Raw genomic sequence first — 144179 nt, forward strand, 5'->3', positions numbered from 1 at the left:
CTGAAAAAAAATTATCTGCTTTTACTGTATTTGTGTTTCTTCCTACTTTATTTTGCTTTTGCATCATCTTAAAAGTACTCAATTGTATTTATTACTGCTTGGTGTATCTCATTCTAAGCCTTTTAGTTTAAGCACTTGGGCTTCAGACCAGTTATTTTACATTAGAAGGGTTCATGGTCTGCACTCTTGTGGGAGGAGAGGCTGGACTCTGCCCTTCTGAGCTGGGAATTTCTGGTTAAAGGCTTATAGTGCCTGCATATCTGAACTGCTTCTTACTGAAATTGGTACATCTTGTTTGCTGTAGCATAGACCAGATCCAGGCCTGCTGAATCTAGCTTTGTTTGTATAACTTGAACACTAATCCAGGCATTCTTTAAAGTATTCAGTTGTATTTAATCAAGTTACTGCTTGGTAGTAACTTGATTAAAGTGTAGCTATCATTCTAAGTCTTTTGGATTAAGCATTTGGGCTTCAGACCAGTTGTTTTACATTAGGAAGGTTTGTGGCCTGCACTGTGGTGGCAAGACAGGTAGCTTACATCCTTCTAAGTGGGGGACTGCTGATTGAGGGCTCAGTGTCTGTTATTCTAAAAGTATATTAGTTCTGGTTTAAGCACTTGGGCTTCAGGCCAGTTATTTTACATTAAGAAGGTTTGTGGTCTGCACTCTTGCGGGAGGAGAGGCTGGACTCTGCCCTTCTGAGCTGGGAATTTCTGGTTAAAGGCTTATAGTGCCTGCATATTTGAACTGTTTCTTACTGAAATTGGTACATCTTGTTTGCTGTAGCATAGACTAGATCCAGGCCTGCTGAATCTAGCTTTGTTTGTATGCTTGTTGTTTGTTTGCTTGTTATTTCCCTGAAACGCTAATTCCACCTAAAATGTGGCTTTTCAGCACTTCTGCGGATCCCTAGTGATATCTGCATTGCTTACTGTACTTATTTCCTTGTTTCACTTGAAAGAAAGTTACTGTTTGTCATTTTAGAAAGTTACTGTTTGTCATTTTTGTATTTAAGTTACCTGTAACACATTGCATTTAAGTTACCTGGCACTTGCCCACTAAAGCAATTATATAAGTCAGCACTAAAAAATTAAAAGCACTACACCCTCACAAACTCCCCTTGAGTACCTTGAGTACCTTGTTCCCCATTAGCCCTTTTTTTCAATTATAAATTATTCTAGCATGTCCAAAGGTCAGTTGTCAATCTCCTCTCCAGTCCAGCTGGTGAATCTTGAGGCAATGTTACAACTGCCTCATGTACACAGACAACCCTCTCCTTCTCCCAGCAAATTCCAACACATGTGAGAGATGCAACCATAAAGCCATACTGGAGGCTAAGCTCTCTCAACTCAGTACTGGCGTAACCAGTCAGGAGGAGAAGGAAACCACACTCACTACAATTCCAGTCTCACATAGACCTACCACGACAGCAAACCAAACACATAAACACACAAAAACATACTCGGTGGCTCTAAATAAAAATCTGCCTAAGCAGCAGAGACCTCCAAAGCAGACACCCAAGCAACCGCTACCCCAAAACAAAACACGTACAACACATAGCTCACAAAGCCAGTGTGCCAAACAGTCACAGCCCTTAAGGCTAAACAACACACCTGATACACTTGTAATAGGTGACGCTGTCGTCAGGCACACTGACGTCCCGCTCACCAGGCTGAACAAGGAGAAGGTCACGGTGAGCTGCCTGTTGGGTGCTAGGATCCACCACATAACACAAGCACTCAGGTCACTCCAAGGCAAGTACAAATATGACTCAGTCATTGTCCATGCTGGTGTGAATGACCTGAGACGTACCTCCCTGCACTACATGAAATGAGACATAGAGGAGCTCTCTGAGCATGTAGCCCAGGCCGGTATGACCCTGACCTTGAGTAGCATCTTACCCTCACCAAGAATGATGCCACAATATGAAGACAAGATGATCAATTTCAACAATTGGCTTAAGTATTGGTGTCATTCAAAGGGGATCCAATGCCTGTCAGCCTGGGATGACATGCTCGACAAGCCACGATGCTTCACTAGGGACGGCTTGCTCCTGTCACCCCTGGGCTTTTGGATATTGGCAAAGGCTCTTGCTACCCCCATAGTGCCTTTTTTAGGCAAGGCTCAAAAGACAAACCCACCTCCATAGGTATCACAAGGGATAAGAAACCAAGAGTAATGCTACTCAACGCCAGAAGTCTAAACCTCAAGATGCACTCACTCAAAACTTTCCTTAGCATTGAGAACATCGATATCTGTGCAGTAACAGAAACCTGGTTCAAGGCTCCCGAGAGCACCTCAGCACTACCAGGTTATACCTCATACCATGCTTTTCGGCCCCAAAACTTGTCCGAACCACAAAAGGAGGGGGAGTATCAATATTCATCAAAGATACCCACACCTCCAGGTTGGTGGCACAGCATGAAGCATCAGAGACTATCCATGTGCAACTAACAGTGGGTAAAACTGCCTTCCAGTTTATAGCCTGCTACAGACCACCCTCCCAAACCCAGTAACTCCACTCGGCCTTCCTGAGAACACTGGAAAATATGAAGGTCTCTCCAAACACTATTATATTGGGTGACTTCAACTACCCAAACATAGACTGGGAGCATTACTCTAGCTCCAACACCCTAGCCCAAAGGTTCCTAGAATTTATAAACTCAAATGCTATGGAACAACTTGTTACCACTCCCACAAGAAGGGAAAACATACTGGACCTGATCATCACCAGCATGGGGACTCTATGCTTCAGACCAGAAGTGTATCCCTAATTAGTAAGATCAGACCATAAACTAATCTCATTGGATATTCACATCCCGACTCCACCCCCTGCTCTGAAAACCACAGTGAAAAACTTCTCTAATACAAATTTCACACTCCTCAAAACTGAGGTGGAATCCTTCAAAGCCCCCTGGCCTGTGGAAAATACAGCCCAGACCACAGAATCCTTTATAAATGCATTCTATGAACACCTTCAGGAATGCATGGATCATGCAATCCCAAATAAAACCAAGTCCCAATCCTCCAAAGGCAGACGTCCTGTCTGGTGGACCCCAGCCAGAAACAAACTATACAATAGAAGGAGGAGGCTACTACATGATAGAGCAAAATCCCAAAAAGGGAAGGCATCTCTGATCAGTATTAGCAAAAAACTACGGGCACTCATAAAATCGTCTAAGGCCAGCTTCAAGAGAAAAATTGCACAGGACACTAAGGATAATCACAAGGCTTTCTTTAGTTATGTTAGGAACCTGTGTGGGAATTCCCAGATATGCTCAGAATTAGTCCAAAATGACAAAAAATACACCGAACCCACAGACGTTGCCAACATTCTAGCTGACAGGTTCAGTGCAAACCCCCCCCACCAAAAGGGCAAATATCTACCCAGCAGAGTGCTGCCCCCCTGACATCTCAGATGCTCAGGTAAGAGCTGCCCTCTCCAAAGCAAAAAACACAGCATCAATGGGACCAGACGGTGTCCCTGGCTGCGTCCTACATGAACTCCAAGAAGAGCTAAACCCAAACATAAAACTACTGTTCAATCTCAGACTTACTACAGGATATGTACCCAAAGAGTGGAGTACAGCAACAGTGGTCCCTCTCCACAAAGGTGGTGCCTCAACGGATCCTGGAAACTATCGCCCCATAAGCCTGACTAGCTTGTTCTGCAAAGCTATGGAAAGGATCATCATGGACCTCATAAATAAAGATATTGGGGACCTACAGACACTGGATCCTACCTAGTTTGGCTTTAAGGGCAGATCCTGCCTCTTAAACCTGGTTGATTTCTTTGAAACAGTCACCAAGGCCATTGACGAGGGAAAGGTGGTCCACACAGCCTACCTGGACCTTGCAAAAGCCTTCGATACAATACCCCACTCAGGCATTATAGATAAGCTCACCAGCTTAAATATAAACCCCTATGTCACTAGATGGGTTGCAAATTGGCTCAAGGACAGAACCCACATGGTTAGAATTGCTGGAACCATGTCAGACGACTCCAAACCAGTTACAAGTGGCATCCCACAAGGCTCAGTCCTGGGACCTCTCTTGTTCGCTATATATTTCTCGGAGGTACAGGCCAACATGGAAGGACTGTGGCTGACCAAGTTTGCAGATGACTGCAAACTGGGCCCCATAATCAACACTCCAGCTGACACAAGCATCCTCCAAAAGGGCCTCATAGAAACAGACAACTGGTGCCAGAGCCATGGCCTCAAGCTAAATGCCAAAAAGTGTATAGTCATCCCCTTTGGCAAAAACAAAGTGCCCACAAATTACCACATAGGTGGTAATCCATTAAGTACAGAAGAAGTAATTAGGGACCTGGGTACCCAAGTTGATAGCAATCTCTCATTTGACAACCACGTGGCCAAAGTGATTAGAAAAACATTTTATATAGCCCACCTAATCATGAAGGGATTCACATCTAGATCAGGGGAGGTCATTGTGCCTCTTTACTCATCCCTCATCAGGCCCATAATTGAGTACAATGCCCCTTTTGGGATGTACCTTACCAGACATTTGCAGCAACTGGGAAGACCCCAAAAGTACCTCACCAAGAGGATCAAAGGGCTCAAACAGATGCCATATGCTGTCCGGTTAAAGAAACTCCAGCTCTACTCAGTGGCATACTGCCTGCTCAGAGACGATCTGTGCCTGACATATAAAGCCATGTCCAACCAGGAATTAATGGACATGCTGCACCTCAGAAAATCCAAATCCCATCAAGCTATGTGCTCGAGAGACGTGAACCTCAGCACTGAAATAAATAGGACATGTTGGAGGGACAGATTCATAACCCAGAGGCTCCCTTCACTCTGGAATAAAATCCCAGTCCAGGTTAGGCAGAGTTCCTCATTGACTCTATTCATGTGGAATCTTGATGAGTGGATGGGAGATCATAGGTTTGCCCCAGGTATCACTTCTGTGTCACTGTTAGACAGAGGCACAGTATACTAACCTCAAAAAAGGGCGTAGCAAAATTATTTTAAAATGGGTGGCGAAAGCCAAACACACTCTGGCTATGCTTATAAGTGCCCTCGGGCAGATAGCCTAGTATGAACCTATGAACCTATGAACAGTTTCTTCCTTCTGTTGTATAGTTTGTTTATGGTAGGAGACCACCAGATTGGCTTCCTTTTTTGGAGGCTAGCATCTTGGTTCTGTTTGGGATAGCATGATCCACGCACTCGTGTAAGTGCTTATACAGTGCATCTGTGTAGGATTCAACAGTCGTAACTGTATTGTCCATCTGCATGGGTGTCATGAAGTTCGCCACTTCTGTCTTAAGAAGCATGAAGTTAGCTTTGGAGAACTTTTTTACCATGATTTCCTTAATGGGGTTGGGGCGGGATGAGGATATCTAGGGTGATTAGCTTATGGTCAGATCTGACCAACGAGGAGTTGATTTCAGGTGTGGAACACCAGTGACTCATGTTGGTAATGACTAGGTCTAGGATATTGCTGCCCCTAGTGGGGGTGTGGATAAGTTTATCCAAGGCATTGGAATTTATGAATTCCAGAAAGCATTGAGCAAAGGAGTTGGTACATGAGTAGTTTTCCAAGTTAATGGTGGGTTACTTGAACTCGACCATTATTAGGGTGTTTGGTTGAATCCTAATATTCTCCATTATATCAAGGAAAGAGGAGTGGGGATCCTGGGGAATGGTGGGGGATCTGTAGCAAGCTACAATTTGGATTGCAGTTTTGCCCAGAGTTAGTTGCACTTGGATAACCTTGGATGCATTATGCTGAGCAACTAGCCTGGAGATGTGAATATCCTTAATGAATATTGACACACCTCCACCTTTGGTGGTCTGGTCCGGGTTAGGTGGCCGAAAAGTGTGGTATGAGTTGTAGCCTGGTAAAGCAGGGGTGTTCTCTGGAGCCTTGAACCAGGTCTCAGTCACTGCACAGATATTGATGTTCTCCATTTTAAGGAGTGCCTCAAGGGAGTGCATTTTGAGGTTTAGACTTCTAGCATTGAGTAGCATTACCCTCAGTTTTTGCTTGCTGTTCTTGTTACAGTGGTGAACATGTCATTTGAACCATGCCTATAAAAGGCACTATAGGGACAGCAAGGACCAAGTAGGTGGTGTGCTTCTCTTGGCTCTTGATGAGGGACCTTTATCTAGCAGTGATGTGGTAGGGTGGCTGTGCTTCTCATGGTTCATGGTGGGGGACTTGTAACTAGCAGTGATGTGGTAGGGTGGCTGTGCTTCTCATGGTTCATGGTGGGGGACCTGTAACTAGCAGTGATGTGGTAGGGTGGCTGTGCTTCTCATGGTTCATGGTGGGGGACCTGTAACTAGCAGTGATGTGGTAAGGTGGCTGTGCTTCTCATAGTTCATGGTGGGGGACCTGTAACTAGCAGTGATGTGGTAGGGTGGCTGTGCTTCTCATGGTTCATGGTGGGGGACCTGTAACTAGCAGTGATGTGGTAAGGTGGCTGTGCTTCTCATGGTTCATGGTGGGGGACCTGTAACTAGCAGTGATGTGGTAGGGTGGCTGTGCTTCTCTTGGCTCTTGATGAGGGACCTTTATCTAGCAATGATATGGTTGGGTGTTTTACCTATGGTTAGCTGGACCTGTAGTATCTCAAGGGATTCATACTGTTTAACCAGTCTCGAGGTGTATCTGGCTTTAATGAAGATGGATACACCTTCTCCTTCTTTGGTTCTTTCATATGTGGTTCGGGGTCTGAACGTGTGGAAGGCATTGTAGCCATGCACAGTAATGGTGCTGTCTGTGGCCTTGAACCATGTCTCAGTGACTCACAGACATCAACTTCTTCCAAGGGGAGGTGTGCATCCAGGGAGTGCAGTTTCCTGTTTAGACTACTAGGATCAAGCAGCATAACCTTGAGTTTGTCTCGAGTGGATTTTTTTATGTCAGAAATTTTGTTGTTTTGACATTGCCTAAAAAAGGCACTGTGGGGGAGGCAAGCACATTTACCAATATCTGAAAGTCTAGAGGAGACAGGTGAAGACCATCCCTGGCAAAGCAGTGTGGTCTTTCAACTATGTCTTTCCAAGATGACAGATAACTGGATAACACCAGAAGCTAAGCCAAATGTTGAAGTCAATAATTTTTTGTCTATATTGTGGCATCATCCTGGGTGAAGGTCGAATGCTGCTTAGAGCTAGGGACATATCTGCCTTGGACAAATAATCTGAGAGTTTGGTCATGCCTCTCTTCAAATAGTCCAGAGAGGTATGTCTCAAGTCAGTCACTCCAACATGTCCTATGACAGAGTCATAACAGTAATTGTTGAGTGACTTGAGTGTGTGCTTGATTTGATGGATCCTGGAACCTGACAGACAGCTGACTGTGACCTTCTCCTTGTCCAGCCTGGTGAGGGGGACATCTGTGTGCCTCACTATGGAGTCACCTATGACCAAGACATTTGGTTTTGAGGTGTTTTGCCTTACAGGCTTATTTGCTGAGACACTGGTGCATGTGTTGTTACATGTAGAGGATTGTATTTGCTTTTCAGTGTGTGCCCTTTTGAAGTCTCTGATCTCATAGTAAGCTTCTATCTAGTACCTCTGCGTATGTGGGTTTATATGTTGTGACCTACTTTTGTGTGAGAGGTCTTGTGTATGTGATGACAACCTACTTGATGTTCGGTTTCTTGTTACTTGAGATAACTGATTCCAAGTTCATAGTGTAATTGCATCTCTCACATATTATAGTTGTTTGTTTTAGAAGGAAGTGGTTGTCAGCATACATGAGGCAACTACTACATTGTCTCAGGATCCCCATGTCAATCAGGCTGGTTGGAGAAATGGTTGGAAATTGACCATCCATTATGGCAGTTTTTTACCATAAATACTAATGGGCAGTGGGCTAGTTTGACCAGATTTTGTACTAGGATTAACAAAGGGGCTAGGAGTGAAAATTATGGCAACACTTCTCAGTGCACAATTGAGTTTCCTTCAATGCAGCAGGGAAGCTTGTGAGGGTTCACTAACATGTCTAGGAAAAAACTGTCTTTCAAGGCATTTGCATCTATACAGGGCACCACTGAACCATGTTGCAGGGTGTGCAGCTATGCATAAATGTGAGGCTTAACTACAGGTGAAATTAAGCTCTTTTAAGCTAAACTACTAGTGGGAAAGCACACAATGGGCTTTCCTCCAGTAATCTCCAACTCAGATGAGGCTCAGAATACACACTTCTGCCACAAGGGTGCAGGCAGGGTCCTCCTATTGTAAGATGGCTGGAATAGTGCTCAAGTGTAGCAAAACAGTCTAGATTCGGCAGATCTGAATCTAGACTATGCTATGTACTATCTACTTAAAGCAACAGTACAGCTTTTTTAAAGTACAGAAAAATATAGTAAAAATTAGCAAAATGATAAAATGCAGCCAGCAAAGTGCAAAGGGAACTCACAAGCTACTTATTTTTTTTCACAATTTGCAGTGGATGCTTTGGATTTCAGCAGAATCTCTCCAGACCTCTGGCAAAAGCCACCAAGCATTGAGCAGCTCTGGTTAAAACTTTTAAGCTAAAGTGCCAATGGGAAAGCACACAATGAGCTTCCCTGCAGTAATCTCCAACTCAGATGAGGCTCAGACTACACTTCTGCCATAAGGGTGCAGGCAGGGCCATCCTGATGTGAGATGGCTGGAATAGTCCTCAAATATAACAATGCAGTCTAGATTCAGCAGATCTGAATCTAGTCTATGTTATGTACTAGCTGATGCTTGTCTCGTGTATTCAAAAGAGACGATGAAGTGGTGTATGGGTTCAAGATATTTATTGTACATAAACACATCAGGAACTGTAACTGGAACATGTACTTAAGCTGACTGACTCATTACTTCAAGCATACTTCCATGTGCATTTCCATTCATGCCTGCATTCAATCTGGCTGGCTGTACAAAATGGCACTGATATTGCACATGCATAGTAACTTATATGCACATGCTATCTAGCTACAGTGGCTGACTAGGTTAAGGCAACAGGACATTTTTTTTAAGTGTAGAAAAATACAGTAAAATCAGTAAAATGAGGCAGCAAAATGATAATATACAATTAGCACATTGCAAAGAAAACTCAAAAAGTACTTATTTTTCAATTTTAGCAGTGGATGCTTTGAATTTCAGCAGCATCTCTTCAGACCTCTGGCAAAAGTCACCAAACATTGAGCAGCTCTGGTTAGATGACATGCAGTAGGACCACCCTCTGCACAAACTGGCAGCTCTTCATGCAGCTGTGAACAGTGGGAGACTATGGAAAGTGTTTCCTATAGAGAATTTTAAACTGGATGGGTTTGCTTATACACAAGGCATGGGGAACTGAGTTTGCACATCACTTTTATACCAGCAGGATGAGTGACATTTACACAGTTAATCCCTCAGGCCAATCAGATAAAAACACAATAATCTACCAGCAGTTTTCAACTTGGATGAGTTGAATTCAGTTCTGCTCCCACCAGAGTACAAAAGAACCCTCAATGTAAAACAAACTGTTTTTTAGCTCATGTGCGGTAGCAAATGCTTTACAACCAAAGTCAGAATTCCTGCAGGATCAGGAATCCTTAGAAATAAGTTCACTAACCCTGAAAAATGTTCAAAAACACAGAAAAATGCACAATGTAAGAAAACAGACAGAAAAACTTTACAAAATTTAGAAGTATTTTGGCAAACTCGGGAGAACTTTGGCAAACTCAGAACAGCCTTTGCAGTACCGGAGGAGGTTAGGAAATATTAGAATAGTGTTAAAACAACCTAAGAGCAGTGCAGAATTATTATTCTATACAGTCTTTATGCCTCTTTCCATATTACCAAATTATCTGACAATTCTGTACAACTGTCTGTCTTGCTGTACATAGTCTTTGTAATATCAGAAAATAATCAATTTCAGATTGAAATGTACCCCTTCTATATGCCCACACATTTCTCTTCCATATTATCAGCTTACCACATCTCATAACTTCGAACATTTTTCTTACATCATTTCCTTTCTTTGTTTCGATTTCCCCTAAAGTCACATTTGAAATCTCATGTTATTAAAATATTATAATAGTCATATTTCAAACCAAAGAACCAAAAAAACTAAAGAATAAACAAGAAGGTGCATTTACCAACGAGACTAAAGATGTTTTAAGTATTAAAATGGAAGCACTAGTTATGTTTCCAGCGTAGTTTTTGGTTTTTCTACACTGTGGAGTGGAACTTTAGTTGGAGTCTTTGTGCACTTTCTTGCTTATTCTTCAGGATTCATATTTACCACTACATGCTCTAAACTTTGTTGGAATAAATTCTCCCTTTCTTTACAGGTAACATAAACATATAAAGTTATAATTTGATATGTATTTTTTCTTTCCATCTTAAATACACAGTATTTAATATTATCATTCGTACTAATGTTACATCCAATATTTTTACTGCTCCACTGCAAAATACCACTATACCAGAGCGCCAGTCATTTCCCAGATTCGACATTATATCCCCCATAACTTTTCTGTGTGTAATCCTTCTTCATTTGTTAAAAATCTAAACATCTTCCAGCACAATTATATCCACATCACCTGTATTACAGCACTCCAAAACCCCTACCCTTCTTACTATATTCTTAATACTAGTCGCATTTACAAAATAAAACTCTGCAATCTTAATTTGAATTTACAAGAGATTAACGTCTGTCCTTACTAACATATTTCAAGCAGTACTTTGTGTAAGCTGCCCATTTCCTTTCTTTTTCATACTTATGCCTTTAAACTTTCTTTTCCTTTTTCCAAGACGTTTTTCCGTTTCTCAATTTATGTCCCCTTCATCACTTGTTTCACAACCTTAGTATATCTCGTTTTCTTTATTGTTTCTATTTTCTTCTTTTTCTGTGTTTTTCTGCCTCTACCTCCAACACCCCATTATATATATTCCTATTTATATAGGTATATATAAATATATATTCCTATTTATATAGGTATACATAAATATATATTCCTATTTATATAGGTATACATAAATATATATTCCTATTTATATAGGTATACATAAATATATATTCCTATTTATATAGGTATACATAAATATATATTCCTATTTATATAGGTATACATAAATATATAGTCCTATTTATATAGGTATACATAAATATATATTCCTATTTATATAGGTATACATAAATATATAGTCCTATTTATATAGGTATACATAAATATATATTCCTATTTATATAGGTATACATAAATATATATTCCTATTTATATAGGTATACATAAATATATATTCCTATTTATATAGGTATACATAAATATATATTCCTATTTATATAGGTATACGTAAATATATATTCCTATTTATATAGGTATATGTAAATATATATTCCTATTTATATAGGTATATGTAAATATATATTCCTATTTATATAGGTATACATAAATATATATTCCTATTTATATAGGTATACATAAATATATATTCCTATTTATATAGGTATACATAAATATATATTCCTATTTATATAGGTATACATAAATATATATTCCTATTTATATAGGTATACATAAATATATATTCCTATTTATATAGGTATACATAAATATATAGTCCTATTTATATAGGTATACATAAATATATAGTCCTATTTATATAGGTATACATAAATATATAGTCCTATTTATATAGGTATACATAAATATATAGTCCTATTTATATAGGTATACATAAATATATATTCCTATTTATATAGGTATACATAAATATATATTCCTATTTATATAGGTATACATAAATATATATTCCTATTTATATAGGTATGCATAAATATATATTCCTATTTATATAGGTATGCATAAATATATATTCCTATTTATATAGGTATACATAAATATATATTCCTATTTATATAGGTATACATAAATATATATTCCTATTTATATAGGTATGCATAAATATATATATTCCTATTTATATAGGTATACATAAATATATATATTCCTATTTATATAGGTATACATAAATATATATTCCTATTTATATAGGTATACATAAATATATATTCCTATTTATATAGGTATGCATAAATATATATTCATATTTATATAGGTATATATAAATATATATTCATATATATTTTTATCTTTATATTCGTTATTCTCTCTTTCTTACTTTCCATCACATTTGTATAATTTCTACAATCCATCCATAAATGCACTGTTTCAGGACATCTTTAACATTTCAATTCACATTTTTTGCATCATGACCCATTTCATTTTAGGATCATAGGGACATAGGGTCATATGAGGATACTACGCTAATGGCTCCAGGGCCCTTACAAGCCTAGCCAAGTTCAACCTCTGTTCCCAAGGATGTCTGGCTCAAGCAGACACTTAAATCAGCACCTATTACCCCTGCCCAGGAGGGACACAGGTGGAACCCCTGGGGTGAATGTATGGTTAGCCATCCAATCATCCAAATTACGCTTAAATGGGGCCAACAAGGGGCTTTGTTTAACATGACTAGGAAGCTTACTCTAAAGGTGGGGCAACCTCTGTGAGACAAAATTATTTCTCCAGCAAGTTCTGGTGATGTCGCATACCAGGTTAAGGTCCTTTGAGTGAGTGACCCGTGTGCCATTTGTCTTGTGAATGTGCAGCATTCCCATTAAAGCAGGGTCAAAGATTGCTCTATATGCAAGGCACAGGTTACCTCTGAGAATTCTGTATGACAGAGTAAACTGCCAATGAATTCAATCTGTCCTCATAAGATAGATCTTGAAGACCCTGAATTTTCTTTGTAAGGAGCCTTTGTGGTCTCTCCAATTGCAGCAAGTGTTTGGAAAGGAACATACCAAAGGGAGTGTTGTACTCTATTATTAGCCTGATGAGGGAAGAGCATGGGGGGGTTATAACCTCTTTTTTCCAGGAGGCAATGCCCTTACTTATGAAAATAGCAATATAAAATGCCCTTCCTACCACTGTAGAGACATGGTGATCCAAGTTAAGGCTGCTGTCAACCTGCATGCCCAGATCTCTCAGCACTAACTGTATGCTTAGGGTATTGCAATTGATGTGCTAGTTTGCAGGAACATCAACCTTGCTGAAGGGAATGGTAATGCATTTTTTGCAATAAGCTTAAGAGCATGACTTTGGCGATTTTAAGTAATTCTACTTGTATATCACCCATTCCTTTCTTTTTCTTCCTGCAGGATGTCAACATCACTAGAGGTTTCAATGATTGTTCTCAGTTTGCAGTCATCAGCAAACGTTGTCAGCCACAGTCCTTAGTTTTAGCCTGTACTTTGGAGAGGTAGACTCTGAACAGTAGGGGTCCCAGAACTCATCCCTGTGGAACACCACCGGTTATGGGTCAGCTGGATTCCTCTATTTGACTGCATAATTTCTATCAGTGAGCCATTTTGCAACTCACCTGACAATACATGGGTTAATACCCAGCTGAGTTTATCAATGATACCTGATTGGGGGAGTGTGCCAAAGGCCTTGGCTATGTCTAGTTAGGAAATATGCACAAATCTGCCCTCATCTAGGGCTTTGGTGATTGTCTCAAAGAAGTCCACCAAGTTTATCAGGCATGATTTCCCCTTGACAAAGCCAAACTAGGTAGGGTGGAGTGTTTGGAGATTTCCTATATCTTTGTTAATGAGGTCCATGATGATTCATTCCATGGCCTTGCAGATAAGACTGGTGAAGCTAATAAGTCAATAGTTCCTGGGGTCCATGGATGCACCGCCTTTGTGCAAAGGGATGATGGTAGCTGTTTTCCATTCCACTGGGATGAAGCCAGTGTTTAGGCTGTGATTGAAACGTTTACGCAATGGTGATGCTAATTCCTCTTTTAACCTCTGTAGAACACAGCCTGGGATATTGTCTGGAATCATAGATGCTGTGTTTTGACCATTTCCCTACATACATAACATTTTTTATCACACTTGTTTAATAGATGCCCTTCTTTTCCACAAAAAAAAAAACATGTTTTGTGCTGCCCCCAATATTTACCACACCCTTGTTTCCTTTAACATTTAAAATGCTAGGAATGCATATAACTTTATCACTTTCCATTTTTAGTACAACATTGCATTCCTATCTACCAGTCTATAAACCCAGTTATAAACTTTTGAAATGTCCATTATTTATTTACACATTTTTCTTAAATGTCCTTTCAAAGTCTATCTTTCCACTTCTGCATCAAATAGCACACGCACTTTCTTGTTTGTCTCCCTGTTAAACGCTTTAACTACTTATGAGTCCCATGGGTTATCATTCCATTTCTTTTCATATTCACATAGAAAACCTTCCATGCTGTAAGCAGTCTCAAATAAAATGCCACAAAATGTATTTTTATTTATTAAAATAAACATCTTTACCTCTTGCACTTTCACACCCTGCAGAATGATTACGTAGTCCGAAGCATCATATCTGCTCAGTTCTTTATTTCTTTACTTTGCATTCTCACCACATACTTCTTTTTCACATTGTCTTCTGCTTTTTTTCTTTTCTTTTTTCATTCCAGACCCTTCTATCACAGTTTCTGCATACATTTTCTTTCCCTGTCCTTTATTCCCCTTTAGGGTGGATTACAGCTCTTCTTTTTGTATTTTCTCCATTATATCTCCTCAGGAAACATCTATTACATTCTCTAGCTCACTCTGCAAAATCATTTTGCTTAATAAATCATCCCACAACCCTCCCGAATGGAGGGTTATAATAACACAACCATCACTAGTGACTCATCTCTCTCTCTCTCTCTCTCTCTCTCTCTGATTCTGCAAACAATTTAAGCTGAAAAGCAGCTTCCTAATCTTCCAGTTCATCATGAACTTTACCAGGATTATGGACATTCCTCCCCACTCCTTCCACCATCTGGTACTCATTGTACACTATCCTCCCATCCACCACTGTGCTAGGAATGGGACGTGTGCATTCAGTCTCCAATCCCACAGCAGTCAGTAGGGAAGGGTCCCAATACTCTGGTCACATTTCCTCTAGTAGTGTAAATACCATCTGGGGTCTCCCCTGAAAAGAGGCTACTAGCCAAGTGTGACTAATATGGTCAATAAAGGATAAAAAAGTGTGTGTTCCTAACTAGTTTGACTGTCCTGTTTGAAGTCACTTAGGACTAACTGTAGTGTGGGTTTACATTAAGAAAGCCTGGGACTGCTTTTCTAGTGGGAGTATCATGGTCTGTCTGAGCCGAGGATCACACAGGAAGGCTCAGAGTGAGATTGCTTGATGGTTAGAGGGCTATTTGCTTTGTTTTGTCAGTTTTCTCTGCTTCTGTGAATCCTGCTTGCTTGCACAAGTCTTGGTTCATTTCCACTAAGCTCACAAACACTGGTATTGAATTCAGCGCAGTCCTAGAACAGATAAGTATTTTAAATTATTGTTGGCACTTTTATAAGATATTTAAGAGTACTGCTGCTGTATCTTCAAATTATTTATTATATTTTTTCTTCCCTTTATCACTGTAAAAGGCACTGCTTTTCACTGACCTTGCTACTGATTTCCCCTGCATTGTTGAAAATTTTAAAGTGTGTTTTAGCTAGTCTGTTTGATTGCCCTATTTGAATTCACTTTGGCCTAACTGTAGTGCAGTTTTACATTAAAACGGTCTGGGACTACTTTTCTAGTGGGAATAGAAGGTGTTCTGGTCTTTTCTATGCTGGGATTCACACAGGAAGGCATTGAGTAAGACTGTTCATTTGGTCAGATGACTGCTTTGTTTAGTCAGTTTTCTCTGTTTCTATTAACTCTCTATATTTGCGTAATGCTGTTCATTGCGCAGCAGTGGTTAGCAATGTCCTATATATGTGCAGGCACACAAATATTTCCATAGTCCTTAGTTGCATGAACAGCAACTATTTTGTGCAATGAAGAGCACTCCACCGTGAGTTTGGTCTTAGCATGGATTGCAGTCTATACTCTTACAGCAACCAAGCTAGCCAGCTGTAGACCTTTCTTGTACCATCCCTTTGCAGAACCAGAAATAAGGGTCTGTAGTTGCGGATATGCACTTCTGTGCTACCTTTGCAGCCATACTGATGCATGTGGGTGTCCTGAGGTAATGTAGTGATTGTACTATGTTTACTGACAGGCACTTCATTCTTAATCTGATACAGCATGTGAGAGATACAGTTACATAATGTCACTGGAGGGAAGGCTTTAATATGCAAGCACTTATAATAACAAAGACATTCTCAGTAACACACACATTACACCTACCTCACATAGTACAGAACAAACACAAAGACTCGTATGCTGAGGATCTTAAATGTGATCTCTCTAAATCACAAAGACCTCCCTGGCATGGAGTTTGGGACTGGTATAATGGTTAATATATTTACCTTGAAATCACAAGGCACAGGGTTTGTTTCTCACATTTCAAAGGGGAAATGCCTAGGTATAAAATGTCCCACTAGAAGTAAGCAGCAGAAGTAAGCCTAAACAAACTCTAAAAACAAACAACACTGATGAAAGTCTAACCTTAACAGGGTATATAACAAAAGGAATAGGCTAGGATCACAAAAAGCAACTCTCATAATGATAGCAGCTCCCTAATTTAACAGAAAAGTAAGAGGACTAATTAAGTCCAACAAGGCCAGTTAAAATGGATGGTTTGCACCTCTATCCTGTTATTTCAAATATTGGTTAAAATCTTGTCCACCATTCTATTCCCTTTTTTCTGCATTGCAAACCTGATAAACCTACTGATGTAGTTATAATAGCCCAGTAAAATCTGAAGAGTTACTGCTCAGTGCCAGAAGTCTAAACAAGAAACTTCACTCCCTGCAAGGTCTCTTCACACTGGAGAATGCAGATATCTGTGCAGTTACTGAGACATGGTTTAAAGCCATGGAGAATGCAGATATCTGTGCAGTTACTGAGACATGGTTTAAAGCCATGGAGAATGCAGATATCTGTGCAGTTACTGATACATGGTTTAAAGCCATGGAGAATGCAGATATATGTGCAGTTACTGAGACACGGTTTAAAGCCATGGAGAATGCAGATATCTGTGCAGTTACTGAGACATGGTTTAAAGCCATGGAGAATGCAGATATCTGTGTAGTTACTGAGACATGGTTTAAAGCCATGGAGAATGCAGATATCTGTGTAGTTACTGAGACATGGTTTAAAGCCATGGTGGATGCAGATATCTGTCTAGTTACTGAGACATGGTTTAAAGCCATGGAGGATGCAGATATCTGTGCAGTTACTGAGACATGGTTTAAATCATGGAGAATGCAGATATCTGTACAGTTACTGAGACATGGTTTAAAGCCATGGAAAGCACTATGACAGTGCAATACTACAAATGACTTCCACACAATTAAACTGACTATTGCACAAGAAGGAGCAAAAGGTGGGGGTGTCTCTGTTTACATTAAAAACAAACACACCTAGAGGCTGGACCATCAATACAGTGTGCTTGAGCTTCACCATGTATAAATTATGTTAGACAAATTCCCATGCTGTATCTTTGTAAGCTATAAGTCCTCTGTTGTGACACAGGAAAACCATAATACATGCATAAATATACTAGACCATTCCTCATTCAACCTAAAGCCATAACCATGGACAACTTTAACTACCCCAGATATAAAAAGGGAATCATACCTGACCCCCTAACATGCAGGTCCAAAGATTTCTGGACTTTGTAAATGCAAACACCTTCAACCAGTTCCTCTGCTTGCCCACTAGAAATGCAAATATCCTTGAACTAATCCTCACAAACATGATGGAACATTGCACCCTCTCTAGTGTAATGTGTCTTCACTGGTCTGGTCAGAAGGTAAAACTAGGGACACTGGCTAACCCTGGTACTTTTATGAGTTATTTTAGGCAAATGTCCTGCTATTAAGTAACACACTGGCAAACTTTCAAGCCCTCCAAACCATGAGAACTTTGCAGTCTTTTATCAGAATTGTTCACAGAAACCATCTATAGTCATATTAAGAGCTGCACAGAAATAGCTGTACCCACATGGATTAAGTACAGGGTCAAGTGAAGAAAGCCACCTTGGTGGAATCCTACCATCAATAGGTTGTATAACAAAAGGTGGACATTCATGGCAATAATTATGAGGTGCAAAGACCAAAAAGTAAAAAGCCCTCATCAACTTAAACAAGCAACTCAGGGAGCTAATAAAGTCAACCAAAGCAAAATCTAAGGTAAAAGTAACTTCCCATGCCAAGGATGATTACAAAGCTGTCTTCAGCTATGTCCATAACCTCAAAGGCAATACACAGCAATGTACCAAATTACCTGTAAATTGTGTTACCTATTCAGAGCCAGTTAAAAAGGCAATACACAGGAAAGTACCAAATTCCCTGTAAATAGTGTTACCTTTGCAGATCCAGTTAAAAAAGTAATACCCAGCAATGTACCAGATTACCTGTAAATTGTGCTACCTATGCAAATCCAGTAAAAAAGACAATACACAGCAATGTACTAAATTACCTATAAATGGTGCTACCTATGCAGATCCGGTTAAAAAGGTAATGCACAGCAACAAACCAAATTTCTCATAAATTGTGCTACTTTTGCAGATCCAGTTAAAAAGGTAATACACAGCAACATACCAAATTAAATGTAAATGGTGCTACCTATGCAGATCCAGCTAAAAACACAATACATAGCAATGTACAAAATTATGTGTAAATAGTGCTACCTATGCAGATCCAGTTAAAAATGTAATACAGAGCAATGTACCATATTAACTGTAAATAGTGCTACCTATGCAGATCCAGCTAAAAATGCAATACACAGCAATGTACCAAATTACCTGTATATGGTGCTACCTATGCCAATCCATTTAAAAAGAGTATACACAGCAATGTACCAAATTACCTGAAAATGGTGATATCATATGCAGATCCAGTTAAAAAGGTAATACACAGCAATGTACCAAATTACCTGTAAATGGTGCTACCAATACAGATCCAGTTAAAAAGGTAATACACAACAATGTATCAAATTACCTGTAAATGGTGCTACCTATGCAGATCCAGATAAAAAGGCAATACCAAACAACGTACCAAATTACCTGTAAATGGTGCCACCTTTGCAGATCCAGTTAAAAAGGTAATACACAGCAATGTACCAAATTACCTGTAAATAGTGCCACCTATGCAGATCCAGTTAAAAAGATAATACACAGCAACATGCCAAATTAAATGCAAATATTGCTACCTATGCAGATCCAGCTAAAAACGCAATACACAGACGCGTACCAAATTACGTGTAAATGGTGCTACCTATGCAGATCCAGTTAAAAAGGTAATATACAGCAATGTACCAAATTAACTGTAAATGGTGATACCTATGCAGATCCAGTTAAATTGCAATGCACATCAACGTACCAAATTACCTCAAAATGGTGCTACCCATGCAGATCCAGACAAAAAGGTAATACACCAAATTACCTGTAAATGGTGCTACATATGCAGATCCAGACAAAAAGGTAATACACAGCAATGTACCAAATTACCTGTAAATGGTGCTACATATGCAGATCCAGTTAAAAAGGTAATATTCAGCAATGTATCAAATTACCTGTAAATGGTGCTACCTATGCCCTTCCAGATAAAAAGGCAATACACAGCAACATACTAAATTACCTGTAAATGGTGCTACCCATGCAGATCCTCTTTTAAAAGGACAATACACAGCAATGTACCAAGTTACCTGAAAATGGTGCTACCTATGCAGATCCAGACAAAAAGGTAATACACAGCAATGTACCAAATTACCTGTAAATGGTGCTACATATGCAGATCCAGTTAAAAAGGTAATACACAGCAATGTACCAAGTTACCTGAAAATGGTGCTACCTATGCAGATCCAGACAAAAAGGTAATACACAGCAATGTACCAAATTACCTGTAAATGGTGCTACCTATGCAGATCCAGACAAAAGGTAATACACAGCAATGTACCAAATTACCTGTAAATGGTGCTACATATGCAGATCCAGACAAAAAGGTAATACACAGCAATGTACCAAATTACCTGTAAATGGTGCTACATATGCAGATCCAGTTAAAAAGGTAATATTCAGCAATGTATCAAATTACCTGTAAATGGTGCTACATATGCAGAGCCAGTTAAAAAGGTAATATACATCAATGTATCAAATTACCTGAAAATGGTGTACCTATGCAGATCCAGACAAAAAGGTAATACACAGCAATGTACCAAATTACCTGTAAATGGTGATACATATGCAGATCAAGATAAAAAGGTAATACACAACAACATACCAAATTAACTGTAAATGGTACCACCTATGCAGATTCAGTTAAAAAAACAATATACAGCAATGTAAAAAAATTACATTAAATGGTGCTACCTATGCAGATCCAGTTAAAGGGTAATACTCAGCAATGTACCAAATTACCTGTAAATTGTGCTACCTATGCAGGACCAGTTAAAAAGGTAATACACAAAAACATACCAAATTATCTGTAAATGGTGCTACCTATGCAGATCCAGTTAAAAAGGCAATACACAGCAATGTACCAAATTACCTGTAAATGGTGCTACCTATGCAGATCCAGTTAAAAACGCAATACACAGCAATGTACCAAATTACCCGTAAATGGTGCTACCTATGCAGAACTAGTTAAAAAGGCAATACACAGTAACATACCAAATTACCTGTTAATGGTGCCACCTGTGTAGATCCAGTTAAAAAGGCAATACACAGCAATGTATCAAATTACCTGTATATGGTGCTACCTATGTCGATCCAGTTAAAAAGACAATACACAGCAAATGTACCAAATTACCCGAAAATGGTGTTATCCTATGCAGATCCCCTATGCAGATCCACTTAAAAAGGCAATAACAACAACACACCATATTAACTGTATATGGTACTATCTATGCAGATCCAGTTAAAAACGCAATACACAGCAATGTACCAAATTACCTATAAATGGTGCTACCTATCTAGACCCAGTTAAAAAGACAATACACAGCAATGTGCCAAATTACCTGAAAATGGTGTTACCTATGCAGATCCAGTTAAAAAGGTAATAAACAGCAATGTACCAAATTACCTGTAAATAGTGCCACCTATGCAGAACTAGTTAAAAAGGCAATACACAGCAACGTACCAAATTAACTGTAAATGGAGCTACATATACAGCTCTAGATAAAAAGGTAATACACAACAACATACCAAATTACCTGTAAATGGTGCCATCTGTGCAGATCCAGTTAAAAAGGCAATATACAGCAACTTAACAAATTAGCTGTAAATGGTACTACCTTTGCAGATCCAGTTAAAAAGGCAAAACATGGCAATCTACCAAATTACCTGTAAATAGTGCTACCTATGCAAATCCAGTTAAAAAGGCAATACACAGCAATGTACTAAATTACCTGTAAATGGTACTATGTATACAGATCCAGTTAAAAAGGCAATAGACAGCAATCTACCAAATTACCTTTAAATAGTGCTACCTATGCAGATCCATTTAAAAAGGTAATACACAGCCATGTACCAAGTTACCTGTAAATGGTGCCACCTATGCAGATCCACTTAAAAAGGTAATACACAGCAATGTACCAAATTATTTGTAAATTGTGGCACCTATGCAGATCCAGTTAAAAAGGCAATACACAGCAATGTACCAAATTACCTGTAAATGGTGCTACCTATGCAGGTCCACTTAAAAAGTTAATACACAGCACTAAACCAAATTATCTGCAATTGGTGCTACCTATACAGAACCAGTTAAAAAGGTAATACACAGCCATGTACCAAATTACCTGAAAATGGTGCCACTTATGCATATTCACTTAAAAAGGTAATACACAGCAACATACCAAATTACCTGTAAGTGGTGCTACCTATGCAGATTTAGTTAAAAAAGTAAAACACAGCAGTGTACCAAATTTCCTGTAAATGGTGCTACCTCTGTGGATCCAGTTTAAAAGGTATTACACAGCAGTGTACCAAATTACCTGTAAATGGTGCTACCTATGCAGGTCCAGTTAAAACGGTAATACACCACAATGTTGGGAGGGTGGCTGAATGGTTAAAGTGTTTGCCTTACAAACACAAGGTGCAGGGTTTGAGTCTCACAAGGGATAATTGGCTAGGCTTAAAATGGCTCACAAGGGTAGTTAGCTTAGTACTAACCTATGGACCTATGTACCAAATTACCTGTAAATGGTGCTACCAGTGCAGATCCAGTTAAAAAGGTAATGCACAGCAATGTGCAAAATTATCTGTAAATGGTGTTACGAATGCAGATCACAGCAATGTACTAAATTCATTGTAAATGGTGCTACCTATACAGATCCAGCTAAAAAGGTAATACACAGCAACGTACCAAATTACCTATAAATGGTGCTACCTATGCAGATTGAGTTAAAAAGGTAATACACAGCAATGTACTAAATTAACTGTAAATGGTGCTACCTATGCAGATACAGTTAAAAATGCAATACACAGCAATGTACCAAATTACTTGTAAATGGTGCTACCTATGCAGACCCAGTTAAAAAGACAATACACAGCAATGTACCAAATTATCTGAAAATGGTGCTTCCTATGCAGATCCAGTTAAAAGGGTAATACACAGTAATGCACCAAATTACCTGTAAATGGTGCTACCTATGCAGACCCAGTTAAAAAGACAATACACAGCAATGTACCAAATTATCTGAAAATGGTGCTACCTATGCAGAACCAGTTAAAAGGCAATGCACAGCAACGTACCAAATTAACTGTAAACGGTGCTACATATACTGATCTAGATAAAAAGGTAATACACAGCAATGTACCAAATTACCTGTAAATGGTGCCACCTGTGCAGATCCAGTTAAAAAGGCAATACACAGCAACATACCAAATTAGCTATAAATGGTGCTACCTTTGCAGATGCAATTAAAAGGGTAATACGCAGCAATGTACCAAATTATCTGTAAATGGTGCTACCTGTGCAGATCCAGTTAAAGGGTAATACACAGCAACATACTAAATTACCTGTAAACAGTGCTACCTATGCAGATCCAGTAAAAAAGGTAATATACAGCAAAGTACCAAATTACCTGAAATGGTGCTACCTATGCAGATCCAGGTAAAAAGGTAATACACAGCAATGTACCAAATTACCTGTAAATGGTGCCACCTATGCAGAGCCATATAAAAAGGCAATACACAGCAATCTACCAAATTACCTGTAAATAGTGCTACCTATGCAGATCCAGTTATATAGGTAAGACACCGCCATGTATCAAATTACCTGTAAATGGTGCCACCTATGCAGATCTATTTAAAAAGGTAATACATAGCAATGTACCAAATTATCTGTAAATGGTGGCACCTATGCAGATCCAGTTAAAAAGGCAATACACAGCAAGATACCAAATTACTTATAAATGGTGTTACCTATGCAGATCCAGTTAAAAATCTAATACACGGCAATAAACCAAATTACCTGCAAATGGTGCTACCTATACAGAACCAGTCAAAAAGGTTATTTTTATTTATTTATTTTGTTTTATTTTACATTTGTTGACTGGGCAAGTCTAACTGGATATATGTGCATTTTCAGTAGAGGCCCGGGGAGAAAAGCTCCAGCAGTATTATGCAATGTTATACACGTGTCAAAGATTACAAGGCATATACAATAGGAAAATGCATCTTGTTTGATGACACATATAAAACCCTTATAGATATGTTTTTGCTACACAAAAGAACAAAAAAGGACTTACATATAAGCATTTAGCCAAAATGACATATATGCAGATTGCAGAGAGAAAATAAAGAAACTTATACACTGGTATCTGATAAGCATTATGTATACAGAAATGTGGACAGTAAAGAGATATCAGAAATGGCTAGCAGTTATTATACTCTAGTATTAGAGAACTGGAATAATATTTTTTTCTTTTCTTATATCCCTTAAAAATGGTGGAGAAATAAGACACCAGAAAGAGTGTTACAGGCGTTTAATGATATTAAGGCTGGTGGAGACAGTATCAGTCAGGATTGGTACATGGGCACAGCCAAAGGGATTTTAGGAAGGATCTAAGTTGCTTACTGAAAAGTGGAGTAGAAGTAAGAGATGTTATTTCACTTGGAAGCTTGTTCCAAGTATTTCCAACAGAGTTAGTGAACAGGCAGTTACCAGATTTATTGATCTTTAAACTTCGCCCATTCTCGGCTGCTGTGCGTCCCTGGTGGAGCGTGTACTCCTACACTTTTTTGCCCTGAATTATCCCCTGTGACTACACCTGGGTGGACACCTAGACCTGACTAAATTATTCAAGCTCATCCAATTACTCTAGCTATTATAACAACTCTGCTGCCTCATCCCCTTTTTGGAAACTGATCCAAGCTTCTCCCAGAAGAATCTAAGGAACTTTTTTGCTCTGAATTATCCCCTGTGACTACACCTGGGTGGACACCTAGACCTAACTAAATTATACAATTTCATCCAATTGCTTTAGCTATCATAACAACTCTGCTGCCTCGTCCCCTTTTTGGAAACTGATCCAAGCTTCTCCCAGAAGAATCTAAGGAACTTTTTTGCCTTGAATTATCCCCTGGGAATATACCTGGGTGGACACCTAGACCTAACTAAATTATACAAGCTCATCCAATTGCTCTAGCTATCATAACAACTCTGCTGCCTCATCCCCTTTTTGGAAATGGATCCAAGCTTCTCCCAGAAGAATCTAAGGAAGTATGTGCATCTGCTGCTAAGCCTTAACCTACTATACTTTTTAAGCCCTGCTAGCTATTTCAATATGCTCCCTGCCAGGAAAGCCAGCAGCCCTCTTATTTCTGTATCTCCGTTCTTCCCCCTCATCTAGTTCCCTGAGGTACACTAGCTCCCTTCTTCCTTAGTCCAATTTAGTCCAGAGACTGCCCTGGTGGGCCAAGGTGCACTTCAGCATTTGTCCACTAGACGACATCCTCTTCCCACTAATATAGGCTACATTTCACTCACTTCTTGTATTCTCTCTAAGCTCTAACATTTCTTTTTCTCACTCTCTCTCCTTAGACTTACAGCCCACTCTAACCTACTACCTCCAGGTCCCCTTTACTCACCCTTCTGCAAACTTACCCTTCTGCAAACAACGCTCCACTGATAGGTTCTCGATCTTCCCCTGCCTCCTTGGATCTGCTTTCCCTGTTATCATATTGTGCTGCATTGCTTTTTTCTCCCTCTCTCTCTCCCTCATAACTATTGTATAATCCTGCCCATGATATCTGATTTTCCTGCTATTACACTACGCTGCATTGTTCTCTCTCTCTCTCTTCCTCTCTTGCTCTCTCTCCCCCTCATATCTACTCGAGTATCCTGCTCGTGATATCTCTGTCTTCCAGTAACTAGCCCTATTCTTGGATCTTTCCTCACTTCCTGAACCTTTTCATCTATTAGATACTGCCTGCTCCCCAACTCCCCTCCCTGCCGCAGAAGTACAGCTCTTCTGGTCTGTAGCTGCTAACACCCATCCATGCTCCTCCCCCCTCTTCCCGAACATCCTCCTGGAAATGATAAAACCCCTCCCAACCTTTGGGCGTCATCTTTAAACTTCGCCCGTTCTCGGCTGCTGTGTGTCCCTGGCAGAGCGTGTACTCCTACAGTAAGTAGAACTTGTTTGCACTGTGTAATGTTGTTTTTTATTGATAATTCCATTACGTTCTCTTTAAGAAAGCGCAAGGACAGTCATGACTTTGCTTGATAATTATCTGATAAACTAGATGTATGCTAGTTACTAACACGCTAGCCACTTGTAATCTGCATTTGCTTTATATTTAAACGCGTTATCGGGAATGTCCCTTCCTTAATGCACTGAATACTAAAATAGGTGTGCTAGGTTATTGTATTTTAGTTAAAAGCTATTATCAGCTGTTTTGAGGAGTGTAATGGTTTATGTACTCTAAAAACACCGTGGAGTATGTTGGTTAAATGTTTTTTGTAATACGCCAACGTCTACATGTGTATTACTCAGAGAGGTGCTATATTCTCAAATGCTTAGCTAGACGCTGCTGTAGGGCACAGTATACTGCGACATTGCCCTGCCTATTTCTTAGTAGTTCCTAATTTTAACACTGACTGTTATAAAAAGCTTTTGTGCTATTTTAAATGAGCGCTGCCTATTCGGTAGTGCCTATTGGTAAAACTGAGTGTTTAAGACGCTTTGAACTGTTTCAAATGTACTCTGCTAACGCCAACTTCCATCACATTATAAATTTATATTAACAGCCTTTGTTTAACAATTTGCCTTATATGTAGTTTGTTAAATGAATGCAATACCGTTTGTTAAATGAATGCAATACCTTTTCTTTGCTAATGTATTTTAGATAAGCAAGTAGAAGCTTATATTTGTCCTGTTAAATTCTCAACAGTTGCTTTTAATTGATACAAACTATTAGGCAAACTATTTGTCCTGTTAAATTCTCAACAGCTGTTTTTAATTTGAAACAAACTATTAGCAAAGGGATTTTATTTTCAGCTCATTGCTATTTGAACTTTGTTGATTTTTTGCTTTTAATATATGTTTGATACCTGCCTATTTCTGCTACTAGGAGATAAGGTGTTTTTTATTACTGAAGTACTATTTCTCTCTCCTGTTCTCCAGCTTTTTTGCCCTGAATTATCCCCTGTGACTACACCTGGGTGGACACCTAGACCTAACTAAATTATACAAGCTCATCCAATTGCTCAAGCTATCATGACAACTCTGCTGCCTCGTCCCCTTTTTGGAAACTGATCCAAGCTTCTCCCAGAAGAATCTAAGGAAGTATGTGCATCTGCTGCTAAGCCTTAACCTACTATACTTTTTAAACCCTGCTAGCTATTTTAACATGCTCCCTGCCAGGAAAGCCAGCAGCCTAAACCCCTCTTATTTCTGTATCTCCGTTCTTCCCCCTCATCTAGTTCCCTGAGGTACACAAGCTCCCTTCTCCCTTAGTCCAATTTAGTCCAGATATTGCTGTGGTGGGCCAAGGTGCACTTCAGCATTTGTCCACTAGATGGCACCCACTCCCCACTAATATAGACTACATTTCACTCACTTCTTGTATTCTCTCTAAGCTCTAACATTTCTTTTTCTCACTCTCTCTCCTAAGACTTACAGCCCACTCTAACCTACTACTTCCAGGTCCCCTCTACTCACCCTTCTGCAAATTTACCCTTCTGCAAACAACGATCCACTGATAGGTTCTCGATCTTCCCCTGCCCTCCTTGGTTCTAGCCGCTCCATTCGCCCTGCGGGCTCACTCCGCTCCCATACCCTGCCCCCAAATCTCACCCGCCCCCAGCACCTCTACCTTTATTCCCCCAAAACCACACCCACTGCCATTCTAGGCCAATCATTCTTCAATACTTGGGAAACACCCACTCCCTATCCCGCCCAAATTTAACTTCATTCTCTTCACCAGGATTATCTCACCTAGCCAATAGGTTTTCTTTTTCTCTCAACACCCACTCCCAAACCACACCCCCTCCAAACATAATATACTCTCCACTCATTCACCACTATTTAGATACTTACCAGCTTTCTCTCTTATATCCATATATAATTCAACAACAACATTGCACCTCTAAGTAAACCCATTTCATCATGCTCTCAAAACCCTCATTCATCTCCTTTTTACTACTACTACTTCTTAATTTATCCTATCTATACTACCTCACCCAACCCATTAACTCCTACCACTCACAATCCTTCCATGTAACCAACCATCTTAATTCCCCTCTCTTATACTCACACACTCCTATTTCTCCCCATCTATATCCTATAAAAAACCTCCTATTCTTCCCATACAAACTTATCACTTCTTTAAATCATTCTACCCCCATAGTAACTATTAAATCCTTCAGAATCATAATAGAACCCAATCTGTTCACTAACCTGTCCAGTTACCCATCCAACCCAATCCTACATCTGATAACCACTCTATTATCAGGTAATATCCATCCCAACCCAGGCCCCCCCACCACATCCACTACAGACAAGTCCATATTACTTACTTATTTAAACTCCCAAAGTATAGTAAACAAAGTCCATGCCTGGCTCATACATAATAAACCTGACATCTTATCCATCTCTGAAACATGGTTAAAACCCCATATAAAAGACTCTGAAATAATTCCACCAAACTATTCTATCATTAGAAAAGACAGGTCCCACAAAAAAGGGGGAGGAGTAGCTCTCCTATACTCATCCTCCTTGTCAGTTACTCCCTATAATAAACCTATTCCACACTTTAACAACGCTGAACTTCTCCTCACACTACTTCAAGTTAACAAGCACAAACACATATGTATAGCTTCCCTCTACATCCCTCCAGGGGATAATATTTCTACACTTGAAGATATCCTCTCCTGGCTCTCCAACAACATTAGCAATGAAACAATAATCCTAGGGTACATGAATATTAACTGGGCCTCCATTCAGTCTTCTACAAATCCTCTTAACATCAACCTCTACAATTTTTCACAGCTAATCAACTCTGTAACACGCCCCTCAAAAAACCTCTATAGCGACAGTATTCTGGATTGGATTCTGATCTCTCATCCCCACTATTTTTCTGACAGTGGCACTTTTCCTGATCCCCTTAGTGACCACATACCACATACCATCTTCACTCACTGACTCCCCCAACTTCTACATCACACCCATAATTATATTACTATCTGTAACCAAAAAAACTTTAACCCAACAACCTTTTCAAACTCTCTAAAAGCAATAAACTGGAATTGTCTAAAAACAGTATCTCTAGATAACACGGTTGCCCACTTCAACTCAACATTCTTAAAACTACTAGACTCTCATGCTCCCTTAAGGACAAAGAGAATAAAAATTAAAACCGCCCCTTGGCTTACCAAAAACACACTATCAACCATGCGGCACAGAGATAAAGTCTGGGCACATTACCAGAAAAACAGGAGTCCCCTAGTCCATAATGAATACAAAACACTTTGAAATAAAGTAAAAAAGCTCATCATCTCTGATCAACAAAATTATTTCTCCATACTCCAAAATAATAATAAAACAAACCCTCAGAAATTCTGGAAAGGTATCTCTACTCTCCTTAACCCCAGCAAACCAGACACCCCCACCCCAGACCCTAATGCTCCTGATTTAGACTTAGCTACCCAATTTAACTCTTTTTTCATTGAATCTATTTCCAAATTAACCTCAACATTCTCTAACACTACCACATTCTCCAACACACCACCACCCTCCCCTACCAACACTCTACCCTGCACTGCTACCACTCCCTCTTTACCATCTAGTAACTCTCTACCCTCCTCCTACTCTTCTCCTACTCTGACTTCCTCAACATCTTCATCACCCCTTAATAGCCCCTCCTCCCACTCACCTGTATTCTCATTAAAACCTATACCCACTTCTACTATAAAGAAACTCCTTCTGAAACTGAAGCCATGCACTAATGCTCCTGATAACATCCCTTCTTACCTTCTTAGCATAGCTGCTGAAGCAATTGCCTACCCCATTAGCATTCTAATCAACCACTCTATCCAAGAATGTATAATACCCCAAATCTGGAAAAAGGCCTTTATCATACCTTTACATAAAGGTGGCAACAATAACAATGTTACTAATTTCCACCCCATCGCCATCCTGTCTCCCATCTCCAAACTCCTAGAAAAATGCATCCAACTTTAACTCCTACCACATCTCTTAGACAATCATCTATTAACTCCCACACAACATGGATTCAGGCCAAATCATAGCACTATGACAGCCCTCTTCTCCTTCCTTGAAACTGTAAATAAAGCCCGCGACTCTGGCCAAATTGTTTCTACCCTACTACTTGACCTCTCTAAGGCTTTTGACACTATCTCACACAGCATGCTTTTAACTAAACTCTCAAAACTTAACCTATCCCCCTCCTCTTTAAACTGGTTCTCCAGTTACCTATCCAATAGATATCAAGCAGTAAAATGGAAAAAGGCCACCTCATCATTTCTTAATACCCTTACTGGAGTTCCCCAAGGCTCCATACTGGGCCCCCTTCTCTTTAATATATTTATAAATGATTTCTGCAACTCTATCCCATTCTCAAACATTATCAAATATGCAGGTGATTCAACTATTATCTGGTCTGCCACATCCATCCCCACACTCCTAAAGCTTACTCAAGATGCCTTTTCAACCACTGAGCAATGGATGAAAAGTAATCACCTAGCACTCAATGCCTCTAAAACCAAATTAATGTTATTTACCCCCTCCAAAGTCACTTCCTTCAATATAAACACAGTCTCTATTACTAGTCAAAACAACTCACCTCTGGAACTTGTGTCAGAGACCAAGTTACTTGGGGTCCAAATTGATAGCCAGCTCAAATTCAACTCCCACCTACAACTAAATATAAAAAAAAAACATCAAAAACTAGGTATGCTCTACGGACAAAACCATTACCTTACACCTGCCACTAAAATCACTCTTTCTACTTCCTTTCTTATCCCCTCCCTTCTCTATGGAGCTCCACTCCTAAGTAATCTACAGTCCTCGCTAAAAACACAACTTTCCTCTTGCTACAACAAAATCGCCAAATTCGCTACCAGCCACAAGTCCTCCACCCACCACTGTTCCTCTCTCCAAAAACTAAAATGGCTAGAACTACCCAATCACCTAACCTATACTCAACTAAGTCTTGCACACAAGCTCATTTTCAACCCCTCCCTCTGTCCCTCCCTTTCCACTGCTTTTAAAATGCACCTACCTGATAGAGTATTAAGGTCCAACAATCAAAATCTACTAGAAGTCTACAAACCAACTCGCCCCCCAGGTAAAAATCATCTATCCTATGGCCTAGCATGCCTCTGGAACTCCCTACCACCATCCATTTGCACCACCTGTAACCATTTCATCTTCAAAAACTCTCTTCATTCTCATCTAGTATCCCAGTGGGAATGCTCCTGCTCCCACCCCACATAACGAGCACTGGTAATGTCCATCTTCCTCCTTTCTCCTGTTTACACCAGCAATTTTCCTTATTATTTTCCCCCAACTCATACTTGATTATTATTATTCCTATGGTATTTCCAAAAAATGCACTAGGCTGCACCTTAATGTGTATGCTTCCTAATACACAATGACTTCTCAGTATTTACTTTGCAATACTCCTCTTGTTTGTCTGTATCATCTGTAAGTTTCATCACAAGTCTGTATTACTCCTAATGTTTCCTGTACTATTTGAAATTGTTTAAGTGAATCTTAATTTTTGTATAATTATCACTAATAACCTACTGTAACCTAGATTGTTTTGGAGCTTTTCTCCCCAGGACTCCATTGAAAACAGGTTCATTTTGGCCCAATGGACTATCCTGGTAAACCAACTGCAAATAAATAAATAAATAAAAAATATCAAAAATTGTTGGATTTAATGGTTGCTACAATTAGCTTATTAGCTGATCATAGGGTTGTGACATTTTTATAAGGGCTAATAATGTTACAGATTATTGAAGTGTTGGTGGGATGATACAAGATCTTGTGGGTGATAGTAAGTTGCAGTAGAAGAAACTGGTTTTGCAATTCCAGTCATCCTAGTGGTTTAAGATTTTTGCAATGGTGGGTACAAAAAGGGGCTCTAGTGGCAAATCTGGCGATGTTATTATATGAGGTAGCCAGTTTGTTTAGATTGCTTTTGGAAAGGTTTGTATAAATGGGGGAGGCATAGAGAATGGTGGATATTAGGTGTGTTTGGGCAATAGTAGTCCTGGCTGAAGGTGTAAGAAAGGGTTTATGCCTATACAGGAAACCAAGTTTTCTATTGACTGATTTAATGGTTACGTTTATGTGTGAGTCAAAGTTAAGATTGTGACCGATTGTAACAACTAAACATTTGGTGGTAGTGCTGGGTGCTATTGTAATGCCGTTATTTGAAGGAACTGTGAAATTGATAGGGGAGGACTTCTGTGTCGGTGTGAACAGTAATAATTTAGTTTTTTTGGGGGGGTTAAAGAGGAGACAGCATTTATGGAACCAGTTTTCCACCAAGATAAAAACTTTTTGGGTACTGGACAGCAGTTCAACAGAAGAAGCTGCAGCACAGATTAGTGTCAAATCATCTGCATACTGTATGCAGGTGGTTTGAGGAAGGGAAGTGTTCAGATCGAAAAAAGGAGAGGTCCCAAAATAGAGCCCTGTGGGACTCCCAAAGTGACAGGGAGCTGACTGGATAGGTTATTCTCCTGGAGGACTGCTTGTTGGTCCCAAAATAGAGCCTTGTGGGACTCCCAAGGTGATAGGGATCTGACTGGATAGGTTATTGTCCCAGAGGACTGCTTGTTGTCTATTTTCTAGATAGGACTTGAACCATTGTACTGCCTGAGTGTCTAATGATAGTGATTTAAGTATATCTAACATAAGGTGATGATTAACCATGTCAAAAGCTTTGGATAGGACTTGAACCATTGTACTGCCTGAGTGTCTCATGATAGTGATTTAAGTATATCTAACATAAGGTGATGATTAACCATGTCAAAAGCTTTGGATAGGACTTGAACCATTGTACTGCCTGAGTGTCTCATGATAGTGATTTAAGTATATCTAACATAAGGTGATGATTAACCATGTCAAAAGCTTTGGATATGTTCAAAAAGCGAGTTGAGGAAAGTAGGTTATTATTACGATTTTTATTAATAGAGTCCAAAAAGGATAAGAGTGCAGTTGTAGTACTGTGGAATGGCCTAAAGCCATGCTGGCAGTCTGCTAGTAGGTTGTTATGGAGATGTTCAAGAAGTTGCCGATGAATATATCTCTCCATGATTTTTGCTAAAGGGGAAAGTAGGGCTATGGAATGGAAGTTAGAGAGTTCATTAGAGTTACCTCCCTTATGCAATGGGATAATATGTGAGACTTTCCAGAGAGATGGGATTGAACCTTCTGCAATGGTTCTGTTAATCAAGATGGAAATAGGGTAGGCAAGTACTCCAGCTGCAATTTTCAAATATTTGGCTGGAAGGAGGTCTGCTGATGGTGTACATGGCTTAAGTTTAAGAAGTAAGGTATGGATGAGAGATGTTGGAACTGGCTGCAGATGTAGAGCTGGGGGAATATTGGATAGAGAGAGTGGCTCAGAAGTGCTAACAGGTGATAAGGTATTTGCTAAAGATTGAACGGTTTCAGAAAATAATTTGTTAAAGGTGTCAGCAGTGTGGTTGAGGGAGGTCTGAGTCAAATTAGATGGAGTAGGAGTTTTGGAATGTCCTGGGTGAAGTAGTTTATTTATACTCATCCAGAAATGTTGTGAGTTTTGGTGTTGGGTTTGTTGGAGTTTAAGGTAATAGTTTTTTTATCAAGGAGAATTGATTTTTAGTGGCATTTCTAAGCTGTCTAAAGTTTTGATGATCAGTTGGGTTTCTAGTATTCTCCATCTGGACCAGATTTTATTTTGTTGAAGCATTTTGTGCCTGGTCCTCTTTTGTGAGCCAAGGAGCAGGTTTGTTCCTAGTTCTGACAGTACGAGTGGGGGCATGGTGCTCTAGAATTTGCAAGAAGGTATTGTTAAAGTACGAGACTGCTTTGTCAAGAGGTAGGTATTTTATTTGAGCTCGGCCTGGTAGCTAAGTTAAGATTTTTCTTGTTCCTGGTAGTTTTAAAGATTATTTGGTTGGGGTTAAAGGTCTTTTGTCTGGTTATAAAGGTAAGAGAGTGGTCACTAATGTCATCAGGATGAATGCCTGTTTTATAGAAGAGGAGATTACTGTTAACTAATATCCATTCTAAGGTGCTTTGTTTGTTACGAGGTTTGTGGGTTCTAGTTGGGGAGGTGATGGTTTGGTAGAAGCCATAAAGATTAATGTGAGTAGTTGGTCTGGCAGAAGTGCAACAATTCCAGTCAATATTAAAGTCACCTATGAGTATGGTTTCTTGAGAGAAAGATGTGGAGAACCAGCTAAGGGCATTTCCAAGAGTATTAATGTTATTACCTGGAGGGATATAGGAGCAGATTATGTATAGGGATTTATTAGTATTAATCTGGAGTTTAGAGACTAAGATTTTGGCATTACTAGGTGATGGAGGTTGACTATCTAGTGGGGTAACTTGTAATTCAGATTTGAACAGTATTGCTACCCCACCACCCTTTTTATTTCAACGATCTAGTCTCAGGATGTTATAGCTAGGTGGGATTATGTCATTGTCCTTGGTTTCTGATTTGAGCCATGTTTCTGTTAAGCATAATATGTCAAAAGAATGAGTGCCTAAGAGGACATGTAGCTGGGTGATTTTATTGTTTAAGCTACGTATATTAAGGTGGGCTATGAGTAGAGAGTTAGGGGAGCTAGTGGGAGTCCGAAAAGAGGTGGGGTGAAGAGACTGGGGTCAGGGATGGTATTACTAGGACCAGGGTTGGGATGGATGTCTCCATGCACAAGTAAGTTCTACTGAGAACTATGTGACGGTTTCAAGGATATACTGAACATAGGGTATGGTTTTCTGGTTTGGAGATACTTAATATGGGTTAATCTATGAAACTGAGGTAGCAGCTATGATGATGAGGATGTTGTTGCTGTGGGTTTGTGAGGCTAGGAGAGTGAGTGGAGTTGTTTGTTTTAAGGGGTGGTGATATTTGGTAAAGCTAAGGTATTCATAGCAGGTGAGAGTATGTGATACAAGTAGAATAGTAAAACGTATAATAAAGAGGAAAAAGTTAATGTGTCTTGGTCTGCCAGAGAAGGACATAGTAGGGGAAGGTTAATTGAAGTAATCAGAAATAGGTTTATAGAAGGATAGGTGAAGGGTGGAGCTGTTTAAGGTGAAAGTGGTACTGGAAGGAGGTAAGTAATTAGGAGCTAAACTGTTAAGTATTTAATGAGTTGGAGTAAGCTATTGGTTGAAGTAGGATGGGGGAGTGGCTATAGAGGTATAAGGTTGAGTCTACTGGGGGTGGGTGGGTTATGGGGCAGGGTAGGGGAGCAGAGTGAGCCTGAAGGGCAAATGGAGCAGGCTAGAGCAAATAAGGTGAGTACAGCAGAAAAATATCAGCTGTCTTCAGAGATTTGGCTTTAGTAATAAGGGTTTAAAATGTATTATTACTTTTAAGGTATAAAAGTGGTATAGAAGAACATTACATGTGGGTTGTTTATCATAGAGAGAGTAATATTAAACAGTGATTAGAATGGTGAGTAGGATTGTTAAAAATCTACCCACATTTGGTTTAAGACCTTTGGGATAATCTAATTGTGCTGATTTATATGTTGATAGATGCTACCACCTAGTGGTCAGATGGGATATCAAAGTAAGAGAGTTAGGCAAAAACCTATTCAAAGAATAATAAAGTCTAGGTTAAGAGAGAAAGGGGGAGAAAATGGTTAGAGGTCTGTGGCAGGTGCAAAGCAATGTACCAGATTAATTGTAAATGGTGCTATCTATGCAGATCTAGTTAAAAAGGCAATACACAGCAATGTACCAAATCACCTGTAAATTGTGCTACCTATGCAGATCCAGTTAAAAAAGTAAAACAAAGCAGTGTACCAAATTACCTGTAAATGGAGCTACCAATGCGGATCCAGTTAAAAAGGTATTACACAGCAGTGTACCAAATTACCTGTAAATGGTGCTACATATGCAGATTACAGCAATGTACCAAATTCATTGTAAATGGTGATACCTATACAGATCCAGTTAAAAAGGTAATACACAACATACCAAATTACCTGTAAATGGTGCTACCTAGGCAGATCGAGTTTAAAAGGTAATACACAGCAATGTACCAAATTACTTGTAAATTTTGCTACCTTTGCAGATCTAGTTAAAAAGGTAATACACAGCAATGTACCAAATTACCTTTAAATGGTGCTACCTATACAGATCCAATAAAAAAGATAATACACAGCAACATACCAAGTTACCTGTAAATATTGCTACCTATGCAGATCCAGTCAAAAAGGTAATACACAGCAATGTACCAAATTACCTGTAAATGGTGCTATCTATCCAGATCCAGTTAAAAAAGTAAAACACAGCAGTGTACCAAATCACATGAAAATGGTGCTACGTACGCACATCCAGTTAAAAAGATAATACACAGCAATGTACCAAATTACCTGTAAATGGTGCTACCTATGCAGATCCAGTTAAAAAGGTAATACACAGCAATGTACCAAATTACCTGTAAATGGTGCTACCTTTGCAGATTGAGTTAAAAAGATAATACACAGCATTGTACCAAATTAATTGTAAATGGTGCTACCTATACAGATCCAGTTAAAAAGGTAATACACAGCAACGTACCAAATTACCTGTAAATGGTGCTACATACCAGATTACCTGGTAATACACAGCAACATACCAAATTACCTATAAATGTTGCTACCTATGCAGATCCAGTTAAAAAGTTAACACACAGCAATGTACCAAATTACCTGTACCTGGTAATACACAGCAACATACCAAATTACCTGTAAATGGTGCTACCTATGCAGATCCAGTTAAAAAGGTAATACACAGCAGCATACCAAATTACCTCTAAATGGTGCTACCTATGCAGATCCAGTTAAAAAGAGGTAATACAAATCAATGTTCCAAATTACCTGTAAATGCTGCTACCTATACAGATTCATTAACAATGTAATACACAGCAATGTACCAAATTACCTGCAAATGGTGCTACTTATGCAGATCCAGTTAAAGCAAACTCTGGCTGACAAATTTAACCCCAATTTTACCCCATTCTCTTTAGAAGATGCCCCTCAGTAATTACTCACATCCATAACTCCAAGTATCACTAAAGAGCAAGTGCTCAAGGTACTCTCCAAAGCCTAGAACACTGCATTGACTGGTCCTGATAATATTCCAGGTTCATAGGTTCAAAGGTTGGTATGAGGCTATCGGCCCTAGGGCCTATACAAGCCTAGCCATAACAATTCCCTGGCTATTTCTTCTCACACTATTTACTTCCCTGGACCCCTGTCTAGCAGGTTGACTGATGTGATCCCCGGGGTGAATTTCCTTTCTCCCATCCAATCATCCAGGTTCCTTTTGAAGAGGACCAAAGAGGTGCTCTGCTTGACATGTATGAGCAGTCTATTCCAGAGTCTGAGGAGTCTCTGGGTCAGGAACCTATCCCTCCAGCATGTTTTGTTTATTGTGATGGCAAGATTTAAATCCCTGGAGTGTGTGGCTCTGAGGGATTGGGATTTCTTTAAGTGTAGCTTGTCCAACAGCTCTGGGTTTGACATGGCCTTGTATGTTAAGCAGAGATCACCATGGAGTAGACGATATGTGGCAGAGTATAGCTGGCGTTTTTTAATGTGGTCAGCATAGGGCATCTGCTTTAGGCCTGTGATTCTTTTAGTGAGGTATTTCTGCGGCCTTTCCAGTTGTTGCAGATGTCTTGAGAGGTACATACCAAATGGAGAGTTGTATTCTATAATGGTTCTAATGAGGGATGAGTACAGTGGGACAATGACCTCCTTTTTTCTGGATGAAAAGCCCTTAGTGATGAGGTGTGCCACATAGAAGGATTTCCTGACTGTTGTGGTGATGTGGTTATTGAAGGTGAGACCACTGTACACCTGTGTCCCTGAGTCTCTTATCACACTTTCGGTGTTTAGTGTACAGCCACCTATGTGATAATTTATGGGTACATGTTGTTTTCCCAAAGGGGATAACTATAGATTTCTTGGCATTGAGCTTGAGCCCATGGCTCTGGCACCAAGCATCTGTTTCTGTAAGGCCCTTTTCTAGAGTATCCACATAATTTGGGGATTCAATAATGGCTCCTAGTTTGCAGTCATCTGTGAACTTTGTTAGCCAGAGTCCCTTAGTGTTGGCCTGTACTTCAGAGAAGTAGATGCCAAACAAGAGAGGTCCCAGGACTGAACCCTGAGGTACTCCATTTGTCACTTGTCTAGAGCAGGATTTGGAGTCAGCTATTTTTACAGTGTGGGTTCTGTCAGTAAGCCAGTTGGCAACCCATCGAGTGACGTAGGGATTAATGCCCAGCTTAGTAAGTTTATCTATGATTCCAGAGTGGGGGATGGTGTCAAAGGCCTTGGTGAGGGCCAGATAGGCTGTGTGGACTGCCTTACCCTCATCCATGGCTCTGGAGACTGATTCGAAGAAGTCAGTAAGGTTCAGCAGACAAGATCGACCCTTCACAAACACAAATTGGGTGGGGTCCAGTGTTTTAAGGTTGCCAATGTCTTTGTTTATAAGTTCCATGATAATACATTCCATGGCCTTGCAGATCAGGCTTGTCAGACTGATGGGGTGGTAGTTCCCAGGATCCAAGGTGGATCCCCCCCTTGTGGAGTGGGATAACTGTAGCTGTGCACCACTCAGTGGGCATGAAGCCTGAAGTGAGGGTATGATTAAACATGGGCACTTAAGTGAGATGCCAGTTCATTTTGTAGTTCATGTAGTACACATCTGGTCCCATGGATGCTGTATTCTTAACTTTGGAATGTACGTTTTTTACCTGTGTGGCCGTTATTACCAGAATTTGGCAATCTTCCAGTATTGAGATGGGCCATTTAGGGGGTGAAAGGGGGATGAAGTTGGCACTGAATTGATATGCCAGGATACTGGCAATGTCCTTGGGATCAGTATATTTAATGCCATTCTGTTGTAGCTCAGAGCAGATCTGAGCATTGCCATTTAGATTCTTGACATAGTTATAGAATGCCTTGTGGTTGTCTTTGGAATCTTTGGCAATTTTATTTTCATAACTAGCTTTGGGGGATTTTTATGAGGGATCTCAGCTTCTTACTGAGGCTGGTAAGGGAGTTTTTTGCATCCTGGGATTTTCCTCTTTTCTGCAACAGTTTTTTCCTTTTGTTGTAAAGTTTGTTTATGGCAGGGGACCACCAGATGGCTTCTTTTTTTTGAGGAGAGCATCTTGGTTCTATTTGGAATGGCACGATTCATGCATGACTGGATGTGCTTGTACAGTGCCTTAGTGTAGGACTCAGCAGTTGAACTTTCAGTTCCTGTCTGCATGGGTGTCATGAAGTTTGTAACTTCTGACTTGAGTAGCATGAAGTTGGTCTTGGAGAAGTTTTTTATGGAGGTTTCCTTACTGGGGGGTGGGGGTGGTATGTGGATGTTAAGGGTGATTAGCTTATGGTCTGACCTGGCCAATGAGGGGGTGACCATAAGTGTGAAGCATCGATTTCACATGTTGGTAATGACCAGGTCTAGGATATTGGAGCCCCTGGTGGGACTATGGATTAGTCGATCCAGGACATTGGAATGTATGAATTTCAAGAACCGTTGGGCAAAGGTGTTGGTGCACGAGTAGTTTTCCCAGTTAATGGCAGGGTAGTTGAAATCATCCAGTATTAGGGTGTTTGGTTGTATATTAATAATTTTCAGTATGTTTAGAAATGTGTAGTGAGAATCTTGGGGCATGGTGGGGAATCTATTGCAAGCTACAATTAGGATTGCAGTCTTACCTTGTGTTAATTGCACCAGGAGAATTTCAGATACATTGTGTTGGGCAACTAACCTGGTGGTGTGAATATCCTTGGTGAATATGGACACAATCCTGGTTTGGTAGCCGAAAAGTGTGGTAAGAGTTGTAGCCTGGTATTTCAGGGGTGCTCTCTGGTGCCTCCTTAATAGCATGAAACATGTTCTATCAGGACGACTAGAAACATTATTTATTCACAGCCTCCAAACAGCCTTTTTCCCAAATGAACTGAGGACTGCAATGGTCATCCTGTTGTACAAGGATGGGCCATTCATGAACCTGGTAAACTATTGACCATAAGTCTAACTATTCTGAGATACAAAGCTATAGAATAAATAATCATGTATACCCTAAATGACAATATGGATAACCTAGAAACATCAGACCCAAGTCAGACCCAAATCAGTTAAGGGTTTGTCAAAGGCAGGGATTGCTTAGTCAACCAATGAAACTTCTTCGTGAAGGTCACCAAAACAATAGGTGAAGACAAAATAGTGCATACTGCCTACCTTGACCCAGCCAAAGCATGTGACACATGACCCCAGCCAGGCATTGTAGAAAGCTCACTAACCGGGGTATAACCCCCTATATCACACCAAGGATAACCAGCTAGCTTACAGGCAGGACTCAAGAAGTTAGAATAGGAGAGTCTTCCTCCACAAAAAGGCCAGTTACTAGTGTGGTGCTCAGGGCTTAGTGTTGGTGGTGCTTCTGTTTGGCATCTAGTTCTGAGGTCAGGGCTAATGGCATGGGCTTCTTTGACCAAGTGTGCAGATGACTGCAAATTAGGTGTAGTCATTGAATCTCCCCAAGACTCAAATATACTCCAGGAAGTCCTAACAAAGATTAGTAATTGGTACCAGAGCCACTGTCTAAAACTCCATGCCAAAAAGTGTAGTCAGGGATTTGGGAATGCATGTCCACAGGGATTTGGCATTTGACCATAATGTGGCTACAGTGGTGAGGTTATCCTTCTGTGTTGTACAATTTATAAACAGGGGTATGACATCTAGATCCAAACATGTCTTTATTCCATTTTACTCTGCTCTGATCTGATAAGACCAATCCCTGAGTACAATGCCCCCTTCAGTATACACCTGGCCAGGTGTATACAACAACTGGAGCATACTCAGAGATTACTCAAAAATAAAATATGGTGTGGAAAACAAGTCTTATGTGGACCCCCTCAAAGCCTTGTCTGGATGTTTGCTCTCCTGCATGCTGCTGAGAGGCAAACCATGCCTGGCCTACAAAGTATATTCCGATCCAGCTCTAACAGACCTGTTGCACATCTGTAAAACAAGTAGCATCAGGAACACCCAATCCAGAGACATAAACCTTGCATGCAAATGACTAGAATATGCTGTAGAGACAGGCATATGTCTCAAAGGTTTCCATTTGTTAGAATGGGCTTCCTATCCATGTGAAGCAGAATTCATCCTTATACTTACTCAAACAAAACTTGGATGATTGGATGGGGCCCATAAATACCCCCAGGTCTGGCACCTATGTGTGTGTTAGAGGAAGCATATAAATACTCATCCACCAATGCTCAGTTATATATATATATATATATATATATATATATATATATATATTTGTATGAGTGGCCACTAACTCTGGGTATTGACTAGGCATGTCTGCAGACTGGCAGCCTAGTAATTACCTATGAACTTATACACCATCATGTTCAATATCACTTTACCTCCATAAAAACTTTAGGATGGAATACCTATTAAATTTTATTGGGAATCATGGCTTGGCTTGAAAAGGTTCCTTGGGTTGCTATCCCGGTATTTTGCCATGATATCATGACACTAATCTCTCTCTCTCTCTTTATATATATATATATATATTTATGGATCTACTTCACTTAACACAAAACTCATTTGATTGACACACAACTGACCTAAATTTCATTTGACTGACAACTCATTTGACTGACTCTCATTTCTCTGACAGCTTACAATGCTCAGTTTCAACATACTAAATCTTAAACCATAGACAACCTCACATAGAACACCAATAACTAATCCTTTCCAGAACTTAAACTACTTACTTACCCTCTTAACAAAAAGGGAACAATGTACAACCAAACTAGGTGGGGGGTTACTACCCGCATACCCCACAATGTGGGGGGCTGTGCCCCCACCCCCAATTATATATACTAACTCCAGGATCACACTACAGTGGGGAAAAGGGCATATACCTTTAACTTGCCTTACAGTACTCTACACGCTGCCACTACTGTTGGAAATTCACAAAACATTCCATAAAAATGTAAAGAGACAAACCCACATTTAGAAACACTATAACACTACTTTCTACATGACTATCAGAATTGTAACAGTCAGCACTGTAAGTTACAGTAATTATTTTTATCACAAACAAGTAACAGGTGAACCCACAACAAGTCTATGTCTTAAATGTTGGTGAAATGGGAGTCAGTCAAATAAGTTGTCAGTTAAATTAAATTTAGGGCAATTGGGTGACGGTCAAAAGGGTGTCAGTCAAATGAGTTTTAGGTCAAGTGAAGAAGACCCAACTATACATATATATATATATATATATATATATATATATATATATATATATATATATACTGGGTAATGTCTGACTGGGCATGAGGCCCATTTTCAGTGGAGGCCCAGGAAGAAATGGTCCTTGCATATAGTTGAGACAAATTAAAAACAAACTGAACAAAGTGAACAAACAAAGTGACAAACATTAATAGTATTTACAATGTATAATGTACATTCTGTGAGGTAATTTAAAATATAGTAGTAATTAACAAGAAATTACAAAAGACGGTAATCTAAATTATAGCATTAATTAACAAAAATTACAAGAATGGCACAGTTTGAGATGGAAATAATGGCATGAAATAGTAGTAAACCGTTTGCTGCAGTTTGACAAGATAAAGAAATGCAGTCACCATAACAGTTGTAAGACCATGCAGTATTAATGTTAATATAGCTAACTGAGAGAGTGTTGGATCAAATTAGATTCAGCAGATATTAACTGTAGCTGTGGGTAAGAGCTATTTTAGGGAGGAGGGAGGGGGAAGTGGGTGGACTAGTCTGGGGTATGACAGGAGCAGAGCCAGTGTTTTTCTAGACGTACCTTGAGGTGGTGTTTGAATTCATGAATGCTAGAGTTTTTAATGGTAGGTTGAGGAAGAGTGTTCCAGAGTTTGGCAATTTTATATGAGTAGAGGGTGGTGCCTTGTGTGTTGTGGGATAGAGTAGTCTTTAACATTACTTTATTAGAGGATCTATGTGATCTAGGGTTTATGTTGAGTTGGATTAGATTAGAGATTGCCGAGCTGTCATTTGGTTGGTGAATTATTTTGTGGGCTATGGACAGATGGTGCAGAGTTAGAAAGTTTGAGAGTTCTAACCATTTAAGTTGTGAGAGTAGTGAGCAGTGGTGAGTTCTGTAAGGGTGACTTGTACCGAATTTGGCAATTTTGTTGTAGCAGGATTCTAAGTTATTTAGGTTTGATTTACATATGTTTGTAAATACTTGGGATCCATAGAGGAGTGTGGAAAGTAGTTGTGTGTGAGCAGTGGCTAGTCTAGCACTTTCTGTAAGGTATGGTTTAATTCTGTATAGTGTGCCTAGTTTGGCATGGACTTTTTTGATGGTGAGGGATATTTGGCTATTAAACCTTAGGTTTTCATCAATAGTGACACCTAGGAGTTTGGATTGGTAAGTGGGTTTAATTTTGTTTCCATTTGTGGAAAGGATTGTAAGAGGGGACTGGCATGTTTTGGGTTTGTTACAATTAAAAACGATTAACTTGGTTTTGTTAGGGTTTACTATAAGTTGATGGTTAGTGAGGTAATTTTCTATATCTTGGAAAGATTTTTGCATTTTTGTTTGTAGGTCCTAGGTGGTAGTGGCTGAGCAGATAAGTGTGGAGTCGTCAGCATACTGGACTATGGAGGCTAGTAGGGTTGCAGAGCTGAGGGTGTTAGTAAAAATAGAAAAGAGTAGGGGGCCACAAATGGATCCTTGGGGTAGTCCTATATTGATAGGAAGAAGGGGGGCACTGTGTTTTCCCATTTTGTGGCTTGCTGTTGGTTAGAGAGATAACTATGGAACCAGGAAAGGGCAGATGTGGTGAGGCCATGGGATGCCAGTTTGTTTAGTAGGATTTGGTGGAAAATGGTGTCAAAGGATTTTGATATGTCAAGGAATATGGAGGAGACAATTTTGCCTTCATTAATGAGACTTTGGATGGTGTTTGTAAAAGATAATAGGGCAGTGCTTGTGCTATGTTTTGGCCTAAAGCCATGTTGAGTGAGATTGTCAGTGGGGAGGTGGAGAGGAGGTTGTGAGTGAGGAGGTGGGAGAGGAGTTGGGAGTGAGGAGGTGGGAGAGGAGGGTGTGAGTTAGGAGGTGGGAGAGGAGTTGAGAGTAAATACATTTTTCTAATACTTTAGCTAGCGGGGAGAGGATGGCTATGGTATGGACGTTAAATCTTTTGTGGGGCCCCATTTGTGTAGGGGATGATGTGAGATATTTTCCATAAACATGGGACGTATTTTCAGAGATTGAGTAGTTGATCAGGATTGATATGGCATAGGCTATAGTGGGGGCAGCAGTTTTAAGGAATTCATTGGGTAGTTGGTGTGCTGATAGACAGCAGGGTTTGAGTTTGGAAAGGAGTGATTTTATGTAGTTAATATGGATAGTGGTGAAAGAAAAGGGGGTGGAGGAGTTTGAAAGGGGAGAGGGTAACATGAGAGGTTGACTATTCTGATATATATATATATATATATATATATATATATATAAATAAATATATATCAGTAGCAAAAAACAAACAAAAAAAACACCACTATAAAAAGCTAATTGTTGCATTATAAGCAGATGGCTTATTACACTTAGATCCTTGCTCCCTAGCTCATCCAGTGAACAGCTAAAAAACAAAAAGATGTTCCTTCTAGGTGGCCAGATGTAAGGCACTCCTTCCACCCCAACCCCAGCCATTCAGGTCCTATTTTTGGGCCCTGTCCCCAACCCTCCCTCAACATATTTTATAAAAATCCTGCTTTTTTAATTGTAGCAAACTGCTTGCTACAAATGTAGCAAACCGTTGCTACAGTTTATACCTTGCCTGTCCATAGCACAACAGCACTTAGGTTTTAGTTAAAAAAATCTTTTTTTTCTTTTAAACTGCAGCAAACTGCTTGCTATACTGTAACAAGCAGTTGCTGCAGTTTAGATGACACATGGAGCACTAGAGTGCTCAGGTTTGACCACAATCCAATATCGGGTTTAAAAGCCCGTGCTGCATTAAAGAAATATCATGACAGGCTGATTGCGCCCCCCCCCAACACTTTGCACACAGAACAGCACCCCTCTTGTCCCTTCCTAGCTATGCTACTGATATATATAGCTAGATTGATATAGATACACACAGACATACAAACACACATCTATATATCGTAATACTTCATTTGGTTGAGACTTAACTATGGTGAACATCTTTTTAGATAACAAAATTTGATCAACTAAACAGATGGTAAACAGTTGAGCAATTCTCTGGATTGGGAAATTTTGCCGTTGCATGTCATTGTACTGTCTCAAAATTAGGATATATAACTAGCAGAGGCTGTGGAGTATGCAGGTGGCTTGCCCCCATTTAAAAATGATGTTTGAATATTTTTTTAAGTTTTAATTTTGCATATGCAGAGGCTGTTGCTGGGTACATGCGTAGCAGTGTGTTGATGTCTGCATGGCTGTGGACATCGAAATTTGGATGGTTTGACTAAATTGAGTACACCCATCTATATCTGATTTTATCTATATATGTATATATAGATAGGTAGATATAAATAGATATAAAATATAACAAACTCCTCGGCTTCAACCCGTGTATGGGAATAGAACTATGCCTCTCTTAGAAGGTGTTTGTGAAACCTTTCCACCCTGTAATACCCTCTGATGCCTACACCCAAAATAAAATAACAAAAAATAAATATAACAAACTCCTCGGCTTCAACCCGTGTATGGGAATAGAACTACGCCTCTCTTAGAAGGTGTTTGTGAAACCTTTCCACCCTGTAATACCCTCTGCGTCTTCGCCTAGCCTGGATGCCTACACCCAAAATAAATATAACAAACTCCTCGGCTTCAACCCGTGTATGGGAATAGAACTATGCCTCTCTTAGAAGGTGTTTGTGAAACCTTTCCACCCTGTAATACCCTCTGCATCTTCGCCTAGCCTGGATGCCTACACCCAAAATAAATATAACAAACTCCTCGGCTTCAACCCGTGTATGGGAATAGAACTATACCTCTCTTAGAAGGTGTTTGTGAAACCTTTCCACCCTGTAATACCCTCTGCATCTTCGCCTAGCCTGGATGCCTACACCCAAAATAAATATAACAAACTCCTCGGCTTCAACCCGTGTATGGGAATAGAACTACGCCTCTCTTAGAAGGTGTTTGTGAAACCTTTCCACCCTGTAATACCCTCTGCGTCTTCGCCTAGCCTGGATGCCTACACCCAAAATAAATATAACAAACTCCTCGGCTTCAACCCGTGTATGGGAATAGAACTACGCCTCTCTTAGAAGGTGTTTGTGAAACCTTTCCACCCTGTAATACCCTCTGCGTCTTCGCCTAGCCTGGATGCCTACACCCAAAATAAATATAACAAACTCCTCGGCTTCAACCCGTGTATGGGAATAGAACTACGCCTCTCTTAGAAGGTGTTTGTGAAACCTTTCCACCCTGTAATACCCTCTGCATCTTCACCTAGCCTGGATGCCTACACCCAAAATAAATATAACAAACTCCTCGGCTTCAACCCGTGTATGGGAATAGAACTACGCCTCTCTTAGAAGGTGTTTGTGAAACCTTTCCACCCTGTAATACCCTCTGCGTCTTCGCCTAGCCTGGATGCCTACACCCAAAATAAATATAACAAACTCCTCGGCTTCAACCCGTGTATGGGAATAGAACTATGCCTCTCTTAGAAGGTATTTGTGAAACCTTTCCACCCTGTAATACCCTCTTGCGTCTTCTCCTAGCCTGGATGCCTACACCCAAAATAAATATAACAAACTCCTTGGCTTCAACTCGTGTATGGGAATAGAACTACGCCTCTCTTAGAAGGTGTTTGTGAAACCTTTCCACCCTGTAATACCCTCTGCGTCTTCGCCTAGCCTGGATGCCTACACCCAAAATAAATATAACAAACTCCTCGGCTTCAACCCGTGTATGGGAATAGAACTACGCCTCTCTTAGAAGGTGTTTGTGAAACCTTTCCACCCTGTAATACCCTCTGCGTCTTCACCTAGCCTGGATGCCTACACCCAAAATAAATATAACAAACTCCTCGGCTTCAACCCGTGTATGGGAATAGAACTACGCCTCTCTTAGAAGGTGTTTGTGAAACCTTTCCACCCTGTAATACCCTCTGCATCTTCACCTAGCCTTGTTGCCTTCACCCAAAATAAATATAACAAACTCCTCGGCTTCAACCTGTGTATGGGAATAGAACTATGCCTCTCTTAGAAGCCTTTCCACCCTGTAATACCCTCTGCGTCTTCGCCTAGCCTGGATGCCTACACCCAAAATAAATATAACAAACTCCTCGGCTTCAACCCGTGTATGGGAATAGAACTACGCCTCTCTTAGAAGGTGTTTCTGAAAGTATGTACTATTGTTGCTAAATCTCTGTACTATTATAGTTACCTAATAGCCTGACTAGGTGTTCAGTATGCTCCCCTGCCTGGAATTCCAGCAGCCTACCTACTTATTTACTTACTTCTAACTTCAGTTCCCTTTCTCCCTCACCTCAACCCAGTTAGAGATCTCCCTCGGTGGATTCACAGGTGCTCTTCCCCATTTGTCCACCAGGTGGCACCCTCTCCCTACTATTCTCAATTCCCTACTCCGTTGTACTCTTTCTCTCTCTTAGATTATACAAACCCTACCTTCACTTTTGTTCTTCTCTCAATACTTGATTCTAAACTTTGTAGTCCTCTCTATTCTGCTTAATCCCCTGTCCACAGTACTTACCTTCTGCATTTCAAAAGCCCACTGATAGGTTCCTGCTCTCTTCCTGCCTTCCAGGCTCTGCCCACTCCGTTTGCCCTGCGGGCTCACTCCGCTCCCATACCCTACCCCCAATTCCCACCCACCCCAGGACATCTACATTTATTCCCCCTATCTCTCCCTCCCCCCTCCTCCAACCAATCCAAACTCTCCCCTGACCATCCCCTTCCTCTCTCTAACCACTCCCCCTATTTCTGTTCAAAACTCCCCTTCTCCTCCACTTACTTACCAACCTCTACCATCATGATGTCCTCTCCTCCCAACATCCTTCCACTGTCTTGCTTCCTTCTCCTACTTATATCTCTATACCACATCACTTGCTATACTCATGTCCACCTACTCCCTCCTCCTCCTCCTCCTACTCAGCAACACAACCCTATCTCTCATTACCACAACATATCTGCCTCATTAATTCCTTACTACCCAATACTCCTCATGAAAATTAAACATTTCCCAACTGCAAATGTAAACCCTAAATATAAACCACACATCTAACTGCCCCTTCCATCAAAATATAAAACTAATAAACACCTCCCCCATGCAACTATCATTCAATTAGCAGGAGATATTCACCCCAACCCAGGTCCTGCATTCCATCCAAAAAATTCTCCCAACAAATATAAGACATCCTCCAACAAACAACTCAAGTTCCTCACCATCAATGCCCAAAGCATAAAAAATAAACTATCCCTCTTCCATGTCTGGCTCAACCATAACTCCCCTGATATAGCAGCTATAACTGAAACCTGGCTAAAACCTCACATTAATGACTCTGAATTCCTACCCCCAGGATTCCATTCTCTATGGTCCGATCGACCTAATAAAAGAGGTGGTGGTGTTGCTCTAATCTACTCCAACCTCTTGTCCATTACTCCCTACCCAAACCCTATTCCATCATTTAATAACACTGAACTGGTTATCGGTCTTCTAAATATGAACAGCCATAAAAGTAGCTGCATCATCTGTCTCTACATCCCTCCAGGCAACAATACTAATACTCTAGAAGACATCCTCTCCTGAACTTCTTCTAATATTAATCTAGAAACCTTCATTTTGGGTGATGTAAATATCGATTGGGGCAAAATCTCTAACCAAAATCCCTCAATAACCATTAACCTATTTCATTTCTCCCAACTCATTAACTCCATAACCAGACCAAACAAAGCAAATCCTCCTGGCTCCATACTTGATTGGATTCTCGTATCTCATCCAAATAAAGTTATAAAATCTGACACTTCTCCAGACCCCTTAGACCACCACCTCCCTGCCTATGCTATACGAGCTACCTCCTCCCCTCCCCACTCCCACCACTACACTCATACTCGGAACCTCTCTAACTTTAACCCTACTTCCTTCTCTGACTCACTTAAACTCTCCAACTGGAAACCTCTAAAACTATTACCACTAGATGAAGCCGTCCACTACTTTAATTCAACATTCCTAGCCATCCTTAACTCACAAGCCCCAACTAGACTTATAAGAGTTAAAGCTAAAACATCCCCTTGGCTCACTAAAAATACTAAAAAGTTAATGCTCCAAAGAGACAAAACCTGGAAAACTTACCATAAACACAAACAACCTGAAATACTCCTTAAATATAAGCAGTTAAGAAACCTAACAAAAAAACAAATCATTAAAGACAAGAAGTCTTACTACATCCAACTTCAAGAAAACCATGCTAGAAACCCAATACAATTCTGGAATTCCATCAATTCACTCCTCAGACCAGGTACTAAAAGTAACCCGTCCAGACACCAGCAAAACCGACCCCGAAATTGCTTCTCTATTTAATTCCTTCTTCACCTCTACCATTGCTGAGCTAACTAAAACATTTTCCAACAATCACCTCTCCCCTGCCACTACTCAGTCTTCATTAAACTGTTCTTACCCCCCCTCTTTCAAACTGCAATAAGTATCTACCAACCAAATAAAGAAACTACTTCAAAAACTAAAACCTTGCTCCAATGCCCCCGATAACATCCCATCTGCCTTCCTAAAAATTGCTTCTGACTCTATTGCTCTTCCTATCAGCATCTTAATTAATAGATCATTACTTGAATCCTATGTTCCCTTACTATGGCGTAGCGCTTACATCCTACCCCTCCACAAAGGTGACAAAAACTGTTCTGTCTCAAATTTCCGCCCTATAACCATTCTCTCCGCTATATCCAAAATTCTAGAAAAATGTATCCACCTACAACTCCTGCCATTCCTTACTAAGCACCACCTTCTCTCTCCTACCCAACACGGTTTCCACCCAGGTCATAGCACAAATACTGCCCTCTTCTCCTTTCTACACTTAGTCAACTCTGCCCGTGACTCCGGTAATTTAGTATCCACTGTCCTACTAGACTTATCTAAAGCTTTTGATACCATCTCTGACACCCACCTTCTAAATCACCTATCTAACCTCAACTTTTGCCCTGAATCCCTTTCCTGGTTCTCCAGCTACCTTTCTAACAGATCCCAAGCTGTAAAATAGGGCCAAGCCACCTCGACTTTTCTTCCAACCCCTACAGGAGTCCCTCAGGGTTCCATACTTGGCCCACTACTATTCAATATCTTCATAAATGATTTCTACAAAGCCATCCCTAACACAAAAATTGTACAATATGCTGACGACTCTACTTTGATATGCTCTGCCCCCAACCTAACAGACCTCCAAGCCCTAACTCAAAGTGCCTTCTCTACCACTGAAAACTGGATGTTACAAAATCACCTCTCCCTAAACGCCAACAAAACCAAAATACTCCTTTTCTCCCCATCTAAATCCTCCTCCCTTGACAAAAACTCATTTCAAATTTCAAGCCTTAACAACTCCTTCATCGAGATCGTACCCTCCACCAAACTTCTTGGTGTCACAATCGACGATCAACTAAAATTTAATTCCCACATCCTACTAAACATCAAAAAAACACATATAAAACTGGGTCTACTGTATAGAAACAATCACTTCCTCTCTCCTCATTCTAGACTAACCCTTGCTTCCACCTTCCTCCTTCCAACCCTCCTATATGGTGCCCCCCTGCTCACTAATCTCTCATCCTCTCTTACCACCAAACTACAGTTATGCTATAACAAAGTCACTAGATTTGCAACTAACGCCAAATCTTCTTCACATCACTGCTCCTCCCTTCACTCCCTTAACTGGCTTGAACTTCCCAATCAACTTAACCTCCTCCAACTCACCACAGCCTTCAAGCTGTTTCAAAACCCCTCTAACTGCCCTGCTCTTTCTTACATTCTACTCCTCTATACCCCTCCTAGACCACTTAGATCTTCTCAACAAAACCTAATCACTGTTAATGAACCCCAGCGCCCTGCTGGCCAGCTTCTCTTATCCTTTACCCTTGCTAAAAAATGGAATGCCCTGCCTTTGTCACTTAGGAAATGTACCAACATAAATAACTTCAAAAAACAGCTTCATTCCTACCTTTTTCAAAACAGAATTTGCAACTGCACTCTTCTGCCTATAAACCCTAAGCTTTCTACTCCATTCGCCCCAGACTAACCTCCTCCTACTCTGCTTCTTATTCCTTTCTAAAGTATTACACTTAATGAACAACATATTACACTTAGTGAACAACATATTACACTTAGTGAACAGCATATTACACTTAGTGAACAACATATTACACTTAGTGAACAACATATTACACTTAGTGAACAACATATTACACTTAGTGAACAGCATATTACACTTAGTGAACAACATATTACACTTAGTGAACAACATATTACACTTAGTGAACAACATATTACACTTAGTGAACATATTAACATATTACACTTAGTGAACAGCATATTACACTTAGTGAACAACACAGTAAAACATGTATTACTCATGTGATGCCTTTCTACCAAACTAAAAATTGAAATTGTTGTACTTCTTTCTGTTGTAACTACCTGTTTTTTTTGTTTGTTTTTTAGTTATTCAGACTACCCATTAACTTTCCATGTTAATTGATTTCATTTTAGTAAACATAATATTTGAATTGCTGAAATTCCTTGTTTTTGGAGCTTTTCTCCCCGGGCCTCCACTGAAAACGGGCTACCAATGCCCAGTGGACCCCCCGGTAATCAAACTGAAATAAATAAATAAATAAATCTTTCTTTACATTTGTTAACCACACAAGTGAGCTGGACTGAAGGTGATTCAACAAAGTATTAGTTTAAGGGTGCGCACAGTTATGCAACCAGCTTATTGTATGTTTTTTATATTTTTCCCCTAACAGATTTGTTTGTTTTTAATTGAATTATACAGGTTATAGGTCACATTAAAGGTGGCAAAAGTTTTGAAATGATTTATTGTGGTCTCATTTTTTTTACATCACAAAAACCTGGCATTTTAACAGGGGTATGTACACTTTTTATATCAACTGTATGTGTATGATCAAGTTTCAGTATCTCAAGATGGAAATACTGAACATGCACTAGAATGAAAAATTAAAAAAAAAAACTATACCGAAAGTTCATAATACCAAATTTAGACGTTCAATTTTTTAATATAACCTCCACCACAAAATCACAAACAACACCTCCTTGCCTACACCATAACAAAGCAACAAAGCACGCACCAACAAAACCCACATAACGTATGTATAACCAGGGAGGCAAGCCCCCTTGCACCCCATATGTGGTGGGCTGCACTCCCTCAACATCCCTGCTACTTATATATACCAACTCTGAAGTCACAGTACTATGAACAAAATTAAAAAAACAGCCATTACACACCCTACACTTACTTTTCACACTGTAAACAGATACGTGAAAAACACACATACTACACATTTACAAAACTCACCACCTTCAACACAAACACACACACTCTCACCTATCTACCCCAACCTACTCCAAAAACTTCCCAGACAACTAAAAAATAAAAAAAATCCCTACCCAGAGCCCTGAAACAGTTAAAACCTACCTGAATCTCTGTACACAACCACACATCTTCGGCCATGTCTAAATCCCAGACCGCACTATTCATTAGAGACAAAGCATACCACAACACAACAACCGCAGATTCAGTAAACGAACATTCGTTAAAGTGCAGATTTGAATAACCGAACTTTCATTATTTTCATCTGGAGATACTGAAAGTCAATCTTTCAGTATTTTGAGATTTCAACGGGAACCTATATATATATATATATATATATATATATATATATATATATATATATATATATATAAAGGATTCACTTCAGAAGCTTGAAACACTGAAATCTTGAATTTCAATATCTCAAGCTCAAGAAGCTGAAGCCCCCCTGCACCCCTCTTGTGGGGGGCAGGTCCCCAACACCCCCCACTTAAATATTCTCACTCCGAGGTCGCACTACATAAAATGCACACAAAACACCAATACACAAGCTACTTTCTCCTCGCACACACACATCACAGCAACAAAACACACTGTCACACACACCACAGCCTCTACCCAAACCCCTTAACACACACACACTTACCTGAATACATGACCATAGCGGAACTTTAAAAGCGCGACATTCAAAACCTACAGTATTCGAGGTTTGAATTTCGCTCTTCTAAACTTTCGCTATTATGTGGATTCGGCTTCTTGGGCTCGAAATACTGAAATTTGAGATTTCAGTATTTCGAGCATCTGAACGGAACCCATATATATATATATATATATATATATATATATATATATATATATATATATATATACACACACACACACACACACACACACACACACACACACACACGCACAGTCCCGTTGTGTACATAATGGGTTGGCATAAGGGTTAAGCTCTGTACCTCACAGAAACAAGGAAAGAGTTTTATTCTGCCCTCTTGTTATTGACTGGACATGAAATAGTCTGAAGACCGGTATCCTAGTATTTACCTATCCACCTTTCCCTCAAGTTCCACATCATTGTACTCCACTTGACAGGTATTTACCTACACACCTTTCCCTCATGTTCCATATCATTGTGCTACACTTGAGAGGTGTTTACCTATGCACTTTTTCCTTATGTTCCATATCACTGTGCTACACGTGAGAGGTATTTACCTACGCACCTTTCCCCTCATGTTCCATATCACTGTGATAAACTTGAGCAGCATTTACCTATGTACCTTTCCCTCATGTTCCATATCACTGTTCTACATTGAAAGGTATTTACCTACGCACCTTTCACTCATGTTCCATATCACAGTTCTACACTTGAGAGGTATTTACCTATGCACCTTTCCTTCATGTTCCGTATCTTTGAACTACACTTGAGAGGTATTTACCTATTCACCTTTCCCTCATGTTCCATATCACTGTGCTACACTTGAGAGGTATTTACCTATGCACCTTTCCCTCATGTTTCATATCATTGTGCTACACCCGAGAGGTATTTACCTCCGCACCTTTCCTTCATGTTCCATATCACTGTGCTACACTTGAGAGGTATTTACCTATTCACCTTTCCCTCATGCTCTATATCTCTGTGCTACACTTGAGAGGTATTTACCTATGCACCTTTCCCTCATGTTCCATTACATTGTGCTACACTTGAGAGGTATTTACCTATGCATCTTTCCATCATGTTCCATTACATTGTGCTACACTTGAGAGGTATTTCCTATGCACCTTTCCCTCATGTTCCATATCACTGTGCTACACTTGAGAGGTATTTACCTATGCACCTTTCCCTCATGTTCCATATCACTGTGCTACACTTATGAGGTATTTACCTATGCACCTTTCCCTCATGTTCCATATCACTGCGCTACACTTATGAGGTATTTACCTATGCACCTTTCCCACAGAGCACTGCATTTCACCATTCAAGTGTAACAAGGAGCTAAAATATAAGACTAGTGATGGTACTGCTGGTATACATAGAGGTGTATCAAAAATGATTAAAAATATCTGTTAGTAGATGGGATGGGACTACAAGAATTATTAGATTAAGTTAGTATAATCATCCTTATAAACCAGCAGTATATTTGCAAACAGAAAACTTTGACAAAAACAGCTATGGAATTTGTGGGCATCCATGGGGATAAGAAACAACATCCCCTTTTCCCAGGTGGAAGTTCAAACCAAATTTGGGAAGGTATTATACCATGTTGCTGTAGTACTCCATTTAGTACATGACAAGATAGGTGAGAGGTATTTCCCTTATTTTAGTGAATTAATGAAACAGTGGAAAGAGGGCAGTACTTTTTTTACCAACATGGGAAATCGATGCTCCACACCTATGGTCACCCCCTCATTAGTCACGTCTGACCATAAGCTAATCACCCTTAACATCCACATCCCAACCCTACACCCAGTAAGGTAACCTCCATAAAAATTATCTCCAAAGCCAACGTCATGCGACTCAAGTCAGAAGTGACAAACTTCATGACACCCATGCAGACGGGAGCTGAAAGTTCAACTGCTGAATCCTACACTAAGGCACTGTATGAGCACATCCACTCATGCATAAATCGTGCCATCCCAAATAGAACCAAGATGCTCTCATCCAAAAAAAAGAAGCCAATCTGGTGGTCCCCTGCCATAAACAAATTTTACAACAAAAGGAAGAAACTGTTGCAGAAAAGAGGAAAATCCCAGGATGCAAAAAACTTCCTTACCAGCTTCAGTAAGAAACTGAGATCCCCTCATAAAATCCTCCAAAACTAGTTATGAAAATAAAATTGCCTAAGATTCCAAAAACAACAACAAGGCATTCTATAACTATGTCAAGAATCTAAATGTTAATGCTCAGATCTGCTCTGAGCTAAAACAGAATGGCATTAAATATACTGATCCCACGGATATTGCCAATATCCTGACAGATCAATTCAGTGCCAACTTCACCCCCCTCTCACCCCTTAAATGGCCCATCTCAATACCGGAAGATTGCCAAATTCCGGTAATAACGGCCACACAGGTAAAAAACGCACTCTCCAAAGCTAAGAATACAGCATCCATGGGACCAGATAACATCCTGGGCTGTGTACTACATGAACTACAATATGAACTGGCACCTCACCTAAGTGTCATGTTTAATCATAGCCTCACCTCAGGTTTCATGCCCACTGAGTGGCGCACAGCTACAGTTATCCCACTCCACAAGGGGGGATCCACCTTGGATCCCGGAAACTACTGTCCCATCAGTCTGACAAGCCTTATCTGCAAGGCCATGGAGCATATTATCATGAAACTTATAAACAAAGACATTGGCAACCTTCAAACTCTGGACCCCACCCAGTTTGGGTTCGTGAAGGGCTGATCTTGTCTCCTGAACTTGATTGACTTCTTCAAATCAGTCTCCAGAGCCATGGACAAGGGTAAGGTGGTCCTCACAGCCTATCTAGACCTTGCGAAGGCCTTTGACACCATCCCCCACTCTGGAATCATAGATAAACTTACTAAGCTGGGCATTAATCCCTACGTCACCCAATGGGTTGCTAACTGGCTTACTGATAGAACCCACAGTGTAAAAGTAGCAGACTCCAAATCCAGCTCCAGACAAGTGACAAGTGGAGTACCTCAGAGTTCAGTCCTGGGACTGCTCCTGTTTGGCATCTACTTCTCTGAAGTACAGGCCAACACTAAGGGACTCTGGATAACAATGTTTGCAGACGACTGCAAACTGGGAGCCATTATTGAATCCCCAAATGATGTGGATACTCTACAAAAGGACCTTACAGAAACAGATGCTTGGTGCCAGAGCCATGGGCCCAAGCTCAATGCCAAGAAATGTATAGGTATCCCCTTTGGGAAAAAAACATGTATCCTTGAATTACCATATAGGTGGCAGTACACTAAACACCGAAAGTTTGATATAAGACTTAGGGACACAGGTGGACAGTGGTCTCACCTTCGATAACCACATCACCACAACAGTCAGGAAATCCTTCTATGTGGCACACCTCATCACTAAGGGCTTTTCATCCAGAAAAAAGGAGGTTATTGTCCTAATGTACTCATCCCTCATTAGACCCATTATAGAATACAATGCCCCGTTTGGTATGTACCTCTCAAGACATCTGCAACAACTGGAAAGGCCACAGAAATACCTCATTAAAAGAATCACAGGCCTAAAGCGGATTCCCTACGCTGACTGCCTTAAAAAACTCCAGCTATACTCTGTCACATATCATCTACTCAGAGGCGATCTTTGCTTAACATACAAGGCCATGTCAAACCCAGAGCTGTTGGACATGCTACACTTAAAGAAATCCCAATCCCTCAGAGCCACACGCTCCAGGGATTGAAACCTTGTCATCACAATAAACAAAACATGCTGGAGGGATAGGTTCCTGACCCAGAGACTCCCCAGACTCTGGAATAGCTTTCCCATACATGTCAAGCAGAGTGCCTCTTTGGTCCTCTTCAAAAGGAACCTTGACGATTGGATGGGAGAAGGGAAATTCACCCCAGGGATCATGTCAGTCGTCCTGCTAGACAGGGGTTCAGGGAAGTAAATAGTGTGGGAAGAAATAGCCAGGGAATTGTTATGGCTAGGTAGGCTTGTATAGGCCCTAGGGCTGATAGCCTAGTAACAACCTATGAACCTATGAACCTATGATATACCAACATTTAGTTCAGTGGATTAAGGCCTGGAGGTGTTAAACTGCTTCATGCAGATATACTGCTCAGACAAACTCCTCGTGGTTCTGCAGAGTGGTCCTGGCAGCAGGGAACTCGGAAAAGCGACTACTTTCTGGATTTAAGTATCTTTAAGTGATTTTTTTTCACTTGGAATAGCTTCTGTAGCTTACCCTGAACTAGCTTGAACTGTTTTTTTAACTGTTTGCTGCATTATTTTAAAATCTGCACTTAAAGTTACATTTTAGTCGAATTTGATTGAAAGTTTGTTTGTTTGTTTGCTTAATTTAACTGTGGAGGCTGCCCACTAAAGTGTGCTAGCCTGTGTAACTAATGTATCACTGTTTCTGCATTTTCTGTGTGTTTCTACCAAAAAACAAAAAAAAAAACAAAATAATCCTTGTTTTCCCACCTCTCCTCGACTAGTTTAGACCAGTTTACAGGCATTGCTGTATTCTGGGCTGTGGTGTAGTTCCTGTGTTGTCCATTACCTTACTTGGATAGAAGGAAGTTTCTTTGCCCACCAGTGGGAGTGGGGAGCCTTGAGCAGCCTACCTGTCCCTGTAGGAAGTGACCTCAGCACAAGAAGCTGTAGTAATTGGTTGTTTTGGACCATTTTTATCTCTTTTGTTGTTCACTGTTTAAAATCCACCTCTGGGCGTTTTTTTCTGGCTATACTGCTCAGATAAGCTCCTCGTGGTTCTGCAGAGTGGTCCTAGCAGCAGGGAACTCAGAAAAGCGACTACTTTCTGGATTTAAGTATCTTTGCTTTTTTTCACTTGGAATAGCTTCTGTAGCTTACCCTGAACTAGCTTGAACTGTTTTTTAACTGTTTGCTGCATTATTTTAAAATCTGCACTTAAAGTTACATTTTAGTTGAATTTGATCGAAAGTTTGTTTGTTTGTTTGTTTAATTTAACTGTGGAGGCTGCCCACTAAAGTGTGCTAGCCTGTGTAACTAATTTATCACTGTTTCTGCATTTTCTGTGTATTTCTACCAAAAAAACAAAAAAAAAATCCTTGTTTTCCCGCCTCTCCTCGACTAGTTTAAACCAGTTTACAGGCATTGCTATATTCTGGGCTGTGGTGTAGTTCCTGTGTTGTCCATTACCTTACTTGGATAGAAGGAAGTTTCTTTGCTCACCAGTGGGAGTGGGGAGCCTTGAGCAGCCTACCTGTCCCTGTAGGAAGTGACCTCAGCACAAGAAGCTGTAGTAATTGGTTGTTTTGGACTATTTCTAGCTCTTTTGTAGTTCACTGTTTAAAATCTGCATTTGCACGGCTTTGCGCAGTTGTGCGCAGCGCCGGTTAAACAAGGTTAAATTTTTTCTGGCTCCGCCAAGTCTGCTCTTCAAATTTTCCCTTAAGGAAACTCTACTCTTAGTATAACCAGACTACTCACTATATTATAAGCCTAGCACTTGTTCTCAATACTTCTCTACTAAGTAAGCACTCTCGTACTAAGTAAAGCACTACATCTACTTAAGTTAAAGGTACAGCACTCCCTTATACTGTTCTAGCATGTTGAGTGGTAGATTATTGGCATCGTCTCCAATTCAGCTGGTCAATCTGGGTATCTTGAGACAATGCTACAATTGTCTCAGGTACACAGACAACCCTCTCCTCCTCCCAACAAACACAAATACATGTGAGAGATGCAACTATATAGCCAAACTGGAGGCTCAACTCTCCCAACTCAGGGCTGGCATGACCAGACAGGAGGATATGGCAACCACACACACAACAATCCCAGTCCCACATAGACCTACCACAACTGCAAACCAAACACATAAAAACACAAAGACATACTCGGAGGTTCTAATAAAAAACTTACCAAAACAACAGATGCTCCCAAAGCAGACATCCAAAAATCTACCACCTCAAAATAAAACACATGCAACACATAATCAAATAAATCAGTGTGTCAACCAATCACAGCCCTTAAGGCCAAACACCTTGCCTGATACACTAGTAATAGGTGACTCTATAGTCAGACACACTGATGTCCTGCTGACCAGGCTGAACAAGGAGAAGGTGACTGTGAGCTCTCTATCAGGAGCTAGGATCCGCCACATAACACACGCACTCAAGTCACTTCAAAGCAAGTACAAATATGACTCCGTCATTGTCCATGCTGGTGTGAATGACCTGAGACATACCTCCCTGGACTACATGAAAAGAGACATAGAGGAGCTCTCCGATTATGTAGCCCAGGCTTGTATGACCCTGACCCTGAGCAGCATCTTGCCCTCACCAAGAATGATACCACAATACAAAGACAAGATGATCAGCTTTAACAATTGGCTCAAGTACTGGTGTCATTCTAAGGGGAGCCAATGTCTGTCTGCCTGGGATGACATGTTGGACAAGCCACACTGCTTCGCAAGGGATGGTTTACACCTGTCACCACTGGGCTTCCGGATATTGGCTAAGGCTCTTGCCACCCCCATAGTGCCTTTTTTAGGCAAGGCTCAAAAGACAAACCCACCTCCTTAGAAAACAAAAATGGAAAAAAACTAAAGGTAATGCCGCTCAACGCCAGAAGTCTAAATCTCAAGATGCAGGCACTCGATGCACTCCTCAGCATGGAGAACATCGATGTCTGTGCAGTAACTGAAACCTGGTTCAAGGCTCCTGAGAGCACCCCAGCACTACCTGGCTATACCGCGTATCATGTTTTTCGGCCCCAAAACCTGGGCCGAACCACAAAGGGAGGGGGAGTGTCCATATTCATCAAGGACACCCACATCTCCAGGTTAGTAGCAACACATGAAGCATCAGAGACCATACAGGTGCAACTAACCATAGGCAAAACTGCTATACAACTGGTAGCATGTTACAGACCACCCTCCTATTCTCAAGAACCCCACTCAGCCTTCCTGAAGACATTGGAGGATATGAATGTATCACAAAATACCATCATACTGGGAGACTTCAACTACCCAAACATAGATTGGGTACATTATTCTAGCTCTAATACCCTAGCCCAAAGGTTCCTGGAATTCATAAATTCAAATGCACTGGAACAACTAGTCACCTCTCCCACTAGGGGAGATACTATTCTATACCTGATCATCACAAACATGGGGACAAAATGCTCCACAATGGAAGTATACCCCTCTCTAGTGAGATCTGACCACAAACTAATCACCCTGGATATACATATCCCACCTCCACCCCCAGCACAAAAGACCACAGTGAAAAACTTCTCGAAAGCAGACTTCACCCTTCTTAAGACTGAGATGGTATCCTTTAAGCCCACTGTGCCAGTGGATACCACATCCCACAATGCCGAATCCTTCACAAATGCTTTCTATGGACATCTCCAAGAATGCATGGATCATGCAATCCCAAACAAGTCCCTCTCCACCAAAGGTAAGCATCCTGTCTGGTGGACCTCAGCCATAAACAAATTGTATAACAAAAGAAGGAAGCTACTGCACGTCAGAGCAAAATCCCATGAAGGGAAGACATCTCTGATCAACATTAGCAGAAAACTACGTTCTCTCAAAAAACATGCAAGGCCAACTTTGAGAGAAAAATCGCTAAGGACACTAAAGATAACCACAAAGCCTTCTTCAGCTATGTTAGAAACCTGGGCGGAAACCCTCAGATATGCTCAGAGTTGGTTCACAGCAACAAAAAATACACTGAACCCACAGATATTGCCAACATTCTGGCTGACAGGTTCAGTGCAAATTTCTCCCCTCCTTCACCCCCAAAAGAAGAAATACTTATCCCAGCTGAATGTAATCTCCCTGTCATCTCAGATGTCCAAGTGAGAACCGCCCTAAACAAAGCAAAAAACACAGCATCAATGGGACCTGACGGTATCCCGGGTTGTGTGTTACGTGAACTCCAAGAGGAGCTAAACCCACACATAAAAATGCTATTTAACCTTAGCCTTACTTCAGGATATGTACCTGAACACTGGCATACAGCAACAGTGGTCCCACTCCACAAGGGGGGGTGCCTCTATAGACCCTGGAAACTACCGCCCCATAAGCTTAACCTGCCTGGTCTGCAAAGCTATGGAAAGAATCATTATGGAACTCATAAACAGAGACATAGGGGACCTACAGACACTTGACCCCACCCAGTTCGGCTTTGTAAAGGGCAGATCCTGCCTTTTAAACCTGGTTGACTTTTTCAAAACAGTCACTAGAACCATTGATGAGGGCAAAGCAGTCCATACAGCATACCTGGACTTGGCTAAGGCCTTCGACACAATACCCAACTCAGGCATCATAGATGAGCTCAACAGCTTAAAAGTAAACCCTTATGTCACTAGATGGGTTGCAAACTGGCTAAAGGACAGAACCCATAAAGTTAAAATCACTGGAGCAATGTCAGACTCAAAGTCAGTCACAAGTGGTGCCCCACAGGGATCTGTCCTGAGACCCCTCTTGTTCTGCATTTATTTCTCAGATGTTAAAGAAAACATGGGAGGGCTGTGGCTGACAAAGTTCGCAGATGACTGCAAACTAGGCACCATAGTCGATACACCAGCAGACACACACATCCTACAAAAAGGCCTCACAGAAATGGAAAACTGGTGCCGGAGTCACAGCCTTAAACTAAATGCCAAAAAATGTATAGTCATCCCCTTTGGGAAAAACAAAGTACCCACAAATTATCACATAGACAGCAACCCACTGAGTACAGAAAAAGTAATCAGAGACCTAGGGACCCAAGTCGACAGTGACCTCTCATTTGACACCCACGTTGCCAAAGTGGTTAGAAAGACATTCTACCTTGCATACCTCATCATGAAGGGATTCACATCCAGATCCAAGGATGTCATTGTACCCCTATATTCCTCCCTCATCAGATCCATGATTGAGTACAATGCCCCATTTGGTATGTACCTCACCCGGCATTTGCAACAGCTGGAGAGACCACAAAAGTACATCACCAAGAGAATCAAAGGTCTCCAACATGTCTTATTCTGCCAGACTAAAGAAACTTCAGCTCTATTCAGTAGCATACCGCCTGCTCAGAGGTGATCTCTGCCTGACGTACAAGGCTATGTCCAATCAGGGTCTGATGGACATGCTCCACCTCAAAAAATCCAAATCCATCAGGACCACGAGAGCTAAAGACTTGAACCTCGGCACAAGTATGAATAGGACATGCTGGAGGGATAGATTCATAACCCAGAGGCTTCCCATGCTTTGGAACAAGATCCCAGTTCGTATTAGGCAGAGCCCCTCACTGACTCTCTTCAAGAGAAATCTTGATGAGTGGATGGGAGATCATAAGTTTACCCCAGGGATCACATCTGTGTCACTGCTAGACAGGGGCACAGTAAACTAATTCTATTATATAAGGGGACCTTCATGGTGTCACTACTAGACAGAGGCACAGTATTCTAAATTTATTCTGTACATTTTTTGTACCATTTCATGGGGTGGCAAAAGCCACATCACTATGGCTAGGCTTACAAATGCCCCAGGGCAGATAGCCTAGTACTATACTATGAAACTATGAAACTATGTAGGTCATGAGTACAGAGTTTGGTTCTCTCTACCTCCATTTGCCTACCACATGACTTTGAGCAAATCACTTAACCAGTCTGTGTTCCTGTGGCAGCCATGAATAGGGACAGTTATGTCTGGTAGGCTTACCTGGTTAAGAAATGTATTAAAAAATATAGTCTCAAGGAAATCAGCCCATAGCCTTACCATGGTCTTCTTTTAAAAAGATAGAAAGGAATTACCAACAGTCATAAGTATTAACACTTTTAAGAATAATAAAGGCCAGGGAGAGGCCCTAAAGAAACAAGGATATGGATGAGCATACAAATAGAGGAAGACCAGAGCACCCTTCCAGAAGTTAAAGCGTAGCTACAGAGAGGGAGTGGTACTAAACAGAAGGAAGAGAAAGTTAAGCTGGACCAGAAGCAATAGGCACAGTTGTAAAGAAACAATATCCACAGGATGTCTCTCAAGCTCTGAAGTGCCCATAGCCTCAGGGGACATAAAAAAGGGCAGAGAAAGGGTAGCAGATCTTGGGTAACTGGATTATAAAAACTATTAAGAGAATGTAGGTGATGTTAGTTAGCCAGAATCAGACAGGAAAGTCCATGAAGCTTCTAAGGAAACTGAAATAACAGGTGATTGCAATGAATATTTATATGAACTGCCTTTTCTTGGACAGGATTAGGACATTGAAATGTCAGTACCTGTGATAGCAAGAGAAGAGGCAAAACTGCCTACTTCATGAGATTTTTATTTCATTTATTTATACTTTTGTTGACTGATTAGCCCCTCTAGTCCAATGGCTTTTTTCTGGGAGATATAAGGTAGTATTCATAATGAGTAGGAGAAATTTGGCCAGAGCACAAAATAACTGCCATGGGATTATTTACATCCACCTGAGCTACCGCCAACTCAGACTGATGAGATCTGCATTTAATGTCTCATCCACTGGATGGAAGCTACTATTGAAGGTATCCATGACTTAGTTGTCCTCCAAGTAAGTTAGTCAGTCAGTCAGTTAACCCTTAAAAAGGCCCAGTAGGAGGAGGAAGGGATACAGACCATAGCCAGTGTAGTAGGAGATGAAGCTGTCATAAGTATTCTTACTTCCTATCCGTATTTTGACATACACAATGATGTACTGTACCAAGTATCGGTACTGAAACCATTTGGAAACTTAATGCTGACAGCAGCACACATCCATGAGCTTCAGGGCACATAGTTATATAGAAAACCAAAGCAAGAGTCTTAGCCAGGTTTTATTGACTGGGTGTAATGAAAGAAATATTTTTTTTCTTTTTGTAGAATGCCATGAGTGAAAAAAAATAGCTCCAATTTTGTAGAACGCCATGAGTGAAAAAAAATAGCTTCAAAACTTTTGCTTCAAAATTTATCTAATTCCCATGTCCATCAAAAGGGTATCTGCTGAATGTATTATAATGGACATCCTATTACTAGTCAGGTCTAATAATGACTTGTTATATATAATAGTGATTCTATATTACACCACTAAGCACCCAAAGCAATCCCGTTATGGAAAGGTGATGCTATCAAGGGCAGTAAGGGGTACTACTGTTTTCTTGAGTGGAGATACCAACAAATATCTTACTGATCACAGAATCCCAATCATTGTGAAGTAATGCATCACAAACACTAATGTTTTAAAATAAATCATTTCAAAACAGTGTAAGAAACTTCTCTGTGTGGAAGATTTTCAGTCCATATATTTCTAGTTAATCACTGTATATTAATCAGATCAGACAATGGTTGTAGAAATAGCGAACTTAAACTCGTCTTAAGTTAAAACAAAACAAAAAATAGTAATAGAAAATATATAATTGTACAGCATTACTAAGTATTCGAAAGTAATCCAAGCAAGGTAAACAGCCTGTTTCCAGTCGAAAATTCTTTATTAAGTACACAGACAAATGATCCAAGTAAAACAAAAATATAGTAATAATTTCCCCACAAGCTTTCTAAATATATATATATACTTTTTATCAGGCATGGAAGTGGTTTATTGTGCTGTAAAACAAAGTGTTATTGGTACACATGTTAAATTCACATCCCTTCCTACATCAGTGTGACATTCAAGCTGGTCCTGCCCTACCTAGTAGCTGTCATAATAATATATAGCCCTAATGTACTTTAATGGTACATCTTATTTAACCAAATTATAAAGTAGATTATTAAGTCTGTGATTTTATCCAAGGCAATACTACATGGCTGGAAATATCTGGAGCATTTCTCCCCGGGCCTCCGCTGAAAACAGGCTCTGTGGAACCTAGTCGGACTTTCCTGGTCAACAAATGATAAATAAATAAAATAAATAAAATATATCAACCTTAGTTCATTTTGCGATCAAAAATTATATATAAATATATACATATACATTTTGCATGTAAAAATCAGTTTCTATTTTCATAACCTATTGTTAAAGATCGCTTTCGTCCTTCTAGACTTCTTCAGGTCTGTGTACAAGAACCCTAAAAACCTCTATAATTGTATAATTAATTAGTTAGTGTTGTTATTACCATCATTTTGAATAAAGTGGAAAAAAGATAAAATGCATGTATGATGATAGAAACAAAATATACACTTAAATTTCAAATGATTTAAAATGGTATTTAAAACCAATTTGTAGAAAAAAATAATAAAATAAAATACAATTAGTCATGTAAACAATGTGGCAATTTTCTAAGTTCCAGTGCACTTTTAATTGAACAGTAGTAGTTTAGTCCAGGCTTTCTAAAAGAGTTCAGCTTTAATTGCCACATGAGTTCATGTTTCTCCAGAATATTCAGGATGTCTCCTTCAAGATCACCCATGTCTATGCGATCCAGGATCTGGAACTTAAAACCTGTGTGACTTTTATGAAGAGAAAGGTGTTTGGCTAGTGCATTATTTTTACATCCAGAGCGGATTTCTGACAGATGACATGAAATACTTCGCTTGAGTTTATTTACAGTCTTGCCCACATAGAATGCATCACATTCATTGCACTGTGCCCTATAAATTACTTTTTTAGTGTTACAGTCACTCCCTGCACTGGTTTTAATGATCTTATTTAAATAAGGGCAATAAAAACTATCACCTTGCTGTATAAATATACAAAATGTACAATTAGTTTCACATCTTTTAGTGCTTTTCTCACATGGTCTAGGTTTAAATTCAACAAAACTTCTAATATTCCTGGCCTTCCTATAGGAAGGTTTCCTGTGACAATGTCCCAGTTTTCTTCAATAATATTTTTGCTACTGTGATAATCCAAAGTGTATGTCAGGATGCAGCTATTTTTTTTTTGTTTTGTTTTTGTTTCCTGGTGTGGACAGGTCTCAGTGGTAAGTAAAATGTGTGTATTGCCATTCATGCATGCACTAGAGGGACTTTGTTATAAATACTTTGTAAAGTGTATTGGTAAATATAAAGACTAGGTTGGGCTGTGGATGAGGTGTGAGCGATAAAAGAGCTGTTAGGGATATGCTACTGGTCCCTGTAGCTGCTGAGGTGGGCTTGGGTTTTGAAGAATGTTACTGCTCAGTTCCATGGTTATAGAGATACGATGGTACAGGCAGAGGCATTTTTACTTGATTTTATGATTGATCCCTAACTGGTATAGATAGGGTGTGATAGAGAGATGAGGTTCAGAAGTTTATATGTTCATAGGTTCTTAAGTTCATAGGTAGGTACTAGGCTATTGGCCCTAGGGCCTATATAAGCCTAGTCAAAAAGGTACCCTGGCTTTCGCCACCCAAGAAAATTATTTTCCTGTGCCTCTGTCGAACAGAGCCACAGAGGTGATCCCCGGAGTGAATTTTTTATTTTCCATCCAATCATCAAGATTTTTCTTGAAGAGTGCTATAGGTTCATAGGTAGGTGAGATTATATCACCCCAGATGGGACTCAAACCCACAATCCCTGGCTTAGAAGACCAATGCCTTATCCATTAGGGCCCTAAGGCCTCTTTCAGCAGTAGGATATATGAGTGCTGATATAGATATAGACAGAGTTTGATGGAGAAATGTGGTTCAGAAGTATTTTGGTTGGAGGACACAGTATAAGAGTTTTGTTGGAACTGCAAGGTTAATGAATGTTGGTAGAATGTTAAGTTTGCAAGTAGGAGAAAAGCTCATGAATAACTGACATATTAGTAATTATAGGAGAAATATTTCTGCAGTGTTAGAAATGGAGGATTTTGAAAGGATAGAGTATGAGAAAGGAGTTAAGATAGGAAGCAGTGAGGGTTTACGTGGGGAAAGTCAAAGTTGAAATGTTGAATAAAAGATAAGTACTGTTGGGGAGTGGTCTGAGTCAGAATGTATATAGTGCAAAGCAGTATGGGTGGGAAGAAAGCTGTTGAAAAATGCTACTGAATGTTAGATGAAAGTTGGGAAACAAGTGAGTAGAAACACGAGTGTTTGTATTACTGTGGTAAAGTTGTTTGGGAAGGGTTACGGACTGGGTGTCTGAGGTGAAACATGCATGTTGGAAGTATAATAGGTTTATAGGTTAGTACTAGGCTATCAGCCCTAGGGCCTATACAAGCCTAGCCATAACAATTCCCTGGCTATTTCCACAATATTTACCTCCCTGGACCCCTGTCTAGCAGGGTGACTGACGTGATCCCCGGAGTGAATTTCCTATCTGCCATCCAATCGTCAAGGTTCCTTTTGAAGAGGGCCAAAGAGGCGCTCTGCTTGACATGTATATACAGTCGATTCCAGAGTCTGGGGAGTGTCTGGGTCAGGAACGCATCCCTCCAGCATGCTTTGCTCATTGTGATGACAAGGCTTAGATCCCTGGAGCGTGTGGCTCTGAGGGCTTGGGATTTCTTTAAGTATAGCATGTCCAGCAGCTCTGGGTTTGACATGGCCTTGTATGTTAAGCAGAGATCACCTCTGAGTAGACAATATGCGACAGAGTATAGCTGGAGTTTTTTTAGATGGTCAACATAGGGCATCTGCCTTAGGCCTGTGATTCTTTTAGTGAGGTATTTCTGCGGCCTTCCCAGTTGTTGGAGATGTCTTGAGAGGTACATATCAAATGGGATGTTGTATTCTATAATGGGTCTAATGAGGGATGAGTACAGTGGGACAATGACCTCCTTTTTTCTGGATGAAAAGCCCTTAGTGATGAGGTATGCCACATAGAAGGATTTCCTGACTGTTGTGGCGATGTGTTTAATGAAGGTGAGACCACTGTCCACCTGTGCCCCTAAGTCTCTTATCACACTTTTTGTGTTTAGTGTACTGCCACCTATGTGGTAATTCATGGGTGCATGTTTTTCCCAAAGGGGGATAACTATACATTTCTTGGCACTGAGCTTGAGCCCATGGCTCTGGAACCAAGAATCTGTTTCTGCAAGGCCCCTTTTGTAGAATATACACATAATTTGGGAATTAAATAATGTCTCCCAGTTTGCAGTCATCTGCGAACTTTGTTAGCCAGAGTCCCTTAGTGTTGGCCTGAAGATGATGCCAAACAAGAGCAGTTCCAGGACTGAACCCTGAGGTACTCCACTTGTCACTTGCCTGGAGCTAGATTTGGAGTCGGCTACTTTTACAGTGTGGGTTCTGTCAGTAAGCCAGTTAGCAACTCATTGAGTGATGTACGGATTAATGCCCAGCTTAGTAGGTTTATCTATGATTCCTGAGTGGAGGATGGTATCAAAGGCCTTGGCAAGGTCCAGATAGGCTGTGTGGACCACCTTACCCTCGTCCACAACTCTGGAGACTGATTCAAAGAAGTCAATCAGGTTCATAAGACAAGATCAGCCCTTCACAAACCCAAAGTGGGTGGGGTCCAGTGTTTGAAGGTTGCCAATGTCTTTGTTTATAAGTACCATGATAATACGTTCCATGGCCTTGCAGATCAGGCTTGTCAGACTGATGGGGTGGTAGTTCCCAGGATCCAAGGTGGATCCCCCCTTGTGGAGTGGGATAACTGTAGCTGTGCACCACTCAGTGGGCATGAAGTTAGGTGAGGTTCCAGTTCATTTTGTAGTTCATGTAGTACACAGCCCAGGATGTCATCTGGTCCCATGGATGCTGCATTCTTAGTTTTGGAGAGTGCAGTTTTTAACTGTGTGGCTGTGATTAGCAGAATTTGGCAATCTTCTGGTATTGAGATGCTGATAATGGCAGAGTAGGAGGGAGTGGGTGGGTCTTGGGGGGAAGGGTAAGGGAGGAAAGCAAAGGGAAGCTAAATGTTGTTGACTTCCTTTCCTCAGGGTAATTATTACAGAGAACAATCAGTTTATAGCTAATGCAGTGCAATTAACAAGGAGGCAAAAAATAGAACAGTTTTCTTTCATTTACTGAAGGCAGACACCAAGCAGCTAGACAGCCAAAGTTACTGGCATATACAGTGCACTCTACTGGGGAGGAGAAAGTACAGTGGCCAACATAGTAAGTGGTCTTTATAGAGTGCAAGGACTGCTCCTTAGGGGGATATGTCATCTACACTTTCCAGCACAGGGTAGGCATGTATTTGATTAGTTAAAGTTAATACACAGCAAGGCTCTTTATGTTAAACTTGCTTACATTGCACAACAGCAACATTCATACAAACCTTTCCTGGTTAGTTGTTTCATTGCTACTAGTGTTGGCATTCTGTTTGAATTTAACTGGTTTCTATCATACCCACTCACACTCACTCACTCATTTGCATGCTCACTTACTCACTGTCACTCACTCACTTGCAAACTTACTCACTGTCACTCTCTTGCTAACTCAATCACTCACTGTTACTCACTCACTTGCATGCTCACTGCTCACTCACTGACTCACTCACTGTCACTCACTTTCATACTCACTCATTCACTGTCACTGACTCACTCACTCACTTGCATGCTCACTGACTCACTCACTCGCATGCTCACTCCCTCATGTACATGACAGTTTGCACATTACCGCAATTATACCCACTGCTTTTAAACATCTTAGTTTTGTTTTGTATCCAAAATCATATGTTCTTATTTAATTAGAATGAAATGGGGCTATTTATCTACTGCTCCATCCTGTCCTGCATGATGTCTTGTGCTGATGAAATAAAGAGAACCTGCACCAGTGCTATTTATAAAAGGAAGCCATGTGTATACCTGCGTCAGTGCACACAGGTGTAAGCCTGTTTTGGTCTGCAGGGAAAGAAGGCACAGCTTGTGGAATTTCATGTCAGAGGGTGCAGATGTAAGTCGGGCTATAACCCAAATGTTATGATTCATTGTTATCATTACAATATTTCAAGATCTACTGTTACGTTATGTATATGTGTTACCCACAACTGTACTTAATGCAGAGATCATAGGCAGATATTATAAGTCTGAGTGGAAACAACGTATCAGAATTTACCTAGATCCACAGATGGACTGTAACATTGTAACATAATACTGTGATGTAGAGGCTGTGTGTTAATACACCTGTACAGCTTCTTATTGGAAATCAAGTGAAGGTTATTGAGCAGAAACCAATCTGCACAAAAATTCCCAACTGAATAAACAGATCAAAATCTCAACTAGATTTGGTAGAAGGATGGGGTAATGCATGTTTTCCCCTTGTTATTCTGAGGTATACTAACCCTGGAGTTAAACATAATAGAAGAATGGGTACAAAGACAAATGGGAAGCAAAGCACCCCCTGCCTCCCATGTTAGTTAACCCACTTAGCCTGAAACTTTCAAATGAACATTTGTCCAATTTTAATATGTAACATTTATATTTATATAGAAGTGCGTACATGCACATCTGTATGAAACTAAATATTTAATAACTTCTTATTTCTTTTTTCTCCTTTTCTTCTTGTAAAGTGCCAGTTTGGAAGCTATGAAGAAAATTAACAATTCAGGTCAGACCTGGACAAGACTGGATGACTTTGAAAGAATATTCTTGTATCCATCTCCAGCAGCAGGTTTGTTATTTATTACATAGTTTATACAGCTGAAAATGATAATCTGACTGACAAACCATTCCGGGTGTTACAGTTGTACATTGGTATCACTGTGTCTCCTTTACAATTAATTAAATACCTTCTGAAGTTTCCATGCTAATGAGAGAAAACAAGAAATGTATTTACCATTGTATGATTCCATGACCTTTAGTCTTACAAAGGGTAATTTACAAGATTCATAATTCTACAGAGGTTGGATTTAGTTCCAAGATCTGTAACCTTACAGAGATAATGCGGAATAATGTTTCAGTGATCTATAATTTTAAAGTAAGCATTTCCAAAGTTGTCTCCTGATATATAGTTTTTTTAGAATAGAGGGAGTGAAAAAGGCTTTGTAACGGTTCCTTTACTGATAGGTTTACAGTATAAATACTCCATAAAATATTCCATCTTCAATAGCCTTTATATATAAAGGGTCCTTATCAGTTCTGTATCCTTTTGGAGTAAAACTGTATAATCCACATGTTCACACTGAAAAGGTCCCAGGATCTATAGCCTTACAATGTAGAAGCTGTTTAATGGTTCTTTAGTACAGAGTCTTATAGTCTGGATATTCTATAATGAGTCCATGATTTATCACTTTATGGTACAGAGGTTCCATGAAGCCCAGGAAATAAATGGTACTGCTATGTGCGGTCAGCACTCCCACAAAATACATGATGTGGTCAGATGCAATACCAATCAAGTGGCAAACAGAGGCAGGACAGATTAATGTAGATTAAACCTTGGGACTGAAATTCATCTTTTGAGACAGGGAGTGTTAACTTCACTGCTAGGGAAGGCTATAGATCTTTGATGTGAATGGATAAATGTACAAGGCAGATATAATAGGTCTTACCTATAAGCACAGTATTAATTCTGAGACCAGACTTTCTCAGGTGTGATTTATCTGCTAATGTGGGGGATGCCCCTCTGGAGAGGCAAAATAAGCTAGTGTGGCCAAACTCACAACTCCATGGCTCAGTGATGTTGTTGATAGTAGATGAGATGCTCACTTTAATATTTACAAAGAAAGACAGCTTGTTATGTTTTTTTTTCATACATAATGCTTTCTTTGGCTAATACATAACTCTCAATCTCTTATCACAAGAAATCTGATCAAATCTAAAACATAATGAGGGACAAAGGCAGAAAAATAGGGACAGATTTTAAATATGCTCTTACAAAGTTAGAAATTTACTAGATAACATGTTTTGTGTTAACATGCATTTTCTAATGGATATGATGTTTGAAACTCAGATGGCTTTCATTGTTTAATGACTTCAGTCCTCAGTGACTTGACAAAAAGCATTTTATGAGGAATGCACCAAAAATATCAGGAAAAAATCTGGACAGTCTGCAGATTTATAGTCAAGGTCAGTGTGAGGTTGCAATGACACAGTTGAATAAACTGGATTATAATCACAGTCATAATGAGGTTACTATGAGGTTACTATGTAACAGCTGATAGATCTGGATAATAATCAGGGAAATTATGAGGTCACTATGTAGCAGCTGAATGATCTGGATAATAATCAGGGACATTATGAGGTTAGAATGTAGCAGCTGAATGATCTGGATAATAATCGTGGACATTATGAGGTTACTATGTAACAGCTGAATGATCTGGGTAATAATCAGGGACATTATGAGGTCACTATGTAGCAGCTGAATGATCTGGATAATAATCAGGGACATTATGAGGTTACTATGTAGCAGCTGAATGATCTGGATAATAATCAGGGACATTATGAGGTTAGAATGTAGCAGCTGAATGATCTGGATAATAATCGTGGACATTATGAGGTTACTATGTAACAGCTGAATGATCTGGGTAATAATCAGGGACATTATGAGGTCACTATGTAGCAGCTGAATGATCTGGATAATAATCAGGGACATTATGAGGTTACTATGTAACAGCTGAATGATCTGGGTAATAATCAGGGACATTATGAGGTCACTATGTAGCAGCTGAATGATCTGGATAATAATCAGGGACATTATGAGGTTACTATGTAGCAGCTGAATGATCTGGATAATAATAATAATCGTGGACATTATGAGGTTACTATGTAGCAGCTGAATGATCTGGATAATAATCAGGGACATTATGAGGTTACTATGTAGCAGCTGAATGATCTGGATAATAATCGTGGACATTATGAGGTTACTATGTAGCAGCTGAATGATCTGGATAATAATCAGGGACATTATGAGGTTACTATGTAACAGCTGAATGATCTGGGTAATAATCAGGGACATTATGAGGTTACTATGTAGCAACTGAATGATCTGGATAATAATCAGGGACATTATGAGGTTACTATGTAACAGCTGAATGATCTGGGTAATAATCAGGGACATTATGAGGTTACTATGTAGCAACTGAATGATCTGGATAATAATCAGGGACATTATGAGGTTACTATGTAGCAGCTGAATGACCTGAGTTATAATCAGGGACATTATGAGGTTACTATGTAGCAGCTGAATGATCTGGATAATAATCAGGGACATTATGAGGTTACTATGTAGCAGCTGAATGATCTGGATAATAATCGTGGACATTATGAGGTTACTATGTAGCAGCTGAATGATCTGGATAATAATCGTGGACATTATGAGGTTACAATGTAGCAGCTGAATGATCTGGATAATAATCAGGGACATTATGAGGTTACTATGTAACAGCCAGGGACGTCGGGAGGCATACTGACTATACGCATTTCAGTACAGTTTATCTGGAGTGGGAGGGTAGAATCTGGCTGGCTGTAGGAACCAGCAGCTGTTACTTAAATTCACTTTCCTCCGGATTCCTCGCAAAAAAGAGCATTTTTTTTTTTTTTTTTTAGATTACGTGCCACAAAGCCACATGGCGATGATGGCATGCATTATGCTATTGCAGCTGTGCTGCTAGTATTCATTATTCAGTTAATTTGTTGTTGTTGTGTCTTTCGGCTTTTCCTGGTTACAGTATAAAATTATTAAGTATGTGAGCACTGCAACACAACTGTCTACAGTACAAAGTGGTCCGAATTTAATGCAACTCCTTCCTTCTTCCAGTATCTCACTTTTCATTCATTCATTTGTTGTTATCTACTCCAATGAATAGATGCAGTCTGTGACCCTGACACCTCGCATTTATTGGGCTCAGAGACACGAAGATGTGTATTTCCGAGTTGAGCTTAATGATGTGCAGTTGAGATGAATTTGTAGCTGTCCTTACTGGACAAGAGAAGATCCCCGTGCCAGAGGACTGGTTTGCGGTGATATAGTACAATCTTGAATGAAATGTGAATGGGCGAAGAAAGAATTGAATTTAACAATTTTCAATGCTGCAGGTTACATAAAAATACTACGTGGACACATTGTGACCGTTTAGTTAAGATATTAAAGCTAAAAAAATAACGATGTGAATAGTGTAATACAATTAAGGTAGGAAACATCTGCTTATGTTTTCAAGAAGATTCTAGACTCGAGTGCCACCGCTCACGTGCATCTATTTGAATTTAAGCTTACAAAAACAGTTTTAGTAGTTCCCGTGGCTTACTGTGAAGAGGACGGCCTTGTAAAATGTATTTCTGATGTCATAAGCAGAACCACTAAAACGGACATACAGCCTTAAAAGCTCATTGTTCTGGTGAGGCTGTGTCAAGAGAGTTGTTAGGAAACCTTGTCAGACTGCCATATAGTGACATTTCCATCATAGTACCTGTTGGTTGTTGAGATTAACTTTACTTTTCTTAGCTTATTGGATGTTGTAGTGGCTTTCTGTCACCTTCCTGGTCATCTTTTATTAAAGTTATGATCCTTGAGGCAGGTCACCTGAATTATCCCTCAGGAGTACACCATGTGTAGTCAAGGAAGAGATTATTCTCTATTGATGTACGAGAGGACTACTGGGAGTGTGACAAACAGGAAGAGGATGTAGTTTGGTTATGCTGGAAGCACTTGTGGTGTTAGGGCAGATTTACTTAAGACATAAACTAGCTAAGTAAAGTATGGGGACACAAAGTACTGAGGCTGTAACCTAGAGGAGGGTATGTGCAGGAGCGGCCTTAGGTCAACTGGTGCCCTAGGCAAAAAGGCTCCATGGCACCCCCCACCACACCACCTGGTGCCCCCATCCTGGTCTACTTACACCAAATAAACACTGGAAAGTGCCCCTACTAGAGCGGCGCCCTAGGTGGCCGCCTAGTTGGCCTATGCCTAAGGTCAGCTATGGGTATGTGGTAGGAGATAGCAGTATAGCTTCCTGTGACAAGATGGGTCCAGATGCAAGATCCATACATCACCCACTGTAGCAGCATTGTCAAATTGTATTCCCTTCTGACGTAGGAAGATTAGCCAGGAATAGGTGAGACAGATTTTTTAGGATGCATAAGACATGTGTTAAGAATATTTAGGCTTGCCCTTTCAGCTGCTTTCAGTGGAAACACAGCAGTCTAAGAGGCGCAAGGGCATCACAGTTAAATTGTAGTGAGAATGGAAAGGTTGACACTTTATTTTTTACATCATTTTTTTAAGTTGCTGGGGAAGGCTTTGTGTAATGAATATCCTATTCATTGTCATGGTGCTTTCACTTTGATAAGAAAGTACTGTACAATTTATACATCTATGTTAGATATCTAGTTCTTGATGACCACTACAGCAAAAGAGTGGTCTAAAGAATTATCCATGGTGTGTCGAATGAGTCTTATTGGTTACTACTGTGCTAGACTTGGACTTAATTTTGGGTAAAGGTTTTGGATGAGTACAATTTAGAAACATCCATCCTGCTTTGTTTGAACATGACTTGTGTACTTTATTTTAAAGTTAGATGATTCAGGTGACTTACTGAAAAAAAACTGACCATAGCTACACAGGAGTGGAACTCTCAGTAGTACAATAGCTGTTGCTGCATGTGAAAGGCTATTTCCTATGTCTTTTGCCAAAATTAATTTCATACCTTTTTGCTTCGTGGCTTATGGTAGCTGTACTGATGAAGAATGCATTGGCCCCTGTATTGATTGATGTAAATAGCTTCCTTTTGTTTAAAATTCTTCATAAAAATTGTGTTTTCCTTACACATATGTCAGTGAACCCTACCCTTCGTGAAATAAATCAGTGTAGCATTAACATTGGGGTGCACACACAGACTTTAAAGGAACATAAAAGTATTCTTGGGTTGGGATATTTCAGGGGCACATTTCATACTATCCTTTTGCTGACATCACTGAGGGATGCAGTAAAACTAATACAAAGCTTTGCAAACTTGAAAACCAGCTCAAATGAAGTACTGCCCAGGTGTGTAATGAATGGTAAGGGAGGTAATGCATTGTGGTAAATAATTCCAGATGTGCGTTAATGTAGGTATGAAATTTAGCAAAGTACTGTAAATTTGCAGGGCAGTATTATGGAATATTTGTGCGGTAATGTTGACCTTTGCTTACACTGTCCTTAGGTTAATTAATTAATTAATTATTTATCCCTGACTTTTTGAGGGCCCCCCCCTACTGTCCACTCTACACACCTTGTCAGTGCCTCCTCCGCTGGTAGCATGCTCCTCATGTAAGTCTTTTTTTTTTTTTTTGCACTGCCATCCCTACAAAATGCAATAATTTTTCTGTTACCGTTGCTGTTTTTATCTGTCGCTGCAAAATTAACAGTATTTTATTTTGCCCTGTGACTGCTTGTGGTGTAACTAAGTATTAACATGTAGTTTATGTGGTTTTTCTCTGTAAGCATAGAGTCAGGGTGGTGTTTATTTCTAGCACATGCACATTGCATTTTTTTCTAGTAGTATTTCTTGAGTACAGGGACATGTGATTCTAGGGCTGTGTCGCATTATATTGTTGTTGGTTTCTCTAAATGTGCTGAGATTTGTAGTTTATACATTAAGGTTTTGTGTAGTGCTCTCATCCGTTTCATTTTTCGCACTTTATTTTATTTACTGTTGTAAACTGCTCCCCTGTGTTGGCGCAAAAAGAAAAACAAACTAATACCTATCTAATACTGCAAGTGACTTTGTATTTTTCAATGCTAAACTTTTAGTCACGTCTACAGTAAATGTAACAGAGCACAATGTGTAGAGGTTTTACTAGAAGAACAAGTGCACTGTATAAGTCACACACAGTGAATTTGCTGTGCTCGCACTTGTTTCAGCAGAAATACCATTGTATTGGGAAGTTGTCACCTGATCTATTTTACTGTTTCTTCCTTACATTATCAATACTTGCTGGTTTATTTTTTCTACAAACTGATCTTTTCCAGACTTGTTTTTTGTTCCTACTACACTCCTAACTTTTCTCCCACTTCTTTCTTTTTTCCCATAGTGCTACCGAATCATTACTTTCCAGCCGAAACCCTGTTTCCTACAGCACTGAAGTTCAAGGCCCCTGCAAAGAACGGCTATCTGGCTGATGTACTACAATTTCCCACTGACTTGTATTTGCACAAAATATGTTTTAATCATATTTGTTTGTTATATGCTCCAGTAGCTTAATTTCTGGTTGTAAGGGAGCACGTTATCAGGATTGGCAGCTGCACCATATAGCCCCCCAAACAAAACAGCTTTATTTTTCTTAAAACCCCTTCAGTCTTACGGTACCCCATCTGGGTTCCTTGCCATTTTATCATATCCCTTCCTGGTGCATAGCCCTACTGTTTGTTTTCTCTGTCTTTATACCCCACAAAGTCATAGCTACCAAAATTTTTCACACAAACTGATACAGTTGCTTTCCTGTCATTTCTTTTTGTAATCTCCCTCCTTTGTCTGCTCTAACCTATTCTCACATTACCTGCTTGCATGCGCTGTCCAAGCAGTGTTACTCATTCTTGGAAAAAAAAAAATTTCTCTCAGCATCCTTTTTCTCAGCATTCTGCTTCTTGTGCTAACCAGGTCCATTCCCCTACCCTACCCCCATACCCACATCAAATACTTTTATCCTATCCACTCCCTCCCCTTCAACCACTCATACTCCACTTCCTGCCTGTTAGCACCCAACCCATAATCCATCACTATTTACCACATCACCTCCTATTCTCTAAGTGTTCATTCACACATCTCTCACCTTTAATCCCCTCATAACCTAACATGCTACTTTCAGACTTTGCCTTGCCAATTCTAACATTGCTGTGTTCTAACCTCCTATCATACCAACCTTTCCCAGCCTTTTATACACTCTACCACATGTATCCCCAAATCTTCCCCTCCATCTCAGTCCTTCCTAATCTCACAATCTCTCCAACTTCTCCATTAACTGCCTTCATAAACTTGTTATATTAGAGCACTACCCTCACTCCTATAAATTCAAACCAAAACTACACCACCATCTCTTGCTACTAGCCAATTTTACTTCACTTCCTAGTAACATACTTCTCGCTGGTGACATCCACCCCAATCCTGGCCTCCCCCCTCCTCATACCTGCATTCCCTCCTCCACCCCCCCATCCAACCACCTGTCACACCCTACTCATCCTCCTTCTTACCAAACCTCACTACACAAACATTTCTCTATCTACTCCTTAAATGTAAAAAGCCTCACTAACAAAATTCACTGAGCTGCATTCCTGGATTGCCCAAACCACCCCTCACATCCTAACCTTATCCGAAACTTGGCTAGAACCCCACATAAACAAAGAAGTACTTCCACCTGGTTATAACATCTACTGCTCTGATAGAAATTCAAAAAAGGGTGGTGGTGTTGCCATCCTCTATTCTGATAGCTTTACCTTGTCAACTATCACTATCCCTACTCCAGACTTCCACCCAGCTGAACATATCATTCTAAATTGCAATCTAAACCCTCACAAGAAATTTGCCATTGCCTCTATGTACATGTCTCCTGGAAAGAATATTCCAATCGTGGAATCTGTCCTAGCCTAGTTCTCACAGAGTATACCTTATGAAACCATCATCCTAGGTGATGTTAACATCGATTGGACCAAACTTTCTACTGACTCTCCAACTTAGTATCAACCTTCAGGGATCCCCACCCGCATGCACAATAGCTCTTCTTCCAGCTCTACCATTAACTGGATCCTCACAAATTCTCCTAGCCTTTGCCACAGTCCAACTACCTTACTAAATTCATTGAGTGACTATCTTCCTACTTCCATCCTGTGACTCTCTACCCAAGTTACTAAATCACCCATCAGCAATCTGTAAGATACTAAGTAGAGTGAAACTGTTTTAAGGTGCTCTGCATAAGGTGGGTTTGTTTCACCTTGTATTCTTTTTGTACGGAACCTCTGAGGTGGCTGTAGTTGCTGCATATTCCTGGTCTGGTACATACCAAAGGGAGCAATGTACTCTGATTGGTCTTAATAGGGCAGAGCACAGTGTGGGGATTACGGAACCTCTGAGGTGGCTGCAGTTGCTGCATATTCCTGGTCTGGTACATACCAAAGGGAGCAATGTACTCTGATTGGTCTTAATAGGGCAGAGCACAGTGTGGTGATTACGGAACCTCTGAGGTGGCTGTAGTTGCTGCATATTCCTGGTCTGGTACATACCAAAGGGAGCAATGTACTCTGATTGGTCTTAATAGGGCAGAGCACAGTGTGGGGATTACCTCTTTTGGCCTTGATTCCATAACCTAACTGATAAGTTGCACAACCTAAAAGGATTTATTCATCACTGTAGCCATGTAGTGGTCAAAGTTGAGGCTATTGTGTACTTATATACCCGTGTCTCTGACCACTGGGTCGACTCTTGGGGTGTATTATCATAGTAATTAACTGAAATGGCTAACTTTCCCATAGGGTACAATTATGCATTTCTTAGCATTGAGTTTAAGACCATGGCTTTGGCATCATTTGTTAGTCAGAGATGGACCTTCTTGAAGAATACTATTGTCTGTAGGGGGAGTCATTGATAACCCCCAGCTTGCAGTCATCTGTTAACTTAGTCAGACATAAACCTTTAACATTTGCTTCTATTTCAGAAAAATAGATGCCCTGGGGACTCCGCTAGTGACTGGCCTCTTGGTGAAGGTGGCTTCATCTATTTTGACCTTCTGAGTCCTATCAGCGACCCAGTTTGCTAACCAGTGGGCAATTAAGAGGGTTTATACCAAAATTAGTGAGCTTGTCCTTAATGCCTGAGTGGCGTATTGTAGCAGATGCCTTGGGCAGGTCAAGGTAAGTTGTGTGCACAGTCTTACTGTCATAATGCTTTGGTGACTTTTTAAAGCCCACCAGATTTAATAGGCATGACCTTCACTTAACAAACCCAAACTGAGATGGGTCCATCATTTGCAGATTACCTATGTCTTCCTTTATCATGTCCATGATGATTCTTTCCATGGTCTTTCATATGAGGCTGGTAAGACTTCTGGGCCTGTAGTTACACGGATCAGTGGTTGGACCCAGTTTTTGCAAGGAGAATGATTGTAGCAGTCTTCCATTCTTTGGGCACAAAACCTGACTGAAGGTTCCAGTTGAAAAGTGTTTCAAGTGGATCAGAAAGATCCTGCTTCATGCTATTTATTAAACACCCTGGGATGTTATCGGGCCTATTGATGCTTTGTTTTTGTCCTTGAAAATTGCAATGATGACCTGTTCCCTAGTAATGGCTGGGGGGATTGTGGTATGTGGAATTTCTTCTGTGCTGTCAGTGGGAGGGAGTAGTTGGGAGAGAAATTTGAGCTTTAACTGTCTGCCAAAAGGTTGGCAATAGCCCTTGGTTCATTTGGAATGATGACATTTACTGTAAGTTCTGCATATTGTTATATATTTCCCTGAGGTTATGGACATAGCTGTAGAAAGCCTTGTAGTTGTCCTTTTTCTGAGAAGCTATTTTTTCTTCAAATTTAGCCTTTGAAGTATTAATTAACCCTCTTAGCTGCTTAGGAAATAAGGCTCCAAGCAAGCAAGCAAGGTAAATCGAAATTTATTCCAAATAGTCACCACTTATTGTATGCTTTTATTAAATATTTGGTGACTTGTTAACCCAATAGTTTTGATATAAAGTGAAAGGCTTGGAACAAGGAACTATATCCAATTGACGTAATCTGTAATTTTAATTAACTAATTGTTTAAGTGTGTGTGTTGCTAACATATAAAAGGTGAGCTGTAAGGCATGGTATTATCTCATTACATCCGAGGAAGTAGCTGAAACAAAAACGTAGTGTGGTGAACAAGCGTTTATGGTTTATTCTGCTGCTGGTCTGTTGCCTGGTTTTACTGCTGCCTGTGGTGACTATTTGGAATAAATTTTGATTTACCTTGCTTGCTTGCTTGGAGCCTTATTTCCTTCGCTGGTGTGTTTTTTAGGTTTGGAGTTGTTCTACACTTGACTCTATTTTTATCATTGTCCTCTTAGCTGCTTGTTTAGATTGGTCGGGGTCTTTTAGTATGTATGGCTTTGTTCCTCCTATGCTTGGCCAATATTTTTTTTCTTTTGTTGTGTAACCAGTTGGTACTATGATTCCACCAGGGTGGCTTGCATTTTGAGTTTCTTATTTTTAATAAGATTGGGCAGAACTCACTCTATACAGTTGTCAGTATGACTGTACAGAGATTTCGTAAATAGCTCAGCATATGCTATGATGTTTACTGAGTGTGGGGGCACAATTTAGCGAAGGTATTGCTTAGTAGAGAGAGGTTAGCCTTGGAATAGTTCCTAAAGGTTTTTACTTATGCTGGATCCCCAGATTTAATTTTTATTTCAAGTAATACTGCCTTATGGTCAGATCTGATGAATGAAGACATTATATTGGATGAGGAACATTGCCCCCCCCCATGTTCATGAGTACAAGGTCAAGGATTTTTGTACCCTGGTAAGAGAATGGACCAGCTGCTCAGGATGTTAGTATTAACAACGTTAAGGAATCGCTGGGTTTGTGTATTAGAAGTGGTGTAGGATTTCCAGTCTATAGAAGGATAGTTGAAATCCCCCATGAATATTGTACTAGATTGAATGGTGAGGGACTGTAGTGCATACAGATAGGCAGTATGAGTTTCCAGGGACATGGAGGGGGACCTGTCGTCGTGCAAATATTTTATATGCTCTACTACTTATCACTTTTATTTTTTTAGCAGCAGCTTGTGTTCTAGATTCAACTCAAAACTCTGTCAGAACAGGTTTTTCACTTAAGATGTCCTTATCCCTTTGTTTGCCTGTACACTGTATGAATTCCTAATAGAGAAAGCAATACAGTCTTTAGCATGTAGTCCAAGTGTCTTCTTGGCCTCTTTCCTCTCTGTTACCTTTCCCTCTCTTGTTGTTTGTTCCTAATAACTTGGTTCATTTGTCAGTTTTCTCCAGTAAATCCCAACAACCTCTTGCCTTTTATCTATAGCCCTAATTGCAGTGATCCCTGCCTGCAAAATCTTTCACCATTTTCGTGTTGGCTTAGTTCTTACAATATTTTCTCCTACTTCATGAATATAATATTCTGTGTGGTGGTGATTTTCCATAAGAATCTGGATTCAAAATCCCACTCTCTCTATTTCTTGAATTTCCCCCTGCTTCATCATCCCTTTCCACTTTGAATTATAGCTTTCTGCTTACATTAAGTATATGAGCCTTAACCGTGTAGCTCTAAAGTATCCCTTCAAATCAAGTAATCCTAAACCACCCTGTCCTTTTCAAAGGATCAATTTATCCCGCTTGATTTTTGCCCTTTTCCCCTACTAACCTCTGCAAAATTTTAAATCAGAAGGTATTTTGTTTTTTGACCCATGAATATATGAAATGCTCAAGCTGTTTCATCATGCAAGTAATTACCATCCTGGCATACAGCTCACAAATGATCATTCAGGGAGCAGCATTGTTAAAAGGACGTGGCCTGGTCAGCAGTTTAAGGAAGTGTACGGACAGCAATGTGTAGATGTGGGCGTGGCATATGGGCGTGGCTTGTGGGTGTGGCTTGTTGGGGGCAGCAGTCTAGGAGCTGTGAGTACAAATCTGAAAATCCTGGCTACACCCCTGGTAACAGCTGAATGATCTGGATAATAATCGTGGACATTATGAGGTTACTATGTAGCAGCTGAATGATCTGGATAATAATCAGGAACATTATGAGGATACTATGTAACAGCTGAATGATCTGGATAATAATAGTGGACATTATGAGATTACTATGTAGCAGCTGAATGATCTGGATAATAATCAGGGACATTATGAGATTACTATGTAGCAGTTGAATGAGCTGGATTATAATCAGGGACATCATGAGGTTACTATGTAGCAGCTGAATGTGCTGGATTATAATCAGGGACATGATGAGGTTACTATGTAGCAGCTGAATGAGCTGGATTATAATCAGGGACATGATGAGGTTACTATGTAGCAGCTGAATGTGCTGGATTATAATCAGGGACATGATGAGGTTTCTATGTAGCAGGTGCATGCACTGGATAATAATCGTGGACATTATGAGGTTACTATGTAGCAGCTGAATGATCTGGATAATAATCAGGGACATTATGAGGTTACTATGTAACAGCTGAATGATCTGGATAATAATCAGGGACATTATGAGGTCACTATGTAGCAGCTGAATGATCTGGATAATAATCAGGGACATGATGAGTTTACTATGTAGCAGGTGCATGCACTGGATAATAATCAGGGACCTTATGATGTTACAATGTAGTAGATGAATGATCTGGATAATAATCAGGGACATTATGAGGTTACTATGTAGCAGCTGAATGATATGGATAATAATCAGGGACATTATGAGGTTACTATGTAGCAGCTGAATGATCTGGATAATAATCAGGGACATTATGAGGTTACTATGTAGCAGCTGAATGATATGGATAATAATCAGGGACATTATGAGGTTACTATGTAGCAGCTGAATGATCTGGATAATAATCAGGGGCATGATGAGGTTACTATGTAGCAGGTGCATGCACTGGATAATAATCAGGGACCTTATGAGGTTACAATGTAGTAGATGAATGGGATGGAGAATAATCAGGGTCATTATGAGTTTACTATGTAGCATTTGAGTGAGTTAGATAAAAATCAGGGAGATTATGAGGGTATTATGTAGAAGCTGAGAGAGCTGGATTATAATCAGGGACAATGTGAGGTTACTATGTAGCAGTTGAATGAGCTGGGTTATAATCAGGGACATTATGAGGTTCCTATGTAGCAACTGAACAGGTTCATAGGTGTGTACTAGGCTAATTGTCCTGGAGCCTTTACAAGCCTAGCTTAAATGGTTACCCTGGCATTGTGCCACCTGACCTTAGTTCCCAGTGCCTCTGTCAAGTAGAGCCACTGGAGTGATCCACGGGGTGATTTCTCATCCACTCAAGATTTCTCTTGAAGAGGGCCAGTGAGGTGCTCTGTTTGACTTGTATGAGATGTCAGTTCCATAGCATGGGCAGTCTCTGGGTTATGAATCTGTCCCTCCAGAACGTTCTGTTGATTGTGGTAATGAGGTTGAGGTCTCTGGAGTGTGTGGTGTGGAGGGATTTGGATTTCTTTAGATGTAGCATTTCTAACAGAGCTGGGTCGGACATGGCTTTGTAAGTCAAGCAGAGATCGCCTCTAAGTAGGCGACATGAGACAGAGAATAGTTGGAGTTTTTGAGTCTGTCCATGTAGGACAAGTGGTTAAGGCCTGGTATCCTCTTTGTGAGGTATATTTGCAGCCTCTCCAGTTGTTGAGGGTGTCTAGTGAGGTACATACCAAATGGGGCATTGTACTCGATGATTGGCCAAATGAGGGAAGAGTAGAGGGAGACAATGACCTCTTTCTTCCTAGATGCAAAACCCTTAGTAATGTGATGTGCCACATAGAAGGACTTTCTGACCACAGTGGCAATATGGTGGTCGAAAGAGAGGTTGCTGTCAACCTGTGTTCCAACCTCTTACAACACCTTCTGTGTTCAGTGGACTACCATCGATGTGGTAATTCATGGGAACTGGGTTTTTCACAAAGGGAATGATGACACATTTTTGGCATTGAGCTTAAGGCCATGGTTCTGACACCAGTCGTTGGTCTCAGTAAGGCCTTTATGTAGGATGTCAACATCACTTGGGGAATAAATAATAGCTCCCAACTTGCAATCGTCTGCAACCTTTATCAGCCAGAGTCTCTTTGTGTTGGCATGGTCTTCAGAGAAGTAGATACCAAGCAGGAGAGGACCCAGGACTGAACCCTGTGGGACTCCACTCGTGACTGGTTGGCAGTCTGACTTGGAGTCAGCTACTTTCACACTGTGGGTTCTATCTGTGAGCCAGTTTGCAGCCCACCTAGTGATATAGGGGTTGATGCCTAGCTTACTGAGTTTTTCTATGATTCCTGAGTGGAGAATGTTATCAAAGACCTTGGCCAGATCAAGGTAGGCTGTGTGAACCACCTTGCCTTCATCCACAGCTCTGGTGACTGACTCAAAGAAGTTGACCAAGTTGAGCAGGCATGATCTACACTTCACAAAACCAAAGTGTGTGGGATTCAGAGTCCAGTGAGGTGAGGCTGTGATTGAACAAGGCACACATGTGAGGTGCTAGTTCACTCTGTAGTTCATGTAGAACACAGCCAGGGATATTGTCAAGTCCCATAGAAGCTGTATTCTTGGCCTTGGACAGTGCTGTTTTAACCTGTGCAGCAGTAATACTGGGTGCCTGTCAATCTACTGTTAATGTGATAGGTCCTTTGGGTGGGGAGAGAAGGGTATAGTTGGCACTAAATCTGTCAGCCAGTATATTACAACCCAGATTAGCGTCCAAACCCTTCGCATCGGTGCTGTGTGTGGGCTGCTCGACTCGCCTCCTGTATACCATCTCTGTCGCCTCCTCCCTACATTCTTTGTCTAGGGCTACATCCCAGCTGACTCCTGAAGACTCCCCTGGATTTTGCCTGCACCCTAGCCAATGCCAAGGGCTTTTTCAACAAGAAGATCTCCCACAAAAAGAACCCAGTTATACCATCTGTGGCACTTCCCCCCTACATTCTTTGTCTAGGGCGTCATCCCAGCTAACTCCTGAAGACTCCTCTGGATTTTGCCTGCAACCTAGCCATCGCCAAGGGCTTTTTCAACAAGAAGATCTCCCACAAAAAGAACCCAGTTATACCATCTCTGGCACCTCCTCCCTACATTCTTTGTCTAGGGCTACATCCCAGCTAACTCCTGAAGACTCCCCTGGATTTTACCTGTGACCTAGCCATCGCTAAGGGTTTCTTCAACAAGAAGATATCCCACAAAAAGAACCCAGTGTATATTGTGTTACAATTTGCAACCTAGCCATACTCTTTTTTTCAGGCTCCCCGCATGTGCAACAGCAGCCTCCTGCAGCCTGCTTGCTACCAACCCCCTTCTTCCATTTTGTCTAGGCTTACCCTACCAAAACTCCTCCCTTCTGCTTTTCCCTCCTCTGCCACTATGTGGCAGCATCCTCCCAGTAAAAGAGCACATACACTTGCATACAAAACCACAACCTACTATTATAGTAGCTAGTTGTTACTTCTACCCCTTCCTTCATTCTAGTAGAAACTACACATAGAGTACCTACCCAATTTTACCTTGCTTTCAACGACACTCCACTTTTCCCATATACTACCAGCTCCATTTCTGATAGCTTTTTACTGTCTTCACTGTTACCTGGCTCTTGTTCCCTCCCATCTCCTCCTCCACTGCCCTTATCATACCTTACCATTTCTCCCATCCCCCTTGCCACTCCCCCAGAGCTTACTTGTAACTGGTACTGCTTGTGGCACCATATTCAAACCCCGATTAGCATCCAAACCCTTCGCATCGGTGCTGTGTGTGGGCTGCTCGGCTTGCCTCCTGGTAGGGCTGGAATTATGTTCCTATAACTTAAATTGTCTTTTTGTGTCAGTTATCTGTATTATATCTGTCTATAATAGGCACGGTTTTGTGTGGGAACCAAGGTTCATACTACTAGCCGATCCTCAGTTCCCGACAACAGATCTGGCTGCTTGTTTCTGCAATTGTTAAGTGTTTTCCTATTGTTTCAGAGTTTATACCAAGTGTTGTACCCATATTTGATTTGTTTAGAGATATAATTGATATATTGAGTAGAAACAGGGATAGGACTGTGTGGTCTGCAATAGTTAAACCATCCACAGTTCCTCAACGTTTGCTCTGGCAGATTTCTTTTCTCAATGTATTTCCCTGCAGCACATCTGTTATACTAACTGCAGCATTTCCTGTTATCAATGGTTTTACCTACTGCAAATCTGTTATACTAATTACAGCATCTCAGCTTAGAGGGGCTAGAATCAGCACTAGTCTATGCAAGCTGTGTGAAATTAATGTGCTGTAATGCGCGCAATGCATTATACCCAACTAAATAACTACATACCTCCCCGACCTAAATCTGTTGGCATTCCTCTTAGGAATTTATTTTATTTATTTTATTTTATTTGCAGTTGGTTTACCAGGATAGTCCATTGGGCCAAAATGAACCCATTTTCAATGGAGTCCTGGGGAGAAAAGCTCAAAAACAATCTAGGTTACAGTAGGTTATTAGTGATAATTATACAAAAATTAAGATTCACTTAAACAATTTCAAATAGTACAGGAAACATTAGGAGTAATACAGACTTGTGATGAAACTTACAGATGATACAGACTAACAAGAGGAGTATTGCAAACTAAATACTGAGAAGTCATTGTGTATTAGGAAGCATACACATTAAGGTGCAGCCTAGTGCATTTTTTGGAAATACCATAGGAATAATAATAATCAAGTATGAGTTGGGGGAAAATAATAAGGAAAATTGCTGGTGTAAACAGGAGAAAGGAGGAAGATGGACATTACCAGTGCTCGTTATGTGGGGTGGGAGCAGGAGCATTCCCACTGGGATACTAGATAAGAATGAAGAGAGTTTTTGAAGATGAAATGGTTACGGGTGGTGCGAATGGACGGTGGTAGGGAGTTCCAAAGGCATGCTAGGCCATAGGATAGACGATTTTTACCTGGGGGCGAGTTGGTTTGTAGACTTCTAGTAGATTTTGATTGTTGGACCTTAATACTCTATCAGGTAGGTGCATTTTAAAAGCAGTGGAAAGGGAGGGACAGAGGGAGGGGTTGAAAATGAGCTTGTGTGCAAGACTTAGTTGAGTGTAGGTTAGGTGATTGGGTAGTTCTAGCCATTTTAGTTTTTGGAGAGAGGAACAGTGGTGGGTGGAGGACTTGTGGCTGGTAGCAAATTTGGTGATTTTGTTGTAGCAAGAGGAAAGTTGTGTTTTTAGCGAGGACTGTAGATTACTTAGGAGTGGAGCTCCATAGAGAAGGGAGGGGATAAGAAAGGAAGTAGAAAGAGTGATTTTAGTGGCAGGTGTAAGGTAATGGTTTTATCCGTAGAGCATACCTAGTTTTTGATGTTTTGTTTTTTATATTTAGTTGTAGGTGGGAGTTGAATTTGAGCTGGCTATCAATTTGGACCCCAAGTAACTTGGTCTCTGACACAAGTTTCAGAGGTGAGATGTTTTGACTAGTAATAGGGAATGTGTTTATATCAAAAGAAGTGACTTTAGAGGGGGTAAATAACATTAATTTGGTTTTAGAGGCATTGAGTGCTAGGTGATTACTTTTCATCCATTGCTCAGTGGTTGAAAAGGCATCTTGAGTAAGCTTTAGGAGTGTGGGGATGGATGTGGCAGAGCAGATAATAGTTGAATCATCTGCATATCGGATGATGTTTGAGAATGGAATAGAGTTGCGGAAATCATTTAGAAATATATTAAAGAGAAGGAGACCCAGTATGGAGCCTTGGGGAACTCCGGTAAGGGTATTAAGAAATGAGGAGGTGGCCTTTTTCCATTTTACTGCTTGATATCTATTGGATAGGTAACTGGAGAACCAGTTTAAAGAGGAGGGATATAGGTTAAGTTTTGGGAGTTTAGTTAAAAGCAGGCTGTGTGAGATAGGCCTTAGAGAGGTCAAGTAGTAGGGTAGAAACAATTTGGCCAGAGTCGCGGCCTTTATTTACAGTTTCAAGGAAGGAGAGGAGGGCTGTCATAGTGCTATGATTTGGTCTGAATCCATGTTGTGTGGGAGTTAGTAGGTGATTAAGAGATGTGGTTGAACTTGGATACACTTTTCTAGGAGTTTGGAAATGGGAGACAGGATGGCAATGGGGCGGAAATTAGTAACATTGTTATTGGTGCTACCTTTATGTAAAGGTATGATAAAGGCGTTTTTCCAGATTTGGGGTACTATACATTCTTGGATAGAGTGGTTGATTAGAATGCTAATGGGGCAGGCAATTGCTTCAGCAGCTATGCTAAGAAAGTAAGAAGGGATGTTATCAGGAGCATTAGTGCATGGCTTCAGTTTCAGAAGGAGTTTCTTTATAGTAGAAGTGGGTATAGGTTTTAATGAGAATAGAGGGGAGTGGGAAGAGGGGCTTTTAAGGGGTGATGAAGATGTTGAGAAAGTCAGAGTAGGAGAAGAGGTGGAGGGTAGAGAGTTACTAGATGGTAATTAGGGAGTGGTAGCAGTGCAGGGTAGAGTGTTGGTAGGGGAGGGTGGTGGTGTGTTGGAGAATGTGGTGGTGTTAGAGAATGTTGAGGCTAATTTGGAAATAGATTCAATGAAAAAAAGAGTTAAATTGGGTAGCTAAGTCTAAATCAGGAGCATTAGGGTCTGGGATGGGGGTGTCTGGTTTGCCGGGGTTAAGGAGAGTAGAGATACCTTTCCAGAATTTCTGAGGGTTTGTTTTATTGTTGTTTTGGAGTATGGAGAAATAATTTTGTCGATCAGAGATGATGAGCTTTTTTACTTTATTTCAAAGTGTTTTGTATTCATTATGGACTAGGGGACTCCTGTTTTTCTGGTAATGTGCCCAGACTTTATCTCTGTGCCGCATGGTTGATAGTGTGTTTTTGGTAAGCCAAGGGGCAGTTTTAATTTTTATTCTGTTTGTCCTTAAGGGAGCACGGAAGTCTAGTAGCTTCAAGAATGTTGAGTTGAAGTGGGCAACTGCGTTATCTAGAGATAATTCCCCAGATTCATGAAGCTCGGCGCAAGGCCGGTGTAAGGCTTGCGCCGGCAGTGCAGTGTATAACTGGCGTAGCAGCGCCACATGCATAGTAATGAGTGTGCGCCGCAACCACAACCACGTGCAGAGGGCACGTGCGCGAGCCCAAGTAGGATGCACCCGTAGGCGTGGCCAAGCCGGCAGGCGAGGAGCAACCTAAAGTGCTGACTTTCACAGGCCGCCTGCAATAGTAACCGCAGCAACCAGTGTCCGTGGATAATGAAACGTACGCAGAGTATGCAACATAGTACCCGTCCACACAAAACGGAGAACCAAACATTAATCCACGAAGTCCAAATTGTACCTGTCCAAGGACCAAAGGATACGCGTAATACCGTGTCCATCACGCAATGCACTGTCAGCAGGTGTACCCAGTGAAGGTGTACTGCAGCATGTCAGCGCGCCGCACCTACACACGAGTAGCCCCATGGGCATGGTCACCAGCAGTTCCACAGTGGTAGTGCGAGTACACAGCTGGGCAGCCGTGTCGATATAACAACCAGAAAGAAACCAGATACCCTAAACACAGACAAACATGTGCATAGCAACATGTGCTAGACCCAGCAACGTACCCATTGCATACACATAGGATGGCGTATGCCGAAGCAGAATATCCAGAAGCAGAACCCATGCATGCAAATGTAATACACAACAGCCCCGTCATAGCATGTAACCCGCACCCATGTACGACCGTCCACCCAATCCAGCTAGCAGCCTTGCACAGCTGCACACCTACACACAGTGGGCATACCCCAAATGTAGTATGAAGTATTGTCCTAGGCAGTGCCACGCGTGCAAATATGTACCCCACATGTCAACATCCCACCTCAGGTACTGATATCCAAATGGCCGCATGTGAATGTGTCGGCAGAATGCGTACATCCTGCATGTGGTACGGACCTGTCAAAACCCCATAGGTGTTCACACGCCATGGTGTCCATAACTGCACACATCTGGACAAAGCAGTATGTGCATCCACTGTACCGATGATTAGCTATGCAGACATGTCAAACACAAGACATAGGGCGGAACATCCGCCCACCAAGCAGGACACCCCAGCAGGGTGCCACATGCACAGAAGGTGAAGGTGGGACATCACACGTAGATAATAGTGGTGCCGTATGGCCAAACACCCACGGCCAATGCAAAGGATTGAATAACACGTATATGCCAGATGAATGGGTATGTCATAGCATGGGAATAGCCTAAGCTATCCAACATAATAGCCATGCGTACCAGATACAAAATGCCAGTAACACGCAGTAGTAATGCAGGAAGGCATACACGACTGTGGGAATATCACAGGACATATGGCATGTGCCAAGTGTCGATGCAGGACACAAATGTCCAGGATGGGACCCCCTGCAAAGAGGAACACGTGCCAACCCCACCCCCCACTGACGTATCGGCAGTAGAAACACAACCCAAACACACACCAACACCACCGTCCATCCCACGATAGCAACGGAGGCCAGTCAAAGACCACCATGATGCGTGCACAAACAGGGACACGGGTAACCGTCGCTCCGACAACCCCCCACAGGCCACCGAATAATAGTATGGACATACACATGTAATGCTGCGAAAGATGTGTGGTAGTCCTCAGTATCACAGAGGTAGGTACACAGATACACTGTAACAAACCGTGACATATGTGCACTGTACACAGCATACCTGCAGGTAATACATAGTTCAATCATGTGCCACATAAATATCCACGTACGAATGAGGACAGGGGATAGACAAGTGTGAATGGGACAAACGCAGAACATGGCATATGTATGATAACCGGCACCACCCACAGCAATGTATGCCAATAGCAGAAGCTATTGTAGGTTGTCCAAACACACGTGTCTGTACACACGGAATACCATAGCAATAACCCACGCCCGGATGTGGGTAATGCTGGATATACCCATGGTAGACGTGGTGCGGTCCCGAGGCCGATGCCCAAGGGACCACACAGAGGCAACTGTGGGTAAATACAGCAGTACCCACACCCAGACGTGGGTCATTGCTAGTATGCCATATCATCTAGGGAAAGAAACTATATATTCCCAGACATATTCACAGACATATTCCCAGACATAATGGCACAGCATAATGCCTGTCCGCCTCCCATCCGCAGACATACAACACCCGCGGCGGTGCGGACGTACTGCGCGAGATGTCCGTTGCCAATGTCGACACTGTCTCGTTATGTGAAACAAAGTCAACATAGCGATTCAATACAAAACAGCAACAGAGAGCCTGATGTCCCCGTTGCTGTGCTGTTCAACCTGTTCCGCCATGTTAAATGTGTGTAGCAGAGCAGGACTTCCCCAAAGTAAGCAACGGACATGTCCGTGGCTCAGTTAAAGCTGTCACGCAATGTTAAACCCATGTAACATAGCGAGACAGGTTATAAATACCGAGGTATAGTAATGGAAATAGGTCCGGTCGACCAGACAGTGTGCAATTACTATAACATGATCTACAACGGGCACGCCGGCCAATCAGCGTGCACGGTTAGGAATAATGGGGAGGGGATATGGTATCATAGACATGGACAAACCGTGCCCATGTGACTCGTCTGACATTCGTACACGGTCAGGGCAGTTCCGTACACTAGGCGGACAAGACCAAACCCAAAGCACCACAGGAACACCCTGACAATCAAAGGCCTGTATGCATTGGGGCTATAAGCCCCCATGAACCGAATATCCCTGCGGTCACAACATATGCATCCTGGGCCATGAGCGGTAGGGAATAAGGAATGTGTAACGTAGTACCGCACTTTTCCCAGCAGGAGAATGGATGCCTGTGACGTACGTGAGTGCGGGGGGGGATATGTTAATGTAGCTAAGTACCATGGGTATGCATATAAATGAGACAGAACAGCTAACGTGTAGTGGTCACAGCAACCCGCAAACGCGAATGCAGTCCCGTTTGAATTACGACTATAGAACATATAAATGTGAACGTGTACGTAATGCGTCCGTGCCACAAAGACAGTTACATGTGAAAAGGTGAAAGTGTGTTCCGCACACATCCGTCAACCAGAACAGAGATATGTTACCGGAACAGTCACAACTAATACAGACCACGTAACCACACAGACCCAGTAAACATATGTAACCAGAATACGGATATGCATGTGCGCCTGCACGTAACCCACAATTAGGAAATGCAAGTGCGCCTGTGCATGTGTGATCCACTCACAGCAGGGAAAGTTAATGCTGTGTCCTCCACGTTAGTTATACATGTCTAAAAACTGTCAGCCTCTGAAAGTATGGAATTGGACAATGCCATGCAAAGTACCGGTACAAATAGTGAGAAACACATGCTACGTGAGAAGACAAACATAGAATGTGGATAGAATAATGTGTGTGTTAGTAGTAGGGATTGATGATGGTTATGCATCTGTAACCTGACCCACATGTCAGAAGGTGCCGCCGTACGAATTGTGTTATGTTGGCTCACACTTGTTGACCGGGCTAGGCTAGCTGGATATATGTCCAGTGTCAGCAGAGGCCCGTGGAGAAATGCTCCACACACAATAATAGCACAGCATACCAAAGTACTCGTATATGTAACCAAAAAAGAACAACAATAGAAAGTGTCCTGAAAGGACTGGTTACATACAGATCCCAGACGACAGAGAAATATATGGCCAGTGGAAGCACATCACAATTACGGGATCAGGTCCCTATAGAATCAAGAAGGTCTCACATGACATGCCAGCGAATTGCCAGATAGACACAGGTCTATGTAACACACAGCAAGATTAAGAGCCAACCAGCCGTACACTCTGCCAGAACCTGTACAGTGGAAAGGTATGGTATGGTAACAGATGTGTGTACACAGGTAATCCACAGACAGTAACAAAGCAAGGTATGAAACGAGGGGTCCACATGTATATATCTACACACAACAGTCTGACGGCCCGTATATATGACACATGGATATAGATATGCCAAGTAATACATAATATGGGTAGTCAAAGAGACATCCGCGAACAGGGAACATACAGCACCAGTCAAAACCACTGGCCAGATGGTGACAGTCCAACAAGTTCTACACTTTACATATGCAGACTGGTGTCCATTGTAGGACTCCAAAAATTGCTCCGTTCGCAACCCCTGCTGCGATTGATGCAAAAGAAGTGACAGCCGCGACTACGGCACAGCTAGACATATGCACCAACAGCGTGTTTAAGGTTGATGACACGTGTCCATGAAATGCAGGACATATGAACAGAAATCCCCAGAATGTCGAGGCCATAGAAGTGCGTCCACATCCCAGTACCGCACACATGAAGGATGTGTAATGTGTACCGTCAAGGGTTGCAGCCATGGGAACCTGGGTATGCAGAAACTGGCCTCGGTGTTGTTTGGCAGAGAATCCATTGGCCCGCCCCGTGGGAGGGATGTGGGTATAGCACATGCCTTAATCCCCACTAATGATGCAAAGCATCCACCGGATAATGCGGAAAGCAGGTGTGAAATGTGTACAGCCCTATATCAGTGTCCAGTAGGCGATTCCCATGGATGGACATGCGTACGACCAAGATGGCACCCATACCTGGAAACCTTGTGGAATTACACAGCTGCAGTAAGGCATAGCACAGGAAATACAGATAGGGACTACATTAGAAATTCCCCATACAAAGTCAGACCGTCGTGCGTACATAGCTCTCAATCTGCCATCACCAAAATGGGGATCACTCGCCGCCATAATGCAGAACAAATGGGTGACCTGTGGAACACATACTAATGGCTCACCAACAACTTCAACTAGGAAGGTCATAGGATGGTTAAACTATGCCGTTCCCACTTATAAAGAAGATCCTTTAATGAATTAATATGATTAATGTCAATTGACCATGGATTACACCTAAACCATTCCTAACACTGAATGTGTAACAGACCCTTCCAATGTGGAACTTTGAGGGAGTCCGGGGAGCATGACCCATCGAAGACCCCAAATGAGGTACGTCCCTCATAACCAGGTGCACTGGAGAGGTATGCTGGCGTAGCCATGAATACGGATGTTATGAGTGTCACTACCCATGCAATGGAAATAGCGATCCCTATCACCCACCGCACAGTCCTGAATGCTTAGGCAGCAATCAGCTAGGAAGGCACAGAAATATGTGAAACGTAACAAGGGCAATGGCCGAACATCAGGGTGTTTACACATAATGACAACAGGTCAGGGTATGCAGGAGCTACCTGTCCAGAATACATGTACTGAACCGGTGATCCTAGGCGGACAGGTGGGAAGAAAGACAGCAGGACAAATGTGCAAACATGCATATGTCCTACCCCGGTAACTGTGGATGACAACGTATGCCCCGCGAAGGTCAATGTGGAAGGTAAGCAGACACAAAGGTGACGTGTCCCCAGGGTGGCATGACGTGTCAACATAACAAATGTCAGGCCCCCATAGCCGTACGTGAGCCCCGCCACCGACGGGAAGCGCAAATATGACGCACACATATTGCACAGGAAAGAACAAGTAGTGTGGATAAGCAGATGTAGACCTGTGTGAGGAACACCACTGTCTGCGTGGGTGTGCCGTGCAAATACAAAGTAATGCCATGTGGTCTGTCATGCCGCCACACACTGTGTGTGTATTGTAGGCAGACAGTAGGCATGTTGTAGTAGTCACATACCCTGCAACTGCACAGATGTACGCAGACTGTGTAGAAGTCTGCCTCATATGTCCGCTGTGTTCCACGTAACAGTAGCAGTCCGGCGGCCACATATGTGACGACAGGACACAACGACAAACATGCGAGGAAGACACCACATCTGACGGAAATGCCATACGCATGCATAACATATCACTGTGCCCACTATCAATGTTTCTAAGAGAAACATGACATGACTGGCCCCGAGTGTCCCACTATCTCCAAGGCCGTGTCCAGATATACATCCCCTGAGGTGGAGTGCTATGAACAGACACAGATACATGTGTGGAAACACTAGTATCCACTCCAAAATGATGGGATGTGCTCATAGCCGGCCTTAGGCATAGGCCAACCCGGCGGCTGCCTAGGGCGCCGCACTAGCAGGGCCACCTTTCCAGTAGTTATGTCATGTAGGTACACCAGGATGGGGGCACCATGTGTTGTGGTGGTGGGCGCCATGGAGCCCTATCGCCTAGGGCAGCGGTTGACCTAAGGCCGCTCCCGTGCTGTCGTAGGAGGGGTTGTACGGTCCGCAGGTATGTGCTGAAGTGCACATGAAACAGCGGTCTACAAGGATTACCCATAGTGGCGACACCTGCACAGACTGTTATAGTGGGATATACACACGACCATGCACACAGCTCAGATAGACATACACACACCATAAACAGGCAATGATACACAAGGTTTATGGCGTGTACGGGTACAGTGACAGTACAGCAAGGATAGCTGTCTGCAAAGATATACAGCAGATGTCTCTAGGGCGTGCCGGAATACGGACGTTGCATGGACAATGAGTGGATATGCATCGTACCACAGTTCTATGTGTCACCCGTGCAAATATGCGATACATGGGACAGACAGCTGTCCATGCAAGAGCAGCGCTATGGGCATAACATATGTATGTATATATACATCGAGAGAGATACAGACGGACACATGTGACAAGGCCGGGAGTGGAACGTACACAGCACTATCCCACCACATCACAGCAGGGCGCACGTGGAGAACACGCTACGGAGGTCGTCAACCACAGCAGGCACACAGGCAGTCCACTAGCCGCGTCTCAACATCCACAAACACAGAGATGTTGGCAGGATAAAAGTGTTCTGCAGAACCTCGAAAGCCATAACCTATAAACCCATGCGGCTGGGAGCATAGACACACACACACAGCTGGCAGGCATGGGGATTGACCTTACCCCCACCTACCCAACCGCACGACAGTATGACACAGGTATGGAATGCGCTACGTGGACCACTGAACACAGCACCGTCAGAGGCATACGTCTAGGTGGGTGACAACATCCGTAAAGGAATAGACGCCGATAGCCAAGGTATGTGTTGCGAAGCGTCTAAAAGCATAACTATCTCCAGAGGCAGCTGGAAACACACACACACACACACACACACACACACACACACACACACACACACACACACACACACACCACAAACACACACGGGGAAAGGCCGGGAGTTGAACCTACGCCTACCTACATGAACACACTACAGCAGGATGCATTTACAGAATGCGCTACCGAGATTACTGAGCACAGCGCTGTCAGAGGCATACTTCTAGGTGGGTGACATCATCCGTAAAGGAATAGACGCCGATAGCCAAGGTATGTGTTGCGAAGTGTCTAAAAGAACTACCCTCTCCAGGAGCAGCTGGAAACACACACACACACACACACACAGGGAAGGGCCTGAAGTTGAACCTACGCCTACCTACATGAACACACTACAGCATGATGCATTTACAGAACGCGCTACCGAGATTACTGAGCACAGCACTGTCAGGAGGCATACTCCTAGGTGGGTGATATCATCTGCAGAGGCAAGGCAGCCGATAGGGAATGAAGACAGAGTGCGCAGTCACACAGCATGTTACTATCCCAAGGTGGGTGTACAGTAACACGGTAGTGCTGCACTTGGGAATACCAACTACGGAGCACAGCATCACGACATGGATACGGGATGCACCACAGACAGTATACCCTAAGAGAGGGCAACCGGCGTGCATGATGTAGGCAGCCATTGTGGCATATCAACCACATACGACTCACCTGGACGACCACCATGGCTATGCAGGATGTCATTGGCCATGGCTACATGCCTAGTAGCAGACGTCAGTGCCGACTGTACTGTGTTCCCACGAATGGCATACTGGGCATGCCCTCACACCTAGCGGTCGCGAAGGGGAAACATACATGCAAACGGGGTATAACCACAGACGTGCGCGGTGTGCACTGTACTGTGTGTCCATCTACACAGCTGCTTACTGGGCATGCTCACACACTTAGCATTTGCAGAGTGCAGACATGCATACACATGGGGTGGAATCATGGAAGGGCAGAGTGTGGACCGTCGTGTGTCCACCTACACAACAGCAACCCGGGCATGCTCACACACGTGGCGGTTGCAAAGGGGGAACATACTTGCACACGGGGTATCTTCACAGACGGGCGCGGTGTGCACTGTACTGTGTGTCCATCTACACAGCCACTTACTGGGCATGCTCACACACTTAGCAGAGTGCAGACATGCATACACATGGGGTGGAATCATGGAAGGGCAGAGTGTGGACCGTCATGTGTGTCCACCTACACAACAGCAACCCGGGCATGCTCACACACTTAGTATGTGCTACGCGCCGTCCGGCATGCAGACGGAGTGTACACACCACAAGTCACGGCAAAGGTAAGCCCGTCCACATGCACAGGGTGGACACACATGCAGTTACACGTACACACACAGATGACATCACAGGCGTCACGGGTGCAGGCCGAACATGTACACTGCAGTGAACACTGTAGCTGCCATGCCAGCACCATGTCATCGGTGCAGCAGTATGCCTCACGGTCCAGCAACAGCATGTGACATATGTCCACAGGTCTATATGGCGGTGTACACCCGTCATGCAGAGTACACATGTACTATCAATGATCCCACAGGTGTGATGTAGTCCGCCCATATCGGTATACATAGACAGGCATGCTCCACACATACCACGGGCCTGACACAGATATGACACATGACTGCTGCTGTACCACAGTGAAACAACGTCCTGATATGTCATATAAGTGATTGTCTGGCTGTGTGCATGGACTGCACACAGGACACATACGAAGCCTGTGATGTACCACATGCATAACAGTGGCATACGCGGTAATACACACACGAATGGAAGGTGGACACATGTCTGTGGTATGCTCCCCCTACAGGGTGTAGCGGTGTTGACTGGGACACATACCCTTGTACGGTTTGCCTGTGACAGCTGTGATACCATACCACAGTCCATGTTCCATGTATGTCGACACACATGTCACAACGTAGCAATGCATACACACATGGCAACAGGGGATACATGTGACACGTGTACCGTGCATGGTGCAGCCATGCATGTGTGGTGTCCGATGTCCATAACACAGTTGCAACCCCCTACCACATGCATACCCATCATGGGGGCCATCATATGGTGGCATAGTAACAGCACGCATGGTGGTATGTGTGTACATCATGTGTTTAAACACCTGTCCACATGCATGTATGCAGGTGGTGGTCACAGGTGTGTCACACCATCCTACCCTGCCATGTGCATACGGTCTGCTATGTCACCGTTACATGACAGTGCTGCCATAATGCATACCCATCGGTCAGGTGTCATTGACCGTATGTCACATGGCTACTGTAACACCTACCACCTCCCAGGTGCATATATCGGCACATCTGCCGGATACAGTGTTGGTACGCATAATGCACTACATACCGCTGCATGCCTGCACATGTCTCATATGGCGGGTGTGGCATTCCCAGCACCGACATGTGTGCAGGAATGTGTGCCCATGAATGCCACATATCGGGGGGACTATGTTCCACGTGCCACACATCACCGTACACCATGGTAGAGATCTGTACATACCTCAGTGTGGGGTGCATGGATGTGGATGGTGTAGACATGTGTGGTCACCACCATGTGAGTGTTTCAACATGTCTGTATGTCTGCTGCCTGGTGTGAGGGTGTATGCAGATATAGTGTTGTGAACGGACAATAACCACACAGGGTGACCATCCCGTACTGGTGCTGCATTGTACGACCCTGTCAATGCCATAGTTGTGAGCCATACTGGCCACCTATGCAAGTCCGCCCCCTGTGACATGGCGTGTGGGTGCATTGTATTGTGAGGGTGCTGACCACACAGGCAGGTGTCCCCATCTGCACACAATGGGGTGTGCGCCATAGTGGTGTACACCCCACGATTGCGGACATATTCCTGTACCGGTACAGCGTCCTACTGCTGCACAGTGTACACCACAGCTGACAGGTGACACCTGAGGTCAGTCTCCAGCACGCTGTGTACGACACCTGCAGAATGTCACCATACCTGTACTGTGTCATGCCATGTATGTGATGTCTCTGTCCACCGTAGCCTGTGGCACCAACCACAGGCATCAGGTGCAGTATATGTGTGGACATGTGTGTCATGTACTGTGTAAACAACGTTACACTATGTCTGGCTCCATGCTCCGCAGGTTTTCACTTAGAACTTCTCTACTTGCAATCTAAACTGTCTGTTCTCTATCACAAAAGCTCAGCACCTGCTCCCAAAGTATTCATATATAGGTAAAGTACATGTATACTAGATGGAGTACTACACTAGCCTAGAATCCCCTTGAGTACCCACTTCCCTATTGGTCCCTTCTGACCCAGTTACACAGCAAACGCATTCACGTTCTCTGGCATGTCGAAGAGTCAATTGCTAGCGACCTCTCCTGTTCAGCTGGTGAATCTGGGCATCCTGAGGCAATGTTACAAGTGCCTTATGGACACGGACAACCCGCACCTCCCCCACAAAACAAAATACATGTGAGAGATGCAACTATATAGCCAAACAGGAGGCTGAGATCTCTCAACCCACGACTGGCAAGACCAGATGGGAAGAGAAGGACACCATGCACACCACAAACCCAGTGTCACATGGAACTATCACAACTGCAAAACAAACACATAAACACACAAAGACATACTCGGAGGCACTGTTAAAACATGTACCGAACCTACTGAGGCCTCCAAAGCAGACACCCAACCAACTGCCTCCATAAGACATAGGACATGCAACACATAGTTCTCAACGTCAGTGTGCTAAACAGTCACAGCCCTTAAGGCCACACACAATGCCAGACACACTTGTAATAGGTGACGCCATAGTCAGACACACCGACGTCCCACCCACCAGACTGAACAAGGGAATGATCACAGTAGGCTGCCTGTCGGGTGCTGTAATCCACCACATAACACAAGCACTCAGGTCACTCCACAGCATGTACAAGTATGACGCGGTCATTGTCCATGCTGGTGTCAATGACCGGAGACATACCTCCCTGGGATACATGAAAGGAGACATAGAGGGGCTCTCAGATTGTGTAGCCCAGGCCAGCATGACCCTGACCCTGAGCAGTATCCCACCCTCATCAAGAATGATGCCACAATACAGAGTCCAAATGATCAGCTGTGATAATTGGCCTAATTACCGTTGTCAGTCTGAGGGGGTCCAATGTCCTCTTGCCTGGGATGACATGCTTGACACGCCACGCTCCTTCTCAAGGGACGGCTTGCACCTGTCGCCCCTGGGCTTCCTGAGTTTGGCAAAGGCTCCTGCCACCCCCATAGTGCCCACTGCAGGCAAGGCTCAAATGATAAACCTACCACCCTAGACTACAAACCTGGGAAGAACTAAGGGTAATACTGCTCAATGCCAGTAGTCTATGCCCAAGCTGCACACCCTCAAAAGCCCTCCACAGTATGGAGAACATCGATGTCAGTGCTGTGACTGAAACTTGGTTCAAGGCTCCTGAGAGCACCCCAGCACTATCAGGTCATACCTCATATCACGCGTTCAGGACCCAAATCCGGACCGAACCACAGAAGGAGGGGGAGTCTCCATTTGCATGAAGGATACCCACACCTCCAGGTTTGCGGAAATGCACGTAGCAGCGGAGACCATCCAGGTGCAATTAACCATGGGTAGGACTGCCCTACAGTTTGTAGCATGCTACAGACCACCCTCCCAAACCCAGGATACCCACACAGCCTTCCTGAAGACACTGGGGAGTATGAATGCTCTCCAAACACCATCATATTGGGTGACATCAACTACCCATACATAGACCGGGAACATTACCCAGGACCCAACACCCTAGGCCAAAGGTTCCAGGTGTTCATACACCCGAATGCTGTGGAACAACTACGCACCATACCCACAAGTGGAGGAACTATACTAGTCCTGATCATCACACATGGGGACGACATGCTCCACACAGGATGTACATCCCTCAACGGTGAGGTCAGACCATATAGTGATCTCACTGGAGATCCGCATCCCGCCCCCAACACCGGCAAGGGAGACCACAGTGAAGACCTCTCCACAGCGAACCCCACACGTCATACGACTGGAGTGGTACCCTACAAGGCCTCCGTGCCAGTGGAAAACACAGGCCACGCTGCTGAAACCCTTACAAATGCCTTCTACGAGCACACCCAGGAATGTCTGGATCAAGCAATCCCTAATAACATCAGGACCTTGTCCACCAAAGGAAGGCACACGGTCTGGTGGACCCCAGCCATAAACAAACCGTACAACAAGAGGAGAAAGCTACTACATGACAGAGCAATATCACTACCAGGGAAGGCATCACTGATCAATACTGGCAGTAAAATACGATCACTCATACAATCATCCAAGGCCGCCTGTGGGAGAGGACTCACAAAGGACACATAAGACAACCATAAGGCCTTCCTTAGCTTTGGTAGGAACATGGATGGAAGCTCATAGTTATGCTCGGAATTAGTCCAGAATGGTACAATGATCACTGAACCCACAGACATTGCCAACATACTGGCAGACAGGTTCCGTGCATATATCTACCCTCATATATCTACCCTCCCCCCCCCAAGAGGGGAGGTATCTATCCCACCAGAGTCTAGCCTCCCAAACATCTTGAATGCCCAGGTGAGAGCTGCTCTCTCTAAAGCGGAAAACACAGCATCAATGGGACTGGACGGTGTCCCCGGCTGTGTGCTACCCAACCTCAATGAGGACCTCAACCCGCACATAAGGCTGCTGTTTAATCTTAGCCTTACTACAGGTTACGTACCCGATGGATGGCATATGGCAACTGTGGTCCCACTCCACCAAGGCAGTGCTCCTACGGACTCTGGACATCACCGCCCTATAAGCTTGACGAGCCTTGTCTGCAAAGCTATGGAGGGGACCATAATGGAACCCATAAATGAAGACATTGGTGACCGACAAATACTGGAACATACCCACGTCGGCTTAGTCAAGGGCAGATCCTGCCTCCTGAACCTGGTCGACCTGTTCGGAAGAGTCACTGAGGCCATTGATGGGGGTAAGTCAGTTTGCACAGACTACTGGGACCTGGCAACAGCGTTCGAACCAAACCCCACGCGGGCATCATAGAAAAGCTCACCAGCATAGATGTAGAGCCATATGTCACACGATGGGTTGCCAACTGGATCAAGGACAGAACCCACAGGGTTAGTGTTCCTGGTGCCATGTCAGACTCCAAGCTGGTCCCGAGCGGTGGCCCACAAGGCTCAGTCCTGGGCCCCCTCTTGTTCGGCATTCATCTTTCCGACGTGCATGCAAACATAGGGGGATTGTGGCAGACAAGGTATGCAGATGACTGCAAACCGGCCACCATAATCGACACCCCATCAGACACAGACATCCACTTGAGGTCTCATAGAAATGGATAACTGGTGCCAGAGCCATGGCCCAAAGCTACATGCCAGGGAAGGTATAGACCTACCCTTTGGGAAAGACAAGGTAACCCCGAATTACCACATAGGTGGTAATCCATTAAACACGGTTGGCGTGATCAGGGACCTGGGGACCCAACTTGTCGGTAACCTCTCGACACTCACATTGCCAATGTGGTTAGGAAGACATTCCACATTGCCCACCTGGTCATGAAGGGATTCACATCCAGATCAGGGGAGGTCATTGTACCCCTGTACTCTTCACTCATTAGACCAATGATTGGGTATAACGCCCCATTCGGAATGTACCTAACCCGACACCTGCAGCAGTTGGAAGGACCCCAAACATTCCCCAACACAAGAATAAAGGCGCTGAAACATATGTCACATGCTGCCCGACTGAGGGAACTCCGGCTCTATACTTTCTTATACCGTCTGCTCCGAGGTGATCTGTGCCTGACATACAAGGCCATGTCCAACCCGGGTTTCATGGACATGCTCCACCTCATAGGATCCAAACAACCAGAGGCACGAGAGCAACACACACAAACCTCAACACGGATATAAATAGGACGTGCTGGAGGAACAGGTTCATCGCCCAGAGACTCCCTACACCATGGAACAGATTCCCAGCCCTTGTGAGGCAGAGCCCCTCACTGAATCTGTCCAGGAGTAATCCTGACATGTGGATGGGGGATCGTAGGTATGCCCCAGGAATCATCTCTGCGTCACTGCTGGACAGAGGGACAGCAGACCAATGGGTATAGTATCCTCATCCTAAGGGGTGGTGAAAGCCACACACACTCTGACTAGGCTTATGCATGCCATAGGGCACATAGCCTAGTATGTACCTATGCACCTATGTACCTATGTAGGTGTCCAGGCAGGTTGCGGGTACATGTGGTATGCTGATATTGCCAGATGTGCCTGTGGGTAACCCACAGCTACACGTGGGGGACTGATAACAGTGCTCCCAGTAGGCACATGCGAGTACACCATATGAGGCATACAGGTTAACAGAACCAACATGGTGCTACACATGTAACCGTCACACATACCGTGAACACAGCTCAATGCATGCTGCACCTGCACTACATGGTATGTCTGCTGCATGGTGACAGTACACAACCCACGTCACATACGCACCTGTCAGTTGTCATACACAACCACTGCAACATACACATCACACGCTATGCATACACAGGTATCACATACACCTCTCACTACCTTGTCCACCCTGTGCATCAGAATATATTTGCATAACCCTGCACAGATGGTGTGGATGACAGTGATGCGGCAGAGGCTTCATCATATGCACAGGGTGATATGTCTGCCAGGGGCATAGGCTGTACCAATGGATGACATCATGTGTGTGTGTAAGGGCCGATGCATTTACTGGCCATGACTGTGCAGAATGCATGTGGATGTGGTGGAGCCCTACAGTCGTGTCTGCCATGTGTGGGTATGTGGGTACACAGTTCAGCCATACGTGATGCCTACACGGGGTATACTTGGCAGCCCCAGACTGTACAGTGCAGGTTGTACGGCTCACTGTGTCCGTCTGCGGCCACGTGACCCGTGCCTGCCTGGGGTTGCACGGGCACTACCGGGTGGAGGTATGGAGTGGCCACTCTCCAATGACACATGTCCGCTGGAACCGTGTCCACGCTGGGACCGGCCAGGGCCACGTCCACGTGGCCTGCTGTGTCCTGGTGTGGTCGGTGTAGCACCAGCTGCACTGCTACTGCTACCGGCTCTGTGTGAGTGGGCATGAGAGGTGGCACGCACACATCGACCTACTCTAGGTGGTGTTGCTGGCCTACGACCACGTGACCTACGCCTCACCCCTACCAGGTGTTCCAGCACAGACAGCTCACGCTCGTGGATTGACATGCCTCGGTCGAGGATTCCAACCATCTCACCTAATCGCCTATCCAGTACATTAGCAATCTGCTGTTGAGCATTCGCCAATGACTGGATGTTGTTATTTAGGGAATGGATTGCGGCCCTCTGCAGCCTCTGCCCTTCTTGGTTCTGCTGTTCAGCACGTGCCTGTGCCGCCATTACAGTCTGGAACATGCGTCTGGTGATACCAGGTGCTGTGCCCTGTACAGCAGGTGCATGTCTGCCAGAGGTCCTCCTACGAGCAGCACCAGCCACATGCCTGTGTGGCACATCACCAGTCATTACACTGGCAACATGGTGTGTACGCGCACCTTCTGTAGCCACCACACATTCCTGCTCAATGCCAGCAGACGCTGACTGTCCTTCCTCTATGGGCAACGGTGATGTGGTATGTGTTGGCATCAGAACCGTGTGCGGGGATGAGGGGGACATAGGTGGGATGGTAACCAATGGCACAGCTTCTGCCCCTGACAACCCTGCCTGTACCTCATGCATATGGTCATCACCGCTAGTATCTGTGGGGATACTAGCATCAGATGGACCGCAGGAGGGGAACGCACCCTAACCACCTGTGAATACCAAGACATACTGTAAGGTACATTACACACACGCAGACACACACACACACGCAGACACACACGCAGACACACACGCAGACACACACGCACGCAGACACACACGCAGACACACACGCAGACACACACACACATACGCAGACACACACACACATACGCAGACACACACACACATACGCAGACACATCATGCATGTGATATTGCAGATGGCAGGCAGCATTCCCACACCACAGCACAGAGAATGCAGGCCAGACATTAATAGTGTTAGTATGCATACTGCCCTGGGGTGCACACTACATCAAGCAGGTGTCATATCAGTAGGCATGCAGTACACACATTCATGGTAGTTTGCATGCGTCACCATGATACACCATGTGGCCACAGACAGGTTAACAGTACACATGGCTGGCGTCACCTTGACATGTACTCCGCCGACATGTGCAATAACATGTGGACATGTGACTTTGGTGTCCCACCACAATCAACGCATCATACTGGGCTTCACAGTGCAGTGTTATGTGTACAGGCTACGGATAGAATGCATGTGTAACAAAGATGTCTGTGCAGGTGTGGCTGGTGTGTGCCATGTACATAGCTATACAGTGGGGAGTACAGGCACTGTGCCACTACATGGCAACAGGACACAGGTATGTTGCTGTGTGATGCATAACATGGACGCATTGCATTGCCATGTCTGCAACACAGTCATGCTGTTCCACAGCACGTGTATGGTAGACATCGGTGGCACCTCCGGTGGCTGCAGACAGGCATTCCGGTTGTCTGGTGTACCACATCAAATGTACAGGAGGTCCACTATGGCTATGATCGCACTATGTGTGGACAATGTGCAATGGTGTCTATCCACTTCAGACGTACTGTGTGGCAACATGCCTGTGGCTATCACCCATGGCCATGTTTGACTGGGTCTTGGACAATTGTGTGTGATGGTCATCGTGTACACATCCCTGTGGTGGCCCATGTGACATACACCCATACAAGTCGGAGGTGTCACAATCCAGAGGGCTATGCAGACAACAGTGTGGATGTTTGCTATGTCGGGCGTAGGTCATGTGATGGTGTGACAATATTGCGGACAGAACACCACGGGCGTGGGACATGTCGTGTGCCATGTCACAACGTGTGCACACAATGCAGGGGCATATGTCACATTGGTAACACCTGTGTGTTGCCCAGATCACAGCTCACTATGTGGTACTGTGTGCATACCACAAATGATGTTCCAATGCATACTACATATGCGTCCATTGTAGAACACCTCCACCATTGTATGCATAGCTGACTGCACATATCACACTGACAGGTACTGTGGTTTCATGCCGGTGTATAATAACGGTTGTATCTACTGCACATGGGTGGCATGTGTGTGTCTGTTGGTGCGACCTGTATGCCGTGACTGGAGCAGAACCCAGGTGTGCATGTTATACCTGGCCACATGGCAAATAACTCTACACTGTAACATGCCTGTTACTAACTACAGTCTCACCTGCGACAGACCCATGGCTGTGCGACACACCAGAGGTACCTGTATAGGGGCGACACAACAGTATAAACATCATCTATGACTGTAGCCACAGTAAGCACTGTGCATGTCACATCATGTACCTGTGTGATAGCATGTGGTATGCACACGTCTGCAAACACAACGTAGCATACTGCAGTATGCGGCTTGTGTGCCCATATACCTGGCATGTGTTGGTACATTACGTGGTGTACAGTGACACCCACACCTACAGAAGATATCATACACATATGCAAGACTGACTTACCAGGCAGCTCCAGGCTCATTGGTTGGGAGACACCCACCTCCACGATGGCAGCTAGTGTTTCTGCATGCTGTTCCCTGGGTGTCACCAGACTGGCCAGGAGCCCCTCCATGTGTGTGAGTGGGGGCTGGGTTGGTGGCCCACCACCTGTTCCACCTCGTTCTCTGGCAATTGTGGTGGCATGCTGTTTCGCATGCTGTATTAGGTCCGTGCAGTGTCGGCGTATCGGTTGTTGCCAACCACGTCATTCACCCTCCTGCGCATATCCTGCCACAGGTCATCCCGCTGCTGCGCTTGCTGTGGAACATGGCTGAATAGCAGGTCATAGTTGTCATGGAGCAACGGTATGATTACGTCATCCTCCTGGCGGCTGAAGGCTGGCAGCCGTGAACGAGGCATTATCTGTAAGACATAATAATGGCGACAGGTCACATTTACACTGATGTACTGGCATACCGCTGGACATACATTGCTATGACATGTACGACATCTGCACAGTAATCTCTGCGATGCATCATGACACTGACAGCTGACGTGTTGCTGTCACACCGGTCACACCGTTATGCAGCGGATATCGTATCATATCTGTGTGTCAACTCATCACACTGTACACACCCCATGTAGATGGTAAACTGCTGTGGACAGGTGTACCTGCCTGCACCTGTGTTCATACCAGTTGGCACGTGTCCCGGTGTGCGCACAGTTCTACTGTTCACCTGGATGCTGTGTATATGTCGCTAGGCATCACAGACACAGCCATTATGGACGTCAGTGGTGGCACTGCACACATTCACGTGGACACCTGTACATGCATGTGTTTTGCCATGTACATCTACACAGCACTGTACGGGTGTTGGACAACCTGCCACGGCTCGCCTGTATTGCACATGTGATACACATGGGACAATGTGTAATCATATGACATTAGCAGGGATGGTCATACATAGCATGTGTGCGTGCACGTTGTACACGCCAACACACAGCACCTGTGACACCACAAGGTGCATCACTGCCACATTACTGCTCTGGACAGTTGATAATGCAAGTGCCATTTGGCCATCGCACCATGTATGACTGTGATGGCATGTGCAGCCTTGCTGGACAGGGCTGCATGGTATGGCAGGGTATGTCACATACATGGCACAGGGATGTGTCCCACCTGGGGTATACTGGTATTGGGAGGGTGGCTGTCCCATTCCATATGTCATTGCTATGGGTATATGGACATTACGCATGTCTATCATCATGGTGTGGACAATGGCCTTCTGCAAGGTAGGCAGCATGCTGCTTGGTGGGGGTGTGTATGGTGCATGCTGGTATCGCACATCCATGCATACACATTACCCCTGACAGGTGCTATGTGCTGTGATATTGTTCAACACAGTACTGTATGTGCCCGTACGATGATATCCCGTGCACATGGATGGTACCCTGGCCTGACATGGGTAGCACATGTGTCTACATCCAGTGCCTGCTGCCACTGCCATGTCGGCGGGTGCACCGCACAGCACTATCCCTCCCACAGGGACTGTAGTGTTGGGCACAGCATAGGTATCCATTTATGGGGACAGGGATGTTCACATAGTGGGGGCACTGCTGGTATCATCCATCAGACCATACACGTATGACGCACACCTCACACACCCAGCCCATTCAGTATGTTGTCTGCAACACTGACACAGCTATACCACTAGGCCAGGGACATTCCCAGCCGTACATACACAGATGCATGAACATCTGTCTGTGGCATGGGCTACAATGACGGTGGGGTTCAACACATACCGTGTTTGACTGTGGCTGGCGCAGATGTTCTGTGCACATGTCTACACAGTAACCCTGTTCTACTGTAGCCAGCAGTGATGTGCTGTGCACATGTCAATGCTGCACATTGTGTTGGTGTCTGTCAACAGGCCAGTGGTGGAACACGCAAGGGTATTAGTGCTCAAATATGTATGCCACCCTGTACAGCTGTACTGCTAACATCTCAGGTGCTAATGTGTCATGGACATGCACACCTTACCCGGACAGGTGGTAGTGGGTTGCCACCCGTACCCATCACCTCTTGTGGGTTGCTATTATCCAACACCCTATTTGTATTGTATGTTCAGGCTATGCACCTGTGTGGGACATGTGGGCATGCAGTGCGCTACTGCATACCTTTGCACCCATTGCACAACATGTCACACAGGTACACTGGCAGCCATATACTTCACAGCTTGATGACGGTACGACAGGTGTTGTACACACGTAACACATATCCTGTGGGACATGGTCGTATGTACAGGCATGTCCGACAGTCACGTACCACTGCTACCCCTATATGACGGATATGCAGTACATGTGGCAGTACAGCAACTGTCACATGTACTCGTGCAATGCCCCCCTACCAACATGGAGCGGTACTGCCTGTGGGGGATGTGCGTCTGCATCCATGCTGTGCCCATAGCTGACAGTTGTACATCAATACGTGCAACATACCTGATTTGGTGTTCTAACGGGTGCATGTTCAACATGGCTCCGCATTGTTTGGGTCTGTCACACAGTCATTGTTGTACACGGTTTACATGCCAGCCATGGCTTACTATATGTGATTCAATGTAATTCATTGGGATACCATGATTATACATTAGAGCGGCGTATTCCAGCCATCCCATAGCCTTCCTAGATGACACTGTTAGCCGGCCAGTAGTAGGTGTTCTGCCATCTGCACATTAGTCACACAGTACGATGGCGGCTGATACCCATTCTGGGGACAGGGTGCTGACAGCTGTGGATGGGTGTGATGCTGTCGACAACCATGACTGCACCTGATGGTCACATCTGGATGGTAACATTCACAACACACACCTACCTTCACGTAGTAACACATCATCTACAACAATGGACATTCCTGCCAGAACAATGTATGCAGTATGTCTGTATGACCACTGTAGGCACCACTGGTGGCCCCCAGCATGGCAGCCAACAGCACCAGTGTATATCCTGCAGACCCATGGGTTACACCATTCACAACACACCTGTCACGGATGAACCTGTTGTGGATCACAGTGCAGTTCCACACATCATGTTACACTAGGCATCATGCACTGATATTTTGCGGATGTGTGAACAGCTCTGCAACTCAACATATGCACACATGACACATCACCTGGTACAATATATCTCTCATACGACGTGTTATTGTGACCGCCCTGTGATGGCATTACACAGGCTACGTGTACTGGCACATGCGATGGCTCACCGGTGTCATTACCCTCTGGGTGTGTGTCTAGCCAAGTGTACAGTAGGCAGTGGTCTGAACACAGGGACACTGTACATTGACCTACTGTGTCACTGCAACTGTTGCCTATGCTCATACTGTTATTGTACAGGCATGTGGTATCTGACCACTATGACAGTCCTGGTCGACCACACTGCTGTGGCACTCATGACCTGCAGCCATCTGCCTGGGGTGCGGAGCACACATGTACATCTTCACATGCTATACCGCCTCTGTGGCGGTGTCACATAACTGTCTCCGGCAGGGCTGTAACAGGCAGGCATGGCATGGGGTCATGTGGGACAATGCTTGCATCTTCCACTGTGCTGCACACAAGCAAGGCACACACACTATTGCACCACTCACATTTCTCTGCAGTGACTGGAACCTGCCTCCATGCTCTGCACAGCACGCCTGCGAGCACGGATTGTAAACGGATCGTACCTCCCAGGCACATACCTGGACTGCAACACCCACAGGTGAGGGGATCACACATCACACAGTGTTTTGCACACATCCTGAATAGTTGCCTAACACAATGCATCATAGGTGCTCAATGTGCGGATACCCGTGTTTGTGACCGCTAGACACATTGTAACACACGACTGAGTTGACATTGTACACCACAGGTTACATGCCATCTGTGTTGTTATACTGTACATTGGGCCTCAGACAGCTGATACTGCCATGTGCTGACAGCAACCCACACTTCCCTAGAATAGACACCCATGTACCTACACATGCTTGAGGCATGCACTCCGCCCAGCTGGCTGACATTACACAACACATACCATACCTACACTACCCTCAGCATGCAGAATACCTCCATGTGTCTGGTGTGTTGCACCTGGGGTTATCCCCCCTTTGGTGGATGAACACATATGCTTCACGGCCCTGCTAGCCACACCCTGGAAACACACCCATCGCAGCATACACGGAACATGTGTACTACAACCAGTACTACTGACGTCTGCTGACAGCAGTTGTTAACAGCATGACACCCCGGCAGATGGACAGTGTACATACATATGCTGACACATACCACAGTGCGCTTCCGTAGCATGTACACAATTGTAGAGACCATGCTATTCCACACAGAGACATGGCGGTACTGACCTGTTCACAGACGCCACGGTGGTGGTCATGTTCCATGCACATATGATGTACGAGCACATGTGCAGGCTGTTGCACGGTGGTGTATATTCACATGTGTGGGGTGCATCACTTGTCAGCCATGGTGGGTCCCCGAGGTCCATCACATGCTCCAAGGCTAGCTACCTACACATGACTGCCGCACATTGCGGTGTGGGGCCTCAGGCAGTGTGGTGGTATGTCTGTATTGTTTGGCTACATCCACATTCGATGTCACATACGATAGTCACCCAGGCATTGCAGACCGAGCTAATGTTGGCAACGTGCCAGGCGATGGTGTACTTACCAACAATACACACTCTCACTCACTACAGGGTCGCAATCCATACATGGACATCATAGTGTCCCTGTGGACACATACACGGTACTGACATGCACACATTATGTCCTGGGACGCTGGCCCGATGTCACCTTCCGATGTCCCTGGCTGTTATGTCCCACCAACCTGTTTGGTATATGTGTCCGCACCAGCCCGTTATATTCACTGCTAGCCTGTTGTCAGACATTGTGTACCCTGACCGCCGCGCAGTGGCATCTCTCGCACTACCCATGGGTGGCACTGCATTGCACGTGTGGGACTGCAGTCATACACCCATGACTGGACCGTTCTGAATGGCACTGGGGCACATCCTCACAAACGTGCTTCCCGCACACATTGATGGCCTCCATGCCTTTCCTGGCACCCATGTTGGGCTTGTGTATGCCACAGCACGCCACATACACATGCTGGCCACCTGTCATACCATTGCATGGGCGGTTGGCGTGGTACAGAGGCCAACACATAAGACGTTGTCCTCACATTGCCCTTCAGCACCATTCCACATTCTGGTATTGGCAACGCACACATCCAACTGCACATCATACCCTGTGTCTCAGGATGTTATGCTATATGACTCGTGGACAGGACACACAGTGGTGCAAGCATATCATAGTACCTACTACATATCAGGTACATATGGCATTACACAGTCCTCAGTCATGGGGCTCCTCATGTTCACTATTTGCTTACATACACAACATGCTGTCACAGAGTACTGTCCATGCCTAGATATCCCACGCCTACATACCTGGCGCCACTATTGCTCCACCAGTTCATACCGATACCGACCATACGAGTGTCAGTGTGGCGGATACATCATATGAGTGTCATGGCATCAGGATGCATGACACATGGTGCATGCACATCACCTTTGCATAGCAACATTCACCCACTGACTATCACATGGATACTGGTCCCGTACATACATATCACATTGTACATGGTTGCTGTACACACATATGCCCCACACAGTCCTGTGGTTACCGTATTCCACTGTGGCATGGATACCCTTCTGCAGGGCCACACCTATCTGTACTGTGTGTGATGCTGGTACATAGGTAGCCATTGTACCTGTGGCATACACACATCTACACATGGTCAAGGGTACAATGCCACATTTATGGTGTACCTCCCACAACAGCTACAACTTTACATGGCACAGCATTGTCATGCCACGATGTGTACCAGGCTCGGACGGTTTACATATGCCACTGACATACGGAAAACACATCTGCATACCACATACGCAGGGGTGTCTTCTGCTCTGACACGGACCATGTCCTCTGCATTACTGATGCATATACTCCTCATACATTACATTTGCAGTGGGCAGTGTGAACGAACTGCTCATGGATATGTGCACACACGCCACACTGCATGGGCTGGGCTTCTGTGTTACTTCCGCAGACACAACACACACCATGCTGTGGAACATAGGTCCTGTACACATCCCACAGGGACACACAGTAGCACTGTTCATGTGATACCTCCCTTGCTGTTTGGGTGACACGTAGTCATGGTACCACCACAGCAGTGGTACTGTGTAGACATGCAGTTGACACCCACCTCTGCTGTTCACAGGACACTACCATGGGGAGGTGACACTACTGTGTACACTGCACCTGTGTTTACACATGGACCTGCCAGACTTCATTGTTGCCCACGGTGCACCTGCTACAGATCCTTTGGGCATGGTTACTTGGTGTCCCTTCCATTTCGGCTGGCTATAATGCTACTACTCTGTCCCATACCTACAGGCCATATGTATCCTGTTATTGTGCATACCAATAGGCGATACCTCTGTTATGCATGATATGCCTGTGATACTGTGTATAATGTCTGTCATATCCACCCTGACAGCTTTACATTACACATAGTTGACATAGTATCCCCTACTGCAGGGCATACGTGCATGTCGGCCGCACATTACGTATGACATCGACGGTATATGCCCATACACATGCGTGCTGTGACAGTATACATACATGTCCTATCCCCTGCTATGGCACTTCCTTGTTGGACATCCACTGCCAGCATCGACGTGTGGTTTGGCATTGTTCTCTCTAATGCCCCCCTGTGGCAGCCCTTGTGGTGTCTCGGCTGTGTACATGATGTCCCACTGCTGTGCACACGGTGTCCACAGGCTTTGGTATGCTCAGCAGGATAGCACTACATAACCACCTTTCACCACTCTCTGCATTACGGACAAGTGTCATTACTTACAAACACCATTCCCATACAGTACAGCTTCGTCATACACATCATGCGTTACACAACCGTACATATCGTGTGTTCTACATACCTTGTCGGTGTTTCGTTCCGTGTTTCGTTCCGTGTATCGGTTTTCCTTTTTCTTTCGCTTTCGGTTGTACACTGCTGGTTCGGTATGAGCATACGGTTTGAATATCCTGAGACATCCTTATATCCGTCGATACCTGCAACATGTGGGTTCATCCCACCAATTGCTGGTCCTCCGTGAGTAATTATGTGCATATCACCTGTGCATCTACTCCATTCGGAAATTACGCGTCGTAACTGGGGTATGATTGGATTCCTCACCTGGGCGTTGGCTATTTGCCCTACCTTCGTGGAGATGGTCTGTATTGTGTTATGCTATGTGTAACTGCAGCCGCTATGTGTGGCGACAGGTATATTTCGCAGTGATGTTAGCCGTGGATTGTGTGTGTAGGGTATAGTATTTGGTTCGACATGTGGGTGTCCCTGTCCTGACGACATCTGTTGATGGCGTATTGCATTCAGATGTGTAACATGGCTGTTGTATTCCTTTAAACAACGCATGCAAGCATGCATCCGCCTTTGATTGCGTTTCCCACGCCAGATGTTGCGGTTATGCAAATGTCATTGACTGCCTGTATGTTTGTGCTGCTATTATGGTTTGTATTCCTTTATTATGTACATTGGGGGATGTCGGTGGTTGTACGTCACAGATACGGTTTGTGGGCCTTGCATCTCTACATAACCAGTATAGTTGTCTGTGTGCTCCGTCCCTTTAATTGTCTGTTGGTATGGGATTGTAGGTTGTGTTGTTGTCATGTGGTGTCGGTATCGCCTGCGGGTGTGCTTGATGCATGTATTCCTCCGTCACATCTGTGGTATATCAGCGGTTGTGTGTACGTGACGACTATCCCTTGTCATTCTGCCCCGGATATTTACAGTCATTGTGGTCCTGTTGTTCGGATGGCCTGTTTGCCAGTGGTTGCCACCTATTCAGATGGGGATTGCTTGTTTGACACTTGTAGAACACACAGCGGTGTTTACGGGCCGATACGTGGCCACGGTCAGTACTGGGGTAGCACATACGTATTTCCGCGGTACATACCTATTGCTGTGTGATCTTTTTGCATTTAACATATCGGTGTCATACATACGTGCATGAGTATTACATACGTCCTTTCCATTTCCTATGGGGTATATTCCTGTGCTACAATCTGGGACATTGTCACTTTGTATCGTTCTACGTCACAACACGCCTAGCCAGGGTGGGGCTCTCACTACTACTTTGGGACTACTGGTGTACATATGCCTGTGGCTAGTGTACCATATGCCTACACATATTATTCCACTCTGCCTCTAACATGGCACCAACATACACATGTTACGGAGACACACACATTACACTCACACAGCAACACACACGGCACCCTCACCACACACGTACACATACTACGGCACTCACAGGGACAGTTGCACACAGTACTTGCGTGGGCCGCGACACCGGCGGCGGTGTCTACCTCTCCCCTCATATCATCATACTATTACTTGCGCATGTACTGTTACATCATACTGTTGCGATCTTTCCGCCTCGTGGTTATGCATTTTGGTATGTTGTCCGTTCCATGGTTGGCGGTATCCTCTTCTGTTGAACTTCCCAGATGCTCAGGTTGTCATTTCACTATGTATACTATGTACAGATATCGCGTGTTACATCTCAGTCACCTTACATCTCTCTGATTCCCTGTCTTAACTGTAGTACTTATATATATATATATATATATATGTGTACATATATTTCTAGATATGTAATTATATCTATCTACATATATGTATATACACATATATATGTTTATATGTATACACCTTGCGGCTAACGTGGCAGCATACAGCAACGCCGTCTGCTGTAGGACCCGCGTACTGTTCGGGTGTTGGCATTCCATGCTCCACTGGCTGTTGGGTGTACAGTGTTTGGGGGCTGCCTATGTTGGAGTCACACATGGGGCCACCCATACAGTACACTTTATGGGTGGTCATGTTTGTGTGCCATCCATTTCACTGTGTGTGCAGGTAGGGAGGTGTCAGTCCATGGGGCCTACGCTGTCAGAGTATGTGCTATACGTTCCCTCTTTGCCAGGGCATAGGCATATTGGGTACACCTCCGTCTGCCTACTGGGGCTGGCACAGTGTGTTCCTGGTCCATAACCCTCTGTGCCTGGACTGGCCTTGGCAGTTGTGGTGGGCTTTGTGGCCCTTCACCATTATGTCCCTGCAGCAGCTGCTTCCGCAGGATCATATTATGTAGCATGGCACATACTATGAATATGTGGGCACATGTGCCTGGAGAGTACTGCAGGGCTCCACCGGATGTATCCGAGCACTGGAACCGTGATTTCAGCATCCCGAACACACGCTCTATGATTATTCTGGTTTGTGCGTGTGCCTCATTATGGCGTTCTTGCATGTGTGTGTGTGCATTTCTGATGGGAGTCATCATCCATGGCTCCAGTGCATAGCCAGCATCCCCCACGAGGTGGCCTTGTGGGATGTCCCCCCTGGCGAATACCTGGTACAGCTGTGAGGCATGCCAGATATGGGAGTCGTGGTAGCTTCCAGGGCTGCCAGCACACACATCCATGATAATGCCCTGAGCATTGCACACGACCTGGCAATTGATGGAGGGGAATCCCTTGCAGTTTATGTAGCGTCTACCCTGCTCCCCAGGTGGTGACTTGATTTGTATGTGCGTACAGTCTATCGCACCCAGTACCTCCGGGTATTGTGCCACACGGTGGAAGTGGCACATATTGCTAGCCAAATCCTCCTGAGATCTGGGGAAGTATATATGCTCATTGGCATGTGGTAACATGGCATCCAGAAACTGGTGTATTACCCTGGATGCTGATGCCTGTGAGATGCCCATTATATCCCCAGTTGGCCTTTGAAAGGTACCTGTGGCCAGTATTCACAAGCTTACACATACCTTTGTGTCCACTGGGATGGGTTCCCCTCTGTTGTTTCTTGTTCTCAAGCGTGGCCGGCACAGCTCCACTATTTGCTGTAACGTGCCCCTATCCACCCTGTAACGCTCTACTATCTCCAGGTCTTGTAGCCCCTGGTAGGTTACCCTTGGTCTGAGCACGCTTTTTCTCCTCAGAGGCCTACGGTGGTTGTCGGCACCCTCCTCCACAACACAGTCCGTCTCTAACACATGCTGATGGATCACAGCCACGGCAGCACCCAACATGTACATTTTAAAAAGTTCCCCGTGTGTTTACACCTATGGTGCGGCATTTGGGAATACACGGCTGTGTGTTGTGTGCATTCACGCTTTATAATATTGTGCTGTGCACCCGGTGATGTCATAGGGTGCGTCTGTACGGCCGTATCTGGGGGTTATCTTCCATGTGTTACCGTTGGCACTACAACGCTGTTGCCTTTGATGTTGCATTACTCTTGCCTGCAATGGATTACCTTTCAACCTTCCCTTACTATTTCTGCACGTTGCACCTGCTATTTCCTGGCATGCATCCTGCAGAGCCCTGTCATGTGTAGTTTCTGGGACATGGCATATCGTGAGTTTTGTGTGCCGCCGCCGTTGTGCTGCCTGTCTGCTTGACTCTGCTGTGTCAGGTCTTCACTCTTTGCAATCTGCTACCTCCCCTACTTTCTTTGCATTCATATGCCTCCCCTATCCCGTTTTGCAGGTTTCTGCATGCAGAGTTGTCAGCTGCCGCCGATTGGCCTTCGTGGGTTGATTAGTGTTGATTGCTCATTATTACTCCAGTTACACTTCTTCCGCATTTCCTCATATTCTCAACATCACCTTCCTGTTTCCGATGTTGTTTGTGGGGCGAGCGTCACATGACTGGGTTAAGGGAACGTAGTCATCCTCGTGCACATGCACCTCTGTGCGCATTGTATGCTCTCTGCTCAACTATTGCCCCACACGCCGGTCCTGCAGCTGTGATGTGCAATGTACAGCCCAGATTTGCTGAGCTCCAATGTGCTTCCTCCTACAGTGGCACACCCCTCTGCAGGTGACATGTATTCCCTCTGAGCCACTCCTCGGTGTATTACCGCTGCGCCGTTTGGTACAGCCTTACGCCGGCAGGGGTTTTGCGATTCAGTATTATCTGCCTCATTTGCATGACATTGACTACTAATTCATAGTTACCACGCCGAACACTGCCGCGAGTCCTTGGCAACCCTTGCACCGTGGTTGTGGCTTTCCATGCATACCATGGTGTATTATGGCTGTGAAGCCGCTTGTATTACGCTGCTGTTTTATAACATTGTCATATTATTTCATTGTTTTGCACCTTCCGCAAACATGTCCTGGGGTTCTGCTGTGAGTTTTTGTGGACATACCATTTATGTTATTTTTTACATGTTGTGCATGTTTTCTTTTCACATTCTCTGTGTATTTCGCCATTGGCATATGGTAACAGTGTGATACCCGAGGCTGACAGTCTTCCGTTACTCCTATGTTATGTTTGGGAAAATGTAAACTTTTTTTTTGGTTTACATTGCCGTGGCCTTATGCTACGCCTGCGCCACTTCGTGGATCGCTATATGCCTTCATTTGCATGGTGCAACACCGCACATGGGGTGTTTAGCATACCTACGCCGGGGCGACGCAGATCCGGTGCACGCTGGTAGTGCACGTGGAATTGGATCGTACTTGAATTGCTCGGCGGACATATTTGGCGTTGTGACGCCTACGCTATGCGTGCGCCTGGCGCAAGGTTCATGAATCCCGGGGAATGTTTTTAGACAATTCCAGTTTATTGCTTTTAGAGAGTTTGAAAAGGTTGTTGGGTTAAAGTTTTTTTGGTTACGGATAGTAATATAATTATGGGTGCGATGTAGAAGTTGGGGGAGTCGATGAGTGAAGATGGGTATGTGGTCACTAAGGGGATCGGGAAAAGTGCCACTGTCAGAGAAATAATGGGGATGAGAAACTAGAATCCAATCCAGAATACTGCTGCTAGAGAGGTTTTTGGAGGGGCATGTTGCGGAGTTGATTAGCTGTGAAAAATTGTAGAGGTTGATGTTAAGAGGGTTTGTAGAAGACTGAATGGAGGCCCAGTTAATATTCATGTCCCCTAAGATTATTGTTTCATTGCTAATGTTGTTGGGAGAGCCAGGAGAGGATATCTTCAAGTGTAGAAATATTATCCCCTGGAGGGATGTAGAGGGAAGCTATACATATGTGTTTGTGCTTGTTAACTTGAAGTAGTGTGAGGAATAGTTCAGCGTTGTTAAAGTGTGGAATAGGTTTATTATAGGGAGTAACTGACAAGGAGGATGAGTATAGGAGAGCTACTCCTCCCCCTTTTTTGTGGGACCTGTCTTTTCTAATGATAGAATAGTTTGGTGGAATTATTTCAGAGTCTTTTATATGGGGTTTTAACCATGTTTCAGAGATGGATAAGATGTCAGGTTTATTATGTATGAGCCAGGCATGGACTTTGTTTACTATACTTTGGGAGTTTAAAGAAGTAAGTAATATGGACTTGTCTGTAGTGGACGTGGTGGGGGGGCCTGGGTTGGGATGGATATTACCTGATAATAGAGTGGTTATCAGATGTAGGATTGGGTTGGATAGGTAACTGGACAGTTTAGTGAATAGACTGGGTTCTATTATGATTCTGAAGGATTTACTAGTCACTATGGGGGTAGAATGATTTAAAGAAGTGATAAGTTTGTATGGAAGAATAGGAGGTTTTTTATAGGATATAGATGGGGAGAAATAGGAGTGTGTGAGTATGAGAGAGGGGAATTAAGATGGTTGGTTACATGGAAGGATTGTGAGTGGTAGGAGTTAATGGGTTGGGTGAGGTAGTATAGATAGGATAAATTAAGAAGTAGTACTAGTACAAAGGAGATGAATGAGGGTTTTAAGAGCATGATGAAATGGGTTTACTTAGAGGTGCAATGTTGTTGTTGAATTATATATGGATATAAGAGAGAAAGCTGGTAAGTATCTAAATAGTGGTGAATGAGTGGCGAGTATATTATGTTTGGAGGGGGTGTGGTTTGGGAGTGGGTGTTGAGACAAAATGGAAACCTATTGGCTAGGTGAGATAATCCTGGGGAGGAGAATGAAGTTAAATTTGGGTGGGATAGGGAGTGGGTGTTTCCCAAGTATTGAAGAATGATTGGCCTAGAATGGCAGTGGGTGTAGTTTTGGGGGAATAAAGGTAGAAGTTTTGGGGCGGGTGGGATTTGGAGGCAGGGTAGGGGAGCGGAGTGAGCCTGCAGGGCGAACAGAGTGGGTAGAACGAAGGAGGGCAGGGGAAGATCGAGAACCTATCAGTGGAGCGATGTTTGCAGAAGGGTAAGTTTGCAGAAGGGTGAGTAGAGGGGACCTGGAAGTAGTAGGTTAGAGTGGGCTGTAAGTCTTTAGGAGAGAGTGTGAGAAAAAGAAATGTTAGAGCTTAGAGAGAATACAAGAAGTGAGTGAAATGTAGCCTATATTAGTGGGGAGAGGATGCCATCTAGTGGACAAATGCTGAAGTGCACCTTGGCCCACCACAGCAATATCTGGACTAAATTGGACTAAGGGAGAAGGGAGCTTGTGTAACTCAGGGAACTAGATGAGGGGGAAGAACAGAGATACAGAAATAAGAGGGGTTTAGGCTGCTGGCTTTCCTGGCAGGGAGCATATTGAAATAGCTAGCAGGGCTTAAAAAGTATAGTAGGTTAAGGCTTAGCAGCAGATGCACATACTTCTGTAGATTCTTCTGGGAGAAGCTTGGATCAGTTTCCAAAAAGGGGACGAGGCAGCAGAGTTGTTATGATAGCTTGAGCAATTGGATGAGCTTGTATAATTTAGTTAGGTCTAGGTGTCCACCCAGGTGTAGTCACAGGGGATAATTCAGGGCAAAAAAGCTGGAGAACAGGAGAGAGAAATAGTACTTCAGCAATAAAAAACACATTATCTCCTAGTAGCAGAAATAGGCAGGTATCAAACATGTATTAAAAGCAAAAAAATCAACAAAGTTCAAATAGCAATGAGTTGAAAATAAAATCCCTTTGCTAATAGTTTGTTTCAATTAAAAGCAGCTGTTGAGAATTTAACAGGACAAGTAGTTTACCTAATAGTATGTTTTAATTAAAAGCAACTGTTGAGAATTTAACAGGACAAATATAAGCTTCTACTCGCTTATTTAAAATACATTAGAAAAGAAAAGGTATTGCATTCATTTAACACAAGGTATTGCATTTATTTAACAAAAGGTATTGCATTGAATTGTACAGATTAACTCTATTCCTACTCTGTTAAAATATTATAGCATTTTTGGCTTAGAGGGACCGGTATCGGCATGAGGCCAAGCAGTATACTTAAAGTAAATGTGTTGTAATACGCGTTATGCATTTACGCAGCTGGATAACTTATATAGTTCCCCAACAGTAATCCTGGCTGCTTCCTTCCGCGTTTCTTACAAGACTTTTACTGCTGATAATTTGTGGGACCAACTGAAGCATATCTGCTCAAAGGAGCTAGTCTGTGCAAACTATATGTAATGCATGCATTCCAGTATCGGCATTAGGCCAAGCACTAAACATAAAATAAAGGTGTTGTAACACGCATTATGCGTTTTACCCAACTGGATAACTTACATAGTTCCTCAACATTAATCCTGGCTGTTTCCTTCTGTGTTTTTATGCAAGATTTTTACTACTGAGATCTTGCTAGGCAATCTGAAGTGTTTTGTTTAAAGGGACAAGCATCAGTACCAGCATACAGAATGTTTTCTTAATTAAATGACTGTGTTATATATGTGAAATGTATTTAAACAACTGCATATTTATAATCACAGTATAGCTCATTGTTTGGTTACAACTGTCTTTAACTGCAATACAGTTTAGCCTGAATACACCCTGTTTTTAGCACATACTGTAATATTTGCAAACTGCTACTGTTTCTCTACCTCCTAAATGTTTTGCTTTATCTCCTGCACACGCTCTATGTTGCTCTGCCCTATCTAGCAGCCAAACTCTCTCCCTCAAACAGCCTAGGTCTTTTATTTTACATTATTCCACAGGCCCTAAGGGAGCAGTGTTAGTGTTACTTCTTTATCAACCGCCAGGTTACACTGCCTAATGGGACTCCTTTTTTCTTGCAATTCCTCACATTTCTGACTCTCCCTCTATGCTTTAACTATACCTGTCTCTGTCCTTCCCATACCTACAGCATACTCCTTTGCAACCCTTTATAATCTGCTTTTTCACTCTGTTGCTATGCCTCTACACTTTACTTTTCCTTTCTCCTCATATACCTGCTTAATCTTTAACTCTCCCTCGCTCTCTTTTTTACAGTATACCATCTCTGGCACCTCCTCCCTACATTGTTTGTCTAGGGCTACATTCCAGCTAACTCCTGAAGTCTCCCCTGGATTCTGCCTGCGACCTAGCCATCACCAAGGGCTTTTTCAACAAGATCTCCCACAAAAAGAACCCAGTGTGTGTTGCATTGCAATTTGCAACCTATCCATACTCTTTTTATCAGGCTACCCACGTGTGTGACAGCAGCCTCCTGCAGCCCGCTTGCTACCAACCCACTTCTTCCTTCTTGTCTAGGCTTAGCGTACCAAAACTAGATCCTATACCCCAATTAGTGGCCCCAGCACTCTTCTCACAGGTCACCTCAACATTCGTAGCTTAAGAAACAAAGTAGCACAACTACATGCTCTTTTAGGTTTTTACTCTTTTGACATCCTATGTCTAACATAAACTTGGCTCAAGTCAGTAACCAGGGATGATGATATAATACCACCTGGATATAATATCCTGAGACTAGATCATCCAAGCAAAAAAGGTGGTAGGGTAGTGATATTGTACAAATCTGAATTACATATCACAGCAGTAGATACCCAACCTCCATCTCCAAACAATGCTGAAATCTTAATTACTAAACTCCAGATTGAAGCAAAAAAATCCCTATACATTATTTGTGCCTATATCCCTCCAGGTAATAACATTAATACTCTTGAAAATGCTCTAAGCTGGCTCTCCACATCCTTCCCACAAGAAACCATACTCCTTGGAGATTTTAATATTGATTGGAATTCATGTACCTCAGCCAAACCTACTAATAACATAAACCTCTATGGCTTCTATCAAACCATCACCTCTCCTATCGGAACGCACACACCTAGCAATAAACAAAGCACATTAGACTGGATATTAGTTAATAGCAATCCTCTCTCATATAAAACAGGCACACTGCCTGACGATATTAGTGACCACACCCTTACCTTTATAACTAGACACAAGACCAGTGTTCCCAACCAAATTACCCTTAGAACTACCAGCAACAAGAGAAACCTAAACCTAGACAACTACCAAGCTGAGCTCAAAGCTTGCAATTGGTCACCCCTAAAATACTTACCACTTGACAATGCGGTCTTACTTTAACTCCAAATTCTTGCAAATTCTTGATCACCATCCCCCCTCTCATACAGTCAGAATTAGGAACAAACCAGCTCCTTGGCTCTCCAAAGAGACCCAGCACAAAATGCTACAAAGAAATAAGACTTGGTCCAAATGGAGATTTAATAAAGACCCAACTGGCCACCAAAACTATAAGAAATGCTACAGATAAACTAATTATTCTTGACAAAAAAAAAAAAAAAAACTATTACCATAAACTCCAGCAAACAAATCCACAAAAATTCTGGTCAGGTATTAACAGGCTACTCCATCCAGGACACTCCAAACCCCCTACCCCCTCTAACTTGACTCTCCTATCCAAATTGCAGATACATTTAACAAGTTTTTCTCTGAAACTGTTAAATCGTTAGCAAATACATTACCAGCTAGTGCAACTTACCACCCCCTCAACAGAAAATAACCCCCCCTGCATTTACTCTTCAACTAGTTTCAGCATCACTAGTTCATACACTTCTTCATAAACTTAAACCTTGCACACCATCAGCTGACCTCCTCCCAGCCGAATATCTTCAAACAGCAGCTGGTGTACTAGCCTACCCTGTTTCCATCTTCATAAACAGAACCATTACAGAAAGTTCCATCCCTTCTCTCTGGAAAGTCTCCCATATAATTCCATTGCATAAGGGTGGTAACTCAACTGAACTGCCTAACTTCCGACGTATAGCCCTACTCTCTCCTTTAGCAAAAATCATGGAGAAATGTATCCACTGGCAGCCACTTGATAATCTCCTACAAAACAATCTGCTGGCTGACTGTCAGCATGGCTTTAGACCATTCCACAGCACTACAACTGCACTTTTATCCTTCTCTGACTGTATTAATAAACATTGTGATAACAACTTGCTTTCCTCTGCTCTCTTTATAGACCTCTCTAAAGCCTTTGACATGGTGAATCATCAGTTAATGTTAGACACTACAATCTCTTTCGTTAGATACTCAGGCACTCAAATGGTTTAAGTCCTATTTAGATAATAGACAACAAGCAGTCCTCTGGGACAATAACTTATCCACTCAGCTCTCAATCACCCTGGGGGGCCCACAAGGCTCCATTCTGGGACCTCTCCTCTTTTCTATTATTATTATCTGAAAACTACGCTTCCTCAAACCACCTGCATACAATATGCCGACGACTCAACATTAATCTGTGCAGCAGCCTCTTTGGCTGAACTCCAGTCCACTACCAAAAAAGTACTTACTTTAGTTGAAAATTGGTTCCAACAATGCTATCTCCTCCTCAACCCAAAAAAAAAAAAACTATTACTGTTCACTCCCATGCAGAAGTCTGCCCCTATTAATTTTACAGTTGCATCTTATAACACTTTAATAGCACCCAACACAACCGCCAAACTCTTAGGAGTAACAATTGACCACAATCTTAACTATGACGCTCACATAAACTTAACCATCAAAGCAGTTAACAGAAAACTTGGTTTCTTCTACAGGCTTAAACCCTTTCTTACACCCTCTGCCAGAACTACTATTACACAAACCCATCTAATCACCACCCTAATCTATGCCTCCCCCATTTATACCAACCGATCCAAAACTAATCTAAACAAACTGTCTACCTCCTTTAATAACATTGCCAGATTTGCCACTGGCTCCCTTTTTAAACCCATCACTGACAAAACCTGAAACAGCTAGGATGGCTGGAATTTGAAAACCAGGTTCTTCAACAACTTACCATCAGTCACAATGCCCTGCACCATCCCACTAATACCCCTGTACTCTGTAAACAACTTACCATCAGTCACAATGCCCTGCACCATCCCACTAATACCCCTGTACTCTGTAAACAACTTACCATCAGTCACAATGCCCTGCACCATCCCACTAATACCCCTGTACTCTGTAAACAACTTACCATCAGTCACAATGCCCTGCACCATCCCACTAATACCCCTGTACTCTGTAAACAACTTACCATCAGTCACAATGCCCTGCACCATCCCACTAATACCCCTGTACTATGTAAACAACTTACCATCAGTCACAATGCCCTGCACCATCCCACTAATACCCCTGTACTATGTAAACAACTTACCATCAGTCACAATGCCCTGCACCATCCCACTAATACCCCTGTACTATGTAACCTCATTAGTCCTTATAAAAATCTTAAAACTCTACATTCAGCAAATAAGTTACTAGTAGCCACCCATAAATCCATTAACAAATCTGGTGACAGCCTTTTTACTAACTTTGTTGGAAACACCTGGAACAAGCTTCCAAACAATCTAACTTCCCTTACATCTACACCACTCTTCAGGAACAAGTTAAGAGCCTTCCTTAAATCTCAGTGGTTATGTACATGTACTAAACCAGAGTGATACCCCCACCTCTTGCTAAACCACCTTTAAACCTACCTCAACTGTTATATCTGTTCATATGTCCCTCGCTTTTTATTCAGGAAGCATTACAAATTTTTCTAGTTTGATCCAACTTTTTCTATCCCTACCTGAACTACTACATAATCCAAACTAGCCTTTTAGAGATTCATATTATCCCAAAAACTGTGAGTATTTATGAACATAAGACATTTTACAGATAATAGTTATTAGTTTTACTCTCTCTTTATGTCTGACCTACTGCTCTAAATCTACCATACCTTCCTTCTATAGTTACTTCTACTGTTCTTAACCTCACTATACCTACTATCTTAGACCAAATGTATGGTGAAGTGTTGTTATTTTTACAACTTCATCTATTGTTGCAATGTTTGTTTCTTTAAGTAGATACTTAGTATCTATAGTCACTTTGTATAATCCTGTTTGGAGCTTTTCTCCCCGGGCCTCTGTTGAAAATGGACATATATCCAGATAGACTAGCCCGGTCAACAAATGTAAAATAAATAAATATTGGTAGTATTTGTTGGCTCGGGATAGGAGGTACCATTGTGCAATAGCTCAGAGCTGGTGAATGAGCAGAATGAGCTGGCATATAATCACAGAAATTATAAAGTTACTATGTAACCGTTGAATGTGCTGGGTTATAATCAGGGACATTATGAGGCTACGATGTCACAGTTGAATGAGCTGGATAATAATCAGGGACATTATCAGGTTACCTTATAGCAGTTAAATGTGCTGGGTTATAATCAGGGACACTATAAGATTACTATGTAGCAGTTGAATGAGATGGATAATAATTATGGACAGTGTGAGGTTACTACGTAGCAGATGAAAGACCTGCATCATATTCGGGGACATTATGAGGTTAATATGTAGCAAATGAATGAGCTGGGTTATAATCAGGGTCAGTGTGAGATTACTATGTAGCAGCTGAATCAGCTGGGTTTTAATCTGAGACAGTGTGAGGTTACCATGTAGCATTTGAATGAGCTGGGTTATAATGAGGGGCATTATGAGGTTACTATGTAGCAGTTGAATGAGCTGAATTATACTCATGGATATTATGAGGCTATTATGTAGCAGATGAATAAGCTGGATAATAAACAGGGAAATTATGAGGATACTATGCAGCAGTTCAACGAGCTGGGTTATAATCGGGGACATTATGAGGTTACTATGTAGCAGTTCAACGAGCTGGGTTATAATCGGGGACATTAGGAGGTTACTATGTAGCAGTTGAATGAGCTGGGTTATAATCGAGGACATTATGAGGTTACTATGTAGCGGTTGAATGAGCTGGGTTATAATTGGGGACATTATGAGGTTACTATGTAGCAGTTCAACGAGCTGGGTTATAATTGGGGACATTATGAGGTTACTATGTAGCAGTTGAATGAGCTGGGTTATAATCGAGGACATTATGAGGATACTATGTAGCAGTTGAATGAGCTGGGTTATAATCGGGGACATTATGAGGTTACTATGTAGCGGTTGAATGAGCTGGGTTATAATCGAGGACATTATGAGGTTTCTGTGTAACAGTTGAATGAGCTGGATTAGAATCAGGGACATTATCAGGTTAGTATGTAGCAGCTGAATGGGCTGGGTTATAATCAGCTCTCTGCTCAGCCTCAGTAAGAAGCTGAGATCCCTTATAAGATCCTTCAAAGCTAGCTAAGAAAATAAAATCTCCACTGATTCTAAGGGCAACCACAAAGCATTTTATAGCTATGTCAAGTATCTCAATGTCAACACCCAGATCTGCTCTGAGTTACAGCACAACTGCACGAAAATTACAGAACCAACTAATATTGACAACATCCTGGCAGATAGGCTCAGTGCTAACTTTAACCCCCTGTCATCCCTAAAGAGCCCATATCTCTACAGGAAGAATGCAGAGTCCATGTAATCACATCTATGCAGGAAAAAGCTGCACTCTCTAAAACCAAAAACACAGCATCCATGGGACCAGACAACATCCCAGGCTGCATTTTACATGAACTTCAGAATGAACTGGCTCCACACCTAAGCACCATGTTCAATCTTAGTCTCGCTTCAGGCTTTGTGCCCACTGAATGGCGCACAGCAGCAGTTATAACACTCTACAAAGGGGGAGCCACCACTGATCCTGGGAACTATTGCCCTATTAGCCTGACGGTCTGCAAGGCCATGGAACATATCATGAAACTCATAAGCAAAGAAATTGATAATCTCCACACTCTGGACCCCACCCAGTTCGGGTCTGTGAAAGGCTGATCACGCCTTCTGAACCTGATCGACTTCTTTGAAGCAGTCACCAAAGCTGTAGATGAGGGTAAGGTGGTTCACACAGCCTATCTTAACCTCGCTAAGGCTTTCAACACCATCCTCTATTCTGGAATTATAGCTAAACTCACTAAACTAGGTATAAATCCCTATGTCACAAAATGGGTTGCCAACTGGCTCACTGACAGAACCCACACTGTAAAAGTTGCAGACTCCAAATCTGACTTCAAACCAATGACAAGTGGAGTACCACAGGGCCCATTCCTGGGACGTCTCCTGTTTGGTATCTACTTCTCTGAAGTGCAGGCTAACACAGAAGGCCTCTGGCTAATGAAGTTCACAGATGACTGAAAACTAGGAGCCATAGTCAAGTCCCCAAATGATGTGGACATCCTATTGAAGGGCCTCACTGAGACAGATGCCTGGTGTCAGAGGCATGGCCTCAAGCTCAATGCCAAAAAGTGCATTGTCATCCCCTTTGGTAAAAACTCTGTACCCATGAACTACCACATAAATGGCAGTCTACTTAATGCCGAATGTGTGATAAGAGATCTTGGGACCCAGGTGGACAGTAGTCTCTCCTTTGACAATCACATCACCACAGTAGTCAGGAAATCCTTCATTGTGGCACACCTCATCACAAAAGGGTTCTCATCCAGGGAAAAAAAGAGGTCATTGTTCCCCTCTGCTCGGCACTCTTAGACCCATTATAGAGTACAATGCCCCTTTTGGAATGTACCTCACAAGACATCTGCAGCAGCTGGAAAGGCCACAGAAGTACCTCACAAAGAGGATTACTGGCCTTAAACAGATGCCCTATACTGACCATCTCAAAAAACTCCAGCTTTAATCTGTAACATATAGCCTACTTAGGAGATCTCTGCCTAACATATAAAGCTATGTTAAACCCAGAGCTGTTGGACATGCTCCACCTAAAGAAATCCCAATCCCTCTGAGCTACATGCTCTAGGAACCTAAACCTTGTCACCACAATAAATAGGACATGCTGGAGGGATAGATTCCTGTCCCAAAGACTTCCTATACTCTGGAACAAGCTACCCATCTATGTCAAGCAAAGTTCCTCATTAGCACTCTCCAGGAAAAATATTGATGAGTGGATGGGAAATAGGAAATACACCCCGGGGATCACTTCTGTGACTCTGCTCAACAGGGGCACAGGAAATTAACTTTCTTGGGTGGCGTAGGCCAGGGAACCTTGTTGGCTAGGCTTACTTAGGCCTTTGGGCTGATAGCCTAGTACCTACCTATGAACCTATGTATGTATTATCAGGTTACTATGTACCAGCTGAATGAACTGGATAATAATTATGGACATTATGAGGATACTATGTAGCAGTTGAATGAGCTGGATAATAGTCAGGTACAGTATAAGGTTACTATGTAGCAGCTGAATGTGCTGGGTTATAATCACGCACATTATGAGGTTACTATTTAGCAGCCAAATGAGCTGGGTTATAATCAGGTACAGTATACGTTTACTATGTAGCAGCTGAGTGAACAGGATAAAAATAACGGACATTATGAGGTTACTATGTAGCAGTTGAATGAGCTGCATCATAATCAGGGACAATATGAGGTTACTATGTAGCAGATGAATGACCTGGGTTATAATCAGGGACATGAGGTTACTATGTAGCAGGTGAATGACCTGGGTTATAATCAGGGACATGAGGTTACTATGTAGCAGGTGAATGAGTTGGATTATAATTACAGAGATTATGAGGTTACTATGTAGCAGTTGAATGACCTGTATTATAATTGGGGACAGTATGAGGTTACTGTGTAGCAGTTCTGTGAGCTAGATCATAATCAGTGACATCATGAGGTTACTATGTAGCAGCTGAATGAGCTGGGTTATAATCAGGGACATTATGAGGTTACTATGTAGCAGCTGAATGAGATGGATAATTATTATGGACAGTATGAGGTTACTATGTAGAAGCTGAATGAGATGGATAATTATTATGGACAGTATGAGGTTACTATGTAGCAGTTGAATGAGTTGGATAATAATTACAGACATTATGAGGTTACTATGTAGCAGTTGAATGAGATGGATAATAATCAGGAACATTATGAGGTTACAATGTAGCAGTTGAGTGAGTTAGATAAAAGTTAGGGACATTATGAGGGTACTATGTGGGCGGCCACAGTGGTGCACTGCTTAACATTGCAGCCTCACAGCAAGAGGCTCTCGAGTTCGATCCTCAGCTGGGGTGCATTCTGTGCAGAGTCTGCATGTCCTCCCTGTGGTCATGTGGGTTTCCTTTGGGTGCTCTGTTTTCCCCCATATCCCAAAGACATGCTGTAGGTAGATTGGACACTCTAAACTGGCCCTAGGCGTGAGTGCTTGTGTGTGTGTGCCTTCTGTGGATGGTTGGTTGCTGGGCTGGCAACTCGACACCATAAAACTCCACTGTCAATCATGCATGGACAGGTGATCCACTGTGGCGACCCCTAACCGGGAAAATGTGAAAGAAGAAAAAGATGAGGTTACTATGTAGAAGCTGACTGAGCTGGATTATAAACAGAGGACAGTGTGAGGTTACTATATAGCAGCTGAATGAGCTGGATAATAATCAGGGATTTTATGAGTATACTATGTAGCAATTATGAGCTGGATAACAAACAGGAACATTATGAGGTTACTATGTAGCAATTATGAGCTGGATAACAAACAGGAACATTATGAGGTTACTATGTAGCAGTTGAATGAGCTGGATTAGAATCAGGGACATTATCAGGTTAGTATGTAGCAGCTGAATGGGCTAGGTTATAATCAGCTCCCTGCTCAGCCTCAATAAGAAGCTGAGATCCCTTATAAGAGCCTCCAAAGCTAGCTACAAAAACAAAATCACGACTAATTCTACGGACAACCACAAAGCATTCTATAGCTATGTCAAGTATCTCAATGGCAACACCCAGGTCTGCTCTGAGTTACAGCACAATGGCACAAAAATTACAGAACCAACTGATATTGCCAACATTCTGATAGATAGGTTCTGTGCTAACTTTATCACCCCTCTCACCCCCTAAAGGGCCCATATCTATACAGGAAGAATGCAGAGTCCATGTAATCGCATCTATGCAGGTAAAAGCTGCACTCTCTAAAACCAAAAACACAGCATCCATGGGACCAGACAACCTCCCAGGCTGTTTTACATGAACTTCAGAATGAGCTAGCTCTCCACCTAAGCACCATGTTCAATCATAGTCTCATGTCAGGCTTTGTGCCCACTGAATGGTGCACAGCAACAGTTATCCCACTCCACAAAGGGGGAGCCACCACTGATCCTGGGAACTAAAACTCCATTAGCCCGATGAGCCTGGTCTGCAAGGCCATGGAACTCATAAACAAAGACATCGGTGACCTCCAAACTCTGGACCCCACCCAGTTCGGGTTTGTGAAAGGCAGATCATGCCTTCTGAACCTGACGTGACTTCTTTGAGACAGTCACCAAAGCTGTAGATGAGGGTAAGGGGGTTCACACAGCCTATCTTGACCTTGCCAAGGCTTTTGACACCATCCCCCATTCTGGAATTATAGCTAAACTCACTAAACTAGGTATAAATCCCTATATCACAAGAATAGTTGCCAAATGGCTCACTGACAGAACCCACAGTGTAAAAGTTGTAAACTCCAAATCTGACTTCAAACCAGTGACAAGTGGAGTACCACAGGGCTCAGTCCTGGGACGTCTCCTGTTTGGTATCTACTTCTCTGAAGTACAGGCTAACACAGAAGGCCTCTGGCTAATGAAGTTGACAGATGACTGAAAACTAGGAGCCATAGTAGAGTCCCCAAATGATGTGGACATCCTACAGAAGGGCCTCACTGAGACAGATGCCTGGTGTCAGAGGCATGGCCTCAAGCTCAATGCCAAAAAGTGCATTGTCATCCCTTTTGGTAAAAACTCTGTACCCATGAACTACCACATAAACGGCAGTCTACTTAATGCCGAATGTGTGATAAGAGACCTTGGGACCCAGGTGGACAGCAATCCCTTCTTTGATAATCACATTGCCACAGTAGTCAGGAAATCCTATGTGGGACACCATCACAACAGACATCCATGAAAAAAAGAGGTCATTGTCCTCTCTACTCAGCACTCATTAGACCCATTATAGAGTACAATGCCCCTTTTGGAATGTACCTCACAAGACATCTGCAGCAGCTGGAAAGGTCACAGAAGTACTTCACAACGACGATTACTGGCCTCAAACGGATGTCCTACACTGACAGTCTCAAAAGAATCCAGCTTTACTCTGTAACATATCACCTACTCCAAGGAGATCTCTGCCTAACCTATAAAGCTATGTTAAACCCAAAGCTGTTGGACTTGCTACACCTAAAGAAATTCCAATCCCTCCGAGCTACACACTTTAGGAACCTAAACCTTGTCACCACAATAAACAGGACATGCTGGAGGGATAGATTCCTGTCCCAGAGACTTCCTATACTCTGGAACAAGATACCCATCTATGTCAAGCAAAGTTCCTCATTAGCACTCTCCAAGAAAAATATTGGTGAGTGGATGGGAAATAAGAAATACACCCCGAGGATCACTTCTGTGGCACTGCTCAACAGGGGCACAGGAAAATAACTTTCTTGGGTGGTGTAAGCCAGGGAACCTTGTTGGCTATGCTTACTTGGGTCCTTGGACCGATAGCCTAGTACCTACCTATGTACCTATGAACCTACTATCAGGGATGTACCTATGAACCTACTATCAGGTTACTATGTACCAGATGAATGAGCTGGACATTAATTATGGACATTATGAGGTTACTATGTAGCTGTTGAAGGAGCTGGATAATAGTCAGGTACAGTATAAGGTTACTGTGTAGCAGCTGCATGTGCTGGGTTATAATCACGGACATTATGAGGTTACTATTTAGCAGCCGAATGAGCTGGGCTATAATCAGGTATAGTATAAGGTTACTATGTAGCAGCTGAGTGAGCAGGATAATAATTCCGGGCATTATGAGGATACTATGAAGCAGTTGAATGAGCAGGATTATAATCATGGACACTATGAGGATAGTATGTAGCAGTTGAATGACCTGGGTTATAATTGGGGACAGTATGAGGTTACTGTGTAGCAGTTGAAGGAGCTGGATTATAATTGAGGACAATATGAGGTTACTGTGTAGCAGTTCAATGAGCTGGATAATAGGTTCATAGGTTCATACTAGGCTATCTGCCCTGGGGCAGTTATAAGCCTAGCCAGAGTGTGATTGGCTTTCACCACCCTTTGATTTCGAGTTTACTGTGCCCTTTTTAAGGTTAGTTTACTGTGCCTCTGTCTAGCAGTGACACAGAAGTAATCCCTGGAGTAAACCTACGATCCCCCATCCACTCATCAAGATTCCTCTTGAAGGGAGTCAGTGAGGGGCTCTGCCTAACATGGACTGGGATTCTATTCCAGAGCGAAGGGAGCCTCTGCGTTATGAATCTGTCCCTCTTGCATGTCCTATTTATTTCTGTGCTGAGGTTCAAGTCCCTCAAGCACATGGCTCTAAGGGATTTGGATTTTTTGAGGTGGAGCATATCCATTAATTCTGGGTTGGACATAGCTTTATATGTCAGGCATAGATCTCCTCTAAGTAGGCGGTATGCAACTGAGTAGACCTGGAGTTTCTTTAACCGAGCAGCATATGGCATCTGTTTGAGTCCCTTGATCCTCTTTGTGAGGTACTTTTGGGGTATTTCTAGTTGCTGCAGGTGTCGAGTAAGGTACATGCCAAATGGGGCATTGTATTCTATTATGGGCCTGATAAGGGATGAATAAAGAGGCACGATGACCTCCCTTGATCTAGATGTGAATCCTTTCATAAGGTGGGCTATATAGAAGGTCTCTCTAACCACTTTGGCAATGTGGTCGTCGAAGGAGAGATTGCTATCAACTTGGGTTCCCAGGTCCCTAATTACTTCCGTACTTAATGGGCTACCAACTATGTAATAATTTGTGGGCACTTTGTTTTTGCCAAAGGGTATGACTATGCACATTTTGGCATTTAGCTTTAGGCCAAGGCTCTGGCAATAGTTATCCATCTCTGTGAGACCTTTTTGAAGAATGCTCGTGTCAGCTGGAGAGTCAATTATGGCGCCCAGTTTGCAGTCATCTGCGAACTTGGTCAGCCACAGTCCTTCCGTGTTTGCCTGTACCTCGGAAAAATATATACTGAACAAGAGAGGTCCCAGGACTAAGCCTTGCGGAACACCACTTGTAACGGGTTTCGAGTCTGACATGGCTCCAGCAATTCTGACTCTGTGGGTTCTGTCTTTGAGCCAGTTTGCAACTCATCCTGTGACATAGGGGTTTATATTTAAGCTGGATAGCTTATCTATGATGCCCGAGTGGGATATTGTGTCAAATGCTTTTGAGAGGTCCAGGTAGGCTGTGTGGACTACCTTCCCTTCATCTATGGCCTTGGTGATTGTTTCAAAGAATTCGACCAGGTTCAAGAGGCAGGATCTGCCCTTGACAAAGCCGAATTGGGTAGGATCTAGTGTCTGTAGGTCCCCAATGTCTTTGTTTATGAGTTCCATGATGATCCTTTCCATAGCCTTGCAGACTAGGCTAGTCAGGCTTATGGGGCGATAGTTTCCAGGGTCTGTAAGAGGCACCACCTTTGTGGAGTGGGACCACTGTTGCTGTACGCCATTCTTTGGGTACATATCCTGTAGTAAGGCTGAGATTGTACAGCAGTTTTACGTGGGGGTTTAGTTCTTCTTGGAGTTCATGTAGGATGCAACCCGGAACACCGTCTGGTCCCATTGATGCAGTGTTTTTTGCTTTGGAGAGGGCGGCTTTCACCTGAGCATCTGAGATGTTAGGGAGGCAGCACTCTGCTGGGATAGATATTTGCTCTTTTGGGGGGGGGAGGGGTTTGCACTAAACCTGTCTGCCAGGATGTTGGCAATGTCTGTGGGTTCAGTGTATTTCTTGTCATTTTGGATCAACTCTGAGCATATCTGAGAGTTGCATTCCAGGTTCCTAACATAACTAAAAAAAGCCTTGTGATCATCTTTAGTGTCCTGTGCAATTTTTCTCTCGAAGCTGACCTTGGAGGATTTTACGAGGGATCGTAGTTTTTTTGCTGGTACTGATCAGAGATGCTTTCCCTTTTAGGGATTTTGCTCCATCATGTAGCAGCTTCCTCCTCCTTTTGTACAGCTTATTTATGGCTGGGGTCCACCAGACTGGACGCCTGCCTTTGGAAGATTGGGTTTTGGTTTTGTTTGGGATAGCATGATCCATGCATTCCTGGAGGTGTCCATAGAAAGCGTTTATATAGGTTTCTGCAGTTTGAGCCGTAGTTTCCACTGGCCCGAGGGCCTTGAAGGATTCCACCTTGGTTTTGAGAAGTGTGAAGTTTGCTTTTGAGAAGTTTTTCACTGTGGTTTTCTGGGCTGGGGTGGGGTCGGGATGTGGATATCCAGTGAGATTCATTTATGGTCTGATCTCACCAATGAGGGGTATACCTTTGGTAGGGAGCATAGAGTCCCCATGTTGGTAATAATCAGGTGAAGTATGTTTTCCCCTCTTGTGGGAGTGGTGACTAGTTGTTCCATAGCATTTGAGTTTATAAATTCCAGGAACCTTTGGGCTAGGGTGTTGGGGCTTGAGTAGTGCTCCCAGTCTATGTTTGGGTAGTTGAAGTCACCCAATATAATGGTGTTTGGAGATATCTTCATATTCTCCAGTGTCTTCAGGAAGGCCAAGTGGGGTTCATGAGTTTGAGATGGTGGTCTGTAACATGCTACAAACTGAAAAGCAGTTTTGCCCACTGTTAGTTGCACATGGATGGTTTCCAATACTTTTTGCAATGCCACTAACCTGGAGATGTGAGTGTTCTTGATGAATATGGATACTCCCCCACCTTTTGTGGTTCGGTCCGAGTTTTGGGGCCGGAAAGCATGATATGAGGTATAACCTGGTAGTGCTGGGGTGCTCTCAGGAGCCTTGAACCAGGTTTCTGTTACTGCACAGATATCGATGTTCTCCATACTGAGGAGGGCTTTGAGTGCGTGCATCTTGAGGTTTAGACTTCTGGCATTAAGCAGCATTACCCTTAGTTTCTTATTCATTGTGTTGTCTATGGAGGTGGGTTTGTCTTTTGAGCCTTGCCTAAAAAAGGCACTATGGGGGTGGCAAGAGCCTTCGCCAATATCTGAAAGCCCAGGGGTGACAGGTGCAAGCCTTCCCTAGCAAAGTAATGTGGCTTGTCGAGCATGTCATCCCAGGCTGACAGACACTGGATCCCCTTTGAATGACACCAAAATTTTAGCCAATTGTTAAAATCGATAATTTTGTCTTTATACTGTGGCACCATTCTAGGTGAGGATAAGATGCTGCTCAAGGTCAGGGTCATACCGGCCTGGGCTACATGATCTGAGAGCTCCTCTGTCTCTTTTCATGTAGTCGAGGGAGGTACATCTCAGGTCATTCACACCTGCATGGACAATGACCGAGTCATATTTGTACTTGCCTTGGAGTGACCCGAGTGCTTGCGTTATGTGGCGGATTCTAGTACCTGACAGGCAGCTCAGTGTGACCTTCTCTTTGTTCAGCCTGCTGAGCAGGACGTCAGTGTGTCTGACTATAGAATCACCTATTACGAGTGTATCAGGTGTGTTATTTAGCCTTAAGGGCTGTGACTGTTTGGCACATTGACTTTGTGAGCTATGTGTTGCACGTGTTTTGTTTTGATGTGGCATTTGTTTGGATGTCTGCTTTAAAGGTCTCTGCTGCTTAGTCAGATTTTTATTTAGAGCCTCCGAGTATGTTTTTGTGTGTTTATGTGTTTGGTTTGTTGTTGTGGTAGGACTATGTGAGACTGGATTTGTGTTGTGTGAGGTTACCTTCTCCTCCTGACTGGTTACACCAGTTCTGAGTTGAGAGAGCTCAGCCTCCAGTTTGGCTATATGGTTGAATCTCTCACATATATTTGAACCTGTTTGGAGGAGGAGAGGGTTGTCTGTGTACATGAGACAGTTGCAACATTGCCTCAAGATTCCCAGATTCACCAGTTGGACTAGAGAGGAAACCATTAACTGACCTTTGGACATGCTAGAGTAGTATAGGGAACTCCTTTATCACTGAATCAAAACGGACCAATAGGGGACAAGGTAATCGTAGAGAGTATATGAGGATGTAGTGCTTATAGTTTACGAGTGCTAAATTGTAAGATTGTTTATTTGGGCAAGTGCAAGGCCTTAGATTGAGAATAGGGTGTTTAACTTAAGAGATCGAGCAGTTCTAAGGGAAAAAATGAAGAGTACACTTTGTGGAGCCGGGAATAGTTTAAACCCGAATAACCGGCGCTGCCCGATGCTGCGCTGTGTGCACAATCACACAAAGCCGCCTAAAGCGGGTTTTTATGCAGGGAACTTCAAAGAGCTAGAAATGGCCCAAAATGGCCAATTAACTATAACATTCTTGTGCTGAGGTCACTCCTTCAGGGACAGATAGGCTACTCAAGGCTCCCCACTCCCACTGGTGAGCAAGAAACTTCCTTCTATCCAAGTAAGGAAATGGGCAACACAGGAACTTATTCAAAAGTCCAGAATACAGCAAGCCTGTATAAGGGACTATTCTAGGTTAGGAAAGGCAGGAAACAAGATTTTTTTTTTTGTTTTTTTCTTTTTATTTTTCAGAAAAACAGCAAGAGAGGTACAGTAAATTCAATACACAGGCTAGCACACTTGAGTGGGCAGCCTCAGCAGGTAAATGCAAACAAACAAACTTTAAAAAGTGCAGGTAATTAAAACACAGAAAACAGACGTAGAACAAGTAAATCAGCAGTTTAAGCTCGCTTTTCAGTGAGGAAAGACGGTCGCACAGGTTGTAATAGAAAATTATACTTAAATCTTGAAAGCAGTCACTCTTTTCACTTCTCTGCTGCTAGCACCGCTTTGCAGGACCACGAGGAGCTGTTGCCGAGTAGGATTAAGTGAAAAAAAAGTGCCAAAGCGGGTTTTTATGCAGGGAACTTCAAAGAGCTAGAAATGGCCCAAAACGGCCAATTAACTATAACATTCTTGTGCTGAGGTCACTCCTACAGGGACAGATAGGCTGCTCAAGGCTCCCCACTCCCACTGGTGAGCAAAGAAACTTCCTTCTATCCAAGTAAGGAAATGGGCAACACAGGAACTTATTCAAAAGTCCAGAATACAGCAAGCCTGTATAAGAGACTATTCTAGGTTAGGAAAGGCGGGAAACAAGGATATTTTTTTATTTATTTTTTTTTCAGAAAAACAGCAGGAGAGGTACAGTAAATTAAATACACAGGCTAGCGCACTTGAGTGGGTGGCCTCAACAGGTAAATGCAAACAAACAAACTTTAAAAAGTGCAGGTAATTAAAACACAGAAAACAGACGTAGAACAAGTAAATCAGCAGTTTAAACTCGTTTTTCAGCGAGGAAAGACAGTCGCACAGGTAGTAATAGAAAATTATACCTAAATCTTGAAAGCAGTCACTCGTTTTGCTTCTCTGCTGCTAGTACCACTCTGCAGGACCACGAGGAGCTGTTGCTGAGTAGGATTAAGTGAAAAAAAATGCGCCAAAGTGGGTTTTTATGCAGAGAACTTCAAAGAGCTAGAAATGGTCCAAAATGGCCAATTAACTACAAGATTCTTATGCTGAGGTCACTCCTTCAGGGACAGATAGGTTGCTCAAGGCTCCCCACTCCCACTGGTGAACAAAGAAACTTCCTTCTATCCAAGTAAGGAAATGGGCAACACAGGAACTTATTCAAAAGTCCAGAATACAGCAAGCCTGTATAAGGGACTATTCTAGGTTAGGAAAGGCGGGAAACAAGGATATTTTTTTATTTTTTTTTTTTTTTTCAGAAAAACAGCAGGGGAGGTACAGTAAATTCAATACACAGGCTAGCGCACTTGAGTGGGCGGCCTCAACAGGTAAATGCAAACAAACAAACTTTAAAAAGTGCAGGTAATTAAAACACAGAAAACAGGCATAGAACAAGTAAATCAGCAGTTTAAACTCGCTTTTCAGTGAGGAAAGACGGTCGCACAGGTAGTAATAGAAAATTATACTTAAATCTTGAAAGCAGTCACTCTTTTCACTTCTCTGCTGCTAGCACCGCTTTGCAGGACCACGAGGAGCTGTTGCTGAGTAGGATTAAGTGAAAAAAAACGTGCCAAAGCGGGTTTTTATGCAGGGAACTTCAAAGAGCTAGAAATGGCCCAAAACGGCCAATTAACTACAAGATTCTTATGCTGAGGTCACTCCTTCAGGGACAGATAGGCTGCTCAAGGCTCCCCACTCCCACAGGTGAGCAAATAAACTTCCTTCTATCCAAGTAAGGAAATGGGCAACACAGGAACTTATTCAAAAGTCCAGAATACAGCAAGCCTGTATAAGGAACTATTCCAGGTTAGGTAAGGCGGGAAAAAAGGATATTTTTTTTTTTTTTTTTTTTTTTCAGAAAAACAGCAGGAGAGGTACAGTAAATTCAGTACACAGGCTAGCGCACTTGAGTGGGTGGCCTCAATAGGTAAATGCAAACAAACAAACTTTAAAAAGTGCAGGTAATTAAAACACAGAAAACAGACGTAGAACAAGTAAATCAGCAGTTTAAACTCGTTTTTCAGCGAGGAAAGACAGTCGCACAGGTAGTAATAGAAAATTATACCTAAATCTTGAAAGCAGTCACTCGTTTTGCTTCTCTGCTGCTAGTACCACTCTGCAGGACCATGAGGAGCTGTTGCTGAGTAGGATTAAGTGAAAAAAAAATGCGCCAAAGTGGGTTTTTATGCAGAGAACTTCAAAGAGCTAGAAATGGTCCAAAATGGCCAATTAACTACAAGATTCTTATGCTGAGGTCACTCCTTCAGGGACAGATAGGTTGCTCAAGGCTCCCCACTCCCACTGGTGAGCAAAGAAACTTCCTTCTATCCAAGTAAGGAAATGGGCAACACAGGAACTTATTCAAAAGTCCAGAATACAGCAAGCCTGTATAAGAGACTATTCTAGGTTAGGAAAGGCGGGAAACAAGGATATTTTTTTATTTATTTTTTTTTCAGAAAAACAGCAGGAGAGGTACAGTAAATTAAATACACAGGCTAGCGCACTTGAGTGGGTGGCCTCAACAGGTAAATGCAAACAAACAAACTTTAAAAAGTGCAGGTAATTAAAACACAGAAAACAGGCATAGAACAAGTAAATCAGCAGTTTAAACTCGCTTTTCATCGAGGAAAGACAGTCGCACAGGTAGTAATAGAAAATTATACTTAAATCTTGAAAGCAGTCACTCTTTTTGCTTCTCTCCTGCTAACACCGCTCTGCAAAACCACAAGGAGCTGTTGCTGAGTAGGATTAATCAGTGACATTATGAGGTTGCTATGTAGCAGTTGAAGGAGCTGGATTATAATCAAGGACAATATGAGGTTACTGTGTAGCAGTTGAATGAGCTGGATTATAATCAGGGACATTATGAGTTTAATATGTAGCAGTTGATTGAAATGAATAATCAGGGACATTGTGACGTTACTATGTAGCAGTTGAATGAGCTGGGTTATAATCAGTATACAGTGTGAGGTTACTATTTAGCAGTTCAGTGAGCATAATCCCAGATATTATCAGTTACTATGTAGCAACTGAATGAGCTGGGTTATAATCAGGGAGATTATGAAGATAGTATGTAGCAGTTGAATGAGTTATATAAAAATCAGGGACTTTATGAGTTTACTCTGTTGAAGCTGAGTGAGCTGGATTATAATCGGAGGACAGTGTGAGCTTACTATGTAGCAGTTGAATGAGATGGGTTATAGTCAGGGACAGTGTGAGCTTACTATGTAGCAGTTGAATGAGCTGGATTTTAACCACAGGACAGTATGAGGTTACTATGTAGCAGTTGAATGAGATGGGTTATAGTCAGGGACAGTGTGAGGTTACTATGTAGCAGTTGAATGAGCTGGATTTTAACCACAGGACAGTATGAGGTTACTATGTAGCAGTTGAATGAGATGGGTTATAATTGGGGAGATTATGAGGTTACTATGTAGCAGTTGAATGAGCTGGATTTTAACCACAGGACAGTATGAGATTACTATGTAGCAGTTGAATGAGATGGGTTATAGTCAGGGACAGTGTGAAGTTACTATGTAGCAGTTGAATGTGCTCGATTAGAATCAGGAACATTGTAAGGTTAGTATGTAGCAGTTGAATGTGCTCGATTAGAATCAGGGACATTATGAGGTTACTATGTAGCAGCTGAGATAGCAAGATAATAATCACTGGCATTATGAGGTTACAATGTAGCAGTTGAAAGAGCTGGATTATAATCATGGACATTATGAGGTTACTGTGTAGCAGTTCAATGAGTTGGATCATAATCAGTGACAGTGTGAGGTTACTATGTAGCAGTTGAATGAGCTGTGTTATATTCGGGCACAGTGTGAGGTTACTGTATTTCAATTGAATGAGCTGGGTTATAATTGATGACATTATGAGGTTACTATGTAGCAGCTGAATGAGTTGTATAATAATCACAGACATTATGAGGTTACTATGTAGGAGTTGAATGACCTGGCTTATAATCAGGGATATTATTATTTATTTTTTATTTATTTTATATTTTTTGATTGGGTTAGTCTGACTGATCAGCAGAGGCCCAGTTACAGTCACCCACTGCACTGGCTTTAATGATCTTCTTTAAATAAGGGCAATTTATTTAAAGAAGATCATTAAAACCAGTGCAGGGGGTGACTAACACTAAAAAAGAAATTTACAGGGCACAGTGCAATGAATGTGATGCATTCTATGTGGGCAAGACTGTAAATAAACCCAAACAAAGGATTTCATGTCATCTGTCAGAAATCCGCTCTGGATGTAAAAATAATGCACTAGCCAAACACCTTTCTCTTCATAAAAGACACACAGGTTTTAAGTTCCAGATCCTGGATCGCATAGACATGGATGATCTTGAAGGAAACATCCTGAATATTCTGGAGAAACATGAACTCATGTGGCAATTAAAGCTGAACTCTTTTAGAAAGCCTGGACTAAACAACTACTGTTCAATTAAAAGTGCACTGGAACTTAGAAAATTGCCACATTGTTTACATGACTAATTGTATTTTATTTTTTTTCCACAAATTGGTTTTAAATACCATTTTAAATCATTTGAAATTTAAGTGTATATTTTGTTTCCATCATCATACATATATATATATTTTTATTATATTTATTTTTTTCTGGTTCTCTTTTTTCTACTTTATTCAAAATGATGGTAATAACAATACTAACTAATTATACAATTATATAGGTTTTTAGGGTTCTTGTACACAGACCTGAAGAAGTCTAGAAGGACAATCTTTGTTAACAATAGGTTATGAAAATAGAAACTGATTTTTACATGCAAAATGTATATGTATATATTTATATATAATTTTTGATCGCAAAATGAACTAAGGTTGATATATTTCTAGCCATGTAGTATATTGCCTTGTATAAAATCACAGACTTAATAATCTACTTAATAATTTGGTTAAATAAGAGGTACCACATCATTAGAAATTTGATTTAAAGTACATAAGGGTTATATATTATTATGACAGCTATTAAGTAGGGCTGGACCAGCTCGAATGTCATACTGATGGGGAAGGGATGTGGATTTAACATCTGTACCAATAACACTTTGTTTTACAGCACAATAAACCACTCCCATGCCTGATAAAAAGAGCACAATAAACCACTCCCATGCCTGATAAAAAGTATATATATATATATATATATATATATATATATATATATATATTTAGAAAGCTTGTGAGGAAATTATTACTCTATTTTTGTTTTACTTGAATCGCTTGTCTGTGTACTTAATAAAGGATTTCTGACTGAAAACAGACTGCCTGCCTTGCTTGGATTACTTTTGAATACTTAGTCATGCTGTAGAATTATATATTTTCTATTATTATTTTTTGACTTGACGAGTTTACGTTCGCTACTTTACTACTATTGTCTGATCTGATTAATATACAGTGATTAACTGGAAATATATGGACTGAAAATCTTTTACACAGAGAAGTTTTTTACACTGTTTAGTTTTTAGACCCTCTACACTTTAATGGGTTGTTTTGAGACTTCGGGGATACCATGGAGATTACTTGTTTTTTTAAATTCTTTTCTATAAGATCTGTTGCTCCTACTACTATTGAAACTGTCTAGGTTTCTCTTCCACATTGCTCTCATTTCTGCCTGAAGATTCTGATATTTTATGACTTTGTGTCTCTCTGTACACAAGACACTGTAGTCACTGGGTGTGGCCATTTCAATGATCAATGCTACTTTTGTCTTCTTTTCTTGGACCACTATAAACAGTTTTCTAGCATCTCTCTTTTGAACTGTTGGTAATAGATGATCCCATGTGATGTACACTACATCATTTTCTATGATGCATTGTGGCTCATGTTTCCAGTGTTTTTGGCCACTTTAATACCATAATGTTTGCACAATCCCCAGTGCAACAGTCTCACCACATTATTATACCTGTCAGTATACAGTCCTTCTGCCATTGCTATGTTGCAACAAGCAATGAAGTGTGTGGCTGTTTCCAATTCGGTTTTACAAAACCTACATTTGTCTGTTTCTCCCACATGTTCAATGGACCTTATAAACCAATGTGTACGTAACCCACTATCTTGGGCCACCAATATTAACCTTTCATCTCTTGGTTTGAATTTGCCTCCCCTAAACCATTCCTGTGTTCATTCATGATCAACATGAGGTTCTTCCAGAAGTTTGCTACACTTGCAACTATATTTATGCTTTTTCCACATTTCTTGCCTTCTCATCTGATCCTTCACCTTATATTATTTCCTTTGTTTTTTGGCACATTCAGTTGCTTACCTATTTTTTATCTACTTCTGGTTTGATTTCTATTCCTGCTTGATGCCGATAACGTTAGGTTAGATTAAGCAGAGAAGTCATCTTAGATTTATTCTCCTCATGTTTCAAAACATT

This window comes from Protopterus annectens, chromosome 6.part0, assembly GCF_019279795.1.
Source record: "Protopterus annectens isolate FY-2018-M chromosome 6.part0, PAN1.0, whole genome shotgun sequence".
NCBI lineage: Eukaryota > Metazoa > Chordata > Ceratodontiformes > Protopteridae > Protopterus > Protopterus annectens.